This window comes from Catharus ustulatus, chromosome 8 (assembly GCF_009819885.2).
Source record: "Catharus ustulatus isolate bCatUst1 chromosome 8, bCatUst1.pri.v2, whole genome shotgun sequence".
NCBI classification, from domain to species: domain Eukaryota; kingdom Metazoa; phylum Chordata; class Aves; order Passeriformes; family Turdidae; genus Catharus; species Catharus ustulatus.
Window position 1 is genome coordinate 10,118,430 of NC_046228.1, and position 121,741 is coordinate 10,240,170.

Genomic DNA, 121,741 nt, shown 5'->3' on the forward strand with positions numbered 1-121,741 from the left:
TCCATCTTTGTAATAGTAGGTTTTCTGTCTCAGAGGAGATGGCACGAGCTCTTCTCGGCTCCTACTTGTTCTCTGCCATTCACACTTGGCCTTTCACTGTAGTTGCCATGCAGTTCTGATGTAAAAATAATAAAGAAATTTTCTTGCCTACCCTTAAGGGAAAGCACACATATGGTCTGAAATTGCCTTGTGCCAGCAGAAAAAAGGCACATCTCTTGGTGGGTGGATTAAACGCTGATTATTCCTGGTGGGTCTGGATGGCTCTGTAAGGAGTGGATGGGACCTGCTAAGGCAGGTGGGAGGATGGATGGGGCAAAAGGTCCAAGAGTGTCTCTTCTGGTGCAAAGAGCCAAGTGGGGGATCTCATCCTCTGTCTGTTGAAATGAAGGCTTTACATCACTCCTAGGAATGGATCCTTGAGTCTGGGCTGGGCTGGCAGATCAAGAGAATGTCATTTGACATTGCTCCAGCCAGGAGGATCTTGTAATATTCTCAGTGTGCAATTTTGCATCTTCAGTTGTTTTTTTTTCTTTGAGTTTTTATGTTAGACTCAGTAATGTGACACCCAAGACATCAACATCCAACACATTTCTGGGATTTGTACTTTCTGGGCTAGGGCTGAGGATCCATTAGGACAAACCTAGCAAGATCTACTGTGAGAAGAGCAGAGAAAGAATATCCCACACCTCCCAATGGAAGTTTGAGCCTCTTGAATGCCTTGTGTCCCTCCACTCAGCTGGCCTTTTAACTGATGTCATAGCACAGAACCTCCTGGTCCCCCTGTGTTTTGGTGCTTTAGCTCAGGCTGGCCTTCCTGAGGTGGTGACTGCTATGAAACCAGGCATCTCTGGGGCTGTGCACAGACTGCACCTGCTTTGTTTCCTTTCAGCTCCTCAGACCCTGTGTCTTGGCAAACTGGCTGCAGAAGATAAAGCCTAGAGGAAAAGAAAGGCAGAGGCTTTACGAGGTGAAATGTCCTGGGAGGTTTCCAGCCATCCCCCCGCAGGATGGAGCATGCAGAAACGATGTCCAGGGTTTTGGAGGGGCAGGGGCTCAGTTTTGCCCACCCCAGACTGTCTTTTCAGCATTACCTTCTTTCTGCTTTGTTAAAGCTTTTGCAGCTTGGACTCATCAGACAGTTTCTAGAAAGAGGAGAACCTCAAATTTGCACAATAAAATTAGTTTCCTTGGATTTCATGGCTAACTTGGGCTTTGTGGTACCTGGGTCTGGTGTTAAAGTGGGGAAATCCATCAGGACACAGCTGACACATGACTCCAGCAACAGCAGCAACTAAAAAACAGTGAAAAATTACATCCTTCCCTTCAAAGGAAGAGAAGAATGCTGGTTATTCCAAATAAAAGGCCAAATAAAGGTTTAACTTTAAAAATGTGTTAAACTTCAGAAAAAATGTCATAGGCTAAAAGGGTCATACTCAGACCTGGAATTGCTGCTCACCTACAGGCAGAAGAAAGGGTCAATGCCCAGGGAAAGACTGGTGGACAAAGGCTACTGGGGTGGGTTTGGAGGCTGGGGGACACAAGGATGCTGCTCTTGGCCCTAATGCCACACCGCAGTGGGCAGGGGAAAGCAGCCCCTGGCTGTGGAGCCACAATGATGGGCACCAGCTGGGCAAGGGAGCATCTGGCTTTGGGGGGACAGTGCTTCCCAGGAGGAGCTCTGCTTTGGGAGGAACCTTGGGAGCACCCAGTGCCAGCAGCCAGCAGCTCTGCTGGTTCAGTGTGGGAGCAATGCATCGAGAGACAGCTCGTGACTCTTGCAGTGTAATTGCTGTTTCCTGATGATTTGCTTAACTTCTTGCATTTCCCTCCAATACAGCTCACTGTGCCTCTGCAGGCCACTGGCTGGCAGGTTTTGACCCCAGAAGCTGATGCAGGAGGGTTTTGTGGTGCATTCTAAGAATAGAAAAAGGACACCAGCATTCGAACACAGTTTTTGTCATTTTTACTTGCTTGACATCCTGATATTCAAATACAAATAGACCAGCCCTGCTGCTACTCCAAGCACCTGGTGCCATAAGGGGAGCTCAAAACCAGAGGGGGTAGGCTGGGTCATCTAGTCCAACTGTTCTGAGCAGCCACGTCATATAATCCCCTTCACAAATTTCCCAGTCTCCCAGCAGCCCCCATCAGTTAATACCCATTTGTTCATGTGCCAATATTATCTGCAGTTTAAAAGCTATTTTCTCCCCCCAGCATTTCCCTACAGCTTCCTTCTCATCTTCCTCTGCCTCCTCTCATTGTAACTGAGGAGAAGGATTGTGCATCCTCCCAGGCTGATCCTGCCTGGCATCCTCTCTCTTCACCCTGGCTGTGGTTGATCATTGCAGCACCAGGGGCAAGTCTCAGCATCCCAGGCCCTGGTTTGTGCCCACAGCAATCCCACATGGAAGGCTTCCAATGGACTGAGATCCCTGCTTCTTATGGCAATCATGTCACAGCAAAACTCCCTGCTGCTGGGCCTGACTCTCCTTTTGTGCAGGTCCCAGCTCTGCTGAGTGGGGGTGACACTCCCAGTGCTTCTGCTCCCCTCAGCCAGCATAACTCACTTTGCAATGCATTTACTAATCCTCCCCTGCTCTGATTCCAGTGATGGCAGCTCTCACAGTGCTGTCAGATACCTGTCTGAGGAAGAGGTTTGATCTGCACTGCCTGGCCTAGAAAAATATCTGGTTGTGAAGACAATAATCAGTGTGACCTGTTCATTGCACTTCTAACCTAGTGCCCTTCCCTGTGACTGTTGTTTCCCCCAGGACCCAGATTCTGTAGGATCCCCCAAAGAGCAAACAGCTTGCAGAGTAAAACCACATAAAATGCCCCAAACCAATATACAGGGCAGGAAAGAGTGACTGTGGGCTCCTGATACGGCCAACCTGGCAGAATGCCCTTGCTTAAATCAGCAATCAGCTGATTGTGGGCAATGGCTTTGGCAGGAACATGATTGTTCTGTGTTACTGATGTGCTGCCTGCCATGGGTATTCCCCTTCCCGGGATCCCCCTGTGCGTTTGTTTAGGGCTCACAAAACCCTCTATAAACCTGGGGCTGTTGGCTCTCAGACAGCTGGTGACAGTGAGCAGCACAAATTATCTGCTCTACATTTCAGATGGCTGAACTTGGTGGCAGATGACTTGGTCCACACAGCCAGCTTAAATCCTTGGCTCTGACAGGACTCCAATGATGATTTTCTCATCACCTGCTCCAGGTGCTAGAGCACTTCACCACGAACATCACTTCAGTATTCTTAAAGATGCTGTTTGCAAAGGTAGCCCTCTAAATCTTTCCAGAAATTCTCTCAGCACCTGCAGGAAGATGATTCCAGAGATTCTGGTTCAAACCTACCCTTGTTTATTTGTGTAACACTGATAAAACACTCCAGGCCACAGCAAAATGGCTCGCTCCCCTAGAGTGCTCACAGCATCTGGGGAGAAAAAATGATTCATTAGGGTGTCCAGGATTAGCAACAGGGTTTGTGGTCTAAAAGACACTTGAGGTGATTCAGCATTGGAGGCTGAGAGATAGAGATGTGGATGTGCTGTTGATCATGGCAGGTGAAGCAGGATGGGGACAGAAAATCTCACCTGGGGACAGCACAGGAGGCTGCTGGTGGGCTGGCACCGACACAAGCGTCAGGAGCTTGAGCACAAGGGCACTGAAGAAGATGCCATGGGAAAACAAGGTTGATTTGATGGGAAGCTGAGCTGGAGCACTAAATCCTAGAGGGATGCACAGCATGTGCCTGCAAGAACAGCCCACAGGGCTGCTGGAGGAATGCTCTGCAGGGCAAAAGCAAAGTCCTGGGACCTCCGGTGACCTGACCCAGCACCACACAGGATGGGCACCGCCAGCCACTAGGGCTGAATCAAACCAGTGAAAACTCCCTGGATCCAGGCATAATCCTGCCTGCTTCCTGCCAAAGCCTGCCCCGCGCAGGTTTCACCCAGCCGGGCAGGCAGACACGGCAGAGGGCAGAGCAAAGACATAAATAAAGAGGTTCATGTTTTCCACCCGTCTCTCCCAGCTGCCATGCAGATTGCAGCTGTTTCTCCCCAGTCACGCTGGCCGCAATACTCGTTGGGTTGGTATTTAATTGCCTCTCCCTAACGACGCATTAGGCAGGGTGTAATTTGCTGGCGCTGGTCAAACAATACAGATAAACCCGGTTTGCACACAAAGGCAGCGGAGCGGGGAAACTCCGCCGTCTGATTCTGCTCCCCTTTGGAGCTGGTGGCTCCAGACATGGGCGGGATGTGGAGAGACAGACGTCTCGGCCTTCGGGAGGAGGAAGGGAAATGTCAAATAGCTGGAGACACCCGCTTGCACTGGGCGAGCTGGGGTGAAACCATGAGCACCCAACACGTCACCAGGGCTGGGCTGCCCTGCGCCAGCACGGGGGCTGCCCACGTGTAGGTACAGCTCAGCACATCCCTTTTCCTGGCTTTTCTGTCTCTTCTTCCTGAATTTCAGGTATCAAGGTAGTTTAAGACTTCTCTCTCTGCTATTTTTTAATCTTGGTGGTTAAGATAGGGGAGATGACAACTTCACTCCTGTTTGGGAATGACCCAGCTGGATGTTAAAAACCCAACAGGTTTTTTCACCTTAGGAGGCAGAAGGGCTGTTGTAACATCTATGCCAGCTAGCCCTCAGTGTTTCTCAGATTTGTTTCAGCAGAAGTAGTCAAAAAGGATCAAAAAGGAAAGCTTCATTCATTCCTACATTTCACCCTACAGCACCATGATGCTTAGAGCATCCCTGCCCTCCCCAGCTCTGCTTGTACCCCAGGCTCCAGTCAGTGGACAGAGATTTCACCCAGATGCTGTGAATATTAGAGAGTTAAAAATTAGCTTGCCCTTGCAATGCAAGTGCTGAAAAAGCAAAACACACCCTTCCTTGCGCTGACCCAGGGCACAGAGCTGAGTTTATGACCACATCTAATACAGTCATGTATTACATGAGCAATCCCCAATATTGATACAGAGACAAGGGCAGTTGTATAGATCATGGGTGGATTTTAGTGTTCCTTAAATATTTACCCAAAAGATGCTGGTAACCAGAGCTGCAAATTGCCAGCAAGAAGTAAGCTTTAAAATGCTTAAAAATTAAGTATCACCATTAAAATTAATTGGGGAATTACCGTGTTTTAAGCACTTCAGTATTTTTAGGGCAGCAGAGGTGTGATCCTGTCTGGGCAGTGGTGAATCCTGTGGATCACCCACTTCATGCTTGGATTTGAAGGAGCCTCACTGCTGTGCCTCACCCTGTAGAGGGAAGACACATTTGGGACAGCACCAGGCTCCCACATCCCATCCCCAGACTTCTCAGCATCCTCCTCCCATTGCTAACATGCTGCACATGCAATAAAACCAGCTGCTTTGTCACCAAGTTGCACATTAACGCCCACACCTACAACACGGGGTAATTTATGGGAAACTGTCAGATAACCCTGTCGCAGTGCTCGGCATCCTGGCACCTGTGCCCGACGTGCGCCCAGGCACGGGCACTGCCACCGGCGCCGGCTCCCACACGGGCTGGGAGGAAGCAAACCAACAACAAAAAAAAGGAGCTGTTTGTTTGAAGGCCTCTGGAACAGGAGGAAATCAAGGGTGCGTCAAAATGGAAAAGCACAAAGACAGCAGGGAAATGGGGTTTATTTATAAACTTTGAGAGGATGGCTGTGAACAATAGGGTGGGTGGTTTTTATCCCACCAAGAGATGGAAGAGGAGTCCGTGCCTGTCAGTCCCCAGCACAGCAGGATGGGCTGGCTGGAGAGCCCTGGACAAGTGCTCAGCCTGGGGGTCAGGGGGTCTCCAGAATGTGGCTCCACTGCCTGTGCAGGGCTGTATCCTTGGCAGGCAGGCACGGGATGTTTCCTGGCTTCCTCCAAAGCTCCACCACACCAAAGTCTCTATGTGGGCAATGGCAAAGGGATGCAGAGCACCCACAGTGCATGTTTCTCCCTGGGGTGGTTGGGAGCACCCATCAGTGGGTAGGTTTGGGGAAAGGTCCTGTTCCTGTGGAGCAGTGGTCCTGAGCATGTTTTGGAGCAGGTGATGAAACAGCAAACCTTGCTTCATCAGCTCTCTGGGAGCTGCTGGTAACTTACTGCACATCCTCACTTCTAATGACTTCTGTCTTGTCTGCCAGGACAGCAGAGGTGAGCCATGGCCAGTGGCAAATGACATCCTGGTGTTGTTTCCCAAGTGTTGGGCTGGAGGCAGGAATGGGCAGAGGTTTGGTAGAGCCGTTGGAGCAGCTCCTGTTCACTGTGTTACCACCCATGGAGCCTTTCATCTCTCTGCCTAGGTGATGTTTTAGACAACCTCAGTTCCACTCCTGTTCTCCCTTGCCCTGCTAAATGCTCTTTCTGACAACCACAGCTGGATGAACTAGAGTGGCACACGGCATTAATGAGGCTGGCAAGGTAATTAACAGAGACGGGAAAGACACTGCACCAGTGGGGGAGTAACAGGATGAAGGGAGCCATCAGTAACATGACATCATCCCTGCTGCCCAAAGTGCAGTACAGGGCATCCAACAGCCACTGGCTGGCAGGGAGGAGCATCCTTCCCACCACTCGAGCTGGACCATGGAAATAGCCATCCCAGTCTCTGGCCACAGCATTTTGGCTAACACAGGAGCTGAGGTGCTGTCATTCCTTTAGGGTTGGAGGAACTGCATTGTCTAAATCCCCAAAACCTAAAATAAATTTGTAACTGCACCTATCGAATTAAAGGCAGCTGCCAAAAATGGCACTGCACACGTGCACTTGTGTTGCTCAAAGAGCCCATCTGGCTTCGTGCACCAAAAGCTATTTAATCCATATGTTGGGCATGGGCTGACACTGGGGAATGCTTCCTGCTTGCCAGACCTTCTCTTCTTATGGGAATATGCCCCTTTTAGTCAGAATTTTCCAAAACATTTGTGTGCTACAAAGTCTTAGGCATCAGGGCAGGCAGAGCTGCCTTTGTGGTTCATCTGGCAGGAGAAAAGTTCGTTGCTGACCCAGGGACCTGAAGAATTTGTCCTTTTAAAGCCTGTCTAAAACCAGGTTGGTTCTGGCTTCTTCTGCCTGCCCATGCCCCAGAGCAGCTCAGAAAGGAGGGCAGTGTGCCCAGCACTGCTCCTTCTGTATCAGCCAAAAGGCAACAGTGATGGGAGGTGGGCTGAGCAGCTGCTGCTCTGACCCTTCTCCAGCCATCCCACTGCAGCTGGAGGTGTCCAGGGCTGCACCACACAGCCTGGAGGATCGGTGTGGATGGTGCCCAGGTGGGAATTGCAGGGTGGGATGAGTCTCTGCCATCCTCAACAGCTCTATTGCAGACCTCAGACTTCCCTTCAAAGTTATTTATTTATGGTAAGAACCACTTTTCCTCTCTCAAAAATTGCCAGAGCTGGGATTATCCCACAGGGGTAATTTGCAGCTTTGCCTTCAAGTCCCTGTTTGGGCACAGAGAGCTTTCAGTAGGAAAAGTGCTTGGAGCTGCCTCTCACAGAATGTCCTTATTTCATTAGGAACAAATCAAAGCACTAAAGATGCTTCAGATTACAGTTTCTTGTTAAAACACCATGTTATAAAAGGCATTTTGTGACCTTGCTGGTGCAAAGAGCCACTGAATGCAGTGACCCATGGAGATGACACTCTGTGAATGCATGTCTGCTGAGGGCTCAGCACCCTTGGCACTGCACAGGGATCCTGCATTGCTTTTGTGTCCTCTGTGGGACGTCCAGGGCTCTGGAGATGCAGGTGCTGTGTCATGTGGAGCAGAAGGCAATTGAGCACCTGCTGATGGAGGCCAGCACAGTGTTTCCACTCACCCAGACACCACTTTGGTTTTCTTATCATACTGATTTCTCCAAGTAAATGTGCTTTTTCTGAGTGCCCAGAAAATCAGTGGTATTGACAACCTTGATAAGATCTAAATGAGAGGAGGACTAAGTGGGGCAGCAGCCCTCCTCTGCTTCAGGGGCAGCACCAGGTATGCATTTGGAGTAAAGGCTGAATCCTGATCTTACAAGTTGATTAAATGTGTGTGGCTTCACAAAATCCACGTGAAAAGGCACTGGCTGCACACAATGAGTGTCAGTGAGCTGTGCCATGCTGAAGTGGGGTTCAGGGAGGCTGGAGGTGCTGCCAGGAGACTCTTTGACCAGCTCACATGAATGCTCCACAGACTGAAAAGAACCTCTCAGACGAGATCATTTTCACAGAGGGAGAGGTTTCTACAGCCAAATTGCTCCCTGTGCAGCATTGTCACTGTGTTCACACTATGAGGGTTAAACTAGAGGAAGAGACTGAAAGCAAAAGCAAAGTGTGCTTTGCTTTCAAACTTAAAATACGCAATGTAAGAAAATCATCAGAGTTATAGAATAGCCTGAGTTGGAAGGGACCCCCAAGGATCATCGAGCCCAACTCCCTTGCCACCCCTCATTTGCACAAAGTTAATTTTCAGTGACAGGACAGGACACTGTCACTTCTTGAAATATCCATAAGAGGCCCAGTAGCCCCCATGAGCAGCTGGTACCCCAGACAGCCTGGTGCTGGCAGGATGGAACAGGAACACTGACACAACACCTTCACCCTCACCCTGAGAAGGCATTTAGGGCATCTCTAGTACCATAAAGCAACTGGAAGGGCAGAAATCAAGCCAAGTGGAGTGAGACAGCTCAGAAAATATCTGCTTAGAAGAAAACTACTCCAATGCCCAAATGTTCTCCCATTAGACAGACATTGGCAGAGTAAATTCTGCCCAATGTGCCTCTTCCAGGTAATTTGTGAAGTTGGCCCCATTAAATAAATCCAGGAAGAACCAGCTGCTCCAGCTGAAGGTGAATGATCACATGTAGGTGACATGCCAGCCAGGAGATCAGGACTTAAATAGATGTGGTTACTTATTAGTTGTAAACACTGCTGAATAAATCTAAATAAACTCTACTTATTTATGCAGCATATTCTTAATGTTGGTTGGATGTTGCCAACTTTAAAATAAAACTGAAGTCAAGCAGGGTAAATGTTTTAATACCTCTGTAGATATAATTAGCATGTGTAATATGTATATACAAATATACATAATATATATAATTATAGGTATTGGTGTTTGACAGAGCTGTCTAGCCAGATGGAAAGACTAAGTATTGAAAACACTGCAACTCTGCCTGCTAGAAATGGGAGGATGCTTATACTCACTGGAATAAGAAATTGGGAGTTCCTGTTTGGGAAAGGGAGTTACTGTCCCACATTCCCATTCTGTTCAGTGGGTTTAATAGCCAATTTCTGTCTTGTCCAGCAACTTAAAGAAGGATTGGGTCTGAAAGTGTCCAACATCCAAGGGCAAAGCACTGTGTATAAACTGCAGCTGCTGCAGTGTGTTCAGAGTTTCCTGTAGGTACTTTTTGGCACCCAGCAAAGGTACAACTCAGGAGATGAGGTGGCTCTGGGGCTCCAGCCCAGCACCTGCCTGGGTGCACATCTGCACCACATGGCCATCTACGCAGGGACATGAAGTGTCCCCAGGCTTTAGTGCCATTGTGCCAAGCACCAGCTTATGAGACAAGCTCAGGCAGGTCCCCACACTGCCATTAACACTCAGAGACCCCCAACATGGCATGCTTATTAGAGGTCAGCTCCCAACACCCTGCACACAGAAATTCAGCCATCTGAAGCAACCTTTCCTTTTCCATCCCGGTGGGGGCATGGAGGAGAGGGAAAGGCCTGGGCTGGCAGGGTGATGACAGAGAAATTCAGTACCTGCAAGGTCCTCGAGCACAGCTGGTCAAAATGCTGATGGTGGGGGCTACATTTTCCCTGCAATTCAGGGATTATTTGGCTCTCACTGCATCAAGCTGAGGGCTAAACAACTTTCTCTTCTGCAGCCCTCCCTGGCATGGCTAAGTGCTCAGCCCTTTGAAAAAAGCCAGGCCATTAAGTTAAGCACCTCATAGATGTTTGAACTTTTTGTACCTTTGGGAGGAGAGGGATGAGCACTGTGCCTGGGAGGTCAGAGAGCAGCCAGCAGCTGACATGCCAAAGATCAAATCCAGCACCAGCTGGCAATGTCATCCAGGGCTGGGAGCGGCCAGGACCATGCCCAGGACCACGTCACCATCCAGAGAATTTCATTTGTTCCTGATAGAGTTCAACTACTCACCATCCTGATAACCCAGTTTTGTTTTTACAAATAACATTTGCAAATTAAAAATTTGCAAAAGCTCCAGCAGTGTCCAGAGGCACGCAGTTGTATCGAGCCACCGCTGCAAATGTGTAAAGGAAATGCACCTGGGAATTCATGGCATGGAAGCAGCTGAGGCAGAGAGGTGGGGGAACCTTTAGCACCCATGGTCTTCCACTGGGATCTCCTGTGACTTCTGCCCCACCATCCAGAAACACAGAGAAGTCTCTGGCCTGTAAGGCTGATAAAGTATTGAACAAACGGATATTATTCTGCTCAGTGGAATGAGTTTAAAAGTGCAAAAAAAGAGAATTCAACATTCTTAGCTTGTTGCAAAAGGATGGAGAAGAGAGGAGGAGTCTTGCCTCCCTGACAAAGCCTGCTCCATTGCCGGATTTTGAAATGAATCAATATAGAAAATGAGTCCGGCAGCCAGATGTCTGCTTTCATCTCTCTGCACTGGAACTGGAATAAAGCCCACAAAATCTCCACCAAAAATACCTTCTTTGAAAGCGCTTTGTTCGGGCTTTGCGGCTGCGGGGAACAAAGGAGCAAACACGAGGGTCTGATGCCACCTAGGGGCCGCTTGAATTTTCACCTCCCCAGAGGCTCCCTTTGGCTTCGGGACTCTAACCACAATTTCAGAATGTGAACTCTTTCTCCCTCTCCAGTTCCCATCATCAGGCTTTGTTTTGTTGGCGTTTAAGTTGATCAAACTTGACGGAAGCTGCCCATGCTGTGTGCTGCTCCACGTGAACACTGCTTGGGTGTGTTTGCGTGTACTGCTGGCACATGTAGGAAGCACAGCTATTGTACCCCAATACCTCCAAAGCAAAAGGCTGTACAAAAATACATTTTTTTTCATATTGTATTCTGTCAATCTTTTCTTTTAGCAACCTAAATTACTGCTGGCTTTGAAATTGAGATTAGAGTGTGGTGAAGGGCTGAGCGAGAAATTAAGGATGGGCTTTCCACTATTTCCCCGAGGGTCCGTGCAAGTTTGGCCAAACTGCAGGTCTCTGACAGAGCAGTTCCTGCAGGATGTGTGACAACCAACCCACCAGAAGTGCCCATCAGCACTGAGAGCCTTCCTGGTGCTCCCACTCCCACGGCCAGGCTGGCCACGCTCCAGCTGCCCACACACACACGGCCAAGCAGTTTCTAATCAGTGCCTTTCAGAGCCTTGCATCTCTTGTAACACCCTGGGCCTCTGAAAGAGCAAACATCAACCCACACAGCAGCCCCATGGGTGAGGGGATGTGTTTCCCTGCCAGGCTGCAGAAAGGAAGAGAGAGAACATCAGCACTCACGTCAGAAGTTTCCATCAGACCCATGTGCACAGCATGGGACACGGTGGCTCTTTCTGTCCTTGGTTATTTCACATTACATCCTGTTTGAGAAGTTTCCATGGGCTGAAATAGTGAAAACTCGACAGTTTTGCAAACAGGATATGTAGAAAATAGAAAATTCTCAACTACTTGCCCCAGAGATGACAGCAACTTATGCCATGTGCTCAACAGTGTGTAAAGGACTCAACTGGCAAGGCAGGAAAATATGAGTCAAAATGGCCTATTACAGCCCTAACCAAGGCATTATTCTCTCTCCTTGTGGCACCTAAAGCCTGATACACCTCATTCTGCAGATTCTGCAAAATCTGGTTTGCTATGTAACACCTATCTCCAGAATAGCTGGAAGTCTGTAAAAGACAACAACAGGCAATTACCCGGATGTACAGCTTTATAAATCCTTTTCCTTTTTAGTGTTTTTGGGTGGTAGCTTGCATGCAATTCCTCACAGTAAATACTGCTTCTCTGTACTGCTCTTTCTTGGGTTAAGCAGCCTAATTACAATAATTATTTCCTATAATGTTAATGACCCATTTTGAAGCTCATCTTTCCAAGGGCTCCTACCTCTCAAAACTAAAGTTTTAATGTTTATTATGCCTGTTACAAACATCTATTTTATTTCCATGTTTTGGCTTGCAGAATCTCAGATCCTTTGAATAACCCTGTGAAAGAGTAAGATTTAAGTGAAAACGAAGGGTCTGATGTGGTTTGTAGACTCTTGGGAATAAAGAGAGCCTAAAGAAGTAAATTATATATGCCCTTGGCCTTAGAGTGGATGCTCCTCCATGTGGATACAGTGTCTACTCTCACATTAGTGCAGCACTAAGCAGACTGTAGATGCTTCTGGAGACAAATTACAGTCAGAAAATTACTAAAATCTTGGTCAAGATTAATTTAAAATGCTAAACCAAAATTATCCTACCACATGGGGACTGAGTTCATCAAACTGTCACCAGACTCAGAGGGACGAATTTTGACTTTCTTGTAAACAGAAACAAAAGGCTGATTTGTGGACGGACAAAGAAAAGAAACATTTGTGCAGTCTTTAAAGACATTTTACAGAGTTGACAGAGCTACAAAAAACCCCACTGCAATTTCTGCAGCCTCAGAGGCTCCAACATATACCATTGGCAGGGTGTGACACAGATATCTTCAAATCACTTTGCATTAAGCTTTTTCTATAAGAAGTCCTCTGTTTAATTAATAATAATTTTTTTAAAAAGGTAATTTCTGTGAGCTATTTCCTTGCTCTGTACTTACTCAGCACTAAAACCACCCCAGCCCCTCATGCTGTCACCTGTGATGCCATGGAGCTGCAGAGCAGGAGGCAGCCAGGATGGGCAAGCACAGAACAACTGCCTGGTAGTGCCCTAACTTTTACCATGAGCCTCTTTCCTCTCCAGCACCTGGACAGAGACAAAAGCTGTTCAACAGCATGATCAGGTTATTTTCTTGAAGAGCTCTCAGGATAAGCACAAGCAAGAAGTCCTCTCCAGAATAAATTATTGAGAAGCAATGTGCATAATCAAAGCATCTTCTCTACAAGCAAAAGATGTAAGTGCATAAACAAAAGGCTGCTATATGAAATCCATCTATTTAAAATACTGTTTATTTGTGATTTAACATTAATTAGCATTACATCTATGAGCAATTTCAGATAACATTTATATATTTTCCACAGGACACAAGAGTTGGCTGGCTCATTCTTTATGCCAAAGCAAGTAAATAGAGGCATTAGCAAAAGGTGCAAATAGTTCACGGTTGCATTTTAAAAAATATTTATGCACATTGCATTCATTTAGATATATTTTTAAAAAAGTTATGAAAAGCGTAGTTCACAGGTTACTGTTTCTACGTATGTTGTAATACAACACAAATAATGTAGAACATAAAAAACAAAGTAAGCAACTGAAAGTTTCCACTATGATTAAAAACACTGATTCCAGTATTTAGTGACAGCTAGAAAATTGTTTCCAGGATCCATTCCAACATTGCATTATCACACTTACACGGTCAAAGCTAACCAGCCCCTGAACATGCTATAATCAACATTTTTGCATGCCAAACCACTCTCCAGCCATATTTAACAATTATATATTGTATAATATTTCAACCGGTAATTTGGGAATCAAATGGATCTTCAAAGATGTACTTCCTATTGCGATGACTGATTTACAGACATTTGACACAGCGAAGAAACCCCTATGTTAATTTCTATGTTTAGTTTGTATTTACAATACAGTAAAAGTACTAAAATGACAATACAAGTAAAAATGAGTAAGTGGCAGTACCACCCTTACCCATGGCACTAGGTTCTGATTTGCTCTGGGTTCATCCAAAGGACAACACAGATTCACGAGACCCTTTTACAATTTGAGTGAAACTGAAGAAAAAACCCAAAGTGTTGCACTCTGCATGAATCCATACAAATTATTTAAAACATCTAATATGGAAATGTCACTCTGCTGATTTAATAAAAATATCCCGCAATCCGTATCATATATTTAAAAAAAATAATCACCGAACTTTTACTTTCTTTGTCTCCTCCTATTTCCCTACTATTTCACTTTCCCTTTTAACATTTTTGTTTCCTTCATTTGGTTATGTTAAGAGATTATTTTTCTTCATTCATTAGCAATACCATGAGAGAGAAAAAGAACAACCCACAAATAATTTTTAAACATGAATCCAGTTCAATTTTATATGCTTTTACCCTTTGATTTTGAAGTCCCTGGATTCCTGAATTATATTTAAGTATACTCTAAACCAAGCATTCTTAAATACACTCTAACTATTAAATGCTTGGTTCACATGCTTATAATACCTTTATACTGAATGGTATACAAACATTTGAACATATAAAATCTTCTTTTTGTTTTGTCAGTTAAACTAAATTATCAATGTTAAGTGTATAAAATCCCCCTTCTTGAAAAATAAGGGTTTCCCCCACCCCAACTGATAGAATAAAAAAGAAGTCTTCAAAAATTATATTTCACTAAAATGAAATATTTGGCAAAAAAGTTATTGAATAATGGAATTCTTTAGACATTTTGTATAATTCCAAATAAACTTTCTCTTACACAGTTTTTCCCCTAGTATTATGTGCCAGTGTATATTATTTCTATATGAGCTAATCTTAAAAAAGATGTAAAGGTGTGCTGTTAATATGTACCCACTGAAATAGGGGTACAGAAACATAAAATATATGGTCAAAAACCACAATACAAAAATGTATGATCTGGTTTCCAAATGAGACAGCAGTTTTAAAAAGTCATAGGATCACTCAACAGTAACTTTAATAAAGACTTTAACTGTACTGAAAATTTTCAGGTCTGCAAAATACTCCAAGCAGAACTTGCTGCTGCATACTGTGATGGTGTTTGACCTTGCTATGATGGTAATTGAGCACCTGCCAGTGTAGTTCTACATGAAACTAATCAATGTTTCCAACCCTCATAGCAATTTTGGACACAGCTAAGTGAGAGATGAATTAATTTGCAATTAACATGAAAGGTTTTTTGTTTGTTTGTCTGTCTCTTTGTTTGGTTTCTTTAAAGCAAAACCTCTTCCAGTTTCTATTTGTTTAGGTTAAAAGTCCAGTTACTGCACACCCCTAACACTACGCTGTTAATGGTCAACTTAAACGTTTCAAATGTGCAATGTCTCCTCACACCAGAACTGCACTTACACTTCCACCTTCTCCTTCTTTTTACTCTTTTTCAGGAAGGATGGGGTGCGGAATTTCTTCTTTTTCTTTGAAGGGGATTTGGAAGGTGACCCTTCAGGGGACAGGGCCTCTTCTATCTTTTCAGAGCCTTTAATGGTAATCTCTACACTCTCCACAGTACTCATGGTTAACTGACTGACCCTCCTGGTGAGATCTTCTTCCACATCATGTGCATCTTCCTTCCCGTTCACCACCACAACTGGCATCTCCACAGATATTAGATTGGCATTCTGGGTGTAGAAATCCTCATGATTTTCTGAAAGAGCAAATGATTTCGCAATTATTTATGCACACTTTCATGCAAAAAACCCCAGTATTGGGACAAAGCTGCAAGTCTGGACTGTGATCCAAAGAATGAAACCCGAAGTACTTAGATGTGGTTTTTTCCCCTTTATCCACAATCTTAGTTGCTGTAAGCAGACAACAAAGTCAAAATGTCATTAAGGGAAAATGGGCTGAAAAATATAACCTTATGTCTGCCAGGTGCATGCAGAGCTCAAACTGTATAGTGCATGTACCAATATAGTCTACACAGCACACACAGCCTCAGGCACAGTCAGAATTACATCTTACTGCAAGAGACTGGTGTATGAAAACACAGCCATTCCATCCAAAAGGCATTGGAGAACTTGCCTTTTAAAATGCCTACTTAGACTTCTGGAAAAGTCTTAGGCAAAAGAACTATTCTTAACATTTTCAGTAAAATGAAGTATAATATCTATTTGCTGCACCTGGTTAATATCTAAGTTTCAGCATGCCATGAGTTGTTCTCAGTTTGTGAGAATTATGTATTAGGAAAAATCAGGAAAAACAGTTTTCTGGACAGAGTACCACCCAAACTTTGCAAAAGTGGGCTCCTTTTGACTCAGTTGATGTTATGCAAGTGTAAAAGCGCAGCAGAAGAGTCAAGGACTTGGGTTATTGGAGCCCTTGGCATTGTACAGAAATTGCATGGAATACCTTCTAATCTTTCTGGGACATTTTGCGGGGATTGAGTTTGTGACTGAATTTGTGACACAGATGAACCGTCATCTGAGAATAATTCCTGTTCAGCATCTGCAGGACAAGATGTGAGTTAGTAGCCAAGCAAAAGTGAAAATCAAGCAAGAGTGTCAGTGCTGATGCTACAAGATTTACAGGTCTGCTACAGCTTTGTGTTGCTCATGCTGACAACAGCACAAAGTTACAATACACAGTTGAAACTCTAAAGAATTACAGATTTGTTTTATCTGCTAAAAAATTGCTATATATTACTTCTTTATTAGAAAGCATTAAAAAAAGTGGCAGGGTTGCATTCCAAGTAGCATTTTATCTTGTCACAGTCTCCTGGTACAGTAATCTATTACACTGTCCTGAGTGTGACATAGAGCAAAGTTGTTTTATTACACAATATTAGTAAAGAAGAATTCACAGTAAGTGTTATTGTTAAAAATTAAAATCAACCCTGAATTAGTAATTCTCTATGGAATAGTAGTACTGGAAGAAGATGTGAAAAGTGAAAGTAGATGAGATTTGCACACTGAGAGAACAGAAGTAAAATTAGGGAAGTCAGAGACAAACATCTCAGTAAACTTTTGCTCAGCTGGGCACAGACTTGAGCTACTTGATCTAATTTTAGTATCAGCTCTGAGGAGGAGCTGGATTTAGATGACCTTTGTGGAATCTTCTGCCTTAAGTTATTCTATGATTCTGACACAAAAATTAAATTAATTTTAATTAAACTGAAACAACTTTGGTTAATTGTGTTTTTGTCAACCCCATTTCTCTGCAAACCTTTCACTGCTTTAATTTCAGCACTAACTAAAGTAAAAAACCAAACCACATTTAACAAAAGAATTCTACCACCTCAAGGAATGATTAGTGCTAAGCTAGTTGCCAGCAGTATACACTAACAATTAACATGTACACAATTTTTACAGTAGGTGTTTTCAAGCTTATTATTAAAATGTACAGCCCAGCAATTCAAACCACACTGCTGACCTTCCAACCCCTGCTGCTTGCGCTCAATGGTTTTCTTGTACTCTTCCAGTTCCTTCTCAGTGAGGTGGCTGAACGGGTTGGGTGGTGCCGGCGGCGCGTGCTCATCATCAAACTGCATTGGCTGGGAAAGAGAAAGCCACAGAATTTAACAGTTAGAAAATAAGAAGCAACAAGAAAAATCTTCAGGTTTGGTTTTTATTTCTATATTTTTTTTTTTTGGCCAAAGTTTGGTGACAAAGTTTTGGCAGGGAATACAGAATTAAAACACAGATGTACTAACTCTTAGAAGTATTCCAGAAACGCTTAGAAGAATTCCAGAATTCGATTCCAATTCACCAGAGTATGTTAGATAACCTTATTAGGGATATTTATAGTGTTTGGAAGTATATTCTATTCAAGAAAAGATTAATATGGGCGGGTAAGAAACTGGAAACCCTCTCTCCCAATAAGAAGCCTGTTTCTAATGAAAGCTGTCTTCCACATGGTGTCATCCCACCTTTTAAAATCAGCTGTCTCTGGGACTCAGAAGCATCACTTCCACAACTTAATTTATATTAATGGTGGCAAACAACATGCACATCTCAATTCGAAACTAACTTTTGTAACCTTTAAAATGAAACATGAATAAGATGTATCACACCTCCAAAACTAGCATAAAAAGAATCTTAACAAAACATTTAGAATGAAAATGGCCCAAGCTGACATTTGAAAGACAGGCAGCCAAATAACCTGAAGAGTTGAAAATTAGTTAATTAAGTTGTACTCACTGAACTTGGCTTTTTATCCACAACAATCCCTGCAAGCAGCTGAGACTGAGGTCCTGCTGTCTTTAGGTCATATCGGTTTTGCTCCCTTATCTACAGAGAGAAAATAAACCAGGTTAGAAACAGATATTTCTCCTTAACAAATTCTACACCCATCAGCTTTGCAAAGCCACAACGAAGGGAGCAGTGAATGGCTGGAGAATCAAGCTGTGTGCTGCTGCACCTAAAAATTAAGAACTTTTCTTCCACCTCTGAATACACAGCATATGTTGTTTGGCACTTTCAGGGTTCACAAATATGTACCCCATTCTCAGATCTTGCACTTCATGTAGGCCAATATTTAGAAATAAGCTCCCAGGAATAGCCCCTGAACCTGTCCCCTCCACCTCATAAAGGACGTATGTTCAGCTATTGGAGAAAACTCTGTAGTCACAAAGGTTGGTAAAGTTTTTCCTTCTGTGAATAGTTTATTGTTTTCCCTAGACTAACAGCTCTAGCTTCTAATTGTCAGAGCTCAAGAGATTGACAGATCAGATATAAATACCAATAGGGATCTTATTAAAAAAATTCAACAGCAGTGAATTAGGAATAAACTTTCTATGAGCCAGTGACATGCATGAATTTAAAAATCATTGCTGGGACACGTATTATTAATCTCTGGATGATTAGAGGGTGCCTTTCCAGTTCTGAGGAAGGGAGTTGCTCCTTCTAACTCCACTTCAGTCCCCAAGGACACAGATATAGAGCTTTACAAGACAGAAAAAAATATGCAATCCAATGAAAAGTGTCCTGAATATCTGTTAATATAGTTATGCTGGGGGTGGAGTATTTGGCCAGTCTGATAATCAGTGTCTTTTATGCTGGAAGGGAAAAGCAGAGAGATATTTCTGTTTACAGAGAGGTCCAACAATAATCTCTCATTTTCTTTTTTTTACTGCCATTAGAAATTCCAGCTTAACAAGCACTAGGCAAATTAGAACAGAACAAGATTAGAGCCTGAGATTGAATCATGCTGCAGATGACGCACAGCAATTCTGTTGATGTTGACACCTAATTATCTACTAAATAAAATACTAAATAACAGGGACTACCACTCCCAATCTATCATTTCCAGAGTTAACACTCATCCTTCATCAGACTGTTGCATTCAAAATTTAAATATATAAATATTGCATGCATATCCACAGATTTTATATATATCACACATTTAAATACATGGTTTTGGTGCCAAAAATCACATATAGTGTAAGAACCTTCTTAATAAAATCAAAACATTTGAAAATGTTACTTTACTGCTCTGCTGAATCATTACTTGAACACATAATTTTATTTGGAAATGTTACAATTTTCAGTTCATTACACTTCTTTTACCTTATTTCTCTTTTCCAACACTTCACTTGGGTTTGTGTTTAGAGGAACAAATTGGTTTGGATCTTCAATTTTGATTGGCGTTCCTCCACTAGTCTTGGAGGAGTCATCAGCTTTCATCCACTTAAAGAGGGGGGAAAAAAAGACAGAAGATAAAATACCCAGTATGATGGAAAGGAACAGTTCCCTGTGTTGTTGTGCTGTTAAAGAAGAGATATCAAAAAAGGACTTTCTGACTTCATTCTCAATTCCACATGACACCTAAAAAATAATCCCAACTCCTTTACAGGTTTGTGCGTTTGTCCAAGAGGATTTAAGTTGCCTTGAACATAATTACTTTTTGTAAATACTGACACACACGCCTGAAAAATGCAGTGTTAGCTGTGTACTAATGATGCTGTATTTAGAAAGGATCACACTTTCTAGTAAGAATGTGGTTCATGCAACCAACTTCCACCTCTGCTGACCACACATTGACTACAGTCTTTCTCCCTTCTCAAGCAGGGTTCTGAGGGTGTTTTTCCCAAACTCAAGTTTAGAAGCCTGCCAGCCTGCCAGCAGGAGGAGCTGATGCTTTTACAGTTGTACTGGGAGTAGCTGAAGAGCGACACGCTCTGTAGTCCCACGAGGGCCACCTCTCTGCAGGCTGGAAACCAAGTGTAAGCATCTTGCTGAGCTGCAGGAGGGGCGAAATCTTTATCGTCACGAAAAGCCTGTAGCACGAACAGACCTTTCTAAAGCTGTTTTCAGTGGGCTCACAAACAGAAAGGGGGCAGCAAGAAATGAATTAGAGCTGTGTCTCCCTCATGTAAAAAAAGAACAACCCACGGGTGACTTAAAACCTTACTATATTTGGTGGATAACTAATAGCACAAGAAGTGGTAGAAAAACTGTTTTCTACTTCAGGAATAAGAAGAGATGGTTAGAACTGCAAAATCATTGTTAAATTTTATCATAAAGTGTTACTTTAACAGTCAACACCTCTCTCCTCAAAGATAGGACACCCTTAGTACATTAAGGCTCTGAAAAGCCTATTTTAATTTGCTCAATAAACCCATTTGCTAATCCTATTCAAGATTTCCTCATATAAACTGTGCATAACTGACTTTCAAGTAGGGCAAAACCAAAGTGACTGTCCAACATATCAACCTACCGTGATCTTAGTCCTGGGACTGGTTTCCCCATTCCAGGACTCCTCAGGCACATTAACTTTCAAGTATGTGTTTGGAGAGTTCAGCCATCTTGTCTTCTCTCTCTGTTGCCTCTGTGCAAGGAATTTCAAGGGGGAAAGTGGGACTGTATCATCTTCAAAGGAAAAGGCAGTCACAGTGGCTGGGATCTCAACATCACTCTTATGTCTGGGTTTTTCCCTCACTAATGGTTGCCTATAGGCATAGCCAGTTCTGTATCCCTGTGGAGGATGAAAATAGGGAAAGAAGGTTTAAAAAAACGAAAAAAAAAAAAATTTTACTATTACTCTACATTTGTAAGATGGTGGGACAAAATTTAAGCTCAAAGCATTTAAAATTCTTATTAAGACATAATACTGCTGTCAGAAACAGTATGACTAAAAAATTATTTGCTTTACAGAAGCTAATCGTACATTCAAAACCTTACAGGACTACATAGAAACCACCAGCAACATGTTCTCACCAGGTTGTCCAGCATCCTCATGAGTGCTTCAAATTCTTGCTCCCCAACTTTCCATTTTTGTTGTGAAGCCATATTAACTCCACCTCCTCCCATTGCTGCCACAGCGTGTGTGGAAGGCTTGAACTTCTGCAGATCCAGTAGTAGGAGATTGTCTACCCCACCTGCTCCAGCTAATGCGTGAACCTGGAAACATCAAGGAGCGCATTTCATTTGTGAGAAAGCTTTTGTATTCTCTGCTTTGCTGAATTTGCAGCAGGAGGTTGCTTAAATACATGCTGCAGTTACTTCTCAGGCTAGTTTTCTACTGTCCAAAAAATGTATTAAAATATATAGCAAGTGACTGCTACAGAAAGCATGATATCATCTGCTGATAATTGCACTTCAAAAGGAATAGATTCAAACACTGCTATCAGAGTACCTTAAAACCATCTTTCTGCATCACAAGATTAAAAACATTTCATTTGTCTAGCTGCTTCAAAATGAAAGAGTGTCTGAACTCAAAATGAATGGTAGGGCAAGGAAGAAGTGGGAGCCCACCATTTGCACATCCACATGCCTCTTTGGGAGGACAGGATCACTGGAGAACAAAAACCAAGTGATGAAGTTTCTGGGGATAGGCTTAAAACTTATGAAAGGTGAGAGCACTTTCAGTGGTCTCTCTTTACAGGTTATAGGTAACATCTGGATACCTAACCAGGCAGCTAAAGTTAGGCAGAATGGAAACAACTGAATTTGTGATTCAAGTTATTTTTAAATATGCCACCCATTACCATTGCTCTAAAGACCCTCTTTTAATTTGGTTTCACAAATCTGTATCACAGAGAGAAACTTCTTTACTTGTCACAACATTCAGCTTCAGTAAAGGATCTGGCTCCCGAGAGATCTCAAGTCACACTTCCCCATGCAGTGAGTACCAGCAAATCTATTATCTGACAGATTCTCTGCATGAGGCTCACTCTGCACAGCATGGAACAAAACCTTCTGTACCCTTTGGAGTGTAACACCACTGAGACTGCGTCAGTGTTCCTAGAATGAGTATTTGTGCCATTCCCTCGCTGATTCCCTGATTATTCCAGTCTCTCTTTGACTGGTAATACAGGATTACTGGATTCCACAACTCCAAAACTGTACAATGTAAGAGGTTTTCCCATCTATCTGGGATATAATCTGCAGTATATGCATTTGAAATTAAACACACATAAATTCTCTCTCACCTGCGTTTCACAGGCCAGTTGCACATTGAAAATATAGTGGAATGCTTCTTCCAGTGTCTCTCCTAGTGCTACCACACCATGGTTTCTCAAGACTAATACCTAGTAAATGAAGACACTAATGTTAAATGGTAGAAACTGGAGCAGGACATGAAAATTGTTCATGAAGAGCATAAATGAGGTTGAATACCTTGCAACTGGGTCCAAGAACTTTCTGAAGCTGAATTCTCTCTTCCTGTTCATCAAGAGATCCCTGGTAGCTGTAATAAGCAACATCTCCCAGAATCAGAGCCTCTTGTGATATGGGAAGGATGCCACACTTCATAGAAGAAACCTGTTTCACGAAAATGAAATGCTGATAACTAGGGAAAAATGAACTCTTAAAATTCACATTTCAACCACCCAAGCCATAACAGGGTGTACTTTGTTAGAAGAAAGACAAACTCCATAGGGAGAACTTAGAAACAACCCCCCCACCCCAGTCTAATTTGCAACAGGGTGACAATCGTGCTGTTACTCTGTCTAGGGACATATTTATTGGAGGAAATTTTTGTGAATTTTATTAATGTTTAATTCTCATCTTATTAATGGTTTGTCCTTCTTTCCCACATTTATGGCTTCAAAAAGCTAGTATAAAAGAAATTGTTCATTCCTTTTAATTTTATCTCTAGGCAACAAATGTATATATATATATTTCTAGATAAAATAATAAGAATTTAATTATTTCAAACAAATTATTTCAGGCCTTCTTACATTTTTATCATTATTATACAGACCATTTAAAGTTTATGTTAACTATAACATTTAAATACTGAGGTAAATCCAAACTAAGTGTAACTACTAATCAAACCACTTACAAATGGAGCTGCATAATGCAAATGAAGATGATTTATACAGCACATTATATTATCTAGGGTGCTATAAACAAAGCCTGTGTAAACTATTCGCTTTACAACCTCCTTAACCTGAGTATAATAATCTCTGAGCATCAGTTTATTCCCATGCCATTCCACTGTGGTGGTCCAGCCTTCTCTCTCTCTATTTGATAACCCCACGCTTTTATTTACCAGTGCAGAGTTGATATTAAAACAAAAATGAAGCTGCTGTGAGGAAAAATATGCCCTAAGTTCATAAGGTAAAGCTGTTTTGTTTCAGTCTGTGCCAAAGGAAGACTTACAGCAGCTGTGGCAGGGGTGTGGATGTGTATGACACATCTGACGTCGGGGCGGGTGGAGTAGATGGCCACGTGTGGACTGAAGCCTACACTGTCAATACTGAGAGCTGTGCTTCCCTGGTCCACCACGTCCCCCAGGATGTTCACTTTAACCTGAAAAAGGAAAACAGATATTAAAAAAGATATTCAGGAAGTTTGTGACAACTTCAGTTATCTAGGAAATACCCTTCCTTTCTTATTTGGCATCAAGTTTCCCCACACACATTCAAGGCTCAGAGCACAAAAAAAATAGGAGAGCAGCCATGAATCTGTGTGTCAATGAACCACCCTGCTGTACTAGCCCTTGATAGTTGCTGGAAGTTCAGCCATGGAAGAAGTAAGGATAAGACCCTGATACAACATGTATTCTACTTCAGTCTAGCTGACCTTTCCTTGTTTCTCACTTTCAAAAATGCATTTCATTTACATTTTAAATAAGAAGATAATTCAGAGCCTAAGAAATTTCCAGTAAGAATATTCAATGCACAAGGAATTTTCAGATTCATGGGAACATTAAAATAGTAATTCCTGGATCAACAAAAAACTACAGCAGGGTCATGTGTCATGGTATTTTGGTTCTGAGTTTGCTATGTAATACTATCAATCTCATTTTGGTACCCCTTTAACCCTGAGGCAGTTTCTTCACAGATATGCACTGACATGAAGAGCATATGGCAGGTTCTACACCAAAAGATGTATGATTTAGCAGCTACCACTTCCTGAATACCAGACTTCACCCAGCTCATTTGCTGGGCCTGGGGAAGATTATTTGACTTTATCTCCTCACTTCTAAAGTCAAGAGGTGATTCTGATAACACTGCTCCTACAGAGTCATTTCACATGTATTGCTACACTCTCAGGTTATAAAAGGCTACTGCTACACTGAGGCTACTGGTGCTGCACTGAGGCCACTGAGCTTCATCAGACAGGAAAACAAAACTTTGCTGCTCCACACTGAAGCTGGAGACAAAGAAACAGAAAGTAAAGCTAAACCCAAGAAGAAATACTGGCAACAAAGGGTGCTACCATCTAAGCAGATAGTCAGCTTTTCATCTGGTGGGTAAATATTAAAAACACCCAAAAGACAGCATAATTAGACAAGTCCATTTAAGCAGCCACAAAAGTATTTTAGAAAACAGGATGAGCCCTGTTGGTTATTACAGCAGGTGAATCACTTACCAAATTAGAAGCTGAAGCTTCAGAAAAGGACAGCCCTCTTGGAATGATTAGAATGTGGTCATGTTCTTTGCTTACTCTTACCTGCAAAGGAGACAGGAAATGGATTACTGACCTAATTTACATTAATCAGGGGGAAAATAATTTGAATGAAGAGGTGAGATTCTAAATAAGTTAATAAGGTTTTTTTTTTCCTCTAAAATACTTACTGTGATGTAGGTATTTGGCAAATGTGCCCACCCAAACAAGTCAGCCAATCTATATAAACTGGCTAACTTGCATCGAGTTAGTTTTTCTCCCTTAACAAACGAGGAGGTATCTACCCCAGGTAGGTCATTGATGGGTGTAATCATTCCATGGCCTGAAAAATAGACAAAAATAGATAATGGCGAGTTGCACAATTAGATATATTTCCAGCTATGTCATGATCTTCCAGATGCAGTGTATTTAAGTGGTTAGCAAAGCAGTACCAGCATTTATGAGACTGAATAAAGGTTTTCCTGAGCTGTCTCCTGAATCAATATCCTACATAGGACTGGAAGTGTACTTTAAGACATTTATCACTAATGAAGTATTTTTACATGTTACTTTGAGGTCTTATGTTGCAGGAGAAGACATTCCTTGTGGAATTCTGACACCAGCAAAACTAATTTGAAGAGATATCTCAGTCCTGGCACTTCAATTCAGTCTTAATGAAGAATGTATGATTAGTGCAAAAGTTCTCAAACCCTTAGACAGAAGGCATCACCTCTTAACAGAGAAATCACAAAGATCAATTTCTCTCTCTGACTTGTGACTACTCAAACATACCCTTCTCCCCTTCATGAATGCATGATAGCCTTCTGGCAGCCCACAACCTTTATTTAGAGAGAAAGCTGAGACCAAAAGAAGTAAAAGCAATTTTGGTTTTCAACGAAAGGAGTGTGCACTTTGAGATCTGTCCCCACTGTCTCTGGTAAATGAAGCAGAGACAACAGTGGGACACAAAGTCTCAGTAACCAACCAGAGATGTGAACACAAGGTTATTTGGGCTCTCTGCTCTCTTCCACTCTTCCACTTGCTAAATAAACCCTGAAGTACCATTTTGGGACCAAATCTCCAAAGATGATGAATGCTGACAGCTGCCACTGTACTTCAGGCCTGTAAGCTCCCATATGATGTCCACCCACAGAACTTAAATTGACTTGAATGTCTCAGTGCTTCATGACTTGGAAAGAAGAACTTGGGTGTTAACTGTGAGATCCCAGTGACATCTTTACACGCAGAGTGCAGACTAGAAGCTGTTAACTGTGGGAGCTGTTTATCTGATAATTCAGTTTGCCAGGGTATTCTCCCCACCTCAGAGTTGGGTTTTGGTTTTTTTAGTAACAATTTATATGCAAGAGTAGAAAAATAAACTAAATGGTAATGTATTTCACATCTCAATTTTATATTAATATTAAACTCCTAAGAGTAACAGGACACAGCATTTTGTTCCTTACATCAGTTCAACTTTTATTAACAAATTATAGAATCACTGAGTTTGAGGATTCCAATGATTTTGGATATCATTAAACAAGTCAAATAATTTGAGAGAAAGAAGCCTAAAAAAGGCAAGTCAAGGCCACCATCTGCACTACTTCACAGCTGAAGAAAGCTCTGACAGAATTTTTATACAAGGAAAGAGGAGATCCCAGTAATCCTAAGCCCTGGTAACAATTAAAAAAGAAAAAGAAAAAAAAAGGAGTTATGTTTAATTCACTTACTGAGTGAAGATGAGGAAAAACCTGTAAAAGTGCTCGCTGTAATGTATTCAGCAATCTGCTGTAATGCAAGCAGTCCAGTGGGGTTATTGCCCTTCTTCATCTGTTCTTGAATAAGGCATTCCAGATCTTCTCTAAAAGCCTGTAGGAACATTTGAGAATCATCAAGGAAACCTGGCCTTGATAATCTTATTTCAATTATAGGTGGGGCTGGTGGTTTGGCCTCTTATTAATGTTACATGAAACTTCCCCATAGACTTTGTTTTTAGCTGTTTTAACTTTTCCAGAATTAATCATCCGACTTAAACTTTGTAGAGTAGGTATTGGCAATTTGGGGGGCAGAAAGCAGGAGTTTGGTCACAGAGGATTTACTATTTCCCATATGACAAGATAAAATGTATTTTAAAAAATTATTAGACCCATTTATATCAGTAATAAAGTGTTGTCCATATTTTGGAAGAGATACTTGAAATTCAATCAGGATGTGCTGCTTTCTGTGCTGGATATTTTTTTAATAAAGTAATCCCTCTGAAAACCCATTCAAATTTGATAAAGTTATAAACAACTGGAAAACTGGAGCTCATCCATGCTCAAGTAATATCACAGACATGCAAAAACTAGATGGAATGCTATCTCCTCTACTAGTTCTTCTCTTCCCAAAAGGGAAAACCCCTTCTTTCTTTTTCTGAATAAAGTCACAGCAAGCCCAAGAGGTAAACTCTTGCAGAACACATAATGAAAAAGTTTTAATAGTATCAAATTTAATATACAATGCACTGTGGACAAAGCCTGTCCCTTTGAGATGATAAACAGGTTATTCCCTGCCTGTAACAAACCCCTGTGCTAGGAAAACTGCAGTCCTGACATTCCTAGACTAAGTAAATTCTGTTCCTTCAAACTTATAGGTTACATTTTCTAGCCCTCTCGTTACTTCTTGGCAGCATCTTGCAGCTTTTCCCCAAACTCAGAGTACCCAAAGCTGCACACAACACAAGCTGAGGTGGATTGTGAACACTCCTCCTGGTTCCTTCCAAAAAGATATTTGGTGTCTTTGCCACACAGCTGGCTCCTATTATAACTCCAGACTGTTCCCTGTAAGTAATTGCTCCCTTCAGTTTGCCTTCCTTGGCAGAGCACTGGCTCTCAATTAAAGAAAGAAAACAGTTCTGTATGACAAATGTAATTTCTTCACTGAATTTTAATTCAGTCCTACAAAACACCCACTCTGTTGGAAAATCCACCAATCCCTTGGGTCTGTTCACCAACAGGTTTTGATTAGTAAGAGAGAGTGCTACTGAGCCCCACCAAGAACTCCTCAGGACTCTACTTGATACAGCCTCCTCAGCTGGACAGTTGAACCCCCATGACTTTTCAAACATCCGTGCTCTCCTTAGAATAATTTTGTCTATACCTGAGACTTGCCAGATTTCCATAAGTAAACTCTCTAAAAATTCCCACTGACTGACTCTGAATGGATCTGTTGCACAGATCTCTCAGTGCAGACCAGAATATTCATGTGGCATCCCCCAAACACCTGAACAACCTCTCACCAGCCAAAAGATACACAGGCAAAGTCAGATTTTTCTCTTTCCTGGTTGCTGTTGGTAAGGTCTATGCAGCAGGAGAAAGGAGAAGATGAGGAAAAGGAAACAAAAAACAAGAATCAAGAGACGAAAGGAGTCTAAATGGGGGAAAAGAAGTGGAGGCCAAGGAGCAATGGCCATAAAATGAACATAAAAAGTTCCAGCTCAACATGAGGAAGAACTTTAAATCAAGGGTAGCAGAGCACTGGACCAGGCTGTCCAGTTCTCTGCATTATATTAAATTAGTCCTCCTTCAATTCAAAAAGGATTATAGAAAAGATCTGCAAAAACATTAACAGTAGAGTCTTATTAGTCATATTCAGATTTCTGGAGTATCTTTTAAACCTGTATAAGTAATGTTACTTCTACAGCAGGAAAAAAGTAATATAATGTATTTTGGGAAATTTTTGACAGAAAGATTTTTTTTTATTTATTGCATATTATATTTTTCATTCTTCTGCTTTTTGGTCATGTTATTGTCATTCTTATGAGCTTAATTTTGCACCTTAAGGCCAACAGTAATATGTTACACATTTGCTGAGACTACTAGGAATGAGGATTTAGTGTTGTATCAACAGCTTTGTTAAACCGAACAAGCTTAGTTTTAGAAATAAGAGAATATAGGTAAGAACCAGGAAAGTGGTAAATGTGGAGGTTTGAGATGAGCTGTAAAGCAGGTGAGAATGTGGATGAAGTGCATAAAATCAAGTATGCAATTTATCCACATGCCAGTGCATAGTGATGTTCTCTGGCAGCCTTCTGCCCACCACATGGATATCTATGAATGTTTTAATACCTTTCATTCACTGCTAGAGACATTTGAAACTTGGAACTGTATATCCTTAGGTAACCACCCCACATGTGCTAACACAACCTTCTTCCATTTCTGGCAATCCCAGTGGGCTCCTATGAAGGGCACCACCTTCTTGTGGTCAGCAATTTACCTTTAATAAGAGCCATTAAATGAATGTTATTTATGGGATATTTATTTCACTGTACAAGACTGATTTCTGTAAAACCACTAGCTTGCAAGGCTCTGATTCTGGAATCTGACCAGAGCTGCAGGAGCCTGCTTCTGGAAACCTGACTAGAGCCTGGAGACCAAGGGGTTTGGTTTTGCTTTAATTCATGAGATTGTAATATATTTATATATGTGTGGCATTACACTGCCCACAAGTGATCAAGCAAAAGTCATACAAGTAAGTCATACTGGAGAGAGATGCTTTCAAGGAGATGACAAACATGCTGCTCTGGCACAAAGCAGATATTTTTCAAGCTGAAAGGTCACTGTAATTTTAGATGTAGTATTTGACAAGAAAATGCTGACAAAGGAAAAACTGTACTGTCAGTTGAATGAAAAATTATGTTATTCAGCTGTATGCTCAGCATTGCTCAATCAAGGGAAAGTTTCAGCCTCAGATTTAGTAGGCTCTTTTGGTACATGTGCATTGTTTTGTTTGTTTGTTTGAAACCACAACAACTTTAGACATGAGACACTAAGAGCAGTGACTTTTTACAGTGGGGTACAAGTCCCAAAGTGAGCAGCACAGCACTTCACAGCTGCCCATGATCCTGCCAACACAGCTGGACTCAGACACCTGTCTGTGCCTGCACACAGCAAGGATGTAGCCTGGATAACCCAGCCCTCCACAGCTGGGAAACATTTCCTGTTTGCACAAGCATCCTTCTGCCTTCAGGGACCTCACCTGCCCAGCCAAGCACCTGTGTCCCCCCTTGTTTGTGCTGAAACAGCACTTCAAGTCTGAAGCACTTCAGACTGAAGGTTTGCATAGGAAATATCCCATGGTATGAAAACTGGGCCCATGACAGCACTGGAAAGGAGGTACAGTGACATTTCAGACAAGATGCACAACCAGGAGTAGGACTTTTATTTTAAACACCCAGGTGAGCAGCCTGACCTTGGTAGAACGCAGGCTGCTGCTCTGCTTCCACCTCACCCAGCTTCTGAGTGCCTCTCCACCTCCTTGCTCTGAGACATGACTTCCCCACAATTCACCAGTAAAAATGAACAGGGCAGCTCAGCCTGTTCCTAAAACTGTTTCCAGAATCCCACTCCTTCCAAAATTGTAGTTAGCATTTTTACACCAGCTTAAACAGCCTTACATGCTACTGCACAGCCTCTAGAACAGATACAGCTTTTCTTGATGGACTCTTTAGTTGAATGATTAGGTCAAGGTCTTTCTAATACCATAAAATTACTTATCCAGAACTATTTGCAATCATCTTCCAAATACACATCATAGACTCAGGCAGTTTAGATGGAAAAATCTTTCAACTTGGATCTGCAACAGTTCTCTGAAACTCAAGAGTGAAGGTAATAAGCTCAGTTCTGACTCATTTACTTCAATTTTCCTTCAGAAGTACAGTCTAAGTGTGAGCTGACAGTATAAATTTGGGCTTTTAAGAATCAAAACAACATTTGCAAGTACCAGTTGACAACTAGTATTTTTCAGTCAACATTCGCAGGAAGAACTAGAGCAATCAACTTGCTATAATAATCTTTTTTACATGGGCACACACATACATGGTGCAGAATAATGATGTCGCTAAAAAGCTTGGTATTAATCTCTTCATCTTGCTGGGAAGCTCTCTAAAGATATTAAGTACATAGGCTTATAAGTATTTGGACTGTCTATGCCATTTCTTTATTGCTGACCACTGATTTCTACATGTATCCAAATCAAAAGAAGTAGAAATAAAATAATAAGCAAATAATAATGGTATACAAGTAATCTACAAATATTTCACACCACTGCAAGCCTTTGAGAGGAGAAAGCACATACTCACATTAGGACTAATTACAGTAAAGACCAAACAGTTTCACATCATTCTACAGGAAAGTAACTAAGAAACATATGTGAGGTCCCTACCTTTCACAGCAGTACTGCTGGTAGATTAAAAGCTGCCAAATAACACAAGAAACCCATTCAACCATTTTCACTTTTGCCCGTTTTGATCAGAGTTTCTAATATCTTAAATCCATTTTAAAAAAGGGCATAATTCAACTTATCTAAACATGCCCACACAGAGTCTTTAAGCCAAATCTCCACCACCAAAGGAAAGTTTCAAAACTTAACTGGTATTTTGTCCTCAAGAGCGAAGAAATGTTAATTTTGGTTCCTTTGCTGTAAACACAGCTGCCCGTGAGAGGAAGACCTTCACTGAAACAGCCGACACAGCTCCTAACAGGCTCTTTCAAGACTGAAGTTTAGATACAAACAGCCAGTGCCCTAAGTGGAAAAGGGTGGAGCTGGCCACAAAAAAACCGCCAGTGAGTGAAGGCTGGCGGGGAGAAGATAAGAGTCACAAAAAGTGTTTGTCAATGCCATGAAAGAGAACAAGGGGGATGGGGCTTCTGTGTTAAGCCAAAAAGAAGCAGCCTTGGTAGTAAGTATGAAGTTATAATAATCTCTTCACTTGCACTGAAGGTGAGGGTACCTGGGCTGCCTTTAGAGACTGGGCTGACAGCAAGGCAGTCCCCACGCTGAGCTCAGCCTGTGCCAGTTTTTCCGGCTCCTCTAACCTGGTGCACACTGGCTTTCCTCCATGAGCTGCAGCAGTGTTCACTCCTGTGATAAGCAGCCTAGAGATAGCCCATGATTACAGCCAAACCTGAAGCACTGAACTCCTTTGCCAAGCCCATCCCCAGCACACTCAGCTCCCAGAGCCGGGCACTCACACAACTGCTGCTCTGCATGGGGGTCTGGATCCCTTGCTCGTGTTCTCTCGTGGAGTAAAGCTGTACCATAGACCTTGCTAAATGGAATGCAAATAAAATGTAATGAATGTAAATGGAACACACAATGAAATGTAAAATGCTAGAAGAAATGAAATTTCAGCTCATCAGGGGTCTCATGCATTTCTGAGCATAATTAACTGGGTTTTTCAGTAAGTGCAGGACACAGAAGGGTGGGAGCACACATGGTGAGGATGCACTAGGAGGGATGGCAGAGCTCTTGCAGGGTGTTCTGGATGCACATGCTCCTGCAGCCAAGCAGAACAGTCACCAATCATGGCTTTCCAAGGTTTTCCAACATGTATCTGTTGGCATTTACATCAAATGAAAAAACCCCACAGTTCAAACTTAGTGGAAAGGAGCAATATGGAAATAGAGCAGAGTGAAGGGTAACCCAGTTTTACAGTAAGCAAGCAGGGGAATTCTCATGGTGTGCACTTGTGATGCAGGACATTGATGTGAATTTACAGTGCACCATTGCAGCTACAGAAATGATAGCTAGGCAGTGGGATTTCTTGGGTCCTCACAGAGATCTAGCAGATGGCCTTGATTTGAGACATGTTACCCTGACCGCAAATTCCCTCTTACTTAAAATGTTGTCACAGTACCCAGGGGATCTTTAAGGGACATTTTGTCGTATGTCTTCAATGATGCGTCAAGTTGAGCTCTTGCCTCTGGGTGAACAAAATGCTGCACAGGTTGTATGATGAAAGCATGCAGTTAAATAAGCTATTGCAGTGGGAGGAGAGTCATGAATTCCCAGCAGGATATTGGGAAAATGCCAGAGAAGACAAAAGCCAGAGCAGGGAGTTGCAAGGCGAGAGGACTGCCCAGTGAGGAGGTCCTCAGGTGATGTAAAAGGTTTCGAGTCCTTTGTGGCCAAGGGTGAGGCTTCTGAAGGATGTGAAAGGCTTTTGAACTTCTGAGAAAAGAGCAGCAGAAGCCAAAAGATATGAGGAACTGAAAGGCTTTGACACTTTTAAGAAAATAAACTACCCCAAAAGGGAGTGGTATTGCAAAAAATCCTGGATGTTCACAATACAAAATAAAGTAAGCTAAACAACTGCAAAAGCTGGGAAAAAAAAATAAATCAAATCATCCTTCATCTCCGTCCTGATGGTTTGAAAATAACATATCCAGGAAAAAAAAATCAAGTGTGGGTGGGATTGCTTGTTTTTGAGGAGAAAAATCTGCCTGCATGCTGCATGCTAAGGCAGACCTCTGAATAGAAGAGTTGCTAAGCTGTATAGTTATCTCCCCACTTTTTTTTGGGCAAGACCAGCTAGTGTGGGAGGCAGGGGGGTGTGTGCATGTGCAAGGCAGGAAGGGAGGCACAGTAGAGAAGTAAATTTTTAACCTCAGTATACCCCTCCAAAATTTTGCAGTCTGGATAGTTTCACCTGAGCCTTCTTCAAATAGCAGTGTCAAGCCAGAGCGGCCCTGAACACCCTGCAGAGTCGTGATGGGTTGGTAGACACTCTTTAGATCCAGCATGAAATTAAAGTAAAGCCTGATGGGATCCTGCCAACACAGAGCTCAACTTAAGGAAAAAAACAAAACCCCAAGCTCCAAATAGCTGTGTTTTATATGTAAAAATGGCAAGCACACATCCAGTGGGTCTCAAGAAACCACACAAAACTTCACTGGCAAATTAAAAGCATAAACTGGACATTTCAATTTCAATAACTGGCCATTCTTATGTTTACATAAAGCAACTGTTCAACTCATTGCTTCAGGCACAACTTCATCTTACAATAGTAAAAATAATGAAGTATATCTCATATATAAGCACATCTTTTATACAAGAATGCATCCTCTCCCATTTTTACCCTCACCCATAGCTTTGCTTCCAATGCACCAATATAAAAGGATGGAAGGTACTCCTCAGTGCAGTGTAAGCCCTGCTCCTAATTTCCTCTCAGGTTACACACATTGTCCTGCTAGCTGAAGCCTGTAGTTAGTTTTTCTGCTGGGTGGATAATTGTTTCTCATGGTCTCACTGCACTGGAAGCAGTGTGGCACTGCTGCCTGCCTGCAGAAACATCCAACACCTTCCCTGCATCACGATGGCTGTGGGGATATTCTCCCAACCTGTGGGTTCATTCAGCTCCTCAGGGCTGAACTGGCTTTCACTTTTCATAAACACCATAACTGCACAACCACTGCCTTTTTATTTTTTAAGTGTTTTAAGAGTTTCTGGTTGCTATGGTGACAGCATCAGAGAAATGCTAGAAGGAAATAAAGGCCAGAAGGACTTGTATACCATAAGTGAAATAAGGAGTTTGATGGTAGAGCAAATATATTTTTGCTCTGTGAAAGACATAGTTACTCTGTGTAGCAAGCAACATATGACTGTTTAGCATACAGACAGAACTGTTTTTAATTGCAGAGTTGACTTGGAAAATATAAAAAAATCCCAAAACAACCAACCCATCTTTTCAGATTTTGGATGTATTATAGGGCAAGTATCTTGGGCCCAATAGGCATTAAAACTAGTCCACTACATTAATGTAGTACCTTTCTTTAAAAATAACAACATGCTGCCTGAATCCTCTGAACCTGGAGACAGTACTAATATAAACCTAAATGGCTTTATGCTAAGATTGGCCAGCAGTACTTCTGGATGCTATCAGGCTGCTCAGGCCCAGCTGATTTTAATTTCTTTCCACCTTTCTAACAGGCACAGAACAGCAAACATGCTCAGTTTATCAGATTCTCCAGGTTATCAGATGCTCAGGATCTACATGCAGTATTAGGCAAACACATCTGAGACGTCACTGATAATGTCAGGACATTCTCCATGGGCAATGGTCAGAAAACAACTGTGATTTGTTTAAGGTTTATTATGAACAGACTCCAAGACATTAGCAAACATCAGAGGTAATGGAAATAGCTTTTCAGTAGCTTTTAAATTATTTAATTTAGGAAAGGGAAATTGCACATCAGAGAGGAGTAGTCAGATTGCACACTAGTATGGGCACCACACAGCACATCAGAGAGATGCAGCAGCTTGATGTCTAGAGATGTCTGCTCAGGCCTGTAGCCCATACAATAAGATGCACTGGATAAAATATCCTGTGGTTCCTGAAATATATTCTCTAATTTATTTTCTTGCTAAAGGCTTTAGATTTTCCTACTTGAAAGAAAGGAAAAAAGCCTGTTAATAAAACCAGATTAAATTAGTACATAAGCTTCCTGCTATGTGACAGTGATTAACCCTTTAGTTTTGCACTTCTGCTCACAGAAAGTGCATGTTCAAAGATCTCCTCAAGTCCATAACATGGTTATGTATTTTAAAACAGTTACTGATATTTGCCAGAAGAGGAGTAATTGACTATTTCTTTGATCTGAATGCATTTATCAAGGCTTGGTGAAGACATGCATTTATATATCTAAGACTGGGTGAAGATTTGCCAGCAAAGCAAGCTCTTCCTTAAACTCTGTCTCATAATTCCTGTTCTTCTAAACACCTTCAAACTATATTCTCTCTGTTAAATGGAATAATCCAGAAAAGCCTTTAAATTCTACGAAAACATCAAACGCAATGTAATTCTGCAGCTATAAAACAAAAACACTATGGACAATACTCATAAATTCAGTCCTGAAGATGGGTTACACAGACTAGCAATAGGAGCAATACTTTCTGGCCATTGCGTGATGAATTCTAAATTCAGGAGAACTAGGTAAATGTTTTCAGTCCTGAGTCCCAGGAAGAATACAGCACATTGCAGCTGGAGCCTGGAAAAAATACTGCACCTTTCACCCTCAAATAAATTATAAAATTTGCTTGATGGACATTTGGTCACAGATACTGTATAAAAATGCTTTCATTTCCTTGCGTGAGAAATCACAGCAGAGTTCCTCTAAATTTCTGTATCAGGAAAAGGGAGGATAAAAGGAGATACTTGAGGGGAAGTGGGAGCTCAGACAACTCCTCTTCGTGCCTGATCCCACACTCAGCTCCCACTCCAAGCCAAGCAGGCAGCAGGGCTCTGGCTTATTTGGACAACTGTTCCCTTACACAACAAAAACTTGCAACTTATTGGCAGCTCTGAACAGTCACTTTCCAAAAAGTGCTGGGCTCAGCTTCTCTTGCAGCAGGACATTGATAGCAGCCCAGCAACTCTCTGTCCCACAACCTTCTGTTAAAACAGCAGCCTAAACTCAGGGGTTCATACCCCTCTTCATATCCCTTCCTAAAATCTGCATGCTGACACTGCATCTACTAAAAAAGCCACCACAGAGCCTGCAGCAAAGGGACATTAATTACATCTGGCAGACTTGGCATAAGATGCCCCAAAATGTTAATGAAATAGTTACACTCATCAGATTCAATACTGTCATCAAAAGGAGCAAAAAACCATCCTCACATACAAAATCAAATGATCTCTCCAATTTATTTTTATCTGTTAGGCTAAAGATTTAGTCTTTCTGTGAGTCCTGGCTACTCCTAATGTGAGCATTTTAACAGGAATGAGTAGAGTCCGATCACATTTTACAATTGAGTATTTCACATAAAATTATCATGATTAAAACATTATGCAGTACCTCCTTAGAGTATTTTCCTTATAAAAGAGCCTGGCTGCAAACCCAAGCTTGCACAAATTGACTTGAAAAATAATAAATTCCTTAGTCAACAGGTTCACATTATACTCAAAGCAACACACAGACCCAAGAGACACTCCACGACAACACTTCAGCAAACAATCCTGTTATTCATGGATGACTATAGTAGGGTGATTACTAACAGCTGTTTGCAATCTCTTTACATATGGAAAAGCTTCAAAAAAATTGCAGAAGCACCCCAATTTAGAGAGGAACTGAAGACAGAAGGTAAAGCTGCTTAGCCCCTTCCCAGTCCCATTATCCTCAATACTCACACATACACAGATACCCCTCAGTGATCATTCCACAGGCCTTACTCACTCCCTATGGCTTCAAAGTACCCAAGGCAATGAATTCATCAGGTTAAACTCAAAGAATACAAGTATTAAAATATAAATTAAAACCACTACAAATGTGGTTCAATAGATTGAATAGTTTTATATGTAGTCTCTCCAAGCACTGAACTTACACAAGAGTAGATGAGCGCTAATATGGCCAAGTAGGGGTATGATCACCCTCAAGGACATAAAAAGAAGATAGTCTAGCTTTTAAATAAACTTAACCCAATTATAAATGTTAATTAAAGCATTCCTGATGCAAATGATAGGTTAATATTCAAACCCAAAAAGCAGAACACCATGTAATGCCCTAATTTGTTCCTATTTGACCACTGACTCCTTCACTCTCTTCCCTGCCCCTAAGTTTTAATTAGGAACCCTGGCACATCTTTCTGTAACAATGCAATGAACCATAAGAATATAAAAGCATCAGGAGAAAAAACCAACAAAATAAAGGCTGCTTGTCTACAGACAAAACACTACACCAACAAAATGCTGGATAATCTGTTTTGTGACTTTTCTTAGAAGACGGTCCAGAGATATTCTATCTAGCTGTGACACAGATTTCTTTTTTTATAACACCCTTTCCTTTTTACTCCCCATGAGTGGCACTCACAGGGCTCTGCAGTATCTGGGTGACCCTCTTCCTCTGCTCCATCATATTGAAGTCCTGTCTCAGGTCAGGGGACATGTTTCTCTCCCGGATATACTCCGGGTCATTCTCATTGATGCGATCGAAGTACCGCTCTTTGTGAGGCATCGTGGCTGGGGGAGGAGTAGTGATCACCACCTGGCTGGCATCAGCACTCATGCTTCAACACTGTGGAGGGAAGGCTTCCCCTGAAACAAAAGGAAAACAGGGGAAAATGTTAGTTCAAAGGAGGGCAGTGCACGTAACTTCCAAGTCTGGACACAAGTAATGTCCCTTTACATCTCTGCAGGTCATCTAAAATGAAAGGAGAACAAGTGAATAACTATCACAATCAGAAAATTTAGGAAAGAGTCTAGAAAAAAAAGTTTAAAAACCATTAGTAAGTTATCTGATAATGCATAACCATCTCTATTCGAGGTAAAATAAAAAGCAAAAAGCATACAATTAGGAGTGACATTTGAAATGACCATTGTGCATTTTATGACAAACTTCCCTCTGTAATTTCACACTGCACTTACCACCTCCCAAGGTTTTTATACAGCTCTTCTTCCCAAGCTGCTCAAGCAAACACCCAGAAGAGAAGGCCTGTTTAATATCTGCTCAGAGCTCATCTCTCAAGCTGAATGAAGAAATTCCTCAATTACAGCATTTTCAAAGCATCTCATAACCACAGCTTAAAGACAAGGCTTCAGGACACTCAAAGACCACCAGGGAATTTCCACAGAGCTCCAGCGGGTGCCTGCTCTTTCATGAAACACTTGGAGACATTGAGGGAACTGCAGAGAAGGCTGTAGGTTGGCTCATATAGCATTGAGGCCCACATCTATGGCAAACAGCTGAGCTTTAGCTTTTCTCCTTTTGTGTGCAATTGTATGCAAAGATTCTCACTGAAGCTCATTATATTAGGAAAAGAAAAAAAACCAAAACAACAAAAATACTTTCATGTCTTGGTAGAAAGCTTAAAAATCTCATTAAAAAACCTGATAAGCATTTGTAAACACAAACAGAACTGGATCAAAAGGAAAGAAGCAGACACCTGAATTTTCATACAAAGAATCAGGCTCAGAGGCACACTCAGGAACACCATTCCTCAAAAGCTACTGAAGAGGGACACTTTCTCAGGTTTGAGGAACAAAGAGATGCAGGATTTGAAGGACGAGATAAGTGTATTATTATGAAAATAGAGTTTAACATGCAAATATCTACAGTCAATAATACATTTAATATAAAAACATTTGCATGTAAAAATATTTGGTATGTAAATTCACATCTTCAGAGAAAAAAAAAGCCCAAGTCAAGTGTGGTTTGACATTCTGGTATCAGTGGATCAAAGTGTCCTTGCTCTGTGGCACAGTTCACCTGTCCCTCGTTTGTGTCCATTACCATTTGGGGTATTGTGTGAAGAAGGAGCCAATGTGGAGCATCCAAACTGCCTCCACTGTAATCTCGCATATTTCCCAGGTGAAACACTGGGAACTCCTGTCAAAACAGCTCCAGCAGCCCAAGCCCTTCTCCTGCCTGCAGCAAGTCCTTTCAGTCCTTGTAACACCCTCTGCTGCTCAGCCACACTACGACCCACGCTGCCAAGAGGATGCAAATTGGTTTTCAGCCAGTTTCCCACACTGATTCTCAAATGACTTTGCTGACAGTGCAAGGGACAGCACAAGGATGAAATCCTGGGCCACTGCAGCCCCATAACCAAGTATGAAAGTCCAGACAGAAACCACCGACTGAGCTGGGAAAGTATTAGCAGATAAGAACCAAGAAAACTATGGCTATGATTTTCTTGTATATTACAGATTATGATAAAATTTGGGATTGAGATGAAACACAACATCTTACTATAGATTTAACTGGTTTTGTTCCTTCTGACATTTTTTTTTTCCCGAGAGAGAAAAAGAAAACATCATCTGGGATGCAACATTATCCAGCTGCACACACAGAGCTCCCAGGAGGTACCTGGCATGCTGGATAACATACCATGTTCTGGGATGTATAATTCACATCCTGGAGACAAGCTCCATGAACTCTGATGGCTTCATTCCAGAGGCTGTGGAAACACATTGATGAGTTTTGCATTTGTTGCTCAGGTGCAGTAGGAGTTCATTCAACATTTGCTGACTGACTGCTGGAAAGTCTGGGATGTGTGATCAGTTTGGGATGCTGGGGAGAAAACAAAGGCTTTGCCTCAAGGTAGTGAGAGTTTGGGAAAAATCTGGTTGAAGCATGAAAGAAGCTTAAGTTTTTCTAAAGAATAAACTCCTGGGATGGTGTCTGGGGATCTGACCACCACTCAGCATAGGAAAAGTATTGTTACAAATGCAATTGTTAATAACTATTATGTCTCCCCTCCTCCACCTTGTGTGTACCTTCCCTTACCCCCTGCCCAAAATGGTGAGGTTTAAGAAGAAAAAGAAAAAAAGCATCAGGAGAAAACATAAGACCATGAGATCACTGGCTAAATGCCACAGAGTACAAGAAACTCAAGACCAGGCCTGTGAGCTTTCACTGCTCTCCATCTGTGTTGGGATAAGGGCCTCCATCTCAGCCAGAACAGACACCTTCCAGCACCTGCAAGTAACTAAAAGCAGTCTAGAAATCCAGACAGCAAGAGCCTTGCTTGAACTGGTGACCAGCTGTGACTCCTGCTCTTTTCCTCCTTCCCTGGAGTAGTCTTATCTGACCATTTATTTCCCTAAAACCTGAACTGTTAACCCCAAGTAGGAGACTTGCTCAGCTGCTGATCGACTCAGTTGGCTGGATCAACTACATGCATGTCTGAACTTCAAAACACATTTATTGTTATTATTATAGGTTTATAAGACATAATTAGTTCAAGTCCATTACTTTACAATTCATTCTTACAGCGACAGAAAAACCCATTCATCTGTAAAAATGGCACAAATGTGACTGGCAATACCCAAAATCCACGAAAGAGATTTTTCTAATTGCCTTGGACTTTAGTTTTTCCTCTTTCCTTTCAGCCTGGTTTGTTACCTCTAGCCATTAAGATTACAACATTGAAGTCCTTGTAGTACAAAACCCCTCCATTACTGAACATAATACGAGTGTTGGGTCCAGTTGTTCTTATTAGGTCTGGTTCAATGCCCGCTCTGTTGGGCCCAGGCTGACTCTCATATAACCCCTACTGTTTCCTGGAAATTTTTCAAACAAATCAACCATTCTTTTATTATTTATTTGCATCTTCTACTGATTTTTTTTTTTAAGAAAGAGAACATTTATTTAAAATGCCATCATCTTTAAGGGACCAAAAAATCAGTACCCCTTCACAGCACAGAACCAGGAATAAGACAAAAGTATTTACAGAAAATCCAGATCTCAACATCTATGAATTGTCATAGAGGATCCCCTCCCTCAACTTTTTTTTTTTGTGTGTGTGTGTGAGATACTTGTGCCTACAGAAGAAATAAGCTTTGCTGCAAGGCTACTTTTGTCTTCCACCCCCTCCCATGCTGTTTATGAATTAAAGAAAGTGAGGAACACCTTCCTGAACAGTGCTAGCTAACATTTCTCATACATGCTCCAGAGTGGTTGCAGAGACTGAGGCACAGGTAGAAATGAGAGCCCCTATAGCAACTAGACACTATATCTCAAGTAGTCAGAATGGACAAACATACACAGAGAAATCAAATATAAGCTCAGATCTGATTCTATCCTGCTGAGAGCCATCACTCTTGGCCTGTTGGGGCACACATTTTAGCCCACATTTTGGCCTCACAGGCACACTGACACGCTAAAAAGAGATTCAAAGAAGAGCAGTTTTCCACACTTGGTTCAACTGCTCCAGTGTGGGGCCAAATTCCGAACAGAAAGTCAGAATGGATAAATTTTTGTTTCACAGAATCCTTATCTCCGCTGAAAATACTTTTAAGGACCTGTAAAACAAAAGGGCTCACAAGGTCTTGCTACTACGTAACTTGTTAATCTAACTCCACTTCCCCCTCCTAGTTCATGCTGAACTGAATTCTGATACAAAAGAAAACAGGTCATGTCCTCCCGTGCTTTGATGCCTTATATAGCTCATGGGTTTGGCTTCCATATCCTGTTCTGTATTTTACACCCGTAACTGGGCTACAGAGAGAAAGTAGAACATACCCCTCTGTCAGGAAGCTGTGTATCTCTCTGCTTAGGAGTAAGGATTATTGAATGAAAGGTTCACTTTTTCCCAGGAACTTGGAACTGTTGATTTTAGGTTGCAACATTGCATCCTGAGCATCCCCATCTGACACTTCGTAAAGTCTAAGTAACCTGCTGTGCTGCTTTTGTTGCAATAACTATTTTGAATGTTAAATCACAAAAACAGCTCAAAAATAATAATGAGGTCAGAGAAACAAGAAGTACTAAAGTAAAAAAAATAAAGTGCAGGAGAGCAAATGTGAGGAAAATTTATATTGAGAAACAACCTCCCAGAAAGCACTGACTTGATATATTTATATCTTTCATAATGTACTGAATGTATATAAAAATAAATACCACCAGACAGAGTAATAGAAAAGGAACCAAATTATTAGATCACCTAGCAACAGAACATTAACCTACCTTTTATGCTGATCTTTTCTGGCTGCTTTCAGACATCTCCATTTTCCCTATGCAGTGCAATCCATCTTACTGAGAGCTCCCAGTGCTGCAAGCCAGCAGTGTGTGCACGGCATCATTAACTGGTGCCACTGATTTGGGGTGTGAGCACTCGAGCTGGGCTACCCCACATCAGAGCAGCTCCTCTCACAGAGCACGCTGAGCTCCTCTGCTCCTGCGATTTCTCGCCTGCTTGTTTTTAAGGAACAGTCTGCTCTTTCTCCCCACCGCCCCCCCTCCAATATCTTGTCTGCCAGGAGACTTGTTGGAAGCAAACTGGGCGTCTCTTGATCTCAGTTCCAGCCTCCCTATGAACCAGGTTCCAGTCTGAATCAAAGACTTGGCTTTAGCAAACACCGTCAGCTACGTACGTCAGCTGGCAGCAACACACACACTTCAGGAATATGGGGGAATGGTTGAGAGGGATGGGGAAATATGTGGGAGAACATGCACTGAGATGAGGGTCACCAATGCTATTTTCTGGCACTAGAAAGTCAACTGCTCATCTTCCCTCTTATACATTTAAGGAATGACGCAGAAATGAATAACTGCAACTCTTTTAAGGAAGGGGGGAAAAAATGGATAAGTACCTCAAAATTAAATTAATTCTTAAATTCACCTGATGGGGACATCAAATACTATAAATATCTGAGTAGAAAATTATTTTTTTTAAATTTTATAATGCATTTTGGATTTTCTTACTTTACGCATTGTTCAGGTGAGTAAGATGTGTGTTCAGATGCTAGAATTTTCTAAACTCAATTTATGCAACTGAAAATACCTAGATAGGTAGCATTTGTTCAAAATTTTATGAACTGATTTCACTAATATACAGGAATTCCTTACACTAGCACTCAAGCCAAACTACACCCTTAAAATGGCACCAATTAATTTGCATTTAAAACTCCTCATAATACCTCCTCCCAGCCTGCCCAGCCATTCAATCTTTCTCCTGTTATCACATCTTCATATTCATACCAGCAAATGCATGTAAGGGGTTTTCAAGTTGGTTTTTTTTTTTTTTATTTTAATTTTTTTAAAATGGATTAATTTTCAGCTGTATCAGTTAGGCTCTGCATATCTACACAAATGTTTGTTCTGAAATACAGATAATGATGATACAAGAGTGTCTAACACCATATCTTCCAGTAGCAATGCGGCCATAAACAATTTGTCATACTCCAGCCCAAACTGGTTACTAATCAAATAGTCTAATCCAGCAGTGCAGGTTTAAGTTCCTCTGCTTTTAAGCAGAGCAAGCTAATAAAATTATCAGCTCTTTTCAGACACCACATTAAAGAGACTGTATGGCAGCAAGACATATTTTTTCCTAAGAAATAAACACTCAGGTGCATTTGAACCTTGTTTTTGTGTTGCTGTGTTAAATCTAAAGCATTATTTGTTCTCAATTATATCATGCAATGTTAAAGTCTACACAAATAGTCATGCTGTGCAACTCACACTTTACTCAGTGTAAACTGGAATTGAGCCAGACACAGTTTATTGTCGAGAAGTGAGAACTAAGTGGGTTGCTGACAATCACGTAGAACATGAGAAACTGAGGCCTGTAGCTTTACCTTTAAGTGCAGGGGTGATGTTTTTTCTCTGTTAAGGAAGGCTCCTTATAATGCACTCAGCCTGTAGCAGGTGCAGTTTGCACCTCCACATTTGCCAACATTTTTCAGCACAAGCAGTTGGGAAAAAACTTCCGGAGCCTAGAATGCTGGTTTGATGTATCCAATATGCTCTACCACATGGCCATAAATGCTATTTGCATGCATTGAGTCTCATAAATGAACTTGCATGCATAACCCTGTAGATCCAAACTACTTTAATCATTCATATTTTGCTATTCCTTCACTGCTGCGTGAGTTTTTCATGTAAGAAAAGGGAGGGAACCCTTGATAAGCAAGTTATCCAGTCACCCTTTTCTGAGAGTCAGTATGATAAAACTGCTCTCAAAAGCACAACCCTGAGAGTTCAGATCCGAGGTCCACCCTGCCCACTGGGGAACCTTTTGTACCAAGGAAAGGCAGTACATAACCAGGATGTTGCCATCATGCATTGTGTGACACCTGAGCAGTCAGCAGTGCAATGGTTGTCCTTGCTCGACTCCATGAAATGTTTTTCTTGTTTTACATGAAAACTGTTAAGATTGTGCAGACAATATGAACATTTTGAGATTATGATGTTCTGCACACAAAACATGCAAGTCAGAACAAACCCAATCTCACAAACAAACTGGTTACAGAAAAGTAGCAGAGGAGGAATCCAGAGTTTGTTGGTGAAACAATTCACGCAGGTGGCAATAAAAAGACCTTTTTTATTTTTAAAGACTTGCCTCTGCTTATCCACATAATCACTTGTACTTAAGTCACCTAAAAATATTTCACGAGTCAGTAGACAACAGAGAGCTAAATTAAAAGATTATGTTCTGGTAGTAGTTATCCGTATTAAGCTGTGAAAGTAGGCACTAACATAACCCACACACAGAGACAATGGCTGAACAATGTCCCTGTGTCACTTGAAAAACATGAAACCTGGGCTCCTCCACAGTATAAACTGAGAACTTCATGGTGAAAAAAAAACCTGGAGAAGCTGACTGCAGCCACAACCTTCCATATTTCACAACACTCTTCCTCTCCCTCTCCTGCAAAGTCTCCAGCTTTTTTTGCTGACCTTTTTCTTGGGCTCTCCCTGACCTGCACAGATGCAGGGGAAAACAATTCCTCTTTATATGCAGTCCTACATAAGGTTATGAAGTAGAAGAAACAAGCTAACTTGCCCACTGCTACCTAAATTAGCTAACTTGCTAATTGTCTGTTATGTAAGCACATTTTTTAAAATCCATTGATTCACATCAGCCTGGATAGGGTCATTTGGAGTAACAAGGACTACTCCCAGCAACCTGCAGGAGCCCTCCTGGGTCACTGGTACAACGTGTAACATTGGAGAGCAGGGAAACCTCTCAGCAGTCCCAGGGCACATGAAAAGTCTTAGTGATTTATGGCAGTTTGATTATCCAGAGAAATGCCATGGCCAAAGCAGCTGCCTCCTGGGTTTTGCTGGAGGGTCAGAGGCTGTGATGGTGGGCAATCCAGATGATCGACACAAGGCAACTGATGGATTTCACAAATATTTACAGGAACAACCAATCCTGTGTATGGCAGCATGCAGTCAAACCCTTTTATAGCTCAGACCTCTGGGGTTCCTCCCTCTTCACATCAAATCCTGACCTTTAGCACCACCAACAGCTCAGTGTAGACCCCATTTATGACCACCACCATGCACTGACCATAGAGAATTGTAGCTCAACGCCTCCATAACTCACAAGTGAGCACTGGGAAACCTGGCCAACAGCTAATCTCAGTAGGACAATTGTAACTGGAAACTTGAGGAAAAGATGAAATTGTGCCAGGTCTTCGATCATACAGTCTTCAGGACAAATTGTATCTTTATTAATATTATGCACCACACCCTCCACAACTCTCCCTAGTTCATCTTGGGATCTCTGAATCACTCTGCCATAAATTTTATATGAAGAGCAATAACATAAGTCACATAAATATACCAATATCAGCTTGACTATGTCAAAATAAATTGGCTAGCCTTGCATAAAAGGAATTTTAACATTTTACTGACTTATACATCATTCTCACATTAAACAGAAAACATGAGCATTTCAAAAAAGCTGATTTATGATAGCTATAGTTAAAAACTCAAAATATTTTAGATAAAATAACACAACTACATATATTGATTTCACATATGAAGAAGAGGCTTAGTGGGAATGTTATGGTTATTTTAAGGTTTTTACCTACAATTTACAAATAGTGATTTTAGGGATTGATGAATGTGTGAGACAAATGATGCCAGCCAAGCCCAGACCTGATTGTGCAGCAGGCACATTGCCACTGACTGGCAATAAATAAGGGAAAAAACATTAGGCATGGTGAGAAAAGAGCTTAAAATGCTTTGAAAAGGCAAGGTGTAGAGGGAAGGCTCTGTTAATGGGACTAACATCTTATATAAGCCATGAGATGGCATAAGGGACAAAAAATTGCAAACCACTATTCACAGATTATGTTGAGAGTGTCTTTTTCTAACCCATTCAAGACTCCAAGACTTTCTTTTTTCTGCATTACCAAAATTAGTTTTGCCTTAGCATATGGGACAATTTTCCCCCTCCTAGGTCCATTTACAAACAAGTGTTTGTAAAAGTCTAAACATAACAAGGGAAAAGTAAACAAACACACAGAATTTGATGGGGGTTATAGTTGCATCCTAATACTTACAAAATTATCATCTGTAGAGGACTTAAGTTACATACCTCATGCCACAATTTTTCATGTTTTCCTGACTGCCTTGAGGCAATCCTGCCTCTCCCAGTGCTCGTGTTTCAGCCCCCTACCTCTGAAAATACCATTCCCTATTGTGCTAAGCACATCTCTTCATGAAGCTTGAGTCTACAGTGGTTACACAAAAGCATCAGGGTTAAAAATAATCTGGGGGAGGAGAGCAGGGGAAAGTGTGGAGCAGAGCAGGGCCATCAGGGCCTGGCTGACCTACTCAAAAGTTCAAAAGGCAACTACTTTATTAGCTGCAGCATTAATTATCCTTCCAGGGAAATCCCTAGGATTTACAGTAGTGAGAAACATGTTTTTGGTTAATACTGTCTTCAGCTTGCTTGAAAATCATTAAACCCCACCCCCACCACCAAACTACCCAACTAGCATATGCAAAAAGTTTCATTTGCTTTCAAAGTTTAACCTATATAAATATGCACATCAATCTCAATTGACTTGGCCTGAATTTGACCTCCTTCTTGTCTCTGCCACCTTTTGCTCATGGTATTAGAAAAGTAAATTGAATTTAGAGCGCCAAAGGTCTTCTACACCTTCAGGAATGGAAAACTATTCCACTGAATTTCAAGCAAGCCCAGCTGATAGCAGAAGCTATCAGACTTAACCACAGCACTGAACAAAGAAGGAAATGTGCCCAGAACAGCAGCCAGCACATCTCTGAACAAGTGCTGAAGATTTACTAGCAAAAGTAAGACACAGTGATGAGTAGGGTAAGTCAGCATCAGGACCAGTAGTAAGAGCAGTATTCTAAAAGTCAAAAGCAGAGTATATGAATTTTTCATAATTAGGTTACCATTATTTTCCAGTGCAAGCAGGCAAGCAATTATCTACTGTTATCCCATAATTCTCCTCCTCCATCATTACTTGTAAGCCCTGGAAACTTGGATAAAACAAAAGACACTCCATAACAAACTACTCTGGTATGACAGAACATGGATGTATCCTGCCACAATGCACAGTATCGTGGGGACACATCTGTGATTGTTCCTAGAATGGAAAATCAGCTGACATTGAACACTTGTCCTAGAGATTTAAACCATCCTCTCTTTTGATCTCACTTGCATGAAGCATGAATATTTCATGTCTGAAGAGGAGATGGTCTAATGAACTGAGAACAGAACTTTCCAGCAGCCAAGGTGGTACAAGCAACCATCGACCCCAGACTGCTTCAGAAGACACTCACTTTATACTACAGTATTGCAATGCAAGTGAAGAAAAGCTTCTTGGTTTCTCCTCTAACCAGGGACTTGAAGGAGCTGAAGCACCAGCAACTCAGAATTCCAGCTGCAAAGACTCTCAGTTATAATTCTGAAGGCACGTGCAGCCTTTGATCAGTCACATGCAGCACTAAACACTCTCCATCAAATTGTTTCCCAAAGAATTCTTCCAATTTTGACTTCTAGTGGCTTTTTTTGTTTGTAATTGCAAGAATATTCTGAAGTCAACAAATATATTAGATGGATCTTTCTCCTATATAAACTACAAAAATAGCATAAATAAAATGTTTCAGATAAAACTAAATACTTAAGAGTAATTTTATTTGAATTTCCAAAGCTCATTAGTAAACTTGGCCTGAAAATGCTATTTGCTTGTGTTCAATTATAAACATACACAGGTTTATACTGAGTGGAAATATCTGTTGTTATCCATGGGCTGAAGTTCAGAGCCTGAAATGTAGAGGCAAATTCTTCTCTCAACTCTAACATTAAGAATTAAAAGCAACAAATTTAAAACTCAATTAGCAATTTTTAGAAAAATGACATTATGTTCTGAGCTTTGGTGATGGTTTTTTTTTCTGAATATTTGAATAACTGATGGAAATCATCCTAGGTAAATAGAATTTCACCTTATACCATAAGAAAATTATTGATGATAAAGAAAAATGTCTGAGCCTATGGGCATTACATCTGCTTGATGAATAAAGGTAAGCAACATGTTTTCTAGGTCTTTCAGTTTGGTTTTTTTCACCTTTGTGTTGGGTGCTTTGTGGGGTTTTTTATAAACATCTGTAAAACCTAACATTGTTCAAAGAATTAAAGATCTCCATGCAAGAACATGCCCAAAATCGACCATGAAGCTTGATTAATAAAGTGCTGAATAATAGGTGATTAGAAGCTTGCCAAGGGCTCCTTCATGACAGCTCTCCCAGACGTGCTGGAATGCTGCGGAGAACAACACTGACCCAGGGCAGCCGGGGCTCTGCCTTAACCACAGCGGGCATGAGGAGGAACCACATCTTTTTTTTGGAGCTCATTTCTTAATCCAAAGAGGAGAAAAGGAATCTGCAGGACTAATCTGGTCTCAGGAGCTTGATCTCAAAAGTTTCTGGAAGAGTAGGAGTAGGTGCTGCTTTTAGAGTTGGGCAGTACTTAGATTTTTTTTTCCTGTAAGATGCATTCCTCTAACTTGCTAATTTATTGCATCACTTTGGGCAGGGAGGCAGCTGGATTTTTATTTTAATTTTAATTACTGAGTGATGCTTCCAGTGTGCATTGAAACAAGCATGTAAAATGCCATTTGTGGGTTGCTGTGGGTTTATAATTTTGTTCTTTTTAATTCTCTGGCAAATTGCTAAGGAATTTTGATTTTGGCCTGCCTCATCAGTACATGTTCTCTCTCTGTGATAAATTATCAAAACTAATCAAAGTTTGTACTGCAAAGCAGTCAGTATAATGTGGTGAAAGTATGCAAAATTTTGTGTTAGATGAACAGACTTTTTCTTGAGACTTCTGGCTTCAAACTCAGAAAAGTGAATTCATAATAAGAAACACTCCTACCTAGCACACACAACCCCCATCCCTCAGAGACTGCAATTATACAATTATGCTGGATGAAACTTGAAGAAAGGTTTTAATTTCTTCTATCCTGTGTTCATTTCCATGTCATATTCAACATGTTGTTTATAACTGTGTGATACTGTACTGGAAACCAGTGGTTTCTAGAAGACTAAAATGGAGAGTTTATTTTTTTGAAGTTATTTTTAACTGTCACATTCATGAGGCACTGGATATGAAGCCTTCAATAATTATACATCTGATATATAAATAGCAAAACATGAGAAATAAGTAAACAAACAAAGCTATCCCTCCTGGCTACTCCTGGCGTGGTGCAGCAGGTCATGGGCAAGCCTGGCTGTCCAAGAGTAAATCAGCAGCCCCCCTGAGCTAACTGCACATTCCACCTTTTCATTCTCTGTTAGAAACTATCACCCACAACAAAAAGTTCTCCAAGTTGGCTGTTTCATTCTTGTATCCACAAAAAGTAATTACTAAATGCTGCCTTGGGTAATTATGACAGCACTTTCACAAGTTCAGAAACACAATGCCTTAATGTTACTTGTCTATTTAAGATTGTAGTATTTTATACACCTAAAAGGTTTTTGTTCTTTTTGAAGCAAAGTATGCTTTATTCTTTAAAACTGAGAACTTAAATTATCTCTTGATTCTGCAAACTTGTGATCAAGTTCAATTATCTACACTTAACCTGGACATTTTTTAGTCAGTGTCCCACAATCAGATGGACTGAGCAACTTGTACTTCAAGTACAAAGGATGCCGCTCAACATCAAAATCCTACATCTTTAACCAGATATCAATTTCTGTAAGGCATAAACAAATTCTGGTTTTACCTTTCTACCAAGTTTGGCTTAAAGTAACCAATAAGTTCAAAAGTTAAGTGGCAGGAATGAATACATGCACAGTGTGATCAGGTAAGATCTCATTTTCACAGAGCAGCAGGTGAACAAGCAGTACCCAGACCTGTCTCTGACCCTCAGCATGAGCCCAGACACAGGTTCAGTCTTTTAAAATAACCTCCCATGATAATTGAGCTGAAGCTGTGAACAAGCATAATTTTGCTAACATGGACAATCAAAGGGGAACTCGGATAATCCTATAGAAGAGGCAATAATTTTCTTTCTTAAGCAGTGTTTGTGCCCATGGTGGGAGTACTTCTTGAAACATAAACCAAGCAATAGGTATGTTTGGAAATTTAAATTTGTAGGATAAATTAAAAAACAGCATGAACCTGCAAAGCACACTAAAGGCTAGCCAGTGTTAAAATGGCTATCTATAAATAGCATAAGTTCATACTTCTGAGAGGAAGCCAGCATTCAAAATTCCCCAAGTGCCAGTGAGCAATTACCCAAGTTAGTTCTACCTGAGCAATAAAAGCACTCAACAAAAAAGAGAAATGCACTGGTAGGAGCAGAATAGGTTGAATTTTTTTTGGTCGTCTTCTTCCATTTCCAATTGCATCATTACCACTAACAGAAAGATAAGTCAATCCAAATAATGACACTCAAGTGATCCCATGTTAAAAAAAAAAAAAAAAGAGAACTACATTTTCATTCTTATTCTTACATGTCATCTGACCTCCTCAGTACAACCATGAAAAAGACAAGTAGAGAAAAAAAAGGAGGAAAAACAAAAAACAAAACCAAAAATCTGAAAAATAGTTCCACAGGCACAGGGTATCAGTTAAGAAATATAGCTGCTCTGAAACATTTAAAGAGAATACAAAAGGCCCTCTACAATAGTATAACCTTTGCCTCTGTCTGCCAGCATCACAGTTTACACGGTTTCCATGGAAACCCTCTGCAAACATATGAATGTGCTTGTTGCGTTAGACGTCGAACAGAAAATCCTTTGTGGCAACTCTGGAGGGCCATGGCCAGTGCCAACCTCCCCGTGGAATAATGCCCTTCACTATGCCTTGCCCAGCAGGCTCATGACACACTTGCTCACATGGCACAGCTGCTGCCACCACTTGTTTTTCCCTAACTGATAAAAAAGAAAAAGAAAAAAAAGAAGAAATATATGCACATCATAACTACTAAATATTTCCTCCTTCATGGAGAGCCTGTTTTGCCTTCACCAAACTGACAGCAAAGTCTTTGGTTCTGGACTCTCAGATGCAATGAGGACTGACTGGGAGGCTTCCAGCAGGCTTCTACTCAGGGCATTGGGAATACATTTGCATATTGAGTAGATAACTACCCAGGAACAGGATGCCACATTCTTCATTATTATGTGCTTTGAGAAAAACACATCAAAAAATACACATAAAATCTCAGCATGCAATACATACATCAGTCCAGAAGATAAAAGGAGTTTCATCACCTTGTTATTTATGTTCATGGAAAGACCACCTGACCTACAAATAACTCACTGGATGGGCTCCTCTTTCAGCCCTGGAGGCAGGAAAATTCTACCCAAGACAGCGAAGTGTCTTCGGGAGGGGTGGTTTCTTTTTGTTGTTCTTAGGGGTATGTGAGCAAGTGAAAGCTGAGGAACTAAAAAACTGGTTTCGATTTACAAAAGAGGAATATTGCTACTGGCAAATATCTGAATGTTCTGGATTTTCTCAAAATTCATATCCACTCTGTAGCTCTGCATATTTTACCAGCACTGAAATATGAGTGTTTCTAATAAAAGTGCACCTTTAAGACCAGCAGCATACATACCTGGAAATATGTTTGTAGGCTGAAACATTGCCCTACATCCTTATTCCTCTGAAAAAATTTTTGGTATAGCAAGTTAGACATTAGAAAAAGTTTCTTCACCCAGAGGATGGCTGGGCACTGAACAGCTCCCCAGGGCAGTGGTCACAGCATCACGTCTGACAGAGCTCCAGAAGTGCTTGGACAATGCTCTTGGGTACATTGTGTGATTCTGGGGGATGTTTCTTCACAGGGCTAAGAATTTGAGTCGATTTTTGTGTATCCCTTGCAACTCAAGTCTATTCTGTGATTCTGGGACTCATTTCTGAGATATCAATGGCATAATCTAGCTAATTGCTTATAGATGTGCACAGCTTCAGGGAGATGAACCCTCAGGGAGGATGACACCTCCAAAGGCTACATTTAAGATCAAATTCTGTGGACCCTGTGTGGGATGTGAAAGGCTGCCTGTGTCGGTTCACACAGAGCTGGGGAGGTCAGCACCTTTCTGCTGGTGAGCGGACACTTCACCTGCCACTCAGCCATTTCCAGCCACTTTTACTGTCAGTGACGAAGACCAGCAACGCAACAGTTTTGTCTGAAAAGCCCAAGAACGAAGGAAAGCAGATTTTGTACCAGAAAGAGAAGACAAACGGAACACTTTTAACTTTGCCAGCTCCCTGTTTTGTGTTTACTTCTTTCCCTTTCCCAGAGAAGGCCTGAGGGGAGGCTCTCCCTGCTCCCTCATGGCCGCCCTCACCTCACACCCACCACCAGCCCAGGCCCCCAGGCCGCAGCTGCCAAATTAACTCTGAGGGCAGCCAGGCTCTCCTTTTAGCCTCGCCTGCACAGCACAGTGACGCGGGGTCACTCAAAGCCCGTGTTGTTCCAAGGCTCTAATAACCCATTGTTCCCCTGCGGTTGCCTCAGCGAGATAAAACGAAAGGCCGCGTTTTCCGAGGGTAAGCGAATTCCCGCTGCCAGCCAAGGGCTCGGCCTCACGGCGGGGCCAGCCCATCCCCAGGCTCGGTGGGGACATGGTGGGTTTGTTTTTGTTAGTGGGGGTTTGCAGGAACATCTGCTCAGGGAAGGGATGGCGTGGGGTTCACCATCACCTTCCTCGCAAAGCCGTGTTTGTCCCCTCCACACTCGGATCTCGTCAGTGCCACGGCTAAAATCTGGCTCCTACCTGCTGGATGTTTATAATCTGCTTCCTGCCTGAGGTTGCAGAAGGATTGAAAATCTAATGGTCTAATCTAATGGTTGTTACTGTAAGCTTCCCAGAGGAGGGGAGCCACAGCATGGGCTCAGGGCAGAGAGCCCCGACAGCGGAGGCTGAAGCACCCCAGGATCACATCCACCAGACTGCAGGTAACAGTGTGCAAGTATGGGATGGGAGAAAGGACACAACAGGCAGACATTAACCCAACAACACAGGAAATTATAAGATTGAAAAGTCACCTGTTTTATATTTTCACTACATCCTCTTGTCCAATAATGAAGTTCACTGAACGTCATTAACATTCCGCTAATGAGACTCCAACTGCCCAGAACAGCAATAACGAACGTGAGCTCTGTTTCCACCAAATCTACCAGAAAGATTTTTAAGGGTCTGCTTTCCCACTGTCAGGAACACATGACTCCCATTAGCCTTAATAAAGGAACAGTGCATTCAGTGGGAGAGAAACTTCCCAGGGTTGCATAACTGAACTGTAGCATGCCCAAGACACTGTATAGACTGCTAAAAGAAGTTAGCAGTCCCAAAACTACAGGGACAGGCCAAATTCTTCCATTACTTTCCCATTAACTTTTGTCATAGTTCAGACATCCTTGCTTTAGGCCAGTGAGAGTACTCAAATTTTTTTTATGACAGAAGAATGGAAGAGTAAATTTTTTAATGGAAGAGCAGATCAGACATTGGGATGTTTAGATTCTATTTTTAGGCTGAAAAAGACCCCAAACTTCAGATATGCACTTTCTTTATCTTAATGCATTGTCCCTACATACTATTCTTGACTCCACGGTATATAAATTCTTACTTTTCTAACAATGCAAATTTGTTGACAGGATGACAGGTTAAAGTTTATCTTTCAGGCTGCTTCCCTTGCCCCAGTCACAAAAATCTAGTTATGTCAATTTATGTCCCTTTCAGTGCTCAGTGAGGCGAGGAAATGGAGTGGAGTGCCAGAATGTGGAAACAATGCAAAAAAACTAATGCCAGAACTCAGTATCTGCCTCCTAGGCTAAGCTCTGCTCGCCCTCACAAAGCTTTGGGATTATTACTGTGTATCTCAAAACTGTGTTTAAGAAAAACCTTAATTCCAGATGTTGAAAGCATGATTAATCTACTGAAAGTTAGAAGCTTTTTGTACATCTTTTCTCCCCAGTTTATTTATTTTAAAATACTTGGGTACTTAACTCTTTTATTTTTTCCTTTGACCAGGGTGCATGTATGCTTTTGGATACTAGGAAATTGAATTTAATAGACAATTTAAAACTAGTTGGTCATGCCTTTACCATAAGAATCTCTCTAGCGTAATCACAGAAATTCAATACAATTGTAGTATACATTAATGAAGGCTGCCTCATGCACTCTGCTACAGCTTTAAATGAGACTAGACTTCTTTATTATCTATCACATTGCAATGACTAATATGGGAGAATATCTAGTCTGCTACTACTCACACACATGATAAAAACCCATTAGCACACATACTCACAGAAGTTGAACTACTTTGATACAGTAAAGAGAGATGAGGAACTACAGTGCAACAATTGCTGTAACTGTGTGACAAGTAATGAGCTGTTTTAAAGCCATGTGTTAAAACATATCAAGATTACCTACCTATAAAAACCCCCAAAACCAACAACAATTAAAAAAACAACCCAAAACCAAACTCAACCACAAACCAAAATATAATTGATTCATTTTATTTCACAGACTTATAACCTCAAAGGTAGAGGGACCCACGGTACTGCAGCACAGCAGAACCAGCCCTGTGCCCCATGTGGCTGTGCTCACTTTAGCTGCCAACAAACACTCAAAACTCTGAGCCCATTCCTACTGAGTCTGGTATTCTCCTTGGCTTAGCAGAAGCAAAATCATATCTCATTTCCTAAAAAAAAAAAAAAAAAAAAAAAAAAAAAAACACCCAAAAAAAAACCCAAAAAAAAAACCCAAACAAAACCAACAAACCCCAACCCATCCCATAATATGCAGAACAACCAACGCCAGCAGACTGATTTATGGATACATGATACTAACTACAGTGGGAAACTCCATTCAAACACAGAAACTGTAACTCACCAGTCATGTCACAACACCGAAGATAAAAATCATGCTGGTGTCAAATAGAAGACACTCAAATTACAAGACAACTATCTGCAGCATCCATCCCCAACCATTCTGTCAAACACACAACTGCAATAGCACAAAGTATCTTTATGACAGGAATAAAAGGCTCTTTAAATGCTCCTTTTATTTTTTATTGAATGAACCCACTCTTATACAAAGTTCACTCAACGATGTCTCGAGCTTTAGTACTGCCAAATCCTGTATTTCATTAGTCAACTATGGCTTGTCAGTCACACACGGAACAATCTGAAGCATTTACTAACTGCATACAATTTCTTCATGTAGCAGGTCAGGTTGTTTAAGACACTGAACTTATTACTATATTGATAAATGTAGTTGTCAGGAAGACAAGAATCTTCTCAGTGTTACACCACAGCTGACCAAACACTTCTCTGCTCCAAGTCACTGGCAAAACCCAAAGGGAGTTACAAACCAAAGCCACAGACTCCTCCCAGCCACAGTGTTAGCTTCAGCATTTTCTGTAGTTGACTCTTCTCACAGATCAGTAATCTTTACTAACAGTGTTCCTCCCTCCAAGGAAGCACACTGCACCACACCTCCCGATTGTTTTAGAAGTACATATATACAAAGACCACAGTTGAGAAAGATATTATCAGATGTGGCGCGTCCAGAGAAATCTCATCCTAAATATTTTTCAAGTTTATTCATGAGAAAAGGGTGGAGAAAGAAGCCACAGCTAAAAGATTCACAAACATGAACTCATTTACAGGTTTGCAAAGCAAATCATGCCACCAACCTGTCACGTAACCCACAGGAAAACACAGTGCAGACAGTCTGGATCAAGATACACTGTTGGACGAAATTAAGTTCCCAGTTACTATATGAGTTCCTTAAAACTGGTTGGATTTTTTTGCCACTCTTAATCTTGCAGCCAGACAGGCACTAGATTAAAGTGAAGGCAGAGCAGAGAACAACCAGTTTCTAAATTTTAACAACTTCTTACATGCCGGGGCAATTAAGAACACTGTTCTCATACACTGTTTATTGCCTTGAAAGGATCACCAGTTGGTTACTGGCCATAAAAACAACTGCAACTCTATAATTCCTTAAATATTTACTAACAAGATACACCAGAGTGCAAACCCCAGAACTCTATTCTCATATCTTTCTGTCCAAACACAAATTGACAAAAAGACCTTCTGGCAAAACTACTCCAGAATGCTTTTACTCTGGTTTTGAAGTAGAGATCTGCTTTTTTTTCCCCCATTCCCTATAACAACACCCACTCTTCCAAACAAATAAGTAATCCAGTGTTGCACAGGAATTTTAATTGTTTCCATAACTTCTGCTACCTGCCAAAAAAGTACTTAGTATGACAGATATGGAACAGGCTGCCTGTGATACATGTGTATTTATAATAAGATATGAACATATATATGCATAACATATAATTTATGTAATAGTTAACTTTTGTATAGCTATTAAAACTAGAAGCCTTTCAAGGACGCAACCTTCGTTCTTTGAAGTAACAGCCATGATTTGAGTTACTGACTCTCCGGCTCAGATTTGCAATCAAATTACTACAGCTGAACTTCCTGCACACCATGTGAGCCAGACTTGGGGTGGTGTCCCCTTGTGTGGTGTTAGCTACGACAGACACAAGGTCGCAGCGGAAATCCCTTGCATGGAAGGTTGAAAATCTAGGATATAAAGATACACTCCTTTATATTTGCTGGAAATACAATCCCACAGCTCTCTGCAGCAGTGTCTGCAAGGGTTTGGCTGATGTGGGTGCTGAGACCGAAAGTTTGGCTCCTTTCAAGAGTTGTGCAATTTTCATTTACTTATTTATTTATTAAGATCTTGGTCTGTCAACCCTTTCTCACTCTGCACAGTATTTTCCACAAATAATGGCCCTGGTTTCAGTGGGACCTTTGAAATACTCATCTTACGGTACAAGGAGTTACACAACCCAGGCTGAAGGGGACATTTTCAGCATATTTGTACAACTTCATTTATTTAGTTATTAAGACCAGGTCTTAAAACAACAAAACTGTTTTTGAGTATTTGTTTAAACAATCCATTCTAGGATTAGAGTATTTATAAATATATGTTATGCAAATACTGCATATTAGTACAATACCTGGGAGAGTTGTAATTACTTTGGCATAAGAGCTTAGAGATCTTCCCCTGAATAAACTGCATGGCAGCATAAGCCTACTAGTAGGGGAGGTGTAACGATTCCATGAAACAAAAGTACATTTAAAACAGTTTAATAGACAGGAGGAAAAATATCTGTTGCACTTTCATAATGGAAGCTCACAAAATATTATCTTCAACAATAGGTACTATGCATTTTTCCACTGATTTTACAACTAAGCCCAGCATGCTGCAGCTTCTAAGAGCATTAGGGTTTAGAATCTACTTTTGACAGTATTTTTTGATTTGTGATGGGTGGTTTGTTTTTGGATTGTTATGAGCTGGGTGAAGCCTCGAGGCAGACATGCAGCCGTGTTGATAACATATGTATTTTCCAACCCCGTGATAAATTTCCCATAACTGCTAGCCTGGAACATGACTTTCAGCAACTTGACTGTTTCACATTTGGCTAAAGCAGCATCAGTCCATTTTATAAATTAGCTCCAATAATATACACGGAAGACACTATTTTCACAACAAATTGCTTTTGACGCCCAAAATCAGACCCCTATGTTCAGAAAACAATGTTTATTGCTTTCAAAAATCCTAATCTTTTCAAACAGATTTTTTTCCTCAAGCTGAAAATCCAAAGTCAGAAATTAATTTTGCAAGATGCACCTGGAATTTGAATAACGACGTCAACAGAGCTGGTTGTTACAGCTTAGGAGAGATTTTACCTCATATGCAAATCCCAATCTACAGATATATTTCTGTAATGTAAGAGTACATTACTCCCACTGAGAAGGTCTGCCTTAAAACCTGGCCTTTCACAGCTGCAAAGGAAATGACAAGAGAAGAAAAACACAGCCCAGTGCATATCAGCAATTAATTCCCTCCACAACTGCCCAGCTGTTTGTGCACGGAGGAACTGGGCTGTTTCCCCTCCGAGCTTTGGCCACTGAAAGCTGATACGGCACTTTCGGAGATCTGGGCTGCTGGTAACGCGTCAGGAATGCGCGCGAGATCACACGGAGCTGAAGGGGAAGAAATGAAATCCAGGCTGGAGTGCTGAGTATCTGTGTTATGAGGATAAAGTGATCTAGGAGAGAGGGAGGCTGGGGGGGACGGGGAGCTGCCAGCAAAGCCAGGCTCAGCATGCAGGACAAACCATCAGTGGCAGAGACAAGGTGGATGAGCTCAGAAACCTGCATGTCTGTGTCAGCTCTGCCAAGATGTTTTTATGTTGGCTGACATCAGATAGGTGGATCTGGTGGCACTTTACAAAAGTTGTTACTTTCACTTGGGATCACGCTTTTTCAGCAAAGTTGCTTTAGAGACTTGGCTCCCTCCATTCCAGAGTAAGACTTACTGGTGAGAAATTACTGCCTATTGGTAAGTTATCTCACCAATGCATGCACCCTGAAGCCCCAGAACTTAAGGCAGAATTCAGTCCTTCAGAGTCTTTCCTATGAATGAAATCCTCTCATGCCATCCTTGGGATTTCAGGAAAGGCATAGAGTATATAAAAGAGGGATGCTATTGGTACCATCAACAAACCCCACCCTGTTGAGCCCTGGAAATTTCATCCCACTCAAACTCACCAGTTTACATGAACAGCTCATTTTTTCCTCTAATACATCAAAAAACTCAAAACAACATTTATTTTTTCCTCCGTTAATCCAAGCCAGTCCCCATTTAAAAATTCCAAATTAATTCCTTCTTGCTGGGTAAAGCCACACATAGCAAAACACTTCTAATATATATTATTGGCATTTTTTTCTTCAGCTCCAACACCACTTGGACTAAAAATATAGCTCATTTGATTTTTAGTAGCAGTTTCATTGGATGGAGCACTCAATCCTCTCAAAACTGCACAGGTATTCAAAAGAATAATACTAATAAGAAAGTATTTTCACTTGACCATTTTCAAGAAGTAAGAAGTAACTATCACAGGGCTATTCCCTCTACAAAAAAGCAATGAAGTGCCAGCTAGTGTATTTTGCTGAATAAACTGAGTCTGCTAAAACTACATGCTTGTGCCTCAGTGCATGGAAATAAAAACATTCTGAAAAAATAAAACTGTGATATCATGTCCATACAGTTATAAAACAAATGGTAGAAAAATATCCTTCTAGCAAACAAGACTGATGAAATATTTAAACGTTACCTTTTCAAAAAAGGATCTCTAAAGTTTAGAGCTATGTTTCTGGAAGGTTGATATAATCTCCAAAACCATTATACAAGCATGCAATGTTATCATTTGGAAAACAGAAAAGCAGAGGACTTTTGGTAATTTACAGCTTCCCAAGGAAAGTAAATCCAAATCCTATGGTTGACTGGAAGATATCAATTTGTACAAATGGCTTAAAATACCATTCCTTTTTTCTCTCTTGGAACCAATGACTCAATAAAGGGTAAACAGAAACAGCACATTTTTAAATCAGAAGCATAGCACAATTTAGTCTGCCTGTAATCTCACTATATAGCTGCATGAAGAGTTCCACTGCTGCAGGGAAGCAAGAACAGCACTCATCATTCTTCCCACAATTTCATTTTTAGCTTTTTAGCTACTCAACATTGAGCAAATCCACTGGGGGATGATTTCCTACATTGCTTATTGTCTGCCACAGTAAAACCTGGCTCTCTCACATATTAGAAACATGCATAGAAAGTTTCTGGAGGTGATCAGTCAATCACATCACACTGAGCAATGCCAAGACCTCCGAGGTATGTAAGGCCACCTTCCCATCGCCATTAGTTCTTTTCACATGAAGTTCAGCAATACAAATAACTGTATGTCTGAATATCCTACTTATCCCAAACACTGGACAATACAAGACAAAGGTATTTTTAAACAGTAGAAAACAGAGAAGTCTTTAAAAATCACAGAAGGATCAAAGGTTTTTTTAGACCTACCTCAAAATGGAAGATATCTCAGTAAAGTTGGGAATGGTGATAGACCTGCAGATGGCTTAAAAATTATGTGGCTTAAAAATTACTCTCCCCTTCAGCCATACTGACAAGAATGGGTGTTATTGATTTCAAATTTGTTTCTCAGGCTGTTTTCAGCAATATTTTGATCTAGGGCTGTGCAAATACTGATAGATGTTAAAAGTGATAACAAAGTTTCACTGCATCAGAACTCAGTTGAGCACTACAAATAGAAATCATTCAAGTGAATCTTGCAAGTACACATATGCCAACTGGCTAACTAAACACAACTCTTCACTGACTAGTCTCTTCTGTTTGCTACTTCTTCTCTAGAGCAAAATTCTCTCTTGTGAAGCAAATCCATCCAAGATCTATGTATTCTGTAAAAGCTTGAAATATCTATCCCAGAAATAAACCACAATTCTTCTGTTCGTAAGGATTTACCCTTTAAATTTAGGCATGATGCTTCAAGCTGGAGATAAATTTTAGTCTCTAAGACTAAAATTCAGATGCAGAGAGGGTTCCAAGCCCACATACCACTTATGTCCCAAACCAGGGTTACAGGTGAGTAATAGTGAAGTTTAGCTGTGCACACCTCTCAGATTTCATACACAGCAAAGAATTTCACACTAAAAGAATGCAAAAGGGGTTTAGAAAGTCCCTAATTTTCACATCTAGCTGTAATACATGCAGATTGTTTTACTTATGCTGAATATGGACATATTATATTTATGAATATAAAATATATCACATTTGCTGAAATAATTACTGAAATATGGAAGTTGTTTGATTGTGCCTAGAAATGCTTACATCACATAATGGTTAAGGATAAATAGCACCATCTGAACTTGCAAGAGAAGTTCATACTTCACGGTTAAATAATTTGTGAGTCACTTGGGATGACTTAAGTTCTCTCTCTGAGAGGTGAATCAGGAACAAAGTTGCTCAATGTCTAAAAGTTCCCAGTTTGAAACAAAAATTTTTAAGTCTTAAAGTAACAGTTTTCATTTATCATCTATATAATGTACTAAGTACTGAAACTTAACATCTTCATGTTCAGCATTTGTGTTTGTGAAATCATTAGGTCCTAGAGTGCAATTCTTTCTGCCTAACTTAAGATAATTACATACCATTTGAATTCACTGTCTAATTAAACTCTCTCTGGCATTAAGTGAGTAATTATCTAGACTTCATTGGCTGCACCACAGACTTAGAGTGGTTCCAGCAGAGGCACACAATCCACAAGTAGGCACTGACATTGCAGAGATCTCGAGTTATGCAAGGCACGTGCTGCTCTAAAACACTGACAAGCTACAGGCAAGACAGAACGAGCACGTAAGAAGAGATCACTTAACTATTTTATTAGCCCAGGGGAAAAAAAATCCAAGTGGCAGATTTAAAAGCAAGAGTCTATTCATTAAATTCTTGCAATTCACGTGCACAACAGGTAATACGCTTTTCTATGCATCTCACAACCAGAGGTCTTTTTCACATTGCCCAAGTCAACTACAGATATTACAGACTAATTCTCAGCCGTGAGATACAACACAGCATAAAACAAGAACCTTGCAGTGCCAAGCACATCCCAAGATCTGGCAACAGTGTAAGTGTAGACTAAAATATGCTGTGAGAAACTGTCACCAGGCACAAAAAAGGTTTCAGAATACCAACTGCAAGGGTTGCCAACATAACAATCACTAAGTAAAAATACATGACCAATTCCTTAAAAAATAAAAAAGAATAAAATCTCAACATGTAGGGAATAGAACAGGAGGAAAAAGGAAAGACAGATTAACAGAGGAAAGGTAGCAGAAATTTTATACATATTATAGCAGAAATATTGTACATATTTTATTGGGTTTCCAATCAAAACACAAATTTATTTGCTTACAAAAATGAAGACTACAATAAAGCAAACAAGTTTAATAGGAAATAATGTTTAAAAAGTTCCATAAATATATTTTAAAGTAATGACAGGGCTTTCTCTCCCATTCTCAGTAAGTACTTGAAGCTAATGTGCATCTCAAAGACCATCTTCTATATTTTACTGTTGCTGTCAAGAAAGAAAAATTAGCCAAAAAGGCAGCAAATGCACTGCACAACGCACACTTCTCAATATTAATGTGTTACTAGAGTCTCTACATCTCAACGTTAGCATGACATGTAAATAAACAAAGCACTCCTTTAGAAATCCTTTAATGGTTCATGCTGAAATGAAGTAAAGGCAACAACAAACCCCTCGCATCCATCAGCCCACCACAAACACCTTGCTGTAGTCACTAAATAAAGAGTCTATTGCAGTGAAATGTATTGAATGTGCTGCACTGAAATGTATTTTGTAAAAGCTGATTTAAGCTCTTGTCCTTATCTGACAGATGAGCCAGGGTTGAATTGGCATGATTCATGACAAACACGTAACACTAAGTTATGGTGAAGATGAGAGGATTTTTGAACACTTTTCTAAATCATACCAGCTTATCAGTACCCACCTACAAACATATGCTTTCTTCCATATGACACAACATGTGCAAAATAGCAATGGTGCAAACTTCATGTTTTATGCTTATGAAAGACAATAGCATGAATTTATCTACAGTGTATATTCCCAAAGCATAAGGGAAAGATTTGGTCAAAGAAAATCTTTCCATGGAAGTAACCTGACCTTTCTGGCAAACTTTGGTCATTTTGTAATTCTTTGGTACAAAACTGGTATAAAGCTGCCAGATGCTGGAGAGGGCCTTTCAGCTGGTCTAGTAAAGCTGTTTCACTTTAAAGCTATTTCACCATCATTAAGTACCTTAAAGAGGCTCTAGCCATGAAAAAGCTTGAAGCTGCTTTTAGGCTAAAGAATATATTTTCCTAAAGCCTGGTATGATGCCAAGATGACACTTTACCTTATTTATTTTGTATCTTTTTATCAAGAAGTGTGTGTTATCAGCAATGCAAAAAAGAGTCACACATTCAGTGTGATGTGTGCCAATCACATCAAAGACTTGGCAGATTTCATGGGAGTCTGCTTACTGATAATGCCACACTTTACACAGCTTCACCTACAACTTGTGGTCAGAACTTGACCAAAATTAAACAAACATTCACATCCAAATTAATGTACATCAGCAGTCACAGATTTTTATTATATACATGTCATTTAGTGTTCTTGAGGCAATACAGTTAATTTCAGTCCACTGTTTCCTATAATCCAGTTATGTATTGAGGTCTAATTTATCACAAAGTTACATTGTGGTATAGTATTCTGTTCCTGGCTGTTAAGCAAGTACATTTTTCAAAAAGTTATATAATTACAGAGCAAATGATTGAGGTTTGTTTGTATTTGACACCAACAGCAAATTAAACTCTGCAAGCTGAAGAGGAGGAAAACAAGACCTAAATAACTGCATGTCCCACCCTAAGGTTAAAGGCCATCTATCTGAAATGCATGTGAGTACTTCCCTCAAACCCTGAGATAAGTTTTTGCCCGTGTATTTGCCCACACGTTTAGCAATTCTGTGGTCTTTGTTCCTAATGAAGCACGCCGACCTGCCTGTACAGACCTGCAGCTCGCTGGTACCCTGACTATTCCTGGAATGCTTTTAATACACTGAAACTGTGTTTGTCTATCTTCCTGCCTCTGATCTCTCAGCCATTTTAAGCAACAGATCACAGTTGCCAATGTTTTCACTGGTGCTTACCGTCAGCTCTCTTGGGCAAACGGCATCGACTCCTGGCAATTTGCTACTTTTATTTCTGTGTTCTAAAAATCTTTTTTACCAACATTTCGATTTGAGACCAATTCTCAAAATATGACCTACAAAGTGAAGTTTCTGTCCTAAAATCTCTCAGGAAAGTCAACTTGGATAAAAATCATTTAGCTTTTGTTCTGTGTCTTATCTTTACCATGTATTTCTTCTATACTTCAGTCATCTATCAGCTCTCCAGTCTGTCTGGCAGGATGTTCATTCCTGATGTACTTGAAATGATTCAATTTAAATGATTTATTGTCGGCTCTGGTATCTTTAGCAAATTGTTTCTCAGAATATCTTTTGGCCAGACTTATCATACTTTAAAATTTAATTTGTGAGAGAGTTTTCTTTCCTCCTTCTATTTTCTTCACCAAAAAAGTCAGCTTTTGAAAGATGCTTCCTTGTTGCTAAGAGATTCCTAAACCTTGCTATAAACTCCTCCTTGCCTCTTAAAAATAAAAAGTAGCAACCACAAAAAGTTCGAATACTTCAATAGATGGGTATATACTTTACCCAGCTTTAATTCATTATTTGAAAAGCCACTTTATTACCTGCAGGCTTTAACTTCCTGCTAACAAGCATTCTCATTTTTATAACTAGCAGGGAAATTGCACTGCTCAGTCTCCCAGCTCAGACCACTGAACTCAAATCATACAAACACATTACTGGGAGCCAGGTAAGAACAGCTTTGCTATCCCAGATATAAATGTACTGAAAGCAACACTGCCTTCAACAAGCTTGAGATTTGCGTCCACAGGCTTTGGAAACACAAAATTGCTTATTTCCATATCTTCATGTAATATTTGAGGGATTGACTGCTTTAGCTCATTAGAAGAACTAACTCAAAGTAACAGCCCATGTCAAGTATAAAAGGTCCATTTCCATGGAGAATAAACACATTTAATTCATCAAGTCACTCACCAATTTGTGTAGCTGCACTAGTGTTTGTCCAAAAAACGTGATTGAATTGAATTTAAAATTAAGAGAATTACAGGTTACTCCAATTACTGGTATAGATAAGCACCAAACTGAACTTCTTGACATGAAACCCTCCTTATCTGTACATTTAGGTGTAGACACTGGGTAACAGCAGCAACTGCAAAACTGTTCCTGAGTGTGGAGCACAAAGAAATCAGATTTTCATGCTTTGTTAGTGATTGTTTTTACCCCATTCCCCTTCAACCAAGACTCCCCTCAGCCTAAGATGACACAACACAAATCAGTTCCTAGCACTCCATGCTGATAACCAGCAGAGACTTGAGTGTTGGCAAGTCTCAGTTAGCAGCCTAAGCTCTGCAGGAGGAGCAGAATTAAGGGAGCATCAGCTGCAGAGAACTTGACTGAGTTTATACCTGACACACAACAAAACCAAACCTTAAACTTGCTTCCACATTTAACAGACTCTTTTCTATGAAGAGTCATTTGTCATTAGCAGACAGAGAAAACCTTAATGTTACTACAACGGAACTGTTAAATTATACAAATCCAATTTCAGCAGAGGGGAAGCAAAAACCTGACTTTCTAAATATCAACATTTGCTAAGGATGTTATAATTTCTGAATACAGCTTGATAAGTGAAGGGTGGGAAAAATCACAAACCCACAGGCTATTGCTGAAGTTGAATTGTTATTGAGTATGTGAGTTTTAAGGTTTATAACTACTTAAGAAAAAAAAAAACAGTTTTAAAGCACATATTCTTCACTCACTCCATTCAGCTGATGAATAAAGCCAAACCAGATAAAATACAACAATCTCCACAGTAAAGACACAATGGTGAGCTAATCATGTCTATCCACATTTGGGGTTTTTATGCTTTACAAAGATTCAGCAATTTTAAGTCATCAAGGACAGATTTATTCCTAAGCCAAGGAGCAATTAAAAAAATTAAGTACAATGTTGTAGTTGTAGAGAGACACATTTAAAGCCATTTCATTAACAGCTATAATGCTAGCAAAATAGAATGAGTTTACCTTTTGGAAAAAATATTTAATTTTAAGGTAGATCTGTTCTCTTGCAGTTGATTGATAGGCTTGATCATTTAAAATATACCAGTCTGCAATTTTGAATATCATTTCCAGCTTTACTTCCATCATCATACAGAAAGAGCTGAAAATCTGATCGCCATGTCACAAGCAACTGAAGAATTACATCAGCTCCTCTTTGCAGAGCTGCTCTTCATTAATTTATAATTAACAGGATGTGATAAAACAATCTGTACTACTAACTTTTAACAGCCTTCTTGTGTCAACCAAATAAGGTTTTCGTGTGGTGAATGCCAGAGCTCCAGTGCTTCTCTCCCATGCCTGGCAATGTGCACTCCCTACAATTCCTTCTGGAGGTGCCCACCAAGCTCCTCTGCTCCCTGCTGCAATCAGAAACTTCACATGAATGCTGTCCCCTTCCTCCTCCTGCCTCCCATGAAACTCTTTATCACATGGACTGAGGAATTTGACTGGGAATGAGATATAGAAACTTATCTGCTGCCAGTAAACTGTTTCCATGAAAGGGACCTTGGAAAGGGAAAATGGCAAAGAGCAATCCAACACTCTTCAACACGTTCCAGGCACTCATGGGGAAAAAAAAAGCAAAAGACAAAAGGAAAAAAAAAAAAAAAGCAAAAAGCAGCACCAACAATTCTGTATTTTAACATAACCAAAATAAAGCCTTCAAAAGCTGTGCTGTCTTGGAAAGCCTGAATGCCTTTTTCCTAAATCCACAACAGAAGTAATAGCTACAGAAATTCTGTACAAACTCAGGGATTAGCAGCACGCCTGAGGAGGAAGCGGGATCTTCACTTCAAGCACCCTATTCACATTTAAAAGGTTGCAGGAATTTGAATAAGCCTTTCTTCCTGCTATGGATCATCGAAGTAGCAGCAATTCTGGAAGTATCCTAGGGTGATGTTTTCCTATTTTACTTATTAATCTTCCTCATCCTCAACTTCTAAGCTACTCCAGCTTTTCATCACAGTGAGAGAAGCAGTACAAGTGCTCATATTTAGTCTGTTTATGCCAGAGAAACTTCAGGTTTTGCTCTTTTGAGACAAGACAATCATCACTCAGTGCTAAGGTTACAGAGAACCAGGTTCTATTTTGTAACAACAATCTATGCTGAAAATTATTGTGTTCTGAAAATAATGACTAAAAACACAACCAACAATCCCACAGTTCTTCTGCATATGTACTAAAAGCAACAGGAGCTACACTCAAAGCAAGTGTTTTTTCAAAGAAAGGCAACAACTATAGGAATGTTGAAGGATCTCCTTTTATCTTCTTTTTTTTTTTTTCTTTACTTCTCTTTGATTACTTTAACTTTCACACTATATCTCAGATTTTATTATTTTATTTCATTTGTTATGAGTATCTGGGCAAAGCTCCAGTGCTTTGATGAACTGGTCACAGTGAACAGCTCCGTTCAGCATGAGCACTACCACCAGCAGAGAAAGCTGGAGAAGTGGAGGACATACAACACCCTTGTCACGTCCATACAGGGCAAGGCTGAGACAGCCAAGTAAACAGGAACTGAGTTCCAGAGAGTTTCTTCATCTCCACAGGAAAGAAAAGTCCAACAAATGCAGGGCTTTAAATGCAAATCATCTTCACAATTAATGTGGTTACCTTTCAATCCAAACAAGAAAAACACAGATTGCAGATACAGCATGAAAAAAATATTACTGTCTGCAACTACAAATATTTAGTGAGATTAAATCAAAGACTCAGACTTCTATGCATTGAAACTTCTCATACTAGGAATACAAAAACTTTAAATTGATTCACTAGAGAAGAAGGCATCAGATTACATAACTGTATGAAATGTGTATGAGCCCAAATCCGCATTTAATTTTGTCTTTGTTATCAGACTGAAAGACAACTTCCTTTTAATCAGACTGCAAGACAACTTCTTTTCACGAATATTTACTGGAAACAGGCATTTAAGGCAGAAACACACTTGTGTCGCATATTCTGTTTCATCATTCTTGCAGACAGGATTATCTACAGTCACTGATGTTTGAAGAGCCACATCTGGGCAAGTTAAACAGCACCAATTAAAAAACTGACCAAAATCAGGAAGTTCACTGACAATGGGGCTCAAAGGGGACAATAAATTTACATTTAGCCAGAGGACCCCAGGTTTCTAGGATGATTAAATATGGTTCCATCAGGGCTGGCAACTGACAGAAGATGGAGAACACAATCTTTCCATGTTTGCATGAAATACTGTACATCCAGGAGTAAACACTTACTAAACACTTTCACTTGCTTGACCCTAGGAAGCATCATACCTAAAGGGATTTTGAGCCAATGTTCATCCCAGTTCCTCCTTGATGGGCTGGAAGGGTGAGGAGAATTTAGAGGGAATGTTGAAAGATGCACTGGGCAGGGTGGGAGGAAAGCACTCAAGAGCATGCTTAAAATAGTCCCACAAACACATCTAGCCTCTCTGAAGGACTAGAAAGCCCAGGGGCTCAAAACTATCAACACTACAGCAGCCTAGTTAGGAACATAAGCTTCAGCAGAGCAGCTGCAGCCATCCTGGAAAACAGGGTGTGTGCAGGTGGCAGGAATGGGACACTAAAGGCTGACACTTCAGCAGGGCACAGACAAAAGGTTTAGTCAACTCTACACTGGTAACATGCAAACATACTTTGACAACAATCCTGCTCTACCTTACTTTGACCTCTTCAAAGAGGTCAAAGTAGGGCATGACCATGTGTAAGGGGATTTAAAAAGTCTAAATGAGTAATGCTACCTGCGGCTTAGAAATGTGCTTCATATCAGAGAGAGTGAGACATAAAAAATCAACTTTATGAACTTGCTGAATCATAGAGTTCTGTGAGATGTTTTCAAAAACAGCCCCAACAAGCCCTCTGAACGTTTTAATAGTTCAAGATCTGAACTCCCCACACAAATCACATGGGAAAATATGAAGAGAGTGCAGCTTTCCCAGAAGCTAAGAGAGAATGCTGAATTTTATTTGACTAGGTTAAATGGTTATGGGTAATACAGCTTCACTATCTGTATTTCAGGGAAGGATTGGAGTTTTATTGTTATTTTTAAAAGACAAATCAATTCAAGTGATAGACTGAAAAGCAGGTTAATGTTGGTCTTGCATCTTACTGTATTTTTGTACATTTTGCTTTCAGATTGTTCCTTAGAGTAGGAAATAAAAAGGCCATTTACCATGTTCTCCCATCATTATAACAGTATGCATCAGATTGGAGTTATAGAATAAGCTCAAAACTCCCCAGGTTACATTCTTCATCTTCAGCCTCGCCTTTCAAGTGAGCTTAACTCTTATTAAAAGAACCAGGGCAGTCCACAGGCATACCCTGTCTTTAAAGATGAAGCCCCAACCACATTTTATGTAAAAGACCTCTCAGTCTGTACCTTTGCCAAACTCCGTAGCAGGTTCAAACAATTTTGCAAGACAGTAGATTTCAATTCCAGGTTCCTCTTACTCAGTCTCAAGTTCTAAAAATAATATTTTTCTTTCTGCTAGGGCACTTCCAAACAGTGATGATCCAAAGGCATTAAAAAAAAGAAAGTTACAACTAAAAGAGCATGACACAGATTATGAATAAAGAAACCTTCTCATATGGAAAAGTTTTAAAAATTTGACATTCCTTTTCAATATGTGTTAATCAGTAAGACAGTAGTGAATTCTCACTGTTTCAGACAAAAAAAGAATCAAACCTCTTGGGACATTACACAAAAGAGCAATTGCAAAGAAGGGAGAACAATCCTGTAGTTTCTTTTAATACCATACTCCTAACACTGTTTTCTTAAATGGTTGAGAAAGTCAGTATTTTGGAGTCAGCCACATGTTACTTATCAATGCAGGGTGAGTAAGAAAGGCCATGCCTGGTTCCTTTTGCAATTGGGAAAAATCTCTTTTGAAGTCTTTCTGAGGGACTGAGGGGGAGAAAGTGTCAGGAAAGGGATTTGACAGGTTCTGCACAGTAAGGGGCAAAAAAACGTCAAGAGTAAAATCCCTTGTCTAAAATGAGCAGAGAGATAGAAACCTCACCTTCAGCACTGGAGACCCAAGATAAAATGTCTGAGAGTCCCTTGTACTTTTTTCCAGCTACACATTAATTCCTTTTTATGCTTTTTGCCATCTTCTCATCTTACCAGGAGCCTGCAGGAGAAGCCAGTCCAATGCTGCAGGGAATGCAGCCACACTGGGGCTCCATGTCTAGCAGTCTCCCAAGATCCCAGGAAAACATCCTGCCTTTTAAATACCCCAAGCATCACAGAAGACCTCAATTTAAAGGTGGAACCAATGATCTGAATGATCTTAAAGCAAAAGTGAAAGGATCAAGAAATTACCCAGTTCATTGAAATGAAAGGCATTATCGATGAACACAGTGACAACACTGTTGGTTTTGCTCTTGGACAGCAGACAGGTTTTGCTCTCCTATATTTTCAATTCTGTCCAAATAACAGGCATGAGTAGTTTTGTATCATCTGCAATTCAAGCATAACTACCACCAGCAGGTCAAGAACTGAACACATTTTGATTTTACCAGGACTGTAAGTTGCACTGCCCTTTCTCTTTTAAATTCTCACACTCTTTCAACAAAAAGAAAACACCCATTATTTTTTCCATCAATCACAAAGACTTGATGCAACTTGTCTCTAAAAGCTGTATTGATAGTAGAAATTTCAGAAATTAATTCCATATAAACTGTACCCTCATATGTAGCAAACTGCTCTTGCATGTGTGGCACAAGCAACCTACAGAGCTACAAACAATACAAACTCAGCATCAACAGGATAGAAAGGACCAGAATTCACCACATCATCACTCACAAGTAACAAGTTGATGCACTCTTTGTGGAAGAAGGCAGCTCAGCTCCTCTCAATCTGAAGTTCACATTAGTATAAAATCAGTTTTTATTACTAAAAGCCATTGTCTTTCCATTTTGATGAGGTGATAATATTTTGACTTCTTCCTTGCTTCTGCCTCATAGTGTTCCATTTGTAAGGTATGTGTAACATCTCACAGTTAATTCTTCACAGCAAAGAAAGGAGAAAAACTTTCTCCAACTAAGAATAATCCCCCAAAAGAACCCTATCCAAGTTCTAGCAACAGGATTATTTTAATATAATCTTTTTAGTTACATAACAGACATGAAAACGTAAGTTACAACATTGTCTTATTTTAATAAAGACCTGGGGAGCTGTAGAAAAGAGTGGTAGACAAAAATACTTCAGATAAGAGATTAGACACTCAGATCCCTAAAATATTCCACTGTAAGAGTGTTTGCTGCCTATTGTTATAAAGACCACAATACAATATATGTTATCTATAGCACAGATACACTTTTAAGACATCAACAGGAGTATCTGAAAAATGTATAAAAGAATCCCCAGTTCCAACTTGCAGAATCCAGGCTGCTGTTCAGGTTCTGCCATCTCCATACTCCTCCTTTTGCATCTTTAGGAACTGTACCTGGAGCAGTTAGCTGCAGTTGGTGAGGTCTGCTCACTGCCCTGAAGAGTGTCAGAGCTGCAACACCACATTTTCTCATCTTTTATGATATTTACCATCAGCTGGTGCCTGTACCCCACTGTACAAAGAGGGAGTATCCACCTCACTGGGGCTGGAATTTGCAGGACACCTCAATACCCTTACATCTATGCAGTTCTATTATATATTTAGAGCAAGTATTTTGCAGCTTTGTTCAGACTCTTGTACACACACCAAAGCTGAGCTAAAACTTCATCCCACAAAGGTATTTTGCACAATATTAATGAGATTATTGTGATGGGTTTTTTTGTTCTGTGGTTTTTAATAAAACCACTTTAAAAGTGGCAGCTCACTGATTCAGTTCCCTCTTCCCCCTTAATATTGCTACACAAGAACACAGCATGAATTCAGGCAGTAAAATGTTTTAGGTACCTTGATTTTTTCCACAGGTCTCCTCCTCTCTAGTAATACAGTTGACCTGTAAAACAGAAAAAAGAGCATACTGTATATTTAAAGCATCAACATAACATTTAGCTTCTTGAAATCTTTTTCAGAATTTTTCATTTTATTTTTTTATCATATAACACATTTTTTATATAATAAAATCTCAAAGGGAAGTCTCATTTAAGAGTGCCTAGCTGGGAATCTCAACACTCACCAGGTTACAACTCAGAAAATCCAGACTACCTGCTGCATTTTTAACATAGAGCATAACAGCCACAATCCACAATTCCCCTGTATCCCTGGGAAAGCTGAACTCCAGAGCAGCTGCTGAGCTGTGGAGCCAGGACAGGAACACAGGACAGGAACACAGGGCAGGAACACAGGGCAGGAACACAACACCTCCCTTCGAAAACTGACAGCTGCTGGTGCTCAAAGTTCCTACGGAAACAAGCGCCCTGCTCTGACCCTTTCCCACCACTGAGCAGTAATAGGCTTTCCTCTTGCATTCATCTCCTAACATGAAAGTCAAATGAGTAAATAAAATAGCAATTGTTTGCTTCTATCATCTTTTGTCTTCACAGGCTTTGACTACAACCTTTCTTCAGTCAAACCTGACAAATTATTTCCATCACCTTCCTTTTTCCCTAAGCCACTCTACCAAGAAAAAACAGTTATTTTCTGGGGGACTCCTTCATTTCATACATGCATACAAAACATATGCTACATTTTCTAAGATCTATATGTTGCCAATTAGACATTTTATGCATTGTGAAAACATTGAGCTCAGCCTGCCATGAGGCAAGGCTGGTACTTTCCACCAGCTTGTTACCCTATTTTAATTCATCAGGTTGTAACAGACTCTTTCAACCATTCTCAGCTTTTCCTTTTTATTCTTTCATGACTTCACTGTAGTATCCTCAAGCATTACTGGTTAGGTCTTCTCAACATATCACACTACAAATGTTTCACCAGTTTCAGCACTTCAGCAGCTTGGTTATCCCCATTTCCCATCATCACTAAAAGCTGGATTATTTAACGTGAATGAAGAACGAATTTGAATTTCAGGAATAAAGAACTGACTTCCAAAAAAACCAATGTGCACAAAAACAATGCAAGTAGAATTACACAAAATTACTGGAAGACACCATCATCACAAGATTCTCCAAAGCAAAAAACAAACTTCCAAGAGAAGTAAAAATAAGATGTTACTGCATCTTGTTATTGCTCAAATTGTCTATTTTCCCCGAATCATTTGCTTGTATAAAGTCAATGCCTTGCTCAGCAAGTCTGCGCTTAGGAATGAACAATGTACTTATACAGAGTATTACAGCTGTAATACAGGTAAACAGCCACAAGACTATCTTATCTGCTTTTAGACCTGACAGGAATACAGATTTAGGAGATATTTAGGGGACAGAATTCTCTACCTAGGTGCTGTCCTGCCAGCTGCTCCGTGGCAGAGCACAGAAAGCCATGGCAGTGACTGGGGAAAGAAGAAGAAATGCATTGGCATAAAAATGCCATGCTAGAGTGTGAGTACTCCACAGCATCAGGAATTTAAACACTCTAACGTGACTGTTTATTCTTGGCATGAGTACAGTTTATTTTTCATCTACTTCACACTGTTAGAGATAAGGGAATGCTATTTTTACGCAAGCTCCTGATATGTTATTTTAAGCGTAGCCGTCACAGGCAAGAAGAGACTCTCTTCCAGGCTAGCAGCTACTGTTTCCAGAGGGCATTGATAGACCACTCTCAGACAGGAAAATTTAATCCCTCCAATTTTGCCAGCTTTAGGCCTGACAGCACTGCAGAACACAGAGGTGCCCATGTCTGACGGTGTTTGGCACCACTCCAGTCTCCCCAGAGCTGCACAGCGCAGCTCCCTCCAGGAGCCAGTGCAGCCCCAGGACAACAATGGGCAACTTGCTCAGCTCTGTCCCCACCTCTGGGCACTGCACAGGCTGGAGATCCTACAGCTCTCAGCAGAAGGAGATACTGTGGGAGAAAGCCAGAAACTGTGACACTGCAAACATAATATGCTAGTGAGCAAATTTCTTTCCTGTCCTTCTTCTTCATATCCCTTCTCCCTATTACCACTCAATGCACTTTCACAAGCTCCTCATCCCTCCCCACTTCAAAATTCTCATTATTAAAACAACAACAAAAATATGTAACATTTATGAAACTACTCTGTCATTTAGTGCCATGACTTAATTCCCTCTGCTTAATCCACCTGGGTCTTTCATCCCATTCCACCCACCCCTGGGGTATGATCAAGAAACTTTGACACAGGCACCGGTCAGCAAATGTCTTCAATGCACTTTGCATTGTTCAGGTCATATTTTCAGCTCTTGTTCATCAGTTAAATGTCTCCATGCCCAAAACAACATTATATAATCAGTAACAAAGGATGAAGATCATATCAAGAATGGGAAAAAATCTGGGAAGGAGTAAGAGTCACACATAAAAGAACAAAGTCAGAGTCAGCTCTCAAATCAGGGAAAATAACAATATAAATTTTTGGATTAATAAATTAGGAAGAGAGATGGATTTTAACTTGAGATGACAGCAGTAAGAGAGATATTGAACATGAACAGCTTCAAAAAAATTTGCAATATGTCTGAATAACCGCATATGTCAGAAATCAGATGTACTACACAAATCCTAACAGGATATTGAAAATGGAAGTACAAATTAAATGCTAGATGTGGGTTTCAGCCTGTAGGACAAAAGAATTTGTGTGTCAGAAATACCATTTATCTTGAGAATTTAAGTGCAAAAGCCACTTGGTTACTTGAGAGCTACCTCTCTCTCTCTTAGAGAAGTAATGTTTTAGAGCTGCATCCAGAAACTATGAGTAATCACAATGATGGATAGTCCAGGAACAGTTGGGATATCCCAAAGAAACATGCCCTGGAATGAAATTATAATCTTCCTCAGCTAGTCATATTATAATGGCTGATCAGTGTGCATTAGGAAAATACACTTCTGGTTTGAATCCAAACCTTGAGTATAAAAGCAAAGCTCTAGTAAATATTTAAGAGAATTTTGAGTTGCAAACTTAAGAGCTGGCAACTAAGTTCTTTTTTTTTTACCAAACAAAACCATCAAAAGATTGTGCAACTCCAAGGGCCCTTAAGGAAACAATTGGGAATTTTTCATAACATGGTATTTCCTTATACTGCTGACCACAGGAATGCAAACAGTTCCACCAAACAGAGATTTCTTCATTGGAAACAACTGACAATATAACCATGTTTCCATCTTTTCCATTCTCAGCACTCAGCATACAAAACAGATGATATAATAGAATACAGAACTGTCATACCAGGGCCACAAGACATCTTTACTATAAATCAGCACCTGAGAAACTCAACAAAAATGTATTTCCTAGGGGTTAGAGAGAGTACTTCTGTCTAATTATTTAGCACCTTTGACTAAACAATGCTGTGATTTTCTACTTATTTGTCGACTTTCCCCCAAATACTGCTAGCATCCCTGTCAACCCAAAACAGACCCCTATCCCCAACCACAACTCAGCACATCAGGAACAAGACTCACTCACACAACATTCTCTGACAGTAAGGCAGGTGAGGCTAGTGAGGAAAAAACATGGGCTGGTACTCAACTGAGTTGGTGAAAGGAAAAGCAATGCTACTCTTTACACCTTAGAAGATAACCCATGTAAATCTAATGAATAGATTTCCTCACCACCTCCTCTATTTAGGAGTATTTGAGCAATGCCAACTGACACCATGAATCCCTTCAAAGGAAGCTGGAAATGTTTGTGTATCTGTACAGCAATGGTTCTCAGAACTCATTCTACAAGAACATGCACAAAGAGACCAAGTATGAGAGACACCTCAAGGGAAAGGCAAGACAGGACCTACAAAGGGACTTAATTTTCCTGACAGATAATTAACAAGTCACTATTACAAAGAAAGCAATTTACACTCTGTGCTGAACTTCATGCTGTGAAGAGAGAAATATAAGATAAATGAACATAGCAACTGAAAAAACAGTATTGTCAGAATTTGGGAAGGCACAGGAATGGGAAAAGGTGCTACATCAGCACCCTGACCAATATATGTCATTGCAAATTTGCAACTCAATTAAGGCAAGATTTTAATCAGAGCTACAACTGCACTTAATTCTCTCAATTCAAGCAGAAGGAAAGCAAGAGGAACAAGTCATAAAAGGAGAACAAAACTGGAATGTGCTACAAAGAGACCAAATTGTTTTCAAAAGGAAAAACCAAAACAAACAAAGCCAATGAAAGACAAAGCTTTATGGAGTTAGTTTGCCAAACAGTCAAGAATTTTGGATGGTAGAAAAGACAGACAAATGTCTTAACTTCAGATAGAGACATAAAAAGACTTCACTTGTGTGGAAGTGTTTACAATCCATGGCAGAGAGATTATTGTAGTCAAGGAAACCCTCCTACAAGATTTCAAATTTTGGAATTCCCCTTTCAAGAGGGAACACAGAAAAATGCTCCATGCATTTCTAAAAGGATAATGAGTATGGTTCTAGTGTCCCAAAAAGGGCCACAAGGCTTTGACAACAAACTGGTTCCAATGGCTCAGCAGAGGAAGAGGTCACCATCATAAATGAAGCATGTCAATACTGCACTTTCATATTCTGAGATTATCAATGATAAAATAGCCATTACATCCCACAATATTTTCACATACAAACCTATTTACCAGGAGTTACTAAACCAGTAGCTAAAACTTTCAAGCTAGGTTTTATTTAAATTATTGCATCTCTTGATCTTTTCTTTCAAAGGGATGCCCACTGAACTCTCAAAAGCTGCCCTTTCATCACAGCACACTGTTGTTCTCAGAGAATTCAACTTCTCTGAAGTTATAAACATGTGAAACCTCCCCTCCTGTTTACATTAATCTGAAGCTCTAAACAGAAATTAAACAAAGAAACAGCTTGGTTTAATTATAATAGTAGAGCAAAACTTATTTTTCCAGTTTTTATCTTTACTAGATAACAAACTAGATACCCACTTCAGCTGATATGTCAAAGTGAGATTTAGAACACACACTCAAAACTATCCATTATTTTTATTGCTGTGAACATCCTAAGAAAAAATACGCACCAAAAACTTTTCAATTTAATCTCCCTGGTGATGCTAGAGAGCTACCCAAACTCTGCAGACTGCAAAGCTCACCATGATTACAATTAGAACATAGTAATACCAGCGATGCAAGAAATTACTTGCTGGTTTTCATTAAAATACACAGTTAATTTTTAATTTTTCCTACAGTCACTGCACCGAGATGCATGTTCAGAATGGTAAGAAACTATGAGGCAAAATTTATGCAACATTCATACTCAAGTTAAATTAGCACTACAATCATTAGAAGCTTTGGTGCTGATAAGGAAGCAGGGAATAATTTTAGAAAAATATTAAAAATCAAAGCTGTTGAAGAGTAACTGAAAAGCTTTAATTATGCCTTCTGGGTGAAATAAATACATAAAAAATGAAGGTGTTAATTCACATTTATCTTATGGGTTGTTGTTTATAATAATACTGGCTGTTTCATTTTACCTTTGTCATCTGATAAACCCCACTAACAAAGGCCCAGTGCTCAACAGTTTGGTGTTATAAAGAATAGAGTTGCTGTCTGGTATCTATCTTAATGACTGTTTCTCAGCAAGAATAAAATTAGTTTCAGGTGGGGTATTTTAAGTACTGCATTATTAAATCTTCACATAAATACAGTCTAAGCAATGGGAAACGACGCTGTCAGAAATCATCTCAATGGCCTTATCTGACTGCTGGGTACAGTTTTACAACAGACCTTCTAACTGGCCTCAGGGAAGTAGTTTCTGCATTATATACTGCCCTTGCTCCCTCCAAATGAGGTGAGGTCCCTGCTGAGACTGGCATGGGAGAAGGTGTGTGTTAATATACTGTAATATACTGCCTCTCTTCCAGTAATGGGTAAGTCAGACCAGACAAAACACAAGTGCTAACTGCAGCTCCAAAAAGCCTGTCAAGGAGAAAGAAAGTGCTCCTTTAGCCTCCATTAAGAAACATGAAAAAGTATAGGTTGAAGCTAGAACAAATCCATTTAAGCAAAATAATTTTCATTACTTGAAGGTTTGGGCAATTGTGAAGAAAAAGACATGTAGCATTTTCCAGCTGCTATTTAGTGCCTCTGAACCTGCTTTCTTCCCCACTCTGTCCGTTGGTGTTTATTTTTTGTCTCACTCCACACATATTCTTGTATTCAGACGTCTCAGATTTTAAATCTCTCTTGAAAGAAAAAATACTTTACATTTCTTTTTAAAAAGAAATGTGAAGGCCTGACATGACCCCTTGCTCACCTTTTGTTAACACAGGTTTCCTGCTTTCTTCTCCCTGAGACAAAATCTCTCATTTTCTTCCAATCTTTCCAATCATTAGCTTTTGCTGCAGTCTCATTACTGTCCTCTGACCCCACCTACTAATGTGCCATGGTCATTTTCAAAGTTTCTCACCAGAAACCATCACTCCAATCAGTCCTTCCTTGTGGTTTGCAGGATCCCACTCCTAGCAATGCACACTCCTTCCCAAACACCAAGCCTACTAATGGTTGTAAGAAATCCTCTACCCATTGCAAGTCCCTTCTGTCACGCTACTTCTGCATTGCTTTGAGCACCATCAGCCCATTCCTCCTCTTCCACTGCCATGAGAGCTGCCCAGACACATTGTGTTGGCCAACCACCTCCAATGCACAATTGGAAACAACTCCTTGGTGCTGTACACAGACCATCCACCCCTGCTCTGCCCAGGAGACCCAACACAGCCTCAAGGCTTCAAGAAAGGAGAGGGCACTTAGGGAGCAAGGTTTCTGCTCCCTTGGGCTCCATCTCCCACACAAGGAAACAAAGCCAACTTCCCATCTCCCTCAGGCATGAGCTTTTGAGACTCCATTCTCACCAGATCAACACGTGAAAAATACACTTAAATATTAAATACACTTATAAGTTACAACAGTGGTGCAACAGTAGTGGTCTGCCTAAGGATGCAAAGCAAGGCAAGAGTCATATGGACTCTTTCCATATGCTTTCTCCTATAAAGCAAAAGCAAGACCCACCACATTCTTACTCTATGTTTAATCTCTCAGCATTTTTTATTTTGCAAGCTGCCTTTGTCACTTCAGTCCTAGAAATGTCCACTCAGGATGGATTCTTGCTAAATTGATGCTTCAACCACCTGAGCAGACACTGATTGTTTTGTATTCTCACCTTTTCCTTTAATGCTATTTTGGATTTATTTTGCAAGCCATCAAATCCAAAGCACCTCTTAACCTGCACTCACATACAGTTTTGTCTTTCAGCTCTGAAGCTGAAGTGTTACTCTCATTCTACTGCAGCAACATTACTCTGAGCATTTCCAGCGAGGTTACTGGCATTCCACAGCTCTTTGTGAGACTGTCAAAACTCCCCTCATACTGTGCCTGCAAAAAGGAAGAGAACACTGGAAATAAAAGTGAAGACCTGAAGCTGAAATTTGAAGGAACTGGAAAAGATTTTCCACATGCTCCCAATGGTGATTAGTGGGGCAATTAGGACAAAACCAACATAAGGAATCTTTGCCCGACAACAGATGATCAGAAGATGTTTCACAACATAAGCTTCAAATGTATGATGTTATTTTCTTCCAGCATTAACTTATGGATAAAGAGATAGCTGGATCCATGGCACCAAATTATTGCTGCAAAACTAATAATGCACATAAAGATTTTGTAATACTTTTCCTCATCCCTGAAATACCAAGCCCCATATTTATTAGAACAAGCTGTATTTGGAAGTTGAGGTTATGGTTTGTTTACAAACTGACCAACTCCACTGGCGAAAGAAAAATACATTTTCATCAGTATTTGTCCTACTTTATTATGACATTATAAACAGAAACATTGCCTTTTTATGTTCTTTTATTTAATCATGCTCATGAAACAGTCAATTCAGTCCCCAAACCTGAGAAAGGATAAAAACCAACTACAGTTGTATTTTTTTAAACTCTGTATCTCACTTGTTCACTTTTGATTTCTGCAAAGCTTAATTCAGCCAATCTCCACCCTAACCCCTGGGAGCATCTTGTACTTTCCAGTCATCTGGACTGTATTTACATTACTAAGAAGAAAGTCAAACTTGCTCATGAACAAAGAAAATCTCCTTACTATCCTTCTGTCTTGTCTCCATAGTTATTTTTTGAGTTCTTATTTTTTTTCCAAAAAATTACTCTTCTCTCTGGGGACCTCACTCAATCTCCCTCATGAGCCCTACTGATGTGTCATACAACTTCTTCACTTATCATTTCCTAGTGCTGCCTTTAAAAAAAAAATTAAAAATAGAAATTACTATTTCTCCCCTCAGTTTTCACCCTTTCTTCACAAAAAAAAAAAAAAAAGCCCTTACAAACAGCATGAAAGTTCATGTATGATGGATTAGGATAGAAGCAATTATACCAAAGTGTTTATTTAGACAGTAAAAGTGACAGCTTTGCAAATAAAATGAACTCTTGCCAAACTAAGATCAGAGACAAATTTTAAAAGGAACACAGACAAACATTTACTTTTGAACTTGCATCCATTGTAATGGTATTCATCCCCCTGGCAGTGACTGCTGCATCCTGGCTCCTCCAGGACAGAGGAGCATGCAATTTTGAAAAAATTGTGTTTTCATCAAACTATCTGTGCTGCGACCCCTCTCCCAACAGGAAACTTGAAGAAAAAGCACAAACTGCAGAAGACAAGAAACTGCTTCAAACTGGTTTTACTTTCAACCACATGTTCTTAAACCCCACCTATTTTTTATTTTATCTGAGCTGCAGTGTAAGTCTGCCTTTTAGTATTTTATAACCCTATTTTTCAGGGCACACTATCTTTTTCCATCAAAGGTAGTCAACTACAGCTTATCATTAAAAGCTATTTTGCAGATTTACTCTGCTCCACTTGACATGCACCAGAAATCTGCATCAAGTTTAAATGAAATCCAGATTGGTGCCTTAGTTACAGGGAAAATTAATGAAAGCAAAGAGCGATGCTTGACATTCATCTAACTTTTTAACTAGGAATTGAAGAGCCCCAGTGCTTTGTGATGCCTGACCCAAATATCTGACTAAATTCAAATATTAATTCAGTTTACTGAGCTAATTTAAAACCTGTATAAGGGAAAAGTGCCAATGTAGAACTACAGTGTAACATAAATTAGAAAACACTTACTAGGAAGAAAATATCTTTCTAGAGGGATGTTTGCTTAAAGAGAACTACCTACTGTTGTTTATTTTCAAGCTGAAACTCTGAATTTAATTCAACACTGTGACCCTTCAGAGGCACAATGACTTCTAATGATCAAAATGTCAAGTATCTTCTTGTCTCTTCAGCAGCTCTTCTGGAATACCAAGGAGTAGAAGTTCAATTACAGATGTATGGTAGGCTGCATACCACAGCCACAGTAAGTTCATTACAGCAGGAAATACACAGCAGAGAGGTAACATGAATTTAAAGTGCAATGAATATACCTACAAGAAAAAATAACTTCTGAAATAATTCACCCAAAAACTACCACATTCTGCTTGCTTTCTTTTAAAATGCCTATTTCTAGAATGATTCAACATTGTCCCTTCCCAGTTTTTTCCTCCTTTTCTCCAAAACTCAAAAGACCAGCAATGCTAATAAACATGGTTTGTCATTAAAAGTTGCTGAAGTGTTGTGAAGATGCAACATATCTCTGCTTTAGGGAAGCACAGCCAAATTACTTATCAGAAACAAAACCCCAGGAGATCTGTTATCAGTTGAGCAATACCTCTACTAAAAAGGACTTCCCCCCTCCACTTCAAGCTGTTCAAATTTTCCCCAAAATTTGCAATATTTTTTTCTTTTTGAGGACATGAACAATAAACATTTGGGCAACCTGAACTTCCTTTTCTTGAGACACAAGCTGAACATTTCATACAAAGTACTAAAAATAAGTTTTACTTCCAGCAGTGACAACTCCTCACAGCTTAAGCAAAGGAATAGCAATCACAGCCTAATGGGCCCTGTTCTCTAGAGCATCCAAATTGAAAAATTATCAGTTGGAGAATATTCACTGCAAAGAAGAGAAGAATCTGCCAAGAAGAGAGGATGAGTATATTTGCACTTAGTCTGCCTCAATTTGATTTTACATGTTTCTAACAGAGAGGACAAGAAGTGACTTGATGCTCAGTCTGCAGCTACGGTATGAAATTAGTTTCTAAGGAAACAGGGCAGAATCCAAGGGACAAAATTTTAGTGTTTGTGCTGCTTCTGTAGCAAACACAGCATTAGCTGCAGAAGGCACATGAAACAAAATTCCTCCGAACCAATGAGGGATTGGAGCTTTGGCATCCCAAACCAGCAATTTAACTGGCAGCCTCACTGGTGGGGCACTCATCTGTTTGAGGGAGAGCACAGAGGTGTGAGCAGGATGCACACCAGCTCATGGCCACTGCCAGCCTGCTCCTCTCAACTGCAGTGCAGGGAGACACTAAAAATAATACAGCTGGCACTTAATAGAGTCTGCTCCTTCATGCGTGCAGAGGCTCTGCTGCGACTTTTAGAAAATCTGACTGCCCGTATCTCGTGGTTCCTCTTTCAGAGGAAAAACAAATCTTTAACTAGTGAGGCAGAAAACTTTTCTGTCCAAGAACTCAAAGTGGGTCAGGTAAAGGGTGCTGACTTTCAAGAGAGGTTTCCATACCATAAATGCCAAGCAGGTTTCCCTGCTGTGATGAGCACTGGACTTTGGAGAGCATCCCTCCAGCCTGATGGCATGGGGCTGTTCTGGGTGCTCTCCCCAGCTGGTGCTGCAGGGATTGCACTCTGCATGCAGACAGGGGTGAAGGGCAGTACACCAGGGAACTCCAGATGATGAATTCCTCCAGGCCAAAATAATCAGAATTCCTTGGAGAATTTAAAACTTCTGAGGTACGTGGTGGACTTTGAAATGAAACATTCCTCCTATCAAGCAGCCACATAACCCACTGCTTAGCAACAGAGGTTGCACATGTGTACCTGTCTGCAAGAGGGAAAACAATTCTTGTTATCCATCATTCTCACAACACAGTTACACAATTTCTCTCTGACTGTAAACAGGGTTTGTTTTTTGTTTTTTTAAATTATCTTAAATTCACATTTCAATAGAAATCCAGGTCCCCTCTGCATTCAGTGAAAAGCAGATCATGAATTGAAAATAAATTGTTTCTTGATCAGTTTCTATGCAGGTGTTTGAGTAAGGCTAATTTCAACTTGAGAGGGAAATTTCCTTGGTTTGCTGTGTCAGTCTGGGCAGTGACAATTCTTTCCTTTGCAGAAGGAAAACATCAGTGCACCTCAAAAACTCAGTGTTAAGAGTCCACTTCTGAAAGTGTTTGCCTGAAGGTCAGAAGTGACATCCCCGCCCTGAAATCCCAAATACATTACCACAGGCTGGGATATTATTTCCACTATGCTATTGCACTGCAGAACACACATCAATACTCATCTCTATCCATAAATCAATGGAACCTATTTTAGACACAAAAGCTTCAAAATAAATCCTTCTGACCAACCTCTCAAATTAATTATGCAAATTCTGTATCAAAGAGCACAGATAATTTTCACTTCAAATTTTTAAAATCTGCACAGATACTCTGAAAGGAAAGGAAAGCAAATGCCTAATTATACACATTGAATAATCCAGATAATGGCCTGTCACATGCATCATTCTGAATGCAAATTAGAACAATGGTTTTAGCTGTAAACACGATGTGGAAACATCAAGTAACTTTGATCTTGTCTTTGGCAAGAAAACACTTCTTAAGGATTACCTTCTGTATTCAGTGGGATTTATAGATATAGATAGATATATATAAAATATAATGAAGCTTTTTTTCCCTGTTGAATCTCAAAGTCTCTCCTTACAAAACATACTCTATGAATCATTCCAAGAGAGATGAATTGTATTTCTCCAAACAGAATGATGCTGCCTCTTACTGCCCTGCTAGAAACACTAAAAGCAAAGATACCTTGTTCGGTGCTTTACTTTTGTTCAGGCGAAGTATGATTGGTTTTGTATCCAAAACGCCCACAAAGTGTGGCTGTACTCAAAAGCTCCTGTGCTCGGGTGAACATACCAGCTTAAGGGAGAGAAAGAAAGCCTTACCCAGGGTAAGAATCTCACCTCCTACTGCCTGCTAGGAAATGAGCCCTCGCATGCACTGCAGGCATCTTTAGGAGATAGGGTTTTCTTCATTTCAGCCTACTTCTTCCTAACACAGCATGCAAACCATGCAGATCAAAGGAAAGGCTAAAACTGAATAGATGAGAATGCCCAGGTTGGACATGCCAGGGGACCAGTGGGAACCACTGCTGTCCTCTTTGCCTGATACTAAAAAATTCCTTGTACCACTGCCCATGCTACTAAGAGAAATTTCAGCAAGTGTAAAACCTTATTTCATGACAATGTTGTTAAGGGAAGGTTAGGCTTTTAATAAGACAGTTCCACAGTTTAAGAAGTTGAGGCTGGAAATTAAAAATAAGGAACTTCAGTAGCAACTATGGCTAACAGTGACTGAAAAGTGAAAGTTCAACAAGCACTTCAACAACTGTCTGCTGTATGGTGCAGCAATCTTCACTTCCCACCCAGGCTTTGCTTACTAACACTTTTTGCTACTTACAGATAAAACACAAGATACTAAATTTCATGTTGTGGTTATATTAGTTTCAAGGTATGAAGAAAATCTATGAAAGTAACCATACAGGAAAATAAATGCAGGACATTTTAAAGTCACCTCTCAGTAGCTGCATTTCTAACACGATCCTCAGCTTAGGCTAAAGGTATTTATTGCACACACCTGGATCCCTTCTACAAAAAGTACTTAAAATAAGGGAAGGGAACATGTGCTGATCAAACAGAACACTCCATTAAATGGTGATGCAAGACTGCATGAGATGCATGCTGCAGGCAAGCAGAATTAATCCACACCCAGGTCTAAAATAAAGTACTTACAGTACTTTATACAGTACTACAGAACTGTAAGATTTCCTGACTATGTGCACCTCAGCCAATTTACACAAGCCCTTACCTATCTCTGCTACTCATTTTTTTTCCACCACTAAACTAGCAAACTCAAGAAAAAAACCAGCCACTTTCATGTGCTGCTTCTACAAGGCAGTCACATTGAGAACTTGTACATCAAATTCAGTTAGGAAAGTGAGCAAAACTAGGACAGACACCTTCAACTTGAATTTGTTGAATGTTTTCATGATTCAAGTCTAATCGTGAGGTTTCAGCTAAGCTTTTCTTTTTGCTCTTTCATAGTAATATCTGCCTGTCTAGACCAGGTTTCAAAATGTAAAGAGGGACTTGTTACCTACTTAAACAGAAACCCTATCCAGGGTAACATTTATTAAGATGCTACTTAAAATACTGTCTGTGTTCTCCCCCTCTGTCTTCCTGGACATCAACTCAGTCCTCATTTGCTGTTCCATTCAATGAGCTCCTGTTACTTGGCCCATTTCTGTTGGCAAAATGCACAGGTCTGTGTGTTTGTAGGAAGACAACCATAACTACTTGACAAATACTTTAGGAATTGCAAGTTGCAATTATCAAAACATCTCACGAGCTTTCTCCTAAGTTTGCATCAGCCCATAGGCTTGCTAGCAAAGGGCAGTTATGCATGCAAGCTTCCTGTGTTAATATTCCTCCTCCTCCTTTTTAAAGCAAGACTATTCTCGTCCTTAGAAACAGGAAGTCATTAAGTTAAAAATGTTTATACTACATGAAAACACACATATTGCCATGACTTCTACTCAGTGACTGTTGGGTGGTCTCAAACTGAATCCACTTTCTGACCAGCAAGTGCTTCCCTTGGAGAAATTATCAAAGTATGGCCTCAGAGACCAAGGATTGGAAAGGTATAAACTATCAGCTACTATAATTACAGTTCAGGATTTAAAAGAAAATTTAGAAGACTTTAATATACTGCAACAAAACTCCCAAACATCTGTTTTCAGTAAGTATTTAAATAAATGTTTTTCCCGAGCTATATCAGAAACTGGCTAGTGCTGTGTGTTTCTTGGGATGAGGTCAGCAATGTGTGTTAGTGCAGAGCCTCTGCTGCAGTAATTATGTTTATTTGTGACAGAGTGTGGTTGAAGGGGGAAATCCACAGCCCACTGGCATGCTCCACTGTAACCTTCAGAACCCCGTCTGCAACCGCCGGTGATCAGCACCTCCAACATGCCAGTGTCTGGTCATTCTCTTCTTATTCATAAGCTCCTCATGTTTCCTCTTGAATTTGATAAACATTTGTTTAAAAATCTTCATTTTACTGCTGTGATAGTAATACACTGATGGGTGGCCCACAAAGTCTTCCCATCAGAACATCTGACTACAACTCTCCCCACACAGAAAAATCTGTCACTTGAGATTCGAGTTTATTGTCAAATGTACCATGGTTTGTTTTTAATGGATACAAACTACATCACAAGAAAAACCAAACTTCAGTCCACCAGCACACATTTTCAATTGCTTTTGCAACACCACCTGTCCTTATTACAGGAAAATGGACTTCCTCCCAACCTCAATATTTTAATTATTAAATAATTGGAAGAAGTGAAGAATGCTTCTCAGAAGAGAGCTGCACAGCAGTTCCTCAGTGATCATGAGCACTTTTGGGAAACTTGAATGCTCTTCCAGCACGCCCACTTGCTTCCTGTGAACAGCCAGCATGCAGAATTACTTGGAGAGGTCTTCCAAAGTGATGAGAACATGATTTCTGTGCATTTTGATGTTCTATGAATCACCAAGAACAGAATATGAAGCCAAGAAACACTAAAACATGCACATGCACATACAGCAAAATAAGAGCCACTAAGACTAATAATACCAAAATACATCCTGAATAGAGCAGGAAAAGGCCAACAGGAAGCTACATATTATGCCACTTCCACCTGAGACTCTTTACTTTTGTTTGGACCCACAGATCAATATGAATGTCAGGAATTAATAAAGCTAAGCAGTAGAGATCAGCTCTCCAGAGACCAGCCACATCTGCTCAGCAATGCCAAGCTGCCAGCTGGATAGAGTCCCAAAAGCCTTTAAAGGGTCATCATGCACAGCAAAAGCTTGTACTTGAGTAAAAACCTTCTAGCTTAGCAACTAAAAAGGTAATAGATATTCTGTTAATTACATTAAGTAATTAAGTAGTGTTTAGCTCTGTTAATTAGGGTGCTTAATTTTAAAAAGTCTAATAGCCACAATATTTAAATTTCTGTTTTGTTTGGGTAATGCAAGAAAAATCTATTCTAAACCACTGTCATTTTTTGGCTGACTCAAAAAAAGAAGTTATGTTGTTAACAGAAAAGTTAACCAGTTGCAATGAAGAGTCAAATGAATTATTACTTGTTGAGTACTGCATATGCTAGGAAACTTTAGTGTATGAATAATCAGTTTAAAAATACAAAATGAAGGACACCCTGGATCTCAGTCGAGATCATCAAGCACACAAGGATACTTTGTCTGGGTACAAATTGTCAAAATGCTCTTCCCTTTTGCACATTTGATAGGAGCCTGTTCAGGGAAGAAATAAATCCTGCAGCAGATGACATTTGCCTCCCTCCCCAGTATGTCCCTCACTGACACACAAAGTCTGGCAGGGTAGAAAAGCTCCCATCGAGCTTTTGATAAATGAAGCAATTTCTGAAATAACGGCTGGCCTACATGGAAATTGCTCCTTCCAAATATCTCGGATTCAGGTTAAACACAGCTTCATCTACAGCTTTTTCTACAGCTGCAGGTGGCTCAACTTCCATGTGACAAAGACACAGTTGACACCCTTCAACACCTTGGCAGGCATGTGCTGAGGTGATGTGTTGTTTAGGATTACAGCAGCAGAAACCCCACTGTGTAGCTCCCCTGCTCCCAGGGCATCACAGCCCAACACTCTTTTTCATACAGGATATCACACCTCTGACGTTTGCAAGGTATTTCCAGTTCTTATCTTTTGTCTTGTTTCCAAGCAGAACCCAAGAGGTGAGTCCAGGCTGCACCACTTCAAGCCCCACAGCTTGTTTTGTAAGCAAAGAAGCCACTCCTAAGAGCACAGTCCAGACCAACCTGCTGAAGTTAGGCTGAACAATTCATGCTCAGCACAGCAACTGCAGGGCTGTCTATTTTAATAAAAGCAAATCACTGCTCTCAAATTTTACTCATAGCAGTGGCCACCACCAGAGGGTTACAACCAGTCCTAAAAGGCATTGTGTCTGTGAAGGTTTGTCACTGCACAGTAATGCTCTTTCTGACCCCCTGCAATGTATCAGGAGCACTTCCAGCATCACAGTGCCACTATAGAATGTGGGACACTCCCCATGAAGGCACCTGGAATTATTAGCCCCCATTCCAATAGCAAATTCAGCTACTAATTTTATATGCCTTTAAGCAGGGTTTAAAAACCACACAACACAGTGCCCCAGAGCAGCCATCTGGAAATGCAGATATCATCTGCTCACCTTGGTAATCTGCTGCAAGGTTTTTCAGATGAAGATGTACTTCAACTTGTGGTGCTATATAAATAAACAAAGTATTATAAACAACCATTTTATCTGACTGGGGTTATGTCGTATGGTTTGCTTTCTCTATGAAAGAAAACACGTACATAAAGTGCAACCAGATGTTGTTGGCAGAGAGTCCATTTAATATGGACTCATTTCTAAAAACATGATTACAGATGTGGCCTACATCCTGAACCCAATGCTTAAGGAAAAATTCTCTCTATGTGAATTTCACCCATTTTCTATGTTTTCTCTAAGTCTCCTAAGTGACAAAAAAAGTTTCCTGGAACAGAAAAAGTTGCATGCTCTCAGCTTTCACAAATCCACCAAAAAGAAAAAAAAAAAAAAAAAAGGAAAAAAAAAAAAAAAAGAAAAAAATATCAAGCACATTCTTATAAAAAAATACCTCAGGATGCTACTGAGGAAACCCTGCTTTGTAGCAGCTCACTGCTCTACCAGCTGTGAGAAGGCAATTATGCATCTTACAACTAAGTCTAGACTGAGCTTCCTTGCTACAAACAATACTTAGCAAGGACTACACCTGACTTGAAATTTGATTTTCCAAGTGTAAAAATAGTTACTACAAACTACAGTCTGCAGAACTGGGGAAACTGTAGACACTCTAAGCAATTATTTGTAGTGTTTTAAATAAAAAAATTAAAAGTCAACTGAAACATACCAAAGTTTTTGATGAATAATATCATCCTTGAAATCTCTTGCAAATTCAGAGAGGCCTCAGTAAGGCAATTAAAATACACAATAAAGATTTAATTAGTGTACTATAGGATTACTTAGGATATAAAAGGTTGTTTAATTCTCATAAAACCCTGAGCAACCAACAAAAAGAACAGAAACAACAGATAAGTTTTAAATTCAAAATCAGTAAAGTCTGAATAAGAACTCCATTCTTTCATGCTTTTTGATTTATAAAATCCTACCTGGAGCCTCAAGAAATTAGAATAAAGCTCAAACTCTTTTCAAAACAGGAGAGAAACAGTACAGAAAGACTGACTGAATCATTCCAGATCCGAACCCAAGAGATTTTCACCATATTTGATATCCAAGTATTGAATTAATTAAGAACAGTGCTCTTAACAAACACATTCCTGAATTAGAGCAAAGTCATATTGATATGAATAGAGAAAGCAAGGCTTAAGAAAAATTGTCTCTCTATATAATCATTACTCTCACTCCACATCCATGATTATATAAAATTAAATTAGCAAACCCCCCAAATGTCCAGTGATTACTGAGACTATTCCCTCAGCAATGTATTTATTGAAGGAACAGAAATACTTGAAAAGCCAGGTTAGTTAACTGCCAGTGACATCACTGAGAGCCAACAGTTGAAAACAAAGCAACCACTTCCCCCAAATTATCTTTTGATCTTTTAAACCTTTAAAAATAAAACTGAGTAACTATTTCAGAGGACAGCACCACTTAGGAGCACCTACATTTATTGGTAAAGCTCAGATATTTGAATAATCTAGATTATCTTTTCCAAGTAAGGTATTAAAAATGATGAAAAAGTCAAAAAATAAAAATCAAAACAGGGGAAAGTCCTACTTTCACCTAAGAAATTCTGTGTCAGATGATGAGAATGGAGCTGAAATTTTAAAATCCTCTCACGACCAGCCAATTTCCAATCAACAGGTACAGAGCTACTTGCTCCTGGAGGCAGGAAGATGGGACAACTGGAATTTTACACAGCTAGTTAAAATGTCCCAAGTGACCTTTAACAAGAGTTTTAAACATCTGTTTTGAGAATCACTTCCAACAGGATTAAATGTATATGCATGGTTGTATAAACACTGTCTTTAGTGGGGGAATCAGATTGATTTAACGTGCGGTCAGACCTAACGGCTTGTTCAGAGAGGAAGCTCAGGCGAGGATGGATAAACAAACGCTCCCAGCTCAGAGGTGAGCAAAGCACTTGTTTCTGCCCCACAATGGAAAGGTTCTTCCAGTGAGAGAGGCTGCTGAAGTGTCCAAGCCCTGAACCTCAGCTGTGCTCTCACCCAAGTGTTTCCAGCTGCTTTGGTTTGTGGGTGCAATGCAGGTAAGAGGCTCTGCCCACGTGCAGTCTATCTGCAGGGTTTCTAAAAATTATCTCCAAACTTCAACTGCTACAGCCTCACTTAAAAAGACAGCCCTGATGTGTAGGTGCACTTACCTACTATTTATAACCGAAGCCTTGCTAGCAAAGCATTTTCTTTAAACATAAAAGAAACCCCAGTTTGAGAAGTCGATCTACCAATGGGGGTAGGAGAAACAAATGAGGATGTGTGTGTATTTGTTTATTTTCTTCAGAGGGAAGACAAATAAATGGAATTGCTTGAGAACCCAAAACCTTACAGGTGGTTTCTGGACACATCAATAGATCAATGGCAAAACCTTCATTCATCTACTAGTTGCCAACTACTTCACACCAAGGGTTTAATTGCTGCCAAGATGGGTGAACATGAACAGCTGTCACATCAGTATGGGATAAAATGTCTTAAAAGGAGAAAAGTAACATATTGCAGCATTTACACAGCATGTGTTAAAAAGTTTGAAAAAAACCCAACCCTCACAGCCCAAGTCTTCTCAGAGATTAAGCCAAAATGCAGACAGAATATTTAAATATAACAGCAATCTGAATAACGAGCTGAGAATTAACAGAGAGTTGTTATCTGGGTGTTATCTGCACAGAGCTGAGAGGACCCACAGATCCAGGTCCCTGGTACCAAGAATCTGCATGCAGGCATAATAACCTAAGTGTGCTATTCACTGCTCTGCTGGGGCACTCATTGGCCAGCCAAGCCCAACTTGAGCTTGCCTTGTTTGAAGGCTTCCAGTGCCTTTAGAGAGTTCTCCAAACAGCAATTCAAAGCAGGAATGTGATTAAGGGGAAAGCCTCAGCTGGCCACAAAGAGTGCTGTGAATACCTCCTGCCTTTTTGCTCCCTTAAGGGCTGAGCCAAAGAAAGAGCTGCGGCTCAAGAGAAAGTCTCAGTAGCTGTGGGTCCGAGTCCAGTGCAAATTCCTCTCCATAAGATGCTGCAAGGAAGTCACTGCATCTTACAACCAAGGCAGTTCTACTTTCTGCTTTTAAACCACCTCCCCTCAATGCTGATCTATCAAATACACAGAAGAGAGCACTCTAATTAGAAAGCTGCACAATTGCACACTTTTGGTTGTTTGTGCTAGTTCAGTTTACCACAAAGAACAAACAACTACAAGATCAGGTCCTCTTACAGTAAATAGCATCACTCAGACCTCTCAGGAAACTTAATTTCACACAACTGCAAGGTAAATAAATAATTTGAAGATATCAGCTGTAACCTTTTATGTTTTTCATACCGAGTTACACAACTTTGCAACCCTCAAAACCCACAGATGAGTATCCATCCTGTAGATGAGTAGGATTATACAAAGCATCCGTACTCGTGTCACCTCTGGTCAGAAGTAGACATTGCAATAAATTTCTGGACCGAGACAAATCCTACTTTTACAAATGCTTCAATAACTTAGGCACTTCAGGGCAGCCTTTTTTCTTTCTTATGTAATGCCCATTGCTGGAATCCAGAGAAATATTTCCAAAATTTTATCCTTGGGGCAATATGTAGTTCTACTCCTTCTGTCAGCTTGCTTGCTTTCTTTCATCAAGCAGAATCCTGCTGTACCACATATGGCACAAACAGACTAAAAACACTGTGTCCAGTAAATTTGACCATAATGCACAGGGCTGATGCACTGCAAGTGCTAATCTCAAATCACATACAGCTTTTTGCTCTGTGACAAATTCAGTTTTCATCTTTCAAAGTGCTATACCTTAGGCCTTGTAAGGGCTTTCATTTTTACCATTTTTACTTCTAAGCCACTAAAGGTAGAAAAGATACAGGAACAGAAGTTAAAGTTATGCCATTGAACCCTAATAAGATAAAGAGCATTAGGAAAGCTTCTCCTAGATTTCTGTGAATAAAGAATTGGATAAGGTACATTGAAGAGCACATGCAGAAATAGATGGGAAGAGGAAAGAGTTTTGTGTAACGGGTATAATTCAACCATGACACCCAATTTCACCAATGTGCAAAGATATAGAAGTCTTTGAGAACAAGAGTGGGGAAAAATGCCCCAAAACATTCCAAAATAGTTAGAAGGACATTTAAACAACAGCTACAGTTTCGACTTCAGCTTTAGTGTAGTATCCCTTAGTTTGTAAATGACAAAACTCTGTTTTTATCTCCCTCTCTCTTCTTGAGAAGTATCTGCCGAGAACTGCAGTAGTGCATACTCTCTACCCTGAAAGACCAATGTTCTGGCATAGCAGAGGCAGTGAAAAACAGATTCAGCATCATTCCCCCTTTGGCAGTGCTCACCATGAGAAAGAGAGAAAGCTACCGGCATACCCTGCATTCTTGCTTCACACTGTATTTCTGGCTGAGAGGCACAGTCATTTATTTATAGAATCTCACAGCAAATTTGCTTGCATCCTGAAGTGCATTCTGATTATTTTATCCCTATTTTAGCACATTACAGTTAATAACATTTTATAACTGTAGTAAAACACAAAATATACCAATAACAGCTAAGGGAATTGCAGCAAGTGAGAGGCAACAGAAATGAAGGTCAGATACTCACTCTGCCAGAAAACAGCCCTGCTTCTCTCTAAGAATGAGCTCAATGCTTGGAATCAGTGCTTCAGAAACCCCAGGCACAGTCAGGTCTGTTACACTGGCTTCAGTGACAGTCCTTTCAGTGAATCTGGATGTCTCCTGTTGGATTTACTGCTCTAATGGCATTTGAATCGCAGCAACTTCCTGAGTAAGCCAGAATTCAAAATAAATGCACAAAGATAGGATATAGTGATTAAAAGTATTGCCCAAATCATCTACTATTGGTCTCTCAGTTCCTTCAGGCAATCAAACTGCCTCAATTTTAAACTCTGCTTAAAGTAAAATGAATGAATGCCAATAAAAAAGTTTGACGGAAAATCCAACATCAGCCAAATCTGGCATTGTTTGTTTCAGTTATATGGAATCATTGTGTCCAGCCCTTGAATCCTCTTTATTATACCCTCATTTCCCCTGACTGGAGAAACCTCTGTAACAGAAAACCCTCAGGAGCCATAATTTAACAAAGACAGCATCCAAACTTGATACAACAACCATATGAATGAAGACAGTAATCTGGGTATGGTTAGAGTTGAAAAAAAAAATTTCCAATAGACAAAATGAAAAACTACATTTGATAATAAATCTTCTTTTTATGAGTAGGCTTAATACTCTTCCTCTTGGTACAAGAATGTAATTACTGTCTTCCTTGCCAAGAAACAAAAAAAGGACAGAAAACCCACACACGACAAAAACTATAAAAAAACAGAATAAACATCAGATACACAAAATATTTGCAAAAAGTTCTCATTAACCAGACTTTTAAAGAACATCAGTGCTTTAAATGAGTCTTCTGAAACGCAGCAGAAGTCAGAGACAGACGGAGCTGGGGCAAAATGGGACAATTGCACAGGAGTTACTAGAAAGCCCCTCCACACATTATGCTATAACAAGAAAGCAACAGGCTACATGTGTGCAAGCATGGCAGTCACACACAGATCTCGGGCTGGAAGATACCCCACCACCTTTTCACTGCAAACATCAAACAGCTGAGAACCCAAAACTGAGCTTAAATGAGGGTGGTGCTTGCACCCAAACCCAGGCACTGCTGTTTTGACAATGTGAACAAAAGTGCCGCTACTCCTGTTGGTGCATTCAAAAGGTACCCACTACAACAAGCTCTCTCTGAAGCCATTTGGCTACTCACTTTTTAAAATTCAGAAGTTCTGTTTTGGTTTATCTAACACTGAAATGCTTCCAACAGAAACCAAGTCCACACTGGGGCAATACTGCAACAGGCAAAGTAATTTTCAGAAGCTCTTTCTGTTGAAGTCAGTATCAGGTCGTCCAACACGCTGACACAGCTAGAGTTGTTATTTTTAAACACAGCCATAGTCTATTTAACTAAAGCATCTTTACTCTGACTGAGCCAGTATTACTTTGATAAGACTCCTTAAGTCTCTACACTGAAGGCTGCATATCATATGAAATAGAGAAAATGCAAACTTTGGAAGACAGTGCTTCACTGCAGCTAGGAGAAGAGAAAAAAGGAGAAGAGAGGTGCAGGATAAAGCTGGGAGGACCCAGCACTGAGGAAAATAAAGTGCTATCTGCAGGACAGCTATTCACACTGAGAACTTGTGTCACTCACCACCTGCACAGAGATGCACTGGAACAATTTCAGTCAACTCCAACAGCAAACAGCTTTCTGCTGTTAGGAGCTCAGCATTACGCTTCTAAAACAATTATTCTGCCAAGTTTGTTTCTAGCAACACTAGGATTTCTTACACATTGTTTAACTGATGAGAACCTGGATGGAAGGAGAAGAGAGGCAATGCCATTGTCAAAGATAAGTAAGAGGCTGCAAGCTAGAATTATTCATTTTGGGCGGCTCGCTGAGATATGCTAAGCAACTTATTTGTATACATTTTCTTCAATGGAATTCTGAATTCTTTATATATAAAGTTATCTTGTAAACATATGCAGAAGTTCATTACTAGAACCAAGAGCAGCCCCACCCTTCCCTCTCACCAAAGAAAGAATTTGCTCTATACATATAGACAGTGTGACCTACTTGATGTAATAAAGTTCTCCTATGGCAGGATTTAGCTTCCTCTTCTTACACGTAACTTATGAAATAAAAAGTAAGAGAAGCAATGGTATACACTACTCAGCAGTGTTTGAATTTTACTATACAAAATTTAGTTGCGCATCTTGTGCTGTGCAGGGACACTGCAGGCTCTGGAGGCAAGGGAAGGCTGTAGAAAGCAACACCAAGCACCCAAGACCAGAACACCACACAGGATTGTCACCCACTGGCAGCCACACAGAGCTGGGATATGGGAGCCAACAGCCTAGCATGCTGAGATTATTTTAATTAAAATATTTTTGAAATGGTGCCATTTCCCCAAAACATTGCATTTATCCCAGAATCTCCCTTTAAACACGACTGTTCTCTCTCAGATTCTGAGAGCACTGGGAGGGTAAGGGGGAACCTTGCAATTTGGGGGCCACACTGTATATCCCAAAGCCTGGAGAAACGGTTTGATCATTCTTGCTCTCCCACCAGTCAGTCCCCTGGCAGAAGACTGGGTTTACCAACAGCCCCCAGTGCCTGGCTGCAGGGCTGTCACCACACAAGGATTAAGGGGCTGGAGCCCAGCACTGACACTGCCCCATCTTCTTATCCCCCCTTTTCCCTGCTTCTCCCCACTGCCTTCGACACCTTGCACACACCCTAGAGCTCAGTCAACCCTCCATGGAGTCAACTCAACTTATCAAAGAGCGTTAATGCAATCAAAGGGGGGAGAGGAGCTTTTCTGCCGCAATTCACAGTGAATTGCACAAGTGCAGCAAGCAGCAGGGCTTACACAAGAGAGGATGAGGCAGGACCACAGGGCCAGGAGGGAAGAGCAGGATATCCCCTTTAGCTTGGTTGCAATGTACAACCCAAATATTTCAATGGGATGGAAATCAGTCCTAGAGAGGAGTGACTGCATTAAAGAGGTGATTGGAATGGTGACATGCAGACTTCTTATTCGACAGGGTTCTTAAATAGGATTACAGGGCTTTAATTTGGTTCTTTAAATTGGTTTTGGAGAGAGAGAGAGAGAGAGAAACAACAACAACAAAAAAGTTTAGAGAGAGGGTGGAATAACCTTGGAGGGAGTACACCACATTATGCCATGTCACCCATAATAGCTTCCCTAGCACAAATATATGCTTGTGCACATTCTCCAAGTTAACTAATAAACAGAACAGCCATAAAAAAGATAATTACTTACACTATGCATTTGCACACTGCAACCAGTAATTTTTTAGCTTTTGTTCCATCTTTCATGTATCACTTGTATTGACAAGGAACAGTGGCAGCAGTGTGTATCACAAAAAGAATAAGCAAATTACCTTTATCTCACTTTATTAAAGTAATAAAGGGCAGACTCTCTTTTTTTTTTTTTTAAACTTCAAAGAGAGTTTTATAGCTAGCTACCAGCAGGGTGTGGACTGAAGCTAAAAACTTTGAAATGGGTCCCTGTGAAATCCGAAACCAAAATACAGCAGAGGTCACCTCTCTGAAGAACTGCCTTGTCTGTATGTATACTATAAGCAAAGCTCTGTTAACTCAGTCTCGGTAATAATGTAATTCAACTTAGCCCCTGGGAATAGCAACAACATCAGGTTTCCACTACAAAGATAAATTTACTGCACACAATATCTGTTACAATATATTTGCAGCATGTTTGATAGTAGCCAGACACCAGTGTTACATGGTATACCTCAAGCTATTTTCTCTTGTTAAAGGCTAACCCAGGCTATAAATAAATTTTTATTCTTACTCTCGCTATTAGTCAAGTCTTTTTAATCAACTCTGCACATACATTATGCAATATACTAGCTAATATTAATAGGAAAGGAAGTGATACATCTGGGGTTTGGTTTGTTTAATTTTTAAATATTTTTCCCAGAAAGGGGAGAATTTCAACCCTTTTCAATAAGGAAACAGATAATTTTTCCAGAGGAGAGACAGAATCTCCTAAAACAAGTCTTGGGACAATAAGACTCATATACTTTGGTCTGTCTTGTGGGTTCACAGACCCAAACTTGGTGACAAGTGCCATACAGCACTCGAGGCTCTTGGAAAGGGTTATCCATACACACATTGCTCTGCTGATACACTTGGGCTGGGTGTTTGCTCTTCCATCTGCAGGACAGGACCAGGCAGATGAAGCTGCTGCCATTGGAACCACTGGGTGAGCTGGGCTCCTTCTGGCCCTGCTCCCACCTCCTGTCTCCAGCCAGAGCCCTCCCTCCCTTTCACCCCAAGGTCTGTTCTGTGTGTTTGCCAAATCTCTTCTAAGATGGAAATCTCCTCATCTAAGCAAAGATTTCCTAAAGCACTGGCTGAAATGTTGGCCACCCTTGCTGGACAACATCTCCTGGTACAGAAGGAATAACCATGAATGGTCTCCATGGTTTGAGACACAGTGCCATGATTCAGGAAATTGGAGACTTTCAGACTTAAGATACTTTGAAGGACACAGGATCCCACCAGGCAATACATTGAGTGCCACTTGATTAGAAGCACTGACATGCAATAAAACACTCATGTCAGGAATGGTAAGGAAAAAGAACACTTTCTGCTGACCAAACAGCAAAAGCTTCCATTTTGAATGGTGTGGTGCTTGAGAAGAACTGAGCAGTCTTTGAAATCCAGCCCTTAACCAGGAGCTGTCTTAGGACATGTTAAAACGAGGGGCACAGATCTTTAAAAACATCTCAGTTTAAGCAAACACACACAAAGAGCATAATGCATATGCAACAACCCTTTAAAGAGGAAGCAGTATTTCAGTTTCTCCCCAAGTTCTTGGCTCATAGGAAAACATCTGATGTAAAAAGGGAACCAACCCAGTTGGCCCCTCTGCCACCTCAGGGCAAATTATCCAGGCACCTATAAAAAAACCTCCTGATGCTTTACAGCTTAAATGTTTTATATAGTTAAGCTGAGTTGTCTTGAGTTCACATGCTTTATGTTATTTGATATGTTTTAACTAGGAAGCTACCTGGATTCATTTCAAGATTTTCTTTTTTTTTTTTTTTAAACTAACCTGTTTTTTGAGCGCAGACTCTCTCATGCTAGCACTACACAGATGTATTCAATCTCTCTGCATACTGCGAAAGTATTTAAACAAAGTTTGAAACAGAGTAAAAAATGGAGGGGGAACCTGACTGCCAGACCACTTGGTTTGGTTTCTGCTTTTGTGTTGGGTTTGTTTATTTCTTTTGAAACACCATAAATTTCAATGTATTTGCAAGTTCTTCTGCATTTCTTTTTCTGCTCCATACCAAACCCATGATTTCGGGTTGATAAAGAACAAAACAAACACCTAAGGAGGGTTTTGCTGGTTACAGACATACTTGGCTTTACAAAACATTGTACTAGCCATTATTAAAGCATGCATCACAGGCCTTTTTTTCTTCTTGAGATGCTCAGGATTAAATCTTTGCAATAAAAATATTCATGAAAATTTGACTGAGAGATCTACTTCGGACAGTCTGTCTTAGAAGATGGAGTTTTTTTGTTCCAAATCATGCATACACAGAGGTATCTGCCAAGCTCTCCAACTGTGTCACTCCAGTCCTTAAGCCATTTAACACAGAACATGCACGTGTCCTTTGAATGCCAAGTCAGCTACGTGTCAAAGACAAACAGCTCTACACAGCCAACCCATTCCAATCAGCACATCACTAAGAAATCTCATTTGTATGCAGTATTATCGATGGGAATGGGGAAAAAAAATTTAAAAAGGAAGAAACTAACACATACCTACAAATGCTTTTACAACCTCAGTAACTTTAGGGATAAGAAAGTTACTTTGGCCTGAAAATACACAGTTTGCTTGAGGAGGGAACAGCCTCTATTTAGTAGATGAATTAAAGACCATGAACATCTTTGCCTTCTGCCCTGATGGCTGGGTGCAAAAACATTTGAGTTACCAAAAGAGTTTTGCCTTTGCAAACAGATATTTTCAGGTATATTTAGGCATTTAAAGGCAGTTGCAATTGAAAGCCAGAAATTGTGCAGATTAACTGTGAACATTATGAAGACAATTATCCCTTAACCAGGTATTTAGTGCAAAGCTTCATCTGCAATCAAGATCTAAAAGAGGATGATGGGTTTATTGTCGGTATTATCACAATTTAAACACAATAACAGAAATACATATTGAACTAGGCATTCATTTATTATTGCAGTAATGCTGTAGCAGGAGAACTGCACAGGCTAATGTAGCATAGGAATGCCAGGTATTATTTTTACATAAGGTTCTTGCACCCTAAATCTCAGCACCTTCAAAGAACTGTAGTCAATACAGCTGAAAACAATCATTTGAGAACACTTGATCTGACCCTCCACAGCGTACACCTCCAAATACAGTTTGTATGTTCCAAGAACAAGATTTTAGATTAGGTTTTGGTGGTTTAGGATACACAGCAAATAGGATATGGTGTGTAGCAATAATTTAAATAATATTGAAAGGCAGTTTGCTTAAATTGTGTTTTACTCCTATTACAGCATTGACCAAGAGCCTGGACAAATTGTTATACAATTCATTAACACTCCTAAAAATGGTTGTGTATCTGAGTCAGGAAAAAACAAAGGTACTTGTGAGGTCAGTGCTTTCAAGTTATTGTATTCAGTTCTAGACAGAGCTGGATGCACTGCCTAGTATTGTCCACTGTTTCCGTCCCAAAATTCTATTTTCAATTTCACCTAATTTTTCATATGTTAGGCTGAAGGTTACCTCTGCTAAGTGTCTGCTAGATGTGAAGCATCTGAGCCAAAACACTTCTCCCTTTCTGACATCAGGGCTCCTAAGTGTACTTTCCAATGCTGTAATTTAATTTTAAAATTGAGGATATTTTCTTTGGAAAGCACTACCCAGCTTTCAAATACTTGACTTTGTGGCCTTACTGATGCTCTTTATAAATACAGAGGTTTTTTGTATATACATCCATAAAGACTAAAACATCATATGGGCTGTTAAGACAGTACAGGGATACTGGATTATATGAAATGACTTACATTAATACCAGCAATCTCTCTGAACTCAGCCAATTTATAATTGATATTGCTCTAGAAACTATTTATTTGAATTACACAGACAACTTCAGTACCAAACTGCTCCCACAGCATTCTGCCAAGACTTCTAGAGTTGTCCAAAAAAAAAAAGGAGCTGGTCTACATTAGTGGGGGGGATATAATACATATTTAAAATCTTGTTTTGACTGTACTGAAAAGTTAAGCAAGTTTTACCATCAAGTAAGCTCTCCTGTATTGCGCTCTATTTACCAGAATTTTTGCACTCTATTTACCAAAATTTTGCACTCTATTTATCAGAACACATGCAGGTTGGGTGGTAAGCACCCTCCTACCAGGATTGACATTTACTGTGCATTTGCAAACAGAATATGCATGTTCACCTGGCCTCTAACCTATGTTGTGTTCAGTGTAATAGCAATGGATGACACGCAGAGGGATACTTGTTTTTCACAAGCAAAAAGAAAAAAGTCTAACAAAGCAAAACAACAAAACTCCTGTATCATTTAACACTTGAATATATGCATTAATTTAAAAAATCAAAACAAACAAACTTGAGATCAGCTATTACAGGTGTAGATGAAGACAACAAGCAGAGATTTTCAAAGCAATTCAATGAATCCTCTTGGGCTGGCCGACAAGCACAGCGCAGCTCTTGGCTGAAGTAACACCAGGTACTGTTCAGGGCAGCGCAGCAACAACAGAACAGCATCAAACTGCTGTCAACTCCGTGCTGCTCAGGACTGCCACGTACTTCAGCTGGAGAAATAACTTCAGGAGATTCCAGCTGCACAAGGGAAAAGGGATTTACCAGCTGTTAGCAGCCATGGGTCAAGACAACACAACGTGAAATGCGACAAAGCAAGCCCCAGCTCTCACACCAGCCTGTGATTTACGGATCTTCACCTCAGCCTGCTGACTCACATGAACACTGCCTCCTACTTTGATGTCACTTGGATTTTAACACCTTAGACAATACAAGGCAAGAAAAGAGTTTCTTCCTAGCCAAGACCACAACAGTTTAAGAGACGAGAACAATGAATGAAGCCATTAGAATATTTCCCTAATTAGCACTCTGTAAGAGATGATTGCATCCTTGTCAAGCAGAATTGACATTACTACCATAAGACACAAACTATGTTTAATATGCTCCAGAGTCCTAAACAGATACCTACATCACACTCACCAGATTGTAAAGATCCATGGGAGAATAAAATACTGAGAGCCATCACCCTCCCACTGAGGTCTGATGCTCTCAAGCCTTCTCCTACTATCCAACTTCTCAATGAATCTGTGGAAAATCTCAGCTTTTTAGTAGTCAACATTTTCCAGTTTACTCTACAGTTTTGAAATGCCATCCCTCTGCCACCAGTCCAGACTAAGAGCATGTCATAACTGAACATACTTTCTTATCTAACCAATTAAAATTTGTTTCTCTTAACTAATAATCTGGATCACAAATTATCTGCAGAAAAGCCATGCACTTGCTAGGGTATCTTTAAATGAAATCCCTCAAAATCCCATTTGTGATGATGTACAATGACATGTGTTATCTTGAATACAGAAAAGAAACAAAAGTGGTTTTCCACATATCAAGTGACTCAGAGTTAGTATAGAAGCAGAGTAGACTCTGTGGGCAAACAGAACTAATATTAACACACAATAAGTAAGTTACTGCTTGTTCCCTAAGGGTCAAGTAGCTTTTATTCATCTTCATCTGCCAAAAAAACACTACACAAAAGACAACTAACCCCCAAGAATCCTACCAGAAGCCACACCACCATCTACCACCATCTCTCATATGGCAACAGGCATTTCAAAACATAGCTTGAAGAAAAGCCTGTGATGTAATGGGAAGCAATGTTATTAAAAAAATATAGATTGCATTCTTCTAAGTCAATACCAAAACGATGACCGACTCAGTTTCTGAAACAGCAGCACTATGAAAATGCAAAATTGATTTAGAAGGGAAATAATAGCCAGAGGTTACTATGGCTGCTAAAGTTACAGGACATCTTTTAAAAAACCTAAAATTCGTATGCAGTTCATAAAAAGCTAGCAAAAAGGCAATTTCATGCACCATCTCAAAGTGAAACAAGTTACTCCCATAAATGAAAATTGTTTTTTTAAAGCATTATCATTCCAGCACCATCCACGGCGCAGCAAGAACAGCGCTGCAGTTTTAACTGGCAACGATGATTTTAACAAGGGAAAAAGTAGCAGCCTTTTGCCTTCTTTTAGTTCACTGCTTGATCTGTAAAACATTCCCCTTACAGAAAGAAACAAACTAATGCTGGCCTGTGTTAAAACAGTTTTCATTTCTCATCTCTTACACCTTAATTTCTCACGATTTTCACAGCAGAGTCTTATGCCAGGTCATTCGGCCTCTAACAAGTGGAGCTGAACAAAAGCAGGCAGCCCCTGCGTGCAATGTCACCTCCAACATCACATGCAACAGGGGCCGTTCCAGCACAGCTACACCGAGCCCAGCTGGGTTCAGCCAGCCCTGTCCAACAGCTCATTCCATAACCAGCACAGGGTCACCACAAGGGCTGCAGTGCACCTTGCTGGCCCAGGCACTGAAACTGCCCCATTCCCCAGATCTGCTCCAACCACCCCACAAGCACTGCAAAGCCTGGGGCATCAGAGGCATCTCCTGGACCTTCTCTTTGGGTTAGATGATTGTGGTGTACATGACAGCATGAATGCACCACCCTAAAATCACCTTTCCCTTAAATAATGTCAGCTGCCTCAATCCTCAGGCAAGAGTCAAGGATAATGACTGATTTAAGCAAGAGACCATTAAATCCCCAGATATCCTAAAGCACTGCAGCACTCCATCTATTGGGCAGGAATTAAGGACGTGGTTAATCATCATCATCATCATCATGCACTAACCTCTATCATTAAACACTCGTCCCCTAAGCAGCTCACCCCTTCCTGACTGGGACTTCACATTCTTCCAGCAAAAAAAAACAACACCTCAAGTAACAGTATCTTCTGGGAAATAATGCAACTAACACTAAAAGTGTTAACGTGACAACATCCAAAGTTAAAACTGGTACACTCTATTAGTCACAATAATAATTTTGTTTCATTGAGAAACACACACTCTTCTTACTCAAATCAGCATTGAGGAGCTGTCTGATAACAGCCCAAGAGCTCGTGCTGTTCCCTGGGTTGACACTTTCTTTCCCTGCAAGTACTGGATGCCACCAAGGAGGTTAGAACAATTTATTCACACAGTTTCCAGCCAGCAAGGCCGCTGCAGTGACCGGGTGTGCAGTCCTGAGAACTCCCTGGTAGAAGGCAAACCCTGGCAGGGAGGCAAAGGGAGTCTTTCACAGAACTGCTGTCAAAGCAGACACGTGCAGAACCTGCCCCATCTTGCACCACTGCCCCCAAAAGGCACCACCATCCCTTCGCAGCAGATCACACACAGCCATGCCTCTGCCACACCTGCTTCACTCCAGCCACCAGCAACTGGACCAGAAGGTGAGACAGTGAGACAGCCTGAAGCTGCCCCAGGCACAGCAAAGCGCTCTTTGAAAGGCTGAGGTTATGTTCGTCAGCTTCATTCCTCTGGTACCAAAGCTCATTTAAGCAGCAACTTCTCCCACACAATTCAGCAATTCCATACATTCATGCTTTTATAACCCTTGGCCATTCATTTTTTGCCCAGATATTCATTGCCATTGATTTTATCTATTTGTTTTCTTAAACTTAACTCCTCCACTTAGTGGAACCGCGCAGATGAGGCACATGCCTACACATTTCTCCTCCACTTGGTATCACATCACTACCCTCCAGACACGAGTACAGGACATGTGAATGAAAACCAGCAGATGCAGGCTCAACCTGCCTGTAACATAATGATGCTGAGAAGACAGAGGCAACCCACCTCCACGGCCGGGTTGCTGCTTTTGAGGCATGCTCTACCCTCCTTACAGAGCCACACCAAGGCTTCCCTGCCAAAATCCCAGCGTTCAGCCATGCACACACTGCCTGCCCTGAAGTCTGCAGCGAACACTGACTGATAACTCCGCTCTGAATTCCTAAATGAGCTTTTAAATGCGAGATGAAAACTGACCAACACCGAGGAACGAACTCCCAAAAGGCCCATCGTAAATCCTCATTTCTGGAGCCTAAAGTTCAAGGCAGCAATCTTGAATTTCCTGCTCGCTAAGACAAGCACAGAATGAGATAATTCCAAACTGCGAGCAGCGCAGGGGGCTGGGTGCCCACGGCAGCGGCGATGCTGGTCACGCCGGTGGGTCCGCGCTGCCGTGACCGGAATGCCGAGCCCGCACCGGGAGCGCAATCCCGGCTCTCCGCACCGCGATCCACGGCGAAGGTGCAGCCGCGCGCCACTACAAAACCCCCAAATAATGCACATTTTAAGAAGTTTTCCAGGACGCGTGCAGAGTCCGGAGCCTTGCGGTGGAGCAAGGACAGCCCGTAGTTCCGACGATTACTCCCAAGGTTTTATTTGATTAGCGGAGTTTCGGAGCGGAGGCGCATTATTTAAAGCCCCGTCCTCCTGCTCAGCCCAGCGCCGAGGCAGAACGAAAGCACTGCAGCATCTCCCCCGGCGGAGAGCTGGCGCAGACCCGCGGCCAAGTCCCCCCGGTGCCCCCGCACGGCCCCATCCCGCCCGCGGCCGCGGCCCCGCGCTCCCCCCGCAGCCCCGGGGCGGCCGCGGCACCGCGGGCAGCGCTCGGGGCCTCCGGCCGCCGCCTCCCCCGCTCCCCGCCCGCGGCTCGGGGCGGCCCCGGCCCCCGCTGGGCGGGAAGGGAGACGGGCCGCTCTCCCGCCGTGCCCCCGGCGGTGCCCGCAGCCCGGGCAGCGTTACCTCAGCGGGCCCGCGCCTTTGTGCTGCAGTCCATCCCCGCGCCGGCGGCGGGAGCGCCAGCACCACCGCGCAGCGGGCGGGGAAAGGGGCGGCGCACGATGTGGCAGGAAGGGACACCTGGGCTCCTCCTCCTCCCCGCCCGCCGGACCGGGATCACTGTCTGGCACGGGTCGCCCGCCGCCCTTCCCCGGCCGCCCCTCGGCCAAGCTGGGGTTTCGGCCGCCATCCCTCGCCCTTCCGCGGCTTCCAGCTCGGCCGAGGGGCGGCGGCGCCGGCAGCGTCCTCCGCCCCGGCTGCCCTCCATTGTTGCCGCCCGCCCCGCGCCCCTGCTGTACCTGCAGTGCGGGGCTGGAGCATCGATCCCCGCGGGGCCGCGGTGCTGGGCAGGGACTCGGCGATGGCCAGAGCACGGCTCCGGCGGCGGGGGACACGGGGAGGTGTGTGCGGGAACAAGGAATAAAGAGCCCACGCCCCCCAAACAAACAACAACACCAAAACCCTGGGCTGGAAGTGAAATTCTGAGACATTTACGCAGTTGGTGGGGCTGAAAGGCGGCAGACGGCTTCTCCAGATGGCTCGTGCTGCTCAGGAGAAAGCTCTTTTGCCGAGAGCAGCCCTAGCTAAAAAAGCTGCGCAAAATGCTAAAGTCATCTTGGCAAACGCTGTCCTTTCTTTCTCTCCTTTTTTTTTGTTTTCTTGGCTTTCTGTATTTGTTCCGCTTTGCCGCTGAAATCATCCCTGTCTTGGTTCCCCACCCAAAGTTACTTGGTTTCTCGGTTTCAGGGCCGGTTTTGTTACATCTGAGCGGCTCTGACCAGACGTTTGAAGTCACAGAAGCACTGAGTGATAGTTCTCCTTTTTATGAAAAAAAACCAAAAAAACAATAAAACAAAACTGAAACAAAAAAGCCCCCAAAACAAACCACCAAACCTCTGTATTTTAATTTAATCATTTCTAGGATGCAGATGTCCTCAAGTCCAACAAGTCCTCATAATCCAGGCTAGGCGTGAATTACAAGCAGGATCAAGTAGAAGCTTTGTAAAATATGCTTGAAAGTCTTAGAAGGTCCCTTTGAAATCAGCAGTGCTGATTACAGGTAAAAAATTACACAATTCATGTAGGTTTGGGGACAAAACCTTTTAATTCTGGGCACTGCTCACTTTTAAAGAGCCCCTCAAGGTCTGTGGTCGTGGGGAAAGCAGCAGGGCTGGAGCAGGGTAGGATGAAGACCCTGATGGAACCACCAGAGAGGCCCCAGCCCACTGGCTGCTGCCACCACATCAGCGTAGGAGCTACAAGACCATCACAGAAAAGTGAGCAAGGCCTTCGGGAGCTAGAGAGGTCCTTGGGGAAAAAAGTACCAGAGGCACCAAACTGTCCAGCCACAGAGTACTTGATTTGAACAGGGAGAGGATGCAGAATGTGTTGGGACTTTGCAAATGTGTACACAGCACTGAGATGGTTCCATCTGACCACACCAGCACCACTGGAACCTGCAGGTACCGGCCACTAATAAGGGGATGAGGTGGCACAGCATTTGTTATTTAATACAGGACTTTTAACTATCTGCTGGCTGTTGGAAATCCAAACTTACCTTGGGCACAGGATGAATATATAACTACATGTGGAGTGTGCTGTGAAGGTTGAAGCAATTGGCTTTCTTCAGTTTGCCTATTAATTCATTTTAACACTCATGGAAATATTCACCCCCTCGTTTTTATTTCCTTTTGGAAAAAAAAAATTACAGGTCTATCGAGTTTTAATAAACTTTGAACCTGAAAAGGCCAAGAAATTACAAACTTTAGGTGTGGTTTTGAAAGTGAGAGTGATACTGGAATGGAATTGGTGGGGTTTTGCCTTGAACTCTGAGCTCTGGCCCAGACAACTGCTTAGCTAGAGAGGGTGCTGGCACATGAGGGACTGAATAGGATCTGGCCACACACAAATTTCAGCTGGAAACCAGAAGAGAATTGTCAACCATTAGAGCAATCAAATACTGCCTTTTCCAAGGGGGGTATTTGGAATGGAAAAATCTCACTGCTTTTGAGTTGTAGTTTATTAAAGTCATTATACAACACATTGTCTGCAGCAGCAGGGGACAAACTTGATGTCTCAGGAGGTTGATTTGAGTGCCGAGGTGCTGCGTGACATTGATCACACACTCTGGTATTTGAATTTCAGAGGCAGCAGTTGCTTATCCCAGCAGATGCCTTTCAGGTTTATTGTAGGGTGAGTTTTCTTCTCCTGGGCATGTAGATGAGTTTTACTTTAGTCTTGGAAAGATTATGAAGCTGACAAGTACTGATGATTCAGGCTGTAAATGGATTACAAGCATGATCAAGGAGAAACTTTCCTGCATGGAAAAGACTTCTCCCACTAGTTCTGGAGCTTTTGTTCCCTCCTTTGGACCAACTGCCAGGTGTTCCTGGAGAGTCAGTGGCCTTGGCCACTCTAGTTAGGCAGATGTCTGTGCTGCAGCTCCTGCAGGTGATGCAGCAAATGGAGCCCTGCGTGCTTCTGCAGTGCCTGGGGGCTGCTGTGCAGACATCCTGCTGTGGAGAGGGACCGGCAACACCCAGGGCAGGCAGGACAGGTGATAGGCTGGACTGTTCTTTTGGGGTTGGACTGTATCTTAGCATTAAAACTCTCCCTTAACAAGTGAAACCAAGCACATAGTAAGCTGCAACAATTTTTGGAAACTGAGTCCTCAGACATACATCCTGCTTTGTTGCTTTCTCTGGACCTCACACTGTTTCCCTGTCAGCCGTGTCAAAGAAACCTTCTCTGTGTACATTTCTCGCTAAATACATTGAAAAAAATCCACACAAGAAGTAAAGTGTTTCATTTTCAGGAACCCAATGTGGCAGAAATGCTTTGCCACTCTTTCCCACTTTACATGGTACAGCAGCCTTTTCACCCTCCATAAAGCCACGTGTCTAATCAGTGGACCTAGCTGAGCTACTCATCAGAAACTTGGCCAAACCACAAACATTTGTTTCCTTGCTTTATGCCAAACTCAGAGAAAGGAGGAGGGAGTGGCATAGAGCTCATGTTAATGAGTTCTTCATTCCCCACAGAGAGATAATCAGAGCACTGCTCAGAGATTCATCAACTTTTTTTTTTATTAGCACTTTAATGACCTACATGTTTGGGGTTTGTTTGAGAAGTTACTTCAGCTAAGAGCAAGATAATTCCTCATGCAGCTGTGGCTTAGGAAGCAGCTCAGGGGACACACATGCCAAATTACTTTAGCTCTAGTTAAAAAAAAAATATATATACACCACAAGGTTTCCTGGGTGCCTCCCTTTTCAATCAAGGGCATGATGCCCTCAATCCGTCTCTTCTGGGTCACGTGTGGGGGGTTGGTTTCTTTTGCAATCTTTGCAGCTTGGTGAGCTGCACAGAAGATGCCAAGCACTGGTGGTACTGCGTGTTCCCCACAGACAAAGGACTGTAACAGCTGCCTGACCCTGGTCATTCCGGGAGGCTTGCTCCCTTGGGAGCGATTCAAGGCATTTCCAGGGACCAGCACACATCCCACAGAACTCAGCGGGCTGTGTGAGGAACGAAGTTGCTAAATGCTGAGAGCTGGAACCTTTTCCATGTTGCTGCAGGGTGAACCTCTAAGCAAGGGATTCTCCAGTGCCTGCTGAGGAGTGTCTGGCCCTGAACACGTGGTGGGAAATCACTGCAACCATCTACACATTACAGTGAAGGCCAATGGCAACAAAAAGCTCTCATGGGCTTGGCAGGGACTGCTCAGAAATTATCCAAAGTTTTGTATTTGCAGCTTTCCTTTTTTGCAGCAGGAACTGCTTTTGGTGGCAGTCAATAATGGCAGCTGCTCAGGAGTCCCTTTGGTTTAAGAGTGAAGAGCTGCTGGCCTTTTGCTGTCACTCAGGAGGGTCATCGGATGGAAAATACTGTAAAATCTCTTCCCATGCCTCCCCTGCTCCCCAGTGACCAGATTTCCTTCTGGTGCTCTGGAGAGAGCTGTGAGAATATATACATTAAAGGCAGGGATGTAGTCACATACTGCAGGATAACTGGGGTTATGAGAGTGTTATAAAGGGATACGATTTACTTTTTCCTGAATCAAACCCCAAGTGTTTCCTGTCAAAGCTCGGTACAATGGGATACAAATGAACAGTCCATTACGTTCACATTTCCTCCAAACTGCTGTCTCTTTCCTTGAACACAGAGTACAGGAAAGGATGCTTTCTGCCCCCACTCATGTCTCTCAAATGACTTTATCTCATTCGAAAAGGGAATTGAGACATTTAGCATGCACTGTCTTCAGTAGGTTGCCTCCCTTCTAATGCCTATTGCCTTAGGATGGGAGGTTGTAAACATGGAGGAATGCCTTTGATATCAAAGAGAGCTTCACTGGAGTAACATCAGCATGAATGAATGCAAAATGAGGTCCATGGGGAATAAAATGCTAAGCCTGGGGAGAAAAAAATCAAGATTCACAGGACTAATCCAGAAGAATAGTAGCTCATACCATGTAACAACCCCATAGTTCTCATTTCCTCCTCATCCCTTCAGGACAGGAAAGAACATCCTGCTCTTCTAATATGAACAAAATAAAAGTTATTTTTGGAAGGAAAAACTCATGTTCAGAGCACATTTTTAAAAAGACATCACTAATCTGTGATTCTGACGATGCATTCGGAGCACAGCACGTCCCTTTGCATCACGAAACCCCCATTTATTGCCTCAGCACCATCTGCACTCAGGCAAAAGGGTTTATGTTGGTTAAACAACAAGGCAGGGATTCTTTGTCAGCACATTAATGGTGACCTGAACCTCAAGTGCATCTCTGACATGGGTGTGCTCTGTCACCAGACACACAACAGCTGGGAAGCCCAGTGCAACTGCCTGGGGGAGAGAAACGTGGAAGTGTGGGAGCCTAAGGTCATGGGCTGGTAGATGTGCATGTTGGCTCAGTGACTCTGAAAAAGGTTCTCTGTAACTATCCTGGAGTTCCACTTTCTTCTTCATTATCCCAAGACAAATGGAATAGAGGACAAAGACAGAGCCATTCCTCATCCTCAGCAGTGAGGTATCTTTGCATGCTGTGCTTTTTGTTCTATCTCAGGGCCCATAGAGGAACACGTGATGTAATTTCCTGGACAAATGTTTCGAAGTTTAGAGCATCAAGTCAAATTCAGAGCTGTTTGGGCCAACATTGACGCTCTTCATATTTGATGGATCACTTGAAAGAACAGCACAGAATGAAATCAGCCTCAGATTTGTTAATACACATAAATAATATTAATTCATGAATATTGTTTTATTTTGGATTTTCATAAGTAACTGCCACTCCCAAAGCTTCTCAGGAAGTAAGTAAGATAGAAAAATGTGTATTAGTGCAGTATCTAACAATAAGGATAAACAAATTATAGGGGAGTTAATAATTTACCAATTCAAGATAGCAAACAGCTAATGTACTATAAAAAGAGTTCCACTTTCCCTTTAAAAACCATTCATAGAGTATAAGATTTTAGCTGCTCTCAGTGTCAAGGGCCCCAAATACCTAAGCAGACTCTTGGGAATGACCTCATCTGTAGTTTCTGAGTGTATTCCCAGGGATGTGTAATGCTAGGAATGGCTGGATCGAAAGCTGGGGGCAGGAGCTCGCTGCCCCAGCACAGCAGGGCTCCCCAGATTGCAGCACAGGCCAGCAGTGCCTGCACAGAGCTCCTGGCACCCGCCTGCAGCATGCAAGAGTGCGCTCAGGGCAGTGTCCTTCTGTCACTGCAGCCGTCAGAGCAGGCTGAAAAAAGCCATCCAGAGATATTCCTATGAAGTCAGTGGATTACTCACATACTTAAAGGACTGATTTCCCTGGCGGGACAAACAGTGTTCAGTGGTTTTCATATGAAAGGATGTGAGATTGCTGCTGCTGACTGTCTCCATTTGTTCTCAGACAGGAAGTGGAGAAGGGCAGTGGGACTGATGATCAGGTCTGTGCAAACAGACACTGGAAACTCAAAACAAATCAGTCACAGAAGTATGTGGAGAGAGAGAAGAGAAAAACCTTTCCTTCTCTTTGCCCAGCAAATCCTGGTAATTCTTCAGAATGTGTACTAACCAGCTCCAAGTCTGTCTCTTACCCTATGATGATTTACCCTAAATTGCAAAGTCTGGGGTTTTAACCGGGATATCTGAACTCTCTGGGACTCCACAGGGGAAAGATAAATGAATCTACAGTGCAGACTTCAGTGTCACAGCTGAGGGAGATAAGGAAATTGTGGAGGAGTAAAAGCACAAATTCCCTTTAAGAAGAATAATGTGTAATTCTACGTACCATCACTTACATACCAGAAAATAATACACAGATTCACTATCTAATTAGAGTTCTGAATGTGTGTGTTATACAGCAGATGAAGCAGCTCAAACTACTGTGCAGAAAACAGACCTTGGATTGTCTAAAGATAGATGGTGAAAAGCTATCAAACATCCAGAGTTTCCTAGCTTCACCAGAGTGAGAGATATATCAGTACAAATTGAGTCTCTGGCCTTCCAGAGCTCTGCAAATCATCAAAAAGGACATTAATGTCATTAGCAAAACCAACAAACGTGCCTCTACTTATTACTTGTTTGTAATAAGATTTGGCTAGTGTATAATTAGCAGGCTGCAGAAGTCTTTTACAACCTCCGAGAACAGTCTCTGCCATGCTGAGGCTCACCAGAATATTCCCATTCTTTCTGTGTAGTTACAACTTCCCTATGAGTTTCTACCCCATCAGATGGACTGACATAAGCATATGCAACATGTCATATATATATATAAATGTATACATGCATTAGTTTGATTATTTATTCTACAAGGATAATCTTTGACCAGGAAGGCTTGTTTCCCAAGAGTCAGTAACACTACTCTGCCAGGCAGGACAGTGAGTTATCTTGTGTATTAGTGGTAAGTAGACACAGGATTACCCATTAGCTGGCTTGAACACACCTCACTGTGAGTGGCTGGTTGAGCTGGTTCTCTGCCCTTCTGCTGGGGTGCTTTTTTCTCAGGGCTTAAACATGGCTATAGTGAGTTCTTTAAACGTGTCTAACTAGGGTGTGTACAGGTCAAGGGAGGCTGGAATGGGACAAGTGACTGAGTAGCTGCTCAACTGCGGCCCTGATTTGGATCCCAGTGCCAGTTGGGTGACAGAAAACGACACTGAACAAGACAGCAATTCATGCCACCACTGTATAGAAAGCTGGGGGAATTTTAGTCTTTAGTTTAGGCTTGTGTGATGCTGGGTGGGAAAATGGCACACAAATGTTCAGCTGACACTAAAGCAGATGAGAACAGCGGTGTTGGAGTTGGCCCTCTGTCAAGCCAAACTGCAGCTACAGATCCGGCATCCTGCCTGGCTTTCAGATAGGAAACCAGCTCCAGACCTCGCAGCTCTGCTGCGTTTTTCTACAACTGGGGGGCTTTTCAAAGCTGCTGAACGCGTACACGAGAACCGGCTGTTTCACTTCCTTTTCCAACACCAGAGGTGTAAGGAGGCCAACATGCAGCCAAGAAATGGGGCCGTGAATCAGCTGGGATTTTCTGAGCATCTGACTGATGATACCCTTCCTTGGATGGAGCACTCAGCTGCTGGGGCTGGCTGCTGCTGCTAGGGGCCAGCTCTCAGGTTCCTTTAATGCCCTCTGTGCTGTGCTCTGAAGTTCAGCTCAATGATGCAAGTGCTTTGGGAAGCTGGCATGAAGGGACCCATTTTGTGATACACCTCTGTCCCTTGGACCAGATTGTGTCCCCCACGATTTGGGAAAACTGCTCTTGGTTTGCAAAATGTGTAGCTCAGATGTTGCCTCTCTGCCTTGCAAGGGGGTGCTTGGGACAGCAATATGCTGGGACTGTGGAAGGGATTCCTTCCCATCTCATGGACAAACAATACACTCCCTTCACTTGTGATATTGTTATCAATGATTCAAAATGAGATAGCAAAAATTCTTTCCATGCTGTGTAATGAGCTTCCTAGCAGAGAGATCCAGCTGCAGATATGATACTCATGCTCTGGTGCTTTCAAGGATTATCAGTGTAATGTTGGATGCTAATGGAAAGATAGCAGAGAGTGTTAAAAAAAAATCCCAAAACAACTGCTGTAACAAAATGAGGCTGTAATTCTATTGCTGCTACAAACTTGGTGTATGAACATGGGCAGATCTTCAGGAGAAAACATGAAATTTGCATGCCCATGTCCAAGTTTTCTGATGTTCTGACAGATGGTCTTTCAAATTCCATTACAGCAAGTATGGCCATAATTCATAAACTTTCTTCTACCTGGGTGTTCATTTTCCCAACCCTGGAATAAAGTGTCCTGATTTGTCTAACTGGATCCAACACTGTGCTTCTGTTTTGAACTCTGCTAGCAGGCAGGCAACGCCAGCCAGCTTTACTTACAGAGTCCCTCTGGTTTCTGGGGAACTTTCATTTCTCTCAAAGTCAAACTGGCGATTCAAGACTAATGAACTGCTGTGAATACTCTGCTTTATCAGAGGAAATAGTTGGAGGCTGAAGTCTTGGTCCCTAACAAGTCTTTGCGAAGATATTAACATGTCTTGCCAAGACCTAGTAATTCCCTTGCAGCCAATGCAACATTCCTCAGAGGCCATAAGGCAAGACTCGAAAGGGGGATCATGTGGCTGGGCCCAAGCTGAATTAGCTACTCCAGAGAAACGCCCTGAGCATGTGACTTCCTTGCAGACACAGATCTAAAGTAACAAACCCACCTGATTTTGGTGAATCCATTCAAGACATCTATTCTCAAGATGTCTTATGTAAGAAAATTAAGGCTATATTTTCAAAAAGAAATTAGGACCTGTATGTACAATGCTATAACCATAAGAAAACAAGTACACTTATGGCTGGGGTAAAAAAAAAAAGAATTGGGGAAGAGGACATTGCACAGCTATGCCTACATTTTATTTGCTTTCTTGCCTGTGAGGAAAGTGTTAGGAGAAGAAAACCAGCAAAATGCTACACATATCCCCTGTAACTGATTATGCAAAATACTGTCCTTGTGGGAGCTGCTTACAATAAGTTAAACCTTACTGTCAGAAGATGAACAGCAGGTTTTCAATTATGGCATTTGAGACCTCTGGAGCAGGCATTATGAGAAGATAGCGTAAGTCAGATGGCCCTTTTGAGACGTGCTTTTTATTCAGCGACAGATGAGCCCTCACACTGGTACTCTTGCAGGCACTCAAGGTATGTACAGTAAAGGGCAGCACAAAGATCTTCAAACAGGCTCCAAGAGCAGTGGAGCACGGTCTGGGCTGGGGGAGGATCGGTGCCTTGGATCCCAGGGTGTTACCATCTCTGTGCCTCTGCTCAAATGCCATGCAGCTAATTAGCTGTGGGCGCAACCTTGGTGCCTGCTGGCTGGGTTACCTCTGTGCCACATGCTATTGCTGGGCTATTTCTCCAGCCTGAAGGGCAGTGGGAATTTTACCAGCAGGTTCAGTGAAAACAGGCCAGCAGGCAGTGCTTTGCATCTCCTACACTAAGAATCTTTACTTGGTTCACCACTCATTGTTCTGACAGTTGTCTCATTTATTCACTTTTTACATCAAAATCCATTCCTCTAAAGCTTATGTTTAGCCTTAAGCTTCAGCATGTGCTAATAGTATTAATCATTCTGGAAATAGCTCTGTCTGCTCTGCTATCAGTAGCTATCTTGATGACACACTGTCCTGGCTCCACATTGCTTCCCTGCTCTCTGGGGGTGGCTCTCGAGCAAGTGCACAGCAGGGAAGGGGGACAGGAGGCAGAAGGAGGCAGAGGGGGGTGCCCTTGGGCTGTGCATCCATATTTTAGAGGCTGTGCCAAGCTGCATTTAGCTGCAGTGCTTTTCAGCCATGGTTCTTTCTGGGGGGTCTGAGCTTCCCCAGTTCATCCCATCTGTCCTGGAGAAGGCATCACACAACATGGTAAACGTGGTCTAAAAAGCTTCCAAGAAGGATCCTATTGTCACAGGCTTTAGGGGCAGATGGGACTTGCAGACAGGAGAGCCAGGTCTTGGACGTGCTCTGGGTTCCTGCAGTTCAACTAAATGTTGATGATGTTGTGTTTTGCCTTTTTACTTGCCTGACTTGTGTGTATGCTTCCCTTCAGAAAAAGGAAGGATATTCTAGAGGGCTTCAAAACCTTCACTGAATATACTAAGGAATAACACCATGTGTGGAATCACAGCAGAGAAATTAAACAAAGACTAAAAATAGAGTTTCTTTTTGCTTTCTTCTTAAGAAAAAACCAAAAAAAAGCTAATGCCCAGATCTCGGATTCTCATGTTTCTTTATCTAATGGACAGTCTCCAAATAAAAACATCCTCTGGGGCAACACCATGTCCCCTTCACAATTACCTGAACCAGTTTTCCCCTTCTTTCTGATTATATAATATCTCACAGCTAGCTATGGCAATTGTGGAAAATGCCAGTAACAGAGTAAGGGTGCAAGTAACACGTTGCTAGCTTTTTTGAATATAATTTAGCTGCTGAAAACCAAATGATAGCTGCAAGCATATGACCAGTCACCTGCCTGCTTCCTGGCCCACAGTAGAACTTCAAAATAGTACAAAAATATTTCACAGCTAATTAAAAACCTGACTTTTATGAAGGTCAATAGAGATGGCTCTGCCAAGGAATGCACAGAAAAAAAAAAAGAAATTCCAGCACAACTGGCAAATCACTTCCCATGTCTTAGTTTCCCATTTTTATATAACACAAAGCACTTGCAGACCTGACTTTTCCATGATCCACAGCAGGTGCCAAAAGAACAAATTCCCACATAGGGCATTTGGTCAGGTAAAGTACTACTGTGCTTCAAGTTGCACATGATGGAGTAGCCATTGAATAGGAAAACATGAGGCCATTTTTAGCTATTGATAATTCATAGAAATGTAAAATACATGGGACATAAGTAGGAGTGGATCAGAATACTGCTATGGTAATTATCCAAGAAATGTTATGCTTTTATTCACAAATCAATTGACAAGTCAACAAGTTCATTTTCACAAGATAATTGTATATCTGGGGTACTTCTGCAGTACTTGAATTTTAGAACCCTAGTATCCCATAGCAATATCAAAATATTGCATGTGTAGTTGAAATGAGTGCAATTACCTGACTTCTTCGGAGCTGATCATTTATTTTGACTCTGTGGTCCTTGGGGTAATATTCTTCCTTCAATTCAGTGTATACTGTCAGCATTAACAGTGAATCATAGACAGGAGAGAATAATCAGCTTGCAGATTCATCTGTTTTCCAGCTAACCTTTCGCCAGGAAGCATTTTTAAAAGGCTGGAAATGAACATAAAATTGAAAGTTGACTGAGCTACTTCATGGTTTTTACTACAGCAGCAACAATATCCGTGCCACTAAACAAATTTACTGAGAAAATTATTTTTGCTGTCAACACTGTTGGGAAAAAGCCAAAGTTCCCATTCAAATTACAGCAGTAATGCTCAGGCTAAACAAATTTTAAAAGTGAGGATTTTGTGATTTCTTTTTTACTCCCTCCAAAATGTGGCACATTTCTTGCATCACAAACTAAGACATCCTGTTCAGCCACATTGTTTTTTAATCAAATGCTTTCCTTTACCTGTTGCTTGACATTAACCCATTGCTCCTCCACTGAATCCTCTCCTCTTTCCTTTCTGCTGCTGTGCTTTTTAAGTTAACATCACTTTTAAAAGTTCCCTTTTAATCAGCCCAGGCCTGCTGGCATGAGCTGTCAGCAGGATTCATTTCTCTAGGCTCTTTCCTTGTGTTGCATTGCCTTGGCAACAAGATTTAGCAGCAAGGCAACAGCCTTGAACTTGTCAGAGTCTGTTGCAACGCGCCGAGCATGTATTACTCTCCAGCACCTCAGGTTACTATAACAACTACTAACAATAAAACTCATCTCCTGGCTTTTAAATACAGGAACTTCTACAGTCTGTTTCCTGGCAGGGCTGCAGCAATATTATGTGATTCCTGGCTGTGCTTGTTTTGCCTTCTCCTTCCTTTTTGCACATGATAGCAGCCTCCAGGGGTGAGGTGTTGAGGCACAGGAAGGAGCTTGGCATGGGCACTGCCAGGGCTGTGGGGACAAAATGCCAGGTGATCCCAGGCACAGAGCCCCAGCAGCAAACTCCAAATGCTCCAGACTAGATGCTCAGCACCTGCCTGCACCAAGCCTTTGGCTGCAGCATTTTGGTTTTTTTCCCTGTTGCAGCAAAATACACCTTGTGTGGCAGGTAATGGCATCCTGGGGAAGAGACTGCAGCCATCAGAGAGGCACTTTTGGTCTCTGTCAGCACAAAGTGGTTTCTCCCATCCTTGCAAATGCTCAGCTGGCAGAACTGATGAGAATGCAGGAGCAGTGCAATGTGGAGAGATGGGCAAGGGACCAATGACTGTCATAAGATCATATCTCAAGCTGGAAGGGACTCATGAGGATCATTGAGTCCAATTCCCTGCTCCCTACTACCTACAAATAAACCACATGGCTGAGACCATCGTCTAGATGCTCCTTGAACTCTGGTAGAGTTGGTGCAATGATCACTTCCCCATGGAGTCTGTTCCAGAGATCAACACCCTCTCAGTGAAGAATCTTTTCCTTATGTCCAGTCTGAATTTCCCCTGACACAGTTTCATTCCATATTCTCCCGTCCTGTTGCTGGTCACCCAAGAGAGATCAGCACCTGCCCATCTCCTGCCTGCTCTGAAGAAGCTGTAGCCTGCAATGAAGACACCCTTCAGTCTCCTCTTCTCCAAACTGAACAAACCAAGATATCTCAGCCGCTCCTCTCAGTCTTGCCCTCGAGGCCTTTCACCATCTTAGCTGAACTCCTCTGAACAAACTCTAATAGTTTGATGTCCTTCTTACATTGAGGGGCCCCAAACAGCACAGAGTACCCTGCAGCAGTGCAGAGCAGGGTGGGACAATCTCCTCCTTGACAAGCTGCTGATGCTGTGCCTGATGCACTCAGGACATGGCTGGCCCTTTGTGACTGACAGGCACTGTTGACTCATATTTAATTCACCATCGACCCAAAGCCCCAGATCTCTTCCTGTGGGGCTGCTCCCCAGTCTCTCCTTCCCAAGCATGCACATATAACCAGGTCTGCTCAGTCCCAGGTGATGTTTGTATTGAGATTCATGTGACTGATCAGCATGTCATGTTGTCATCACACAAATGCTACAAATTAAATCTGAATCACTGGTGCTAGATATTTAAAAAACCCTTTAGCAGACACAAGACTTTTAGCTCCAGAAGAGCCCTTTATGAGGAACATTTTCAGTCAATGAAAATGCAGGGTGAGGATGTAAATTGACCCAGTGCAGAATCAGGAGCCGTGGAAATTTCTCAGCAGTTCATCCAGTGCCCTGTCACACCTCCTTCCTGTGGCTTCATTCATGAGGACAGAGCAAAGCACTCATCCTTTTCCTGTATGTCACATCCATGAGTATCTCGTGCAGACTCAACATCATTCTCACTTTTCCATAACATGGTTCATATTTCTTCAAAGGGACAGAATTCATAACCCATGACGTGAACAATGGGAAGGCTTGTATAAGAATAGCTCAGGATACAGCTCATTTCAAGCGTGGTGAGGCATGCAAACAGGAACAGAAAAGAAGCAGCAGATCTTTCCTCCTCCATGAGTGAAGCTCAGGTTCTGCAGCCAGGAAGCACTGCCTGCGATACAGCAATTGGTGGGATGTGGGAGGAGGCAAAGCTCTCTCTGAGCAAAGGTCTGTTTGTTTAAACAGATTTTATAATGTAAAAATGGTGCCTTTGGTTTGCTGCAGTTGCTGCCAGCTGAAGGACAGTGGTTGCAGGTGACAGGAGCTGCTGGAGATCTGGTCACACTGCTTTCCACTGACTGCTTTCCTGTGGGGCCAAAGGCTGAGATCCCTCAGGGTTCCCAAGCACAGAGCACAGCCTGGACCTGCAGAAATGAATGAATGACCCCAAGCAGGACCCATGTGGGTAATGCTGATGATAAAAGAATCAGTGCAGGGCACAAAAGTTGCAGGCAAGGAGCATCCCTGGATATGTATGATCTTTCTACAGAGATCCTTTTCATTACCTCATTTGCTTTGTCAGGCTCCTGCTTTCTCCTGTACAGAATTTTGAGTTATTCTGGAATATGTAAGGATGGAGTTGCTAACAGAGAAGCAGCCATCCTGACAGAGATGGTCCAGCCCCCAGACTTCTCTGAAGGACCTCATATTTAATGTTTCATTTGTGGGGGGGAAAAAGTAGCCTAGGTTTTCTCACTCCTAATCTAGACTTTCGATTTAACAGACAAAACCAACAAATCAAATATAATGAGCCTTTATTTCAAGGAAAACAGCTAATTTGAAAAGCCCTGTTCACAGTTAGATCTCAGGACAGCAGTGTCTAAAGAACTGAAATGTGATAGATGGGATCTCAGATGGTCCCAAATCTCTCACAGATATTGGCTATGGATCACTGTCCCTTGGGCATGAGAGTCAAGGAATGCAACCAGACACCAAATTAGAGTACCTAAGCCTCACAGTTTGGGGTAATGTGCAGGACATGTGCCAGCATCCAGGTTTGTCCCCAGGTGCTGACCATGGCCTGAGAATGCCTCATGGCAACTGCAGCTGTGTTCCCATAAGGCCAGGCACAGAACCTGGGCTACATTTTTAAGGTTTAAAGTTTCTATACTGAACACATGCAGAATGTTTAATCCAAACTTTTCTCTGCTTTGTACCGTTATCTGAGGCAGACAGTAACCCAATACTTTGTGTCTGGACTCCTGCACTCACTGGAATAAACATCTGTTTCTTGTACTGTGATTCATTTAATATATTATACAGCTTGGGACACCAAATTATTTCAACACATTCAGGCTCAAGGGATTTTTCAGCAGGTGAGTGGGCCTCTCTCACAAAGACAGTGACTTCGGGTGGGAACTGGGGCTTGTAAAATGTGGCCATTTTATATATTTGTTCAAATAAGTGTCTGTTGCCCTACAAATATTAATTAGAAACAAAATCCAGTGGCAATCTCAGATGCTAAACTGGGGTTAACACTGGGAGAAGTGCCACTATCTCAAGCCATGGCAGGAACTCACAGGAGGGCTCTCATTTGCCTCCCAAGCAGACAGGACCTAGCAGACACCTGGGTCCATTAGTTTTATTGCTGGAGCAGATAAGGAAACCTTGTGTAATAAAAATATTTCCCAGGTGTCAGGCCAAAACACAGGCAGGTCACTGCACCCTGTTAATGTTTGTGCTAGTGAAGGCTTTGAGGAAGAATGGCATCACAGGAACTGATAAAGTATCTGCTGTGCAATAAACATGATTTTAAAATTTAAATATGAACATGTTCATAAATATATGCATTTCATCAGGATATATTTCCTTAGCAGAATGGAGTTTTATGCAGGCTGAACAAATGGTCTCCTAAAGCACTTAATGCCAGTGCTGCACCAGTGACCACTGTGGTCTCTTTTGCATACATTAGATCTAGCTTTTCCCATCTCTTTTCCTGCTAGAATGGACAAGGGAAAACTAAGGAGTCCTGGAAATAGCCACCAGGCTCAAATCTGGGCCATTTGCAAAGAGGCAAGTGCAGGTGATGGGGGATGTGTGTGCACTGTTGAAATGGAGCCAGGCAGAGAACGCAGCAAACATTTCGTTTTCACCCGTGTCGTTAAAGGTTTACAGCCAAAGCCTGAACATCTGGTATTTAACTTAAAAGAGCAGACGTGGAAGTACTCAGATATCTACCTGGCCTACTGCTGCCTCCCTTTCCTTTCCAAATGTGGCTGCTGGGAACCACCCAACCATGATCAACTTCCAGTGCTGGCCAGATAAATTGTCCTCCCAAGAAAAACGAAGATAAGATCTCGAGATAGGCTTGTTTCTTCTCTCCCTGCTATCTTTTTCCCCAAACACAACATTTGTTGTTGCAGTTTCTAGTTTCACTGTTTTCAAACATACCAAATTTATTTTAAACATGATCCAAGAGGACTCATGCCACATGTTTGAAACCTTCATTTAACTCGGAGCTGAGAGCTGAAAATACAAACAATTTTTTCCTGTTTTCAGGCCCTTCCTTGTCTTGGCACATGACAGCACTGCTGTTATATACTACCAAAACACTGGCATTAATTGTTGTTAGGTAATTTCTAGGGTGGAAATAGGAAGAAAACTGGACTTACAACACTTGCTGTCCCCCACATGGACAGAGGTGTGCCCCTGGGCTGGCAGGATGTGACCCTGCCCAGCCAGCACTGAGATGTGAGCATGGCCAAACTCACTTGGGTTGCTGTGAGTAAAACAACTTTCACGTGACAGCTTGCAGGACAGCCCCTGGAAACACAAACACAGGAGGGTGGGTTATTGTCCAGGCAGTCCCAGTGCTCACAAACAGATGGGAGGGACTGTTCAGTCATGTGTGCAACCTTGTAAAAATGTGTTTTGGACTCATGTTGGCGGGAAGCAAGTGATGCCACACTTCACCTCCAACCCCCTGTGTGTCTCCTGCTGTGTTTCCCAGCTTGGAAACAGCACTGAGGCTGTGGAACTGTGGGGCCATGGCAATGGAACAGCCCAGTGGTGCTGGTGGCACCTGCCTCTGTGTCAGGGAAGTGGGGCTGAGAGCAGCCTTTCATCTGTTCAGTGCCAGGAGATGTCCCAAGCCACTGGCAGATGCCACTGGCATCCCCTGTCCTTGGTGAGAGCTGTGTAAATGCTCAGCCCCCTGCTACAAATCCCCAGTTTCTATTGCTCTGCCCATGACAATCTGCATTACTTTGAGGGGAAAAAAAATGTCCTGGTCACAGACTGGTTGCTGGGTCACTTTCTGACACCACAATCTCACCAAGGTGCCAAATAGCATCTGCCATCAAAAGGCTGTGGG

The 121,741-nt window shown here is 41.3% G+C and overlaps 1 protein-coding gene and 1 long non-coding RNA gene across 6 annotated transcripts; both read right to left on the minus strand.

Annotated features, from left to right (window-relative positions):
- Positions 1–13,120: 13,120 nt before the first annotated feature.
- On the minus strand, positions 13,121–105,203 carry ADD3 (adducin 3). Of its 5 annotated transcripts, none has more exons than XM_033065998.2 (16): positions 105,180–105,203; positions 71,729–71,774; positions 37,263–37,486; positions 26,367–26,505; positions 24,831–24,982; positions 24,625–24,705; positions 23,410–23,559; positions 22,423–22,566; positions 22,236–22,334; positions 21,022–21,204; positions 20,522–20,779; positions 19,372–19,491; positions 18,004–18,093; positions 17,237–17,357; positions 16,217–16,312; positions 13,121–15,512 (listed from the first exon to the last, which is right to left on the minus strand). In XM_033065998.2, exons 3-16 carry the CDS (start codon positions 37,455–37,457, stop codon positions 15,214–15,216), a joined length of 2,127 nt encoding a protein of 708 aa, XP_032921889.1. In that variant the 5' UTR covers positions 37,458–37,486; positions 71,729–71,774; positions 105,180–105,203; the 3' UTR covers positions 13,121–15,213. The 5 variants fall into 5 exon arrangements, with proteins under 5 accessions (XP_032921889.1, XP_032921888.1, XP_032921891.1 ...); XM_033065997.2 differs by lacking the exon at positions 105,180–105,203 and adding an exon at positions 104,845–104,938; XM_033066000.1 differs by lacking the exons at positions 16,217–16,312; positions 105,180–105,203 and adding an exon at positions 104,845–104,938.
- Positions 105,204–106,905: 1,702 nt separating this feature from the next.
- Positions 106,906–116,656, minus strand: LOC116999367. Its single transcript, XR_004418570.1, has 3 exons — positions 116,459–116,656; positions 115,981–116,157; positions 106,906–107,158 (listed from the first exon to the last, which is right to left on the minus strand). It is a non-coding gene; the product is annotated as an uncharacterized LOC116999367 (long non-coding RNA).
- Positions 116,657–121,741: the final 5,085 nt, after the last annotated feature.

Excerpts from the sequence above, each read along its gene's own strand:
- ADD3 (XM_033065998.2), bottom strand. The coding sequence starts at position 37,457 with ATGAGTGCTGATGCCAGCCAGGTGGTGATCACTACTCCTCCCCCAGCC. Across the intron at positions 20,780-21,021 it reads TGAGGATGCTGGACAACCTG|GGATACAGAACTGGCTATGC; the intron begins GTGAGAACATGT and ends CATCCTCCACAG. Across the intron at positions 17,358-18,003 it reads TGGATAAAAAGCCAAGTTCA|CCAATGCAGTTTGATGATGA; the intron begins GTGAGTACAACT and ends TCTCTTTCCCAG.